Source organism: Dermacentor andersoni, chromosome 11 (assembly GCF_023375885.2).
Source record: "Dermacentor andersoni chromosome 11, qqDerAnde1_hic_scaffold, whole genome shotgun sequence".
Classification (NCBI taxonomy): domain Eukaryota; kingdom Metazoa; phylum Arthropoda; class Arachnida; order Ixodida; family Ixodidae; genus Dermacentor; species Dermacentor andersoni.
The window spans coordinates 58,780,599-58,924,777 of record NC_092824.1 but is presented as its reverse complement, the minus strand read 5'-3'; positions in this window follow the sequence as shown (position 1 = coordinate 58,924,777).

Genomic DNA, 144,179 nt, shown 5'->3' with positions numbered 1-144,179 from the left:
GTGCTTTGATGCCTTTATGGCTCAAGTTACTGCACAAATTTGTAATATACACACTATGGTTGGGAGCTAAAATGGCCTTTTTAAAAACCACAAAAGGAGTAACTTGAACGCTTTATGAACGACAGGTTTTTTAAACCGAACATAGAGAAAGTTCCAAAGCTTTCCTAAAGAAAAGGACAAATTTTAACTGAATTATGGCACTACCGCCAGCTCTTGAAAGCGTGTTAAAGCGCTTTTTTAGCTTAGATTATCGAAGGTTATGTTTGCACCCCGTCTTATTGCACTGGTTGCGATGTGCGCTGGAGGAGAACGAGCTTTCTGCAGAAAGTGGAGCGTATCTGTTCCGCTCTCCCACAAAGGGATAGAATAGAGTGCATTTGTATTCATGCAGCTGGCACTCCAGAACTGAAAGTTACTTGATTAAGGGTCCTTGTGATAGCTTTATTTACATCCGTGTAACAATATTGAATGTGCACATTAAAAAATAAGGCAAAACGTTAACTATGTACAAAATAAAAGTAACTTTTTGTCAATTGAATAATTGTACAGGAAATACTGGAGCAGTGAGCTTGAAAAATACTGAATGGATAGTCTTTCGGCAAGTTATTTCAAAGATTGGAATGGCAAATGTTTGATATGTGAACATTCGAAAGAAGTGTGTTCGCTGACAAGGAAATTTATTCACCCGTAGGCACGCTTACAACTGTGGTATGAACGAAAATTACAATATAAGGTACATCACATGCAGCACATCATACTTGATGTAAACAAAACAGATTAACAAATGAAATAATAAATGGTGTCTTCTTGACACTGGCTTTGCCACACACAACAACAACAACAACAAAACTCATTGCCGCATCCACACAAAAGCATTATTGTCGGCCTCGAATTTATGAATGGTACCCGGGCACATACAGATACAGTCTGAACTCAGGTAACAGAATTGAGCATTATTCTGGCTGTAGAAAGACTTTGCCTCGGGAGACGGTTATGTACCGCGTAGACCAGCGGCGAAGAAACTCGGCTTCACCGAGTTTGAACAACTGTTCTTCGAGATGACCCCATACTATCACCCGTAGTTTTCGCATTCTGGGTTACATTGCTCTATTTGACTGCCGAGATCGTTCTGCGATGTTGCGGAAGCACCACAAAACGTAGCTAGCGCTGTAGTAGACGAGACTCGCAAACCGATCTCGGCGCTGTGGTGGCCGTACGATGGATATTCCGAACATTCTTGCAACTAGCTTCCAGAAGGTGCGTGCTACAACGCAGTCATTTACTACATGCGCGTTGGTCTCTGTTTGTGCGCCATATATGCATTTATCGTTCGCTACCATATGCATGTCTCTTGTAGGTAGAATGCCCCACTGATGTTTCCAATGAAAATCCTTCACTTGAGAGGGCAAATCAGGTGAAACACGGCTGTCCATGTTTGTGTAGTACCTGTCCGTGGGGTACAGCCATAGAGAAAGAAAAAAAAAAGTTAAGAGTGAACACTCCCATACAACCCCAGCGGCCCAATCGACCCTACCGCGCCTGGCGGTTGGTGAGAGCAACTGGCCTGCACTTCCTGTTTCGGTTTCGCTGGCGCGAAATTAGTATTACCCCCGCGTAACCGACGTTAGGCTGTAGTGGAACCTTGTCATTTCAGACCACTTTTCGTCACCCAAATAGCGACGTTTTTATTTGTCATTTTGGTTTAGCGATTCCCTATTTTGTCGAGTTCAATATTTGGTGTGAATTGAGATCGTGACGCAATTTTTATTTCGGTTAAGTTATAACAGATGGAGATAGAGGTAATCATGATTCACTACGGCTTTATCCATCGCGCTTGTCTTCCGTGTTTTGGTGCGAGCGGTCATATGTACCAAAGAGACAGAGTTTCCGCAATGTCTTTATTCCAAGGCAAGATAGGCTTCTTCTGGGTTCTGCCGTTGTTAAAGCACCACGACACACAGCAGTGCCTGCCGTAGCTTGGACCGCCAGACGGCATGGCATCAGCACGGTCTGAAAATGTCAATAAGTGCACGCTTCGTTAATCACCAAAAAACATATGTACACGTCACAACTGAACCAGGCAACCGCTTTGAATGAATAGCGAAATGATGCACAATACAAAACCACCGACACATTCTGACCTCTGACCCATAAAACTCGGACTTACAAGTATAAATGTTAAGACTCCGTACAGGGGTGTTTAAAAGTTCCGAGGCCGCCATCCTATCTATTTCCATGGCATCGCGGCCTGTGAACTTTTGGACACCACTGTACGTACTCAGTATAAGGGGTACATTGGTAGGCAAAATAGCAGTTCACATAAGCGTAGTAAAGATAAATTCGAAACGTCCAAATACGAGGCCTTTGTTCAAATGCGCACCAAGCCGCGCCTACGCGACAATACGTTGTGCAATGTATTTCGCCACGAAAAAATGGTAAGGAAACGAAAGTTACTAGAATGCGCAGTACTTTCCAACACGACCGCCGCAATCAGTACATGCAGTAGTCATTGGGGACTTTTCCCCACCGTTACTGTTCCATATAAACAAACCACACGGACGTACACACCACCGTCCGTTCGTGCGCCGTAGATACACACCCCGCTGCAATACAAAACGCAGTAAGCTACGTTCGCTGTTTATGTCACATGCCATTGTTTGCAAGCAATATTGTTAAAATATTCAGAAGCCCTTACTCTAAATAGGAAAAGAACAAGCAAAGCTTGGCTACAGCGTGCCTAACGTCCTGATTTTTTTTATTTAGGTAGCGCCCGTCCCCGGAACGCCGTTTTCGGTCTGAATCGGCATGGCGTCTTTTATGTTCTTTCCAGCGTTCGTCAGCCTATAGAACGGGCCAACGAAAGGACCGTCAACCGTCACGCGATCATGTAAACGCGGGTTAGGAATTCAATTTTCTCGAAACCGGAATTTTCCTGAAATGTGCAATTCCTGATATCGACCTTAAGCGTTGTCCAGCAGATCGTTTTTAGTCCGCCAACACGAACTATTTCAATGGAGCGGCGATACCGTGGTTATCGCAAACAGCCCTGGGAAAGAACGGTTTACCCTCGCAAACCGAGACGCAGCGTCTCGGTGGCGTCTGACAAGCTGCGAGTCGCAGTGCAGTGCACAGCTTTGAACCGGTCCATGTTGATGGCAGCTTCGCGTTGTTTGATCATTTTCACAGAACTCAACCAACAAAGATTATTCCGTTCTCGGCGGGGGTAGCAAGAAAGCACATGGTACAGCCCTCTCGCTACGCGTTTCTTGAGGGGGCATGCTTTTCGCATTGTTCGCGTCTAGCCGCCTCATATAGAGCCGCAAATTGGTTTTCTTTTTTTTTTAGGCGAACCTCGTCGCCCTCATAAGTCATTTACTCCAAGCTTCGCTTGAAAACGTGACTCACCTTTCTTACACACGAAAACACCGCCGCAGCCGGCGTTCACGAAACCTTCCCGCTGGAACGCCGCTGGTACACGAATCGTTGATTTCTTCTCGATTGACGAATGGTGATTGGTGTTGATGGCACCACGAATGAAGAACAAGAAGCACGGAAGGTGTCTTGCATAAATGCTGTTTTTATGTATAAAAACACGCCAAATTTGGGTGTATAATTATTATTTTGTAAAACGATTGAGCAGAATTCATTACAACATTTTCTTATTTTGCGCCTGCGTCCTCTGGCGTTTGGTGAGAGCACTAGTTCGTTACGTAGCGGTGACGCAGTTGCTGAGGCCAGATTTCTCGGAGTGTCCGCTCTTAGTCTTTTTCTTTCTCTACGGTACAGCTGTCTCACGCAACATTTCACAAAGCCTGGAAACTGCTGTCCTGCGCAATTCACATGGGGTCTGTCGTTGGAGGCAACAGTTATGGCAGGGGCCACGAGATACCGGTTCGCATAACCTCCTTCGTTTCCCAGGGTACATACGTAAGGTACGTAACATTATTTTTTTAATTAATACATTGTAGAGAACAATCAGCGGTCGCGCGATACAATTGTAGACGTAGCAATAGGTTTTTATCTGACTTGCGCTTGAAAAAATTGTGTTCCGTATGCGGCTGATTCAAACTAAAATAAAGGTCACCAGCCGCTACCGACGGCTACGGTCGAAATATGACTGTTCATATTTGCGTTAGGTAGTAAAAAAAAATTCGCAGTTCCGCCCGACTGGCGAAGCACCGATTGCGATAGCAAATTAGTAGATAGTTGTAAGGAGTAAGGGTAGTTGTTTTGTCGGCGGTATAAACTTGTAAAGGTTCACTTACTAACTAAATAACTATGATAGTATGTGTATTCTGGACTCAACGAGGAATAGAAAGAAACATGCACACAAAGACAGCGCTCTCTCTGTGTGCCTGCTTCTTTCTACGTCCTTATTCAGTCGCGCTTACACATTCTATCACGAATTCAAACCAACTGACGCGCCAACATGTTTTAAATAATTTAACCACGCCGGCGTCACGCTCGCATAGGTAGACTTGAACACATCTCGCTCGATGCGCGCGACGACTCGCTGTCAACATTGTTGAGGGAGGAATCGCGGCAGCAGCAAGCAACCTGACCTCTATGCAGGTCTCGCTTCAGTGCGAACGAAACGTCGAAAGCAAAGCGCATACGAAGCTGGTTTGAAGAAGCATACGGTATACGAAGCATACGGTACCGGTTTTGAAGATGAGGCCCGCGCGGGCGCGTACTTTGGCAACGTCACAGATCCCTGTCAAGACGCATGAGCGCCGGCAACGCGGCGAGCAGGTCGTCGATGATGATGATGATGATGATGATGATGGTAGTGATGTGATGAAAGGAATGACGCTTGATTCTGCATCCTAGCAGCCGCCGGAGAAGAACGGCCCTCCTTCCTCGCTTGAACCCCCTGCCTCGAGCGTGAAAGGAGCGCACACTCGTCCAGGCTGTGTTCCTCGCTCGTAAACGCGAGATTGAACCGGGTTCGCTGGCTCATCCTCACACGTTTTCATTCATTCGGAACGTCACGGCGACGCCGACGCCAACACCAGAAATGTACCTGGACTGTGCATATAATTGCCATCGCAATAAAAGCAGTTTTTTTTTGTTTCTCTTACGCGTAAGCATACATAGATGGCCAGTCTTTGAAATCGTCGATATTATCTTTGAAGCCGCGAAGGACGCGAGCCCGGAGGAGGAAGGCACTGAGCGGTGGAGAAAACATCCGCCGCGTTCGGGCGTTATCCATTTGTTCGATAGAGAAAGAAAGTCAACAGGAGGGGACACTCGGCATAAATTGGCAACAGGAAACGGATCACGCGTAGTTTCACCTCCATCCGTAAGTTGACGCAAGCATCAGAAAAAACAATGTGCAATGAACTTACAGACAACGTTTCATATATTTTATTCTTTCCCGCTGAAAGTAAAACGTTTTGCGTGTAAATCAACTGATACTTTGCGACTTATTTTTCTTCCGTTGCCCAGCAACAATCTAGCGGCACGCCAGACGCGCGTGCATACATCATGCACCAGACATGCCACAGGAGCGAGCGAGGCGGGCTGCGCATGCGAAGCTCGCGTGCTTGGCAACCCGTCTGTTTTGGACGTAGCCCGTGTTTTGGGATCCCGGCGTTCTCTTGTGTTCCTTCTGCATGTCTACACGGCACCGCTGCACTACCGGACTACAGCGAGGTGAGCAATTTCGTTCGACTGTCTGTGACGCACTTCAAGCACATTTAGGCTTAGCGCACAAAACTGAACCCATATTTTCCTGTGGTGGTGACGTTGAAGAACACAATAGCAATAGTGTGAACCACAAAACCAACTTTCATTGGGCGAACCTGTGCCCACAAAACAGGCTGCACTTATAGCACAACGATAGCGGCAAACACGGTCGGCGATAGTCGAAAATCTCGTCAGCGCGTCAAGCGCGTCGGCTTGACCGCTGATGTAGCGAATGTTCCAGACTAATCGTTGGGACCCGCGTGCCTTCCACGAAGTTCTACACCGTTCGCGTCGCGCGATGAAATCAGATAACACAAGGTTCGGCGACAATAGACAGCGGATAAAAGCGTCGATAACTTTCCAGAAGCTTCGGATACATGCAGGCGCGTCCCGCGCTGTGCGATGACATTTGTTAGGCGGCGAAACGTGGTCGCCCGATAATATTACGTACACGTGTCAATACCCCCCTCTTAAAAAGCATCGACCTGATGCTGCAAACAAACGAAAGTAATAAAGAAAAGCACTCGTAGCAAAGAAAACGAAATAAGGAAGTTCGTCAGCGTCCGTGAAAGTGTTTAAGGCGCTTCCCGGGAGTCGTGTGCGGCGCCGCTGTGAACCCGAAATGCCGTCTGGCACGACCTCATAGTCCAGCGCGCCAATGCGTCGGATGACCATGTAGGGTCCGAAATAGCGTCGCAATAGTTTCTCACTCAGTCCTCGTCAGCGTATCGGGGTCAATACCCAAACACGGTCGCCGGGCTCGTACTCGACGAAGCCTCGTCGGAGGTTGCAGTGTCGGCTGTCGGGAAGCTGTTAAGACCGTTAAAAGAGAAAGGCAGTTATCGCTGGCGTCATGAAGTTGGCCGTGCAGCGCACAGCAAGGAATGTAAGGCCCTATCACTTCTGAATTCGGTTTAGCTATAACTGAGTCGAAATTTTCAATAAATAATGATGCAGGTTGAACAACGCGGTGTTACGCCTATTACTGACTCCTTAATTAGCAGTAAATTATCGATAAGCCATATTCTTTTGTTCATTCAGTTTTATGGAGTTTTATGTCTAAGCATTTTTCTCACACATGTGATGACCAATCCGAGGGTCGTATATCTTCCTCGTTACTGTGCCTCAGATGTGGAAATTTGACGAACCTTGCTATACATTAATCTAATTAAGCCGCGAACGAAGACGGGGGTGCATAGGGTGGTGTTTGAGAGCTAAAAGTTTAAAGAAAGCAGGTCTCGAGAATTGATTGCCTTTGGTGCCGTCGCAGGAGATGCAAAGGTGAAAGAAGGAAGAAAGTACTAGAACCGTTCCAACCAAACTAGTCAGGACTCCGAACGTGGCTTGCGCAACGTACCACCTTCTAGACGTAGTAATACTTAACAGTTAGCTGCTCTACTGTCTTCGGACCGCAGGTAATTGTCACCAATGCATAAAATTGGTTCCGTTTACCCTGGTATTCACAGCGAAACTATCTTGGGAAATAATAACTAGTTGTAGAATCTGCAAACAAACCATCGAAGGTAGTAAGCGCAAAATAAGGACAAAACGCACTTTCTCCGCTTACACTAAGGCAGCCGAACTACCACGGAATGTATTAATAGATATTAAAACGAAAGAAGCTACAACGAATAGTTTATCAAACAAAAGTGAGCAATCGAGTTGCAAATTTGTCGACTTTTGGAAAGTGCTGCCGCTGTACGTAATCACCATTTTTTATTGTGTTACGGGGGCATATCGGTATCGATGAATTTCTCGAAAGTCTCGCCTTTTTTTTGAAACTGACAAAGGTTCTGGAAGCCTGGTCAGTTTCAAAACGCTTTTTCAAAATATTTTTGTTACGAGAATACGCAGTGAAACCAATGAGAAGGGTTTCGCTTTTCTTTTTATTAAGGCGAATACCTTCAATGGTTCGTTGCAATGGCTCACACCTCCTTAAGACGGCGTCTAATCAAGTGGGACAAAAATTATCATCATCATCAATAGCCCAACCCCCGTAAGCCAGCAAAAAATTCAATGGCTTATGCATTCGTCGAAATCACCCATACAACACACAGAACAACATACGGTTCAATAAAAAAGCAAGCTGAAAACAAGATCCGAACCATCAATAAAGCATTGCATAGTCCCATCGTAAGTAGCTAGTCTGATGAATTAACATTTTAACTTATTAATAATTAAGGGAAAGTGAGACATCCACCCATTCATAGCAACTGCTACAAAGGAAACTCTCACGGGTCGTTCTCGACGTGGAACTCATTGTTGACTGTCCACTAAATCAAAGAGGAATAGGTCTCAGCGTACCCATAAGCATGCCAAAAATTAAGGTCTTTTGTTGGACTACGTGGGCCCAGTGATAAATGTTGGTGTGGAAAGAAAATAAATGTTAATTATGTGTTCTTTGTCCTAGGGAATTGAAAGCGCCCGTATCGTGCATTTTAGCAAGCACTTAAGGCCATATATTTATTCCTGAAGCGGAGTGTTTCCTCGTGCCTAAATATGATTTCCAGTGACGCCTAAAAACGATCGTACACGAACGTCTGAAAATGCACACTCGACTTTTCACTTGGAAGCTGTACCGTAATTAGCTACTTTGCCGGTTCCTCAGATGCGAACTCTTACGTGGGGCTGCTACTTTGCTTATGATCCGATTGCTTACATTCTGTGCTGAAACTGAAAATTTCGTTTGTGACGGCCACTCTTGAAGATACAATTTTCATTGTTGATATATTTATCACCACGTCACTAGGAGAAATAAAATGTATGCATCGAATAACTTGTGACTAGAGAATTTGACGTCGGACACTAGCCACTTCTCATGTGTTCGCAGCTCTGTGCTTATTTTTGGGGTGGGCTTGTACTCAAAATCTGGAATTCGACCAGACTATTACACGCTAACTATTCGTATTCCTGCTCGAAAAGAAACTTTCTAATACTGAAACTAGCGAAATATTTCGCAACAATATTCCGTTAAAGTCTCACTTCTGTTACCTCTACAGTACAGAATGTGTTGCAAATTATTTGAAGTGGAACGTAGACAAAGGTTTGCGAAGCAATGCCGAAATGAAGCAGATAATACAAGTCCTGTTTTCGCTTTCACAGCGGTAGCCCACACTGAAAACTGTGTTCTTTTTTTTTTGCTTGTAATCCTTCATGAAGTGTCTTTCACAGTGACGTCATGCAGCAGTTTTATGTTTTAGGTTACAATGGATCATGTTTTCCTTGCAACAGGTCCTTTTTCATTTGTGTATGGTGCACAAGACACTAAGCAGATATATTTCTTTATCTTTTCCCACAAATTTTGGTCTTCTTTGGACAAACATCATTCAGTTTATTCTTGTAAAGCTCGTGAGCTACTAGGCGATATATCAGTACATAAAGTAATCCTGCAGTTTTTGTTTTAAGGGACGATTTCTAATCTTGTGTTTAATAATGATGATTTATTCCTGACGACTGTCTTTTTTGCGCTAGTCAGTTCTGTGTGGTACTTATACTGTCAAAATACCTGACCTTGCAGTAAATAAGGGATCCAGTTTGGCTCTTCGATATTCCATTCGGTATTCCATGCATATTATATTTGTATTCGTATTCGTATTCGAATGAACTACGGCAGAATTCATCACACGATGACTGTCGTCTATAATGCGAGAGGCAATCGAGTACTAAATTAGCTGAAACGAGGCGATAAGCAAATTTTCCTTCGACCTATACGAAGTCTTGTGGCAGTGAGTTCAGTATTGGCGCGTTTAATGCGCCTATTTTCTTCATTGGCTCATTTTTGCCCAATACGCAGCTCCTGCCGAATAAACGCAATTAAGACATTCCCATCTTCTAATCTAGCTGCGTGTCAGACTATGACATTGTGTATTAGATCCAGTCATGCACGTAGCGTACATACTAAAGCACGCTGTTATCTCTTAATTTACCGTAAAAGAAACGTAATATTTATGTGGAATTGATTAGAATGAAAGAAGCATGTATTTTTGCAATAAACTCTTCTGGAAAGATTTGAGTCGGGTAATGCACACTGCCGTGGCTATGTAGAAAACGTGTACTTTCCGCGCTAGAATGATATGTTTGTTTATACGGGATTTATTTTTACTGCGTCGATTGAACACGAGTAAGAAAAACTGCGTATGTGCACTTGTGACTATATAAGTAAAATGGTAAACGATGGTTTCCTTTGTTTGATGAAAGTGAAGATCGCTGATGCTGAAGACATTGGTGGTGACATGGTGCAGCGTTCGTTTACAAAGAAAGGAAGAGCACAAAAAAAAAGGGAATACCGTTTGTTAAGTTCGCACATTTTGAAATATCAAACTGGCTGTGATGCGCGAAAGCACAAAACGAAATTCCGCCCCGACTAAAAGTGCCACAGAGAACAGTCCGTAGGTAGGAGAAATAAGAACACTGCTTGGTAGGAAACGTAAAAGAGAACACTGCACTAATTATACGAAAGTAAGATCAAACACAAGAAACCTTTATTTTGTGACAGAGGTATTCACGCGTGCTGAACTTTTTGTCATTGGAAATTTATGAGCGCATCTCATGAGATCTTTGTAGATATTAGAAGAAACAGCGTAGGTATGCACATGGAACCAAATATGTGTAAGCTGGTTCTGTAAAATTATAGATTACTCCAAGGCACCTTGAACGCACACAAAACACGGGACAACGTAATGGCCAGCGTTTCCCCTTTTGTGATTTCTATCGTGCTGTTGCAGAACGTTAGCTTTATGAAGACACCAGCCCACGCACAGCCTGCTTCAGCCATCATTTACACGAAAGCGGTATGGCGTTTCGATTCGAGCTCAGGTATTCCGGAGAGAGGTACCGCGTCCTGTATAGAAGGGAAGGTTGCAGGGCGGGCTTGCGCGGTCTCGTTTCGGCGTGCGTTTATAATTCTTTCCCTTTCCCTACCAGCTCAAACTTCAGCAAAAACTGTCACATCCCACGGGTGTCGTTATCACCGGTAGGCACGTACTGCGAAGCTGCTTATTGCGTGACTGCACTCCAAGGTCGACAGCTCCAAAATACTCTCAGAATTTGCCGCACATGCTACACTGTGGCAAAGCACGGCAACAGAGGCGAAAATCACGTAAAAGCGACCAAAAAGCGCCTGCACAGTAAGCTGACGTACTAGTATTGCACTCGAACATGCGAAAAGGAGGTCAGGTTTTATATTTCTGGTGCACCGGAAACGAAAATATCCAGCGTTTATGCATTGCCAAGCGTCTTTGTCTTGTGTCATGCGGGTTTCTTGCTTTCGCCGAATCATTTTATTTTTTTAAGTTTTCGCTCGGCGCAAAATGCACCCAAAGTATCCGAAATTTCTTGAACGCTGTCACGAATTCTGGTGCACAGAAGACATGACTAAAATGATAGAGCTTGTGCCGTGGGGGGTGTCGGACATTCACTAACATATGCGCGAAAATCGCCCATCGCTCTCGAGTGTACAGTGACTGATGGACAGCTAACGGGTGAAGTGGAACGGAGAGACCAAACGTCTACGGCCAGTGACTGAACAGGCCACTGTGGTTTTGAGTTGACGGCGCTCCATAGGAGGCGATGTACAAATAAAACGTACTGACAAAAGCGGCGACTTCCGACTTAAGGCTTACTTTTCCCACACACAGAGACATATTTGTGAACGCGTGACTGTCAATATCCCTAGACCTGTGGGAAATAAAGCAACCGTGGTGCGAATACAATCACGAAAATGTAGAAAGACAAATTACATACAAATGAGCATTAAATAGCGCTTTACCCAGGGACAACAATTATTTTTCAAAGAGGGCAATCGAGATTTCACTTACTCCACCATATCTGGATGTGTTGATCGAAGTGCTTTTAGTTGTTAATAATTGGCGTCAAACTGTTTTCGTCCGTGTTAAAAGTAATTGCAAACGTTCTTAAACGCGTTTAATAGCCACAATATTTCTTTGAATTTCACAAGTTTTGTTCCAGATCATCATTGCTATCACCTGTTAATGTCATTATATTTTACTGTGTAGCACCGCAACAGACCGAATGGCATTCGATTCATCGAATGCCATTCGGTTACAATGACATCAAATCTTCCCGTGTGACAGGGGTATAAGTCTGTATGGCCGGACTTTCTGCTGATGTTGAAGCGAACGGAGCGCGCAGAACGTCTCACCGCTTGAACTTGCAAGAGCAAACAAGCATTCCCCCTGCATGCTCTTCCTAGAGATAAAGCAAGCTTTCGACTCAGTTCCCCGTAAGGAGATTATTTTCGCTCTTATAACGTCAGAAATTTCGGGTCGTCTGCTCTGCTTTGTGCACAATTTTCTATCGCAGCGCAGGATGAAAGTGCGTGTCCGAGGAATAACTAGTGAATCCCGAAGTGTGAAGTGCGGTGTCCCACAGGGAAGCCTGTTATCGCCGGTTTTGTTTAATACCATATTTGCCGCGCTGCCAAGTTGCCTGGGGACAGTGACTTCCCTGTGAGCATAGCTGTATACGCAGATGACATTGCTATTCGCATTAGCGGTCCTTCGCACCTTGGTCCGCGGCTTCGTGCAAGCTTGCAAAAAGCTCTAAAGGTGACTTCGGAGCATTTGGGTGAAGTCGGTCCGCACATATCACCTGCTAAGCCGGCTGCAATAGCATATCACCCTAACAACGTGCTTGTCGAACAATGAACCGACTGCATCTTGACAAAACGCCTATAAGCTGGATGCGACAACACCGTTATTTGGGGTTAATTATGGATAATCGCATCGATTGGCGTCCTGCCGTTAAACTTGTACGACGCAAATATCACTCCCTCCTTGACTGCTAGTGGTGCTGGCTGCGACCAAACAACGGCTCTCCAGGAGTACCAGTCATCTTTTTTCCCAGGCGTGATGTATACGTTACCAGTCCTGAACGTACTACCTAGTTTGATGGTCCAACTGGAACGAGTTCATCGCGTTGCCCTTGGGCTATTCCTTGGATTACCTCGTGAAGCGCAATCTGTTGCAATAGTCATTGAAGCGCATCAGTTACCCCTGACGCTGCGAGGAGATCTTCGAGTAGAATATTATATTAAGCGTCTGCACTGCGCATCGAATGGTGAATCGCTCCTTGATCGCCTCATTCACTGGCTGTTATCTCGCATGGGAGAAACGGTGGTATATATTTATGAATATCACTGACATTTGTGAACATGGTTCTTCAGGTACGCCTACCCCTTCAAAAGATATCACGAAACACAGATTCCCCATTTGCCTCACAATCCCTGACAAACAAGAGTTCTGCTATGCCTGTTTCGGCACTATCCAATTGGCTCAGTCTGGCACCTTCGAAAGGTTTCCAGATTATTTTCAAGTATAGGCAGATGCATCTGTACAAAGCGACGGCCAAAGCCCCTCGGCAGCTTTTTTTTTTTTTTGCCCTTCGAGTCAAGTACGACGTACTTTCAAATACCTCTTGCAGCCTCGTCAACAACTGCGGAGCTAGGAGCGATTAATGTTGCACTGAAATGCGTACAAGAAGACTTAAGCACATCAAAGATTGCCATCTTTACGGACTCCCGCGCTACCCTTAGCAGGTCACAATGCAGTCAGATTGATTGCCCAGTTGTGCGAAGGATTACTGACGCTGCAAACAAAATTTCATTATGTGGGCTATGTCAGGTTGCTCCGTGGATACCTTCGTACGTATATAGGAATCGCCGGTAATGAAGATGCGGATCGGCTGGCTTCAATTTGCGCTCATAATTGTGCTTGCCCTGAAATCTTCTGCAAGCTTGATGACCCTTGTCTACTGATTTTTCGCCACCTATTCAAGCAGCATGCAGACAAGCGCGTCACAAATGGAACGTTAACGCCCCGTCGTCACGGTCCAGGCTTGCCTCGTCATGCTAGAGCACAACTACTCAAGCTGAGGATTGGCTGGCTGAACGTGCGCGAACGTCTATACAGACAAGGACGTGTGGCCACTCCGTAAGGTAAGTCGTGTGGCTGCTGCGAGATACTTCAGCACCTCATATTTGAGTGTCCCGCTTTCAGTGCGCCGCGTATGTCGCTAGTGAGAGATTATCATCTCCTTGGCCTGCGGTGTACGGCACTCCACGAATCTTTGCACTCCAGTGGCTGTGCGCCTCGACGCGATAAGGCTCATGGCGCCCTACTTACCTTTATAGAGTGAACTAACTTTTGTTCGCGTCTGCAACGACGATAGTTTTTCTTCAATTTACCATTGTGTAGCTGCGTGACCTTTAGTCACCGGCTCTACTGTGTGTGATATGTACTGTGTCTCCTACTTTATTTTTTTAGATTTCTCCCGTTGCTCTTTCTTTCCTCTTTCATCCCCTCCTTCCTATCCTCAATTTCTGTACTGCTGTCACCTCCTTTTGAAGAGTAAGCAGCCGTTGAGCCCCTTCCGGTGGAAGTTGCCAGCCTGCTCCTCGCTTTCCCTTCCGTGTTAAATGTATATATGTTTTCAAACCAAATGATAATAATAATATTATTATTACTAATAATGTGTGTCAATGGGGCTGCTGGGTGTGTGCCCCTTGGTATATGTCCCCGCGGCCAGCAGGCGTCTGCCACTCTTCAGTGAACCTTTTTTGACGTTAACTTAAGTAACTTCAAGTATCACAGCAACACTACACCTATATACACGGCAACATTCACCTAATAAAGCCCTGACCACACGGACGCTTGCGGACGCGCGCAAGCTCGCGTTCACGCGCACACGCATGTGCAGACGGCGTGGTATGCCCGTGCGCTTCGAAACTCGGCGTGATCTTGGGGAACAGCTCCTCTCTGTTATCGCGCGCTTGGGTTGCCTCGCGTCGGCGCACCTCTCTACGCAGCTACGTCGCGGAACGTTTAACTCTCTGAAGCAGATTTATCATGCAAGAAAGTGCTTTTTCTTTCCTTTTTGCGTTGACCTAACAGCATTAAAAAATGTAACAATTGCGTTTATATGTGTTGAAGCATATTGGAATGCTGTCGATAAAAAAGTACGAAGCGGCGCCTGCCAAGAGCGTCTGTGAGGGAGCCCAGTGAGCGCGCGCTGTCGCGGGCCTTTATGGATGCAAACCACCATGACTCGCGAGGCGCGGCAAGCACTAGGCGCGCGGAGCCGAGCTTGCGCGGGTCCGGAAGCGTACGTCTGTTCTCGCCTTAAGTTTTTTTCCTTGCAAGTGAGGGTCGGAGTCGAGGTTGTGGTTTCTTTTCTTGCGCTCTCAAAAAAGTGCCTCCTTATCAAATATGATCATTAACACCGCGTTTCTGCTGTTTGAGAACTTTGTTTGGGAGACATTCAGCTATAAGGCTTCCGCCGCTGCCGAAACAGTACACGAAGACTTTACTGATTTTTCTCTGCAACAGAAAATAATGAAGTATTCGTCAGAAAACTTCAAAGATAGGGAGAGTGATTGCAGTGGTTACGAGCGACAACACGTACGCTTGCGCATGCATTATTCGGCTCCATTGGTAGTAGGCTGCTACGACAAACTGGTCCATGCCGACTCTAACAGTGAATTAGCACGCAGTGAACGCCTCCAGAACGGAGTGACCTGTACAACGAGTTAATAATTGTGGCCCTGATTTCAAGCGAAGCCTGTATTGGCTTGCAAATTTCGGTGGTGTTGTGCTCAAGCAAAAAACCCAGTTGTTCCCAGAGCAAGTGGCATGGCGCTGTTTGGCCACGCCTGGCTCTTCCGCCAATAAATCCACACATTCATCATTCCGAGAGCAGTTGCGGGAAAGGGCGGTTTCATGAGTTGGCAGCTGCGCCGGCCCCGGAGTGTAAGCCATTAGGAAGGATTCGAGCTGCATAGTCAGCAGGCGCGCAGACAGTGAGAGCGGTTTAGCTTTAGCAGGGGAGGGCGTGCACGGCGCCGGCTTCGTTTCCGTTCAGAGTCTGGGAAAACGTATGGGCCGGCGATGCGTTGTGGTTTCCCCCGAGGAAGGTGCAGCGTTTGACGAGCGGCGGCGAGAACACGCCCGCTAAATGGCTCGCCATCCGTGCGCCGATACAGCCCTTAGAGCCGTGCGACACTAAGCAACCCGACAGCAACGAGAAGAAGATCGCTAGCTGACGGATTGGGAGGCCGAAGCAATCCCGCACCGTTACCTGTGGCTTACTTAACCGTGATGAAGGTCAGGTGCACACAGGACAAGCTTCGCTTACCCCCATTTCCCGGTAGGGGAAGGGTTGGTCATTTTTTGTTGTGTGTTTGTGAGCTGCGTGCTGCGCGACCTTTACAATGAAGTGACCTGTATAGCGAAGGACTTCGGAGGCTCCAAGCACTTCGTTATAAAGGCGATTGACTGTGTTACACTTCTTTGGTACAACTCGCACGTATACGTCAAGTCCCACATTGCACGAGCAAGAGCTCTTGTGTGCACCCTAGTTTCCGTTCGGCCACTTGAATTAAGGACTTTTTCTTTGCGTCACGAGCAGCAGCGTGCCAGTTTGTCCCATTCTCGCCTTGTGGCACCTAACGCTGTGGGAAGCTGTGTTAGGCTGCAAACCCCCCCCCCCCCCCCCCCCCCGTTTCGGTTGGCTTTCATTGCACAGTCCTTTACTCGCAGTTTAACGCTACGAACACGGTGCGAGACATTCTACCACCTTCTGGTTCGAAGCAGGTTCTACGGTTTCTTTCCGGAGTAAAAACATCGCCGTCGATTGCACTACTCTCTAATTTGTAGTCCATTCATGTTTTCTTTCAGCGCGGAAAATTGGTCTCGTGGGGCACATTGCAAATGGAGCGAAGTGCGGCGCTACTGTCTGGCTAATCGTACAGTCACTTTATAAGGCACAGGGAACTCTGGCTACTCGGAAGATCGCGCGAGACAGCGCGAGGGTGATGCGTAGGCGCAACTGCAAGCAGCTGCCGCAGAAAAACCTCCGCTCATGCATGGCTTTTGCTTCCATTTATGGTATCGGTGAGCGCACACGCCGCATGCGATCGGTGAACAGAAGACGGCGCGCTACTGTGGTGCCATCTCGTCGCGGTCGGCGCCACGAAGCCCATCTTGGGCTGAACTACGTTTTCCTCCTCACGATCTAGCCATATCCTCCCCCTCCTCCGCTTTCCTCCTCGCGCTCTCTTCAAGATCGCCGTCTTGCATGCCCCCGCCAGTGTTCTGCCTTAGCTTTTTCATCCTGGACTGTGCTCGTTGGCTCGGTTGCCCCGACGCTCAATGCAGGAACGGGCACCTAAGACCTGCGCTCTTAAATCATGGACAAAAAAGGAGACGGTGTCACCGTTTCTTTTCTTTTTTTGCCTCTTGAGCTGCTTGGCCGATAACACATGTGTCCGCAAGTTCCCGTTCTGTGCCCATTGTGATTATATTTATCATTGCAGCGCTTCGTCATTTTGAATGCCTTAGAATGTAGGCCAACCTTCAGTCATGGCCCATTTCGCCCAGCTTAACGTGACAGGAGCCGTCGGTGGTGACAAGTGTAAGCACGCCGGTGCGTTTGCGTTCGCCGGTGATGCATGGCAAACAGTTATGTACAGGACACTACCATAGATAGTAAGCGCGAGGAAGAGAAACATACCGTAAAAGGGAGACTGGTGCACTGATAAGACGCCAAGATGGTGACTGCAAATCTGAGTATTCGCCTTCGTAGCGCAAGGTCAGGAGTCGTTGCCGCTGCGGAGGAGAACATAAGCAATTCCCACCGAACACGAAGCTCTTGCGTATGAACGGCTCCTTTATTAATGTTAGACAATGGAAAAGCAGCGTCGGAAATTTAGAGTGCTCAGTGATTGAAATACAAAACTCGGACTATGTTATTTCACCAAGCTCAAGGGGTTGTTCAGAGTCCCTTTAAGAAAAACAAAGGAGGCATGTCGGCACCTTCATGTTGCTTCCTATCTACTGCAGTACTGGGGCCTCCTAGCACAGGATCATCACCGACTTGGATACCTGCTAGGCCCGCCAAGCCAGCTTTTGGTGGTCACGCGAGTTCCAACGGAACAGCATCATGTCCCGCTTTTCGAGGGTAGGATTTGTGATGCGGCAATGGAGGGCTTATATGAGCACGCCTTGGTGGAGTGATAAAAGTTGCGTACTCGCCGCAGTGTGGACGTCTGTAGTAGAGGGTAGGGTAGCCATGGCATTGGCTTAGGTGCAAGGGGCAAGGTCTGTCGCTACCGCCACGAAACAGCTGCTTCTCCGTGAAGGTTTCGTTAGGAGGTGGTAAAGACGGCGGTACAGTCGATTGCGCTGCAGTAAGGTGTAATAAGCACGGTATATTGTCTCGACTTCGGCGTCATGATCTATTTGGCGTGGCGGCCTGATGACATAGGCTCGGGCGACCGCGTGGGGTCGCTGGTTTTCGTGGAGGGAATCGTGGCCTTGGGTTCATACGATGCTGATGCTGGATGGTATTATGCTAGCATGGCAAAAGATGCGATTGACTACATTGGGGAGGGGGCCTCGTATGAAGCTGTGATAAGAATCTTGGGAATCAGACACCACGGTGACGTGTTCACGGATACGTGTTCTCTGTTTGGTCTACAAGTGATGGCAAGCTAAATGGCCGGATCTTCAGTTTGACTAATGGAAGTTAGATTGAACGGGGCCTACACTAGCTCTTGCAAGGTGTGGTCGACCACTCTGACCATGTGGACTTGCCGACCGAGTTGCGCAGCCCTGTCTACATAGTGATGCTCTATGTGTTGATCGCGATATTGCTGTTGTAGCGTGTCTGCACGGGTGTGACAATGTTAGGCATGAAAATCTGGGTGCCTATTTCCTGGCATACAGCCCGACGGTTATGCACCGCCGGATTTTCTGAGGTAGAGCTTTGGTGTTAGTGAAGTAGAAATCTGCCACAGGGTACCCTAGGTGGTGGAGGATGGTGAGGTCTGCCGGTGTGATTACTGGACGTTCTCGTTGGTTCATTATGTGAGCCCCGAAGGTCCCTGTAGCAGTATTTGAGACGCCGAGGAATTTCAAACAGAGTGCAAGTGGAACGGTCAATGCCTAGAGCCTGCTTGTAAACCTACCTATGTACCTTGTCTGCACTGTCCAGCTCAGTGGGTGTGAGCGATAGGTAAGACGATCAATAGGGTTCTCCACTGACGACTAGAGTTTGTATACGAAGTCTTGTAACTTCGTCCTCCTCCGGGCCCTGACGTTGAGTCATCCTTTTTACTTTGGGATACTGCGTTCTATAGTAAGAAATAAAGCTTTGTTGTCTAAGAAAAATTCTTCCTGGAATGCATGCGAATCGAATCGCGGACCAGCGTGCTAGAGCTCGTTCTAATATCTGAGCTAACCAGGAGGCTAACATATCATACAGAGAGACATAAATAATCATACTCTAGAAGCACCAGGGACAGAGAACGTGTGACTGTAGTTCTGCGGAAGTGTGCAAGGGTAAGGAAAACCTCTAGGCATTTTTTTTCTAATTACATGGTGTAATTGATGGGATGACAATTCTCCCTTTTCATAAACGTTCCTCCATATTGCAGGCACGTGCACTGCGCTACGCGGCACATTTAGGATTCCGTGGCCTTTTGTCGAACATTCGTGATACGAGTATCTGACTTTGTTTACCTCGTGCCTGAAGGAATGGCGAGGGACAATTTGCATCTGTTCCGGTAGATTAGGAGTCCCACAGTGAAACAGGATATTGAAAAGGGCAAATAGTTTGAGGAAGAAATGTTCTAAAGAGTCGCAAACGCACAGGTGTTCCAGCGGCTCCGAAACGCCAACAATGCATTGCCTATAGCAAGCCTATCCACTTGCTTGGTCTGCCGTATGTAGTCGACAATATGACACGTATCGAACGATGCGAAATTTAGCCTACATTTGAGCATCTTTGAATATGTTGATGAGTTAGCGGAAGTCGGCTTTAGCTCGGCTCTGCGCTCCCCCATGGAAGACTTTTGCCATATTTCTCGGACCCGTCATCTGCATCGGCAAAGTTGCGATCAGATTCGGTTCTTTTGAGAACAAATGACACATGACGCATGACACACCGTGGGCGACACCGGGTGCATTTGACGCGTGCGTCACATTTCAGACCGCATTTTTTGTGACGGCACTCAAGCGCACATACCTGTCGATAGCTTCGTGAAGGGGACTTGAGCCGTTCTTCGTCGCCATGTGGTTTTCACGATCGCTCACAGCTGCTCTTTTGTTTGCCGTCGCCTAATTTTGTTGTTCAGATTAACCACCGAAAACTAACCCAGCACACGCAGGTAAGGCAGCTCCCATTTATCGAAATTCGTATTTCCAAAAAGAGAAATTCTTTTTTTTCTGCGAACGCGGTTGAATGTCGCGTGCGCGAGCGAAGGACGCGACCAGAATGCGTGCCCTCCAATGTGGTGCACGAGGCAAAGGTGTCAGGCTAGGGAGGAGGGTCGTTCTTTTGCGGCGGCTGCCAGGCTGACTCGATGCCCTCCTAGTCCGCCGCTCTGTATAGGGTGGAGACAATGCGGCGTCTACTACGGCGCTGGCCACGCGAATCGTGGTCGCCGTAGTAGACGCCTTTGGCGGACGCCGTAGAAACGCGTTGCCGGCGCTTGCGCGTCTCAAAGTGCGCGCCAGTCGCGGCCTCATCTTCAAAGCCATGTGTGATGTTTGTAGAGTGCGCGTGGTGCCGTAGCTTCGTATGCCTTGCCTTGAAGCGACAGATGCACGGTAGTCAATTGGCTCGCAGCTGCTGCCGCGATTCCTGACTCCACCGTTTTCGCAGTTTCCGCTGTCATTGATCGAGATGTGTTCATGTTTACGTGTGCACGCGTAACACCGTGCTGTAGTTAAAACAAGTTCCCCGTCGAGTTGGTTTGAGTCCACGATGGAATGGGTGAGCGCGACTGAACAAGGACTTCGAAAGAAGCAGAAACGCAGATTCAGCGCTGTCTCCGTGTGTCCGTTTCTTTCCGTCCTTAGGCGCTATAACGTAAAACTATTCCAGACTTTTCTATTCCTTTTCTGCTATCAGCCCTCCACGATTGGTAAAAAACTTTTTTTGACCACCCCCCCTTCACCTGTCTGCCACGCGATGTCACGAAAACCGCGATAGCTCCCCATCTGATATCATATGAACACACTGATTATGCATGATTTGACAGAAAAAGGAAAAACAGTTTTTTCTTATTCGACCCCTTTTCGCCATTAGCCCTCGGCTATTGGTAAAAAGATTTCGGGCTGCAGCCACTTCACCTGCCTGTCACGCGACGTCAAAAAACCGCACAAACTCATCGCGTCAAAGTGACGTGTACGCGATAAAGATGCATTAATATGCCGAAGAAAACTGAATTTTCTTCGGAATAGCTGCAGGCTGCCCCGTTCCGAAAGGAATAAAAGATGGCTGCCGCCGATCGCTGAGACGCTGGCTACTCGCAGCCGCCGGTGAGCATGGGTGTATTTGCGTATAATAAAGCTTCTTGCGTGGCCGTGTAACGTTTTCGAGCACTTTCGGCACGTTTACCACCTCATTCTGCCAACTCTTCTTTGCTGAGGGTCAGTTTTAGCGTCATTCTTAAGCTTCCGTTGCATGCCGCCATGATTTTCGACCAGCCACCACAAGATAAGTAAGGGAAAGCCGACCAATCACAGACGCCGGCACCGCACTCTTCATCCGATTATCGATTTTCAGTGCACTGGCTCTGCCCCAGCGAATCCCTCTCCATTTGAGCGTTCTCCTCGCCTCTTGTCAGCCAATTAGATACGACAAGCCGCTCAGTGTAGGCAATGTTATTCGTTTTTCAAGCAAACACATATCACCTCCTATGAACGAGGAGAGTGTTTGATTGGTCTGTACAGACAACCCTGCGGGTGACCGCCCGGTGCTTGCGTCGGTTGTTACGCAAACTTGACGTCAGGAGATTGGAATAGAAACACATTGGAATAGTTTTACGTTATGGGGCCCCTTTAAACATCCCGCTCACATATTTTGTTATTGTTAATTTAGTTAGTATGCGAATGTTTACAATTTTTTACGCCCGAGAAAACTACAGTCCTTACTTCGTGCAGCTATCTACTAATTTTATACCGCAATTGTTGCTTCGCCTTTCGGGCAGAACCGCGAATTTTTTAGCCACCCGAATGGCAAGAATGTTTAGGATGATCAATATATGCGGAAAGAAACTACAATTGCTGCACATAACGCTCGAAGCATTGATAACAATTACGTAAAGGCGTTCAGGTAGGCAGACTATATTCAAGAAAGAAGGGCAGTAGACCCACCGAGTTTTAAACTCTCGTGCTGCACATAATTCGTCAGACTGCATCAACTTTACCTTGGTCGACTAATGAACTCAGTTTAATATACAGTACATGGGAATAAATATTCGAAGTATTCCTGCATAACTAGGGAAGCTTGGGTAACATACTCATTTCCAAATTTAAACAACATAAAAAAGGCTTTCATGTTCATTGTTATTGTATATGTATCGTATAAAGTTCGATACACACATTATATAATGCGTAAAGGTTTTTTTATCGTGTGAAAATTGCGTGATTCTTTAATTATTAACTGTCAACGTATAACAGTAACAGTTTGACGTATAAATTACGAGTCAACATATGAAATTATGTTATACATATAGTTTGCGGGCTATAGTCAGCGTGCATAAAGGCCTATAAACGCTGACTGTACGTATAAGGAATGGATGGAAAACACCGTTAGTTGATTGAACCATTTGTATTTGTGGCTGATATTGTTGTAGGTGAGCTAGCTATTTTGGAGGGCTATCTGGTACGAGTTGCTTTAGCGCTGGATTTGTCCAGTAGTGCCTAGCATCTTTGCTGAACGAGTTCCAAGGCCGACATATAATAATAATAATAATAATAATAATAATAATAATAATAATAATAATAATAATCTTTATAACATCCAGTCATGTCATGGTTGCAGATCCAGCCCGCATAAGCAACACTGCCTGTGTGCGAGGCTGGGCAGTCAGCTGGTAATACTGATATGTGTACAAATAAATAAATAAAGAAAAAAAAATATAGGAAAAAAATCATATCTCAAAAAATGAACAAAAGATATTATTTGAACAAAACATATTATTGCATCAACAGGAAAAAAAACACATTGACATTAAAGATGACTTCACAATCAGGTTCGCATGCTTCAAATCCTGAAGAAAACTTCAAACAACATGGGCATTACGTATCACCCATGACCTGGAATGTGATTTTATTTGTTTAAATGTTCCTGCGATATCATTCTCATTCAATTTATTGAAATTAGCCGGCACGTAGAAAGCACGAGTCCTCTTGCCGTAGTTTGTGTACACACGAGGTACCACATATTTTTCTGTCTGACGTAAGCTGCGAGATTTCACGTTCAAGTTTTTGAATTTAGTAGAAAAATAACTCTTACACATGGCGTCGAACAAAACTTGTTGCTCGCCCAACAACATCTCTGACTGGTACATGCTCAGAAAGACATCTTCCCCATGACCAAGTGTGCCATACGAGAGGCTCTAGGAAATTTTTTTTAGGATGCGGTTAAGTATCTTAAATCTACTAGAAGAAGCAAAGCCATAAATTGTTATTCCGTACTTTATTATCGATTCCCCAAGAGCTTTGTAAACCATTTTAAGAACATTTACATCACAGAAAGATTTTAGGGCATACAAATGAGCTCACAAAGCACGTAAGCGTCTTGCGAGCTCTTCCATGTGGACATTCCATGACAACGTGTCGTCGAAGTGTAGCCCCAGGTATTTAGTGCTATTTACCAGAGTTACCGGAGGACATGAGCATGCAAGGCATCCACTGGTGTGGAGATAAACAGGGGAAATATGCGAGACTGCTTTATATGGGCTGTGAAAACATATCATATTATTCTTTGATTTATTAATTAACATTTTGTTGTTAAGGAACCAATCAAGTAGTTTACAGACATCATACTGTAACACTCTAGCGGCTTCGTTCGAAAGTTTGTTCGATACAACCAAAGCCGTGGCATCAGCATATAAATAAATTTTTGGTTTTAGTGGTAAGCAAGCAAGGTCAGTCATATAAATGTTAAACACAAGCGGTCCAATACGGACCCTTGCGGCACCCCTGATTTAACACGCAACAAAGAGCTATAGGACTCCGCCACACAGACACACTGCTGTCTGCCTATTAAATAATTATTAAAAAATGAGTAATACAGGCTTCTGAAACCACATCTGCTTAGTTTTGATAGTAACTGTTCATGATCTAATGTGTCAAATGCTCGTTGTAAATCAACGAAAAGAGTCAAAACAACATTGTTTTTATCGATTTCGTTACAGATATAGTCATTAAAATCTTGCAACAGGCCCACAGTACTCTGAGCGAAAGCCAAACTGCGCTGGGTTAATAAGGCTAAACTTTTCACAGAATGAGGCCATATTAACATAGACTATTTTTTCCAATATGCTTGCCAAAGACGAAAGAATTTAAATTGGTCGGTAATTCTCGTAAAGTTTTCGAGATCCTCGCTTATAAAGAGGTCTCACAATGCTAACTTTATTGTTTTCATGTACTTGACCGGTTTTTAATGTTTCATTTAGGATGTAAAGTAGTGTTGATTTGAGCACATCGAAATTCGCAGCTTTATCTCTAATCCTAATTTTATCAAAACCTGGAGATTTTGTTAAACTCATGGATCGTATAATATCCCACAATTCTGCTTCATCAACAGTGGGCAGAAGAGCAGAATGAATGTTAGAGAACGTAACATTGTTTTGGAGATTTGCCGGAATGCACCCACTTGTGATGTTGTTTACTGATTCGACAAAGTGTTTGTTAAAATCATTCGCTATCTGAAATGGAGGTGACTCGAGAAAGACGTCCGCACGAGTATTATCAATACCCTTTTTTGCAGGTCTCCCTATCAGAGTGTTAACCACGTTCCACGTTTTACCGGTATTACGACTGCAAGCTAAACTCTGCTAAACGCCTGCGATCTCTTCATTGTTCTCTTCTTCAACACCGTACTCGCCGCGTTTCCAAGTCGTTTGCCTAGGGACAGTCACTTCCCTGTGAGCATAGCTGTCTACGCAGATGACATTGCTATTCGCATTAGCGGTCCTTCGCACCTTGGTCCGCGGCTTCGCGCAGGCTTGCAAAGATCTCTAAACGTGACTTCGGAGTATTTGGGTGAAGTCGGTCTGCACATATCACCTGCTAAGACGGCTGCAATAGCATATCACCCTAACAACGGGCTTGTCGAACAGTGAGCCGACTGCACCTTGACAAAATGCCTATAAGTTGGGTGCGACAACACCAGTATTTGCGGTTAATTGTGGATAATCGCATCCCTTGGCATCCTGCTGTTAAACTTTCACTACGAAAATATGACGCCCTCCTTAAGTATGCGGCCGCCTTGACTGCTGGAGGTGCTGCCAGCGACCAAACAACGGATCTCCAGGTGCACCAGTCACCTTTACTCTCAGGCGTGATGTATACGTTACCAGTCCTGAGCGTACTACCTAGTCTGATGGTCCAACTGGAACGAGTTCATCGCGTTGCCCTTGGTCTATTGCTTGGATTACCTCGTGAAGCGCAATCTGTTGCAATACTCATTGAAGCGCATGAGTTACCCCTGACGCTGCGAGCAGATCTTCGAGTAGAATATTATAGTAAGCGTCTGCCCCGCGCATCGAATGGTCAATCGCTCCTTGATCGCCTCATTCACTGGCTGTTATCTCGCATGGGAGAAACGGCGGTATTATTTATGGATATCACTGAGATTTGTGAACATGCTGTTTCAGTTACGCCTACCTCTTCAAGAGACATCACGAAACACGTGCACCCCATTTCCCTCACAATCTCTGACAAACAAGAGTTCTACTATGCCTATGCCCGTACGCGTCGAAACGCGGCGCGATCGTGGGGAACTGCTCCTCTCTGTTGTCCCGCGCTTGGGTTGCCTCGCGTCGGCGCGCCTGGCTTCGCAGCTACATCGTGGAACCTTCAACTATCAGTGAAGCAGATTTATCATGCAAGAAAATGCTTCTTCTTTCCTTTTTGCGTTGAAAATGCAGCATTGAAAATGAAACAATTGTGTTTATAAATGTTGAAGCATTTCGAAATACTGTCGATAAAAAGTACAAAGCCGCGCCTGCCAAGGGCGTCTGTGAGTCAGACCAGTGAGCGCGCACTGTCGCAGGCCTTTGTGGATCCAAACCTTCATTACTCGCGAGTCGCGGCAGGCAATAGGCGCGCGGACCCGAGCTTGCGCGGGTCCGCAAGCGTGCGTGTGGTCTCGGCTTAAGTTTTTATCCTTGCAAGTGAGGGTCCGCGTCGATGTTGTTACTTTTATTTGAGGGCTCTCGAAAGGTGCCTTCTTATCAAATATGATCCTTAATATCGCATTTCTGCTGTTTGAGAACTTTGTTTGGGAGACATTCAGCTAAAAGGCTTTTGCCGCTACCGAAAGAATTACGAAGACTGCACAGACTTTTTCTCAGAAGTCAGAAAATGACGACGTATTCGTCTGAAGACATTCAACATTGGGGAGTGGCTGTAGTGGTTATGAGCGATAACATGTACGCTGGTGCATGCACTATTCGGCTTCATTGAGACTATGCAATAAATGTTCTTCATGGCGACGCCATGGCTATAGTAAACGCCTCGAGAATAGAGTGACCTGTACAACGAGTTATGAACTCTGTCCCTGTTTTCAAGCCAAACCTGTATTGGCTCTCAAATTTAGGTGGTGTTGTGTTCAAGCAAAAAACCCAGTTGTTCCCACAGCAACTGACATGGCGCTTTTTGGTCACGCCTGGCTTTCCGCCAATAAATCCACACATTCATTCCGAGAGCAGAGAAGCTGCGGGAAAAGGCGGTTTCATGATTTGGCATTGAGTGTAAGCCATTAGGAAGGATTCGAGCTGCATAGTCACCAGCGGTGCGATCATGTGAGCGTTCCAAAATCGAACGGAGGCGGTCCGTTCACTACGTCACGAAATAGGCGGTTCGTTCTGTTGCGTTCGTCCGATAGGAGACGATACGGAATGATTGACAGCAGATACATCACAATTGACGTCATGGCGTTCGTCACATTTCAAATTGACCAATCGTGTGGGGCTCGGTGAAACGGCCCGCCTCCGTTCTATTTTGGAACACGTACAAGATCGCACCGCAGGCGCGCAGACAGTCAGAGCGGTTTAGCTTTAGCCGGGGAGGGAAATGGAAGGAAAGGGGTTCGTGCGCACTGCGCCGGCTTCGTTTCCGCTTAGTTTAGTCTGGGAAAATGGATGTGCCGGCGATTCATTGTGGGTTCCCCCGAGGAAGGTGCAGCTTTTGACGAGCGGCGGCGAGAACGCGCCCGCTAAATAACTCGCCATCCGTGCGCCGATACAGCCGTTAGAGCCGTGCGACACTAGGCAACCCGACAGCAACGAGAAGAAGATCGCTAGTTGACGAAGCGGGAGGCCGAAGCAGTCCGGCACCGTTACCTGTGGCTTACCTAACCGTGATGAAGGTCAGGTGCACGCAGGACAAGCTTCCCTTACCCCCATTTCCCGGTAGGGGAAGGGTTGGTCATTTTTTGTTGTGTGTTTGTGAGCTGCGTGCTGCGCGACCTTTACAATGAAGTCACCTGTATAGCGAAGGACTTCGGAGGCTCCAAGCACTTCGTTATAAAGGCGATTGACTGTGTTACACTTCTTTGGTACGACTCGCACGTATACGTCAAGTCCCACATTGCACGAGCTAGAGCTCTTGTGTGCACCCTAGTTTCCGTTCGGCCACTTGAATTAATGACTTTTTCTTTGCGTCACGAGCAGCAGCGTGCCAGTTTGTCCCATGCTCGCCTTGTGGCAGCTAACGCTGTGGGAAGCTGTGTTAAGCTGCGACCCCCCCTCCCCCCCCCCCCGTTTCGGTTGGCTTTCATTGCACAGTCCTTTACTCGCAGTTTAACGCTACGAACACGGTGCGAGACATTCTACCACCTTCTGGTTCGAAGCAGGTTCTACGGTTTCTTTCCGGAGTAAAAAAATCGCCGTCGATTGCACTACTGTCTAATGCGAAGTGCATTCATGTTTTCATTCAGCGTGGAAAATCTGTCTCGTGCGGCACATTGCAAATGTAGCGAAGTGTGGCGCTACCGTCTGGCTAATCGTAGAGTCACTGTATAAGGCACAGGGAACTCTAGCTACTCGGAAGATCGCGCGAGACAGGGCGTGGTTGATGCATGGGCGCGACTCTAAACAGCCGCTGCAGAAAGACCTCCGCTCATGCAGGGCTTTTGCTTCCATTTATGGTATCGGTGAGCGCACACGCCGCAGGCCATCGGTGAACGGAAGACGGCGCGCTACATTGGTGCCATCTGGTCGCGGTCGCCGCCACGAAGTCCATCTTGGGCGGTACTACGTTTTCCTCCTCACGATTTAGCCATATCCTCCCACTCCTCCGCTTTCCACTCATGGTCCCGTTGCACCCTCCTTCTCTGCTTTCCTCCTCGTGCTCTCTTCAAGATCGCCGTCTTGCATGCCCCCGCTATTGCTCTGCCTTAGCTTTTTCATCCTGCACTGTGCTCGTTGGCTCGGTTGCGCCGACGCTCAATGCAGGAACAGGCACCTAAGACCTGCGCTCTTAAATCATGGACAAAAAAGTAGATGGTGTCACCGTTTCTTTTCTTTTTTTGCCTCTTGAGCTGCTTTGCCGATGACACATGTGTCCGCAAGTTCCCGTTCTGTGCCCATTGTAATTATATTTATCATTACAGCGCTTCGCAATTATGAATGCCTTAGAATGTAGCCCAACCTTCAGTCATGGTCCATTTCGCCCAGCTTAACGCGACAGGAGCCGTCGGTGGTGACAAGTGTGAGCACGGCGGTGCGTTTACGTTCGCCGGCGATGCACGGCAAACTGTCATGTACAGGACACTAGCAGGGATAGTAAGCGCGAGGAAGGGAAACATACCCTAAAAGGGAGACTGGTGCACTTATAAGACTCCAAGATGGTGACTGCAAATCTGAGTATTCGCCTTCGTAGCGCAAGGTCAGGAGTCGTTGCCGCTGCGGAGGAGAGCATAAGCAATTCCCACCGAACACGAAGCTCTTGCGTATGACCGGCTCCTTTATTAATGTTATATAATAGAACAGCAGCGCCGGAAATTTACAGTGCTCAGTGATTGAAACACCAAACTCGGACTATGTTATTTCACCAAGCGCAAGGGGTTGTTTAGAGTCCCTTTAAGAAAAACAAAGGAGGCGTGTCGGCACCTTCATATTGCTTCCAATCTACTGCAGTGCTGGGGCCTCCTAGCGCAGGATCATCGCCGACTTAGCTACCCGCTGGGCCCGCCACGCCAGCTTTTGGTGGTCACGCGAGTTCCAACGAAACAGCATCGCATCCCACTTCTCGAGGCTAGGATTTGTGATGCGGCAATGGTGGGCTTATATGAGCATGCCTTGGTGGAGTGATAAAAGTTGCGTACTCGCCGCAGTGTGGACGTTTGTAGGAGTAAAGGGTAGGGTAGCCATGGCATTGGCTTAGGTGCTAGAGGCAAGGTCTGTCGCTATCGCCACGAAACAGCTGCTTCTCTCGTGAAGGTTTCGTTAGGAGGTGGTAAAGACGGCGGTACAGTCGATTGTGCTGCAGTAGGGTGTGATAAGCACGGTGTATTGATTCGACTTCGGCGTGATGATCTATTTGGCGTGGCGGCCGGATGACATAGGGCCGGGGGACCGCGTGGGGTCGTAGGTTTCCGTGCAGGGAATCGTGGCCTTGGGTTCATACGATGCTGTTGCTGGATGGAATTATGATAGCATGGCAAAGGATGCGATTGACTACATTGGAGAGTCGGCCTCGTATGAAACTGTGATAAGAATCTTGGGAATCAGACAACACGGTGACGCGTACACGGATACGTGTTCTCTATTTGCTCTACAAGTGATGGCAAGGTCCGTGGCCGGATCTTCAGTTTGACTAATGGAGGTTAGATTAAACAGGGCCTACACTGGCTCTTGCAAGGTGTGGTCAACTACTCTGACCACGTAGACTTGCCGACCGAGTTGCGCACCCCTGTCTACATAGGTGATGCTGTATGGGTTGATCGCGACATTGCTGTTGTAGAGTGTCTGCACGAGTGTGACGATGTTAGACATGAAAATCTGGGTGCCTATTTCCTGGCATACAACCTGACGGTTATGTACTGCCCGCTTTTCGGAGTATAGTGCTTTGGTGTTAGTGAAGCATAAATCTGCAACAGGGTACCCTAGGCGGTAGAGGATGGTGCGGTCTGCCGGGATTATTACTAGATGTTCTCGTTTATTGATTAGGTGTGTCTGGATGGTCCCGCTAGCAGTATTTCAGACGCCGATATATTTCAAGCAGAGAGTGCAAGTGGAAGGGTCAATGCCTAGAGCCTGCTTGAAAGCCTAAGTACATTGTCTGCACTGTTCAGCTCAGTGGATGTGAGCGACAGGTAAGGAGATCAATAGGCTTCTCCACTGATGACTAGAGTTTGTATACGAAGTCTTGTAACTTCATCCTCCTCTAGGCCCTGACGTCGAGTCATGGTTATTACTTTGGAACACTGGTTCTATAGTAAAAAATAAAGTTTGCGGTGCAAGGAAAATTCTTCCTTGAAAGCAAATCGAATCGCGGACCAACGTGTTAGAACTCGTTCTAACATTTGAGCTAACCAGGAGGCTAACTTATCCCAGAGAGAGACAAATTATCCTTCTCTAGAAGAACCAGGGGCAGAGAACGTGGAAGTGTTGTTCTACGGAAGTGTGCAAGGGTAAGGAAAACATCTAGGCATTTCCTTTCTTGTTACCTGGTGTAGTCGAAGGGATGAGAATTTTCCCTTTTCGTAAACATTTCTCCATATTTCGGGCATGTGCACTGTGCTAAAGTGCACATTAAAGATTCAGTGGCCTTTTGTCGAACACTGGAGAAACGAGTATCGGTCTTGGTTTGCCTCAGGGTGTGAAGGAATTGCAAGTGACAATTTGCATCTGTTCCGGTAGATTAGGAGTCCCACAGTCAAACAGGATATTGCAAAGGGCAAATAGTTTGAGGAAGAAATGTTCTAAAGAGTCGCAAACGCGCAGGTGTTCCATGTCGGCTCCCAAACGGGAACGATGCATTGCCTATAGCAAGCCTATCCACTTGTTTCGTCTGCCGTATGTGGTCGACAATATGACACTTATCGAACGATGCGAAATTTAGTCTCCATTTGCGCTGCTTTGATTATGCTGAAGAGTTAGCGAACGTCGGCTTGCAGCTCGGCTCTGCGCTCCCCATGGAAGACTTTTGCCATATTTCTCGGACCCTTCATCTGCATCGCCAAAGTTGCGATCCGATTCGGTTCATTTGAGAACAAATGACACATGACGCATGACACACCGTGGGCGATACCGGGTGCCCAGCACACGCAGGTAACGCAGCTCCCATTTTTCGAAATTCGTATTTCCAAAAACAGAAATTATTTCTTCTCTGCGAACGCGGTTGAATGTCGCGTGCGCGAGCGAGGGACGCGACCAGAATGCGTACCCTCCCTTGTGGTGCACGAGGCAAAGGTGTCAGGCTAGGGAGGAGGGTCCTTCTTTTGCGGCGCCTGCCAGGCTGACTCGATGCCCTCCTAGTCCGCCGCTCTGTATAGGGTGGAGACAATGCGGCGTCTACTAGGGCGCTGGCCAGGCGAATCGCGGTCGCCGTAGTAGACGCCTTTGGCGGATGCCGTAGAAACGCGTTGCCGGTGCTCATGCATCTTGAAAGCAATCTTCGACGTAATCGAACTGCGCGCCGGTGCAGGCCTCATCTTCAAAGCGATCTGTGATGTTTGCAGGGTGCGCGTAGTGCCGGTAGCTTCGTACGCGCTCTGCTTTCGACGTTTCCTTTGCCTTGAAGCGACACATGCACGGTAGTCAATTGGCTCGCAGCTGCTGCCGCGATTCCCAACTCCACCGTTTTCGCAGACAGTTTCCGCTGTCATCGAGCGAGATGTGTTCATGTTTACGTGTGCACGCGTAACACCGTGCTGGTTAATGTAGTTAAAACAAGTTCCCCGTCGAGTTGGTTTGAGTCCACGATGGAATGGGTTAGCGCGACTGAACAAGGACTTAGAAAGAAGCAGAAACGCAGGGTCAGCGCTGTCTCCGTGTGTCCGTTTCTTTCGACGTCCTTGTTAAGTCACGCTTACATATTTTATTATTGTTGATTTAGTTAGTAACCGAATGTTTACAAGTTTTTACGAGAGATAAAACTACATTCCTTACTTCCTGCAGCTATATCTACTAATATTATACCGCAATTGGTGCTTCGCCTTTCGGGCAGAACTGAGAATTGTTTAGCTAGCCGAATGGCAAGAATGTATAGGATAAATCAATATATTCGAAGGAAATTACAATCGCTGCACATAACGCTCGAAGCATTGATAACAATTACGTAAAGGCGTTCAGGTAGTCCGACTATATTCAAGAAAGAAGGGCAGTAGACCCACCGAATTTTAAACTGCCGTGCTGCACCTAATTCGTGAGACTGCTTCAACTTTATCTTGGTAGACTAATAAACTCAGTTGAATATACAGTACATGGGAATAAATATTCGAAGTATTCCTGCATAACTAGGGAAGCTAGGGTAAGATACTCATTTTCAAATTTAAGCTACATAAAAAAAGGTTTTCATGTTCATTGTTATTGTATATGTATCGTATAGAGTTCGGTACACACATAATCTAATGCGAAACGTTTTTTTATCGTATGAAAATGGTGTGATTGTTTAATTATTAACTTTCAATGTCTAGCAGTAACAGTTGGGCGTATAAATTACGAATCAACGTATGAAATTATGTTATACATAAAGTTTGCGGGCTATATTCAGTGCACAATAAAGGCCTATAAACGCTGCTTGTACATGTAAGGAACGGATGGAAAACTCCGTTAGTTGATTGAACCATTTATATTTGTGGCTGATATTGTAGGTGAACTAGCTATTTTTGGAGGGCTATTTGGTACGACTTGCTTTAGAGCTGGACTTGTCGAGTGGTGCCTAGCATCTTTGTTGAACGAGTTCCAAGACCGACATATAATAATAATAATAATAATAATAATAATAATAATCTTTATTAACTCCAATCATGTCAATGTTGCAGATCCAGCCCGCATACGCAACATTGTCTGTGTGCGAGGTTGGGCAGTCAGCTGGTAACACTGATTTGTGTGCAAATAAATAATTTAAAAAAATATAGGAAAAAGTATGATATCGCAAAAAATGAACAACAGATATTATTTGAACAAAATATATTATTGCATCAACAGGAAAAAAAAACACATTGACATTAAAGATGACTTCACAATCAGGTTCGCATGCTTCAAATCCCGAGGAAAACTTCAAAGATCATGGGCATTACGTATCACCCATGACCTTAAATGTGATTTTATTTGTTTAAATGTTCCTGCGATATCATTCTCAATCAATTTATTGAAATTAGCCGGCACGTAGAAAGCACAAGTCCTCTTGCCGTAGTTTGTGTACACACGAGGTACCACATATTTTTCTGCCTGACGTAAGCTGCGAGATTTCACGTTCAAGTTTTTGAATTTAGTATAAAAATAACTATTACACATGGCGTCGAAGAAAACTTGTTGCTCGACCAACAACATGTCTGACTGGTACATGCTCAGAAGGACATCTTCCCCATGAGCAAGTGTGCCATACGAGAGGCTCTAGGCAATTTTTTTTTAGGATGCGGTTAATTATCTTAAGTCTACTAGATGACGCGAAGCCATAAATTGTTATTCTGTACTTTATGATCGATTCCTCAAGTGCTTTGTAAACTATTTTAAGAACATTTACATCACTGAAAGATTTTAGGGCATACAAATAAGCGCACACAGCGTGTAAGCGTCTTGCGAGCTCTTCAATGTGGACATTCCATGACGACGTGCTGTCGAAGTGTAGCCCCAGGTGTTTTGTGCTATTTATTAGAGTTACCGGAAGACATGAGCATGCAAGGCATCCACTGGTGTGGAGATGAACAGGGGAAATATCCGCGACTGCTTTATATGGGCCGTGAAAACATTATTATTCTTCGATTTATTAATGAACATTTTGTTGTTAAGGAACCAATCAAGTAGTTTACAAACATCATACTGTAACACTCTAGCGGCTTCGTTCGAAAGTTTGTTCGATACAACCAAAGCCGTGTCATCAGCGTATAAATAAATTTTTTGATTTTAGAGGTAAGCAAGCAAGGTCATTCATGTAAATGCTAAACAAAAGCGGTCCTAGTATGGACCCTTCCGGTACCCCTGATTTAACACGCAACACTGGTTAATAAGGCTAAACTTTTCACAGAATGAGGCCATATTAACATAGACTATTTTTTCCAATATGCTTGCCAACGACGAAAGTATTGAAATTGGTCGTTAATTCTCGTAAAGTTTTCGAGATCCTCGCTTATAAAGACGTCTCACAATGCTAACTTTATTGTTTTCATGTACCTGACCGGTTTTTAATGTTTCATTTAGGATGTAAAGTAGTGTTGATTTGAGTACATCGAAATTCGCAGCTATATCTCTTATCCTAATTTTATCAGAACCTGGAGATTTTGTTAGACTCATGGATCGTATAATATCCCACAATTCTGCTTCATCAACAGTAGGCAGAAAAGCGGAATGAATGTTAGAGAACGTAACATTGTTTCGGAGATTTGCCGGAATGCACCCACTTGTGATGTTGTTTACTGATTCGATAAAGTGTTTGTTAAAATCATTCGCCATCTGAACAGTAGGTGACTCGAGAAAGACGTCCGCACGAGTATTATCAATACCCTTTTTTGCAGGTTTCCCTATCAGAGTGTTAACCAAGTTCCACGTTTTACCGGTATTACGACTGCAAGCTAAACTCCGCTAAACGCCTGCGATCTCTTCATTGTTACGCTCAATCTTTGTAACAAAGCTAAAGTTTGTGTGGCGATTTAGAACTGCATTTAGTTTTCCCATATTTCGTTCGTCTTTTTTGCAGAACTCTGAAAGAAATTGCAAATGTAATCATTTCTGGCAGCTCTAATCTCCTTCGTTAATTTATTGCGGAACACTTTAAATGTTTTTAATATATCTGGGTCGCGTGTGGCCATGAATTTTGCATCCAGTTTATCTCTAATGTAAATCTGTCGGAGAAGTTGTTTTGTAATACATGGCTTACGTATCTTCTTTGGCTTCGAAAACACTTTTTTGGCAACACATTTATTATATACATCTAGAAACAGACTTAACAATATATTAAATGCACTTTCAGCATCGGTCTCGTTCAACACAATACGCCAATAATCTACACAAGAAATTTGTAATTTGAAGATGTCCATATTCGGTAATGAAAAGTTTTGAAAGTATTCCTTTGTGGGTTTCGTTTTACGCATATGTTTATCTAAACACACATATATATTGTCACGTGGTGGTGACGTTAAGAACACAGTAGCGATACTGTGAAAGGCAAAAGCTAACTTTTATTGGGCGAACCTGTGCCCACAAGAACAGGCTACACTTATAGCGCAACGATAGCGGCGAACAAGGTCGGCGATCGTCGGAAACCTGATCAGCGGGTCAAGCGCGTCGGCTTTTATAGAGCAGTCATCGAATGTTCCAGACTAATCCTTCGGACCCGCGTACCTTCCACAAAGTTCTACACCATTCGCGTCACGCGATGAAATCAGATAACACAAGGTTCGGCGACAACAGACAGCCGGATGGAAGCATCGATAACTTTCCAGAAAATTCGGATACATGCAGGCGCATCCAGCGCTGTGCGATTACATTTGTTAGGCGGCGAAATGTGGTCGCCCGATAAAGATAAGTACACGCGTCAATATATACCGAAGTGATCACTTATATGTGTGTACATTATTCCAGCCTTCATATTAGATGCATGCAAGTTGGTTATAAACATATCAAGCAGCGAAGAAGAAGGCATGTTTGCAAGGAAAACAAACCCGCAGAAAAATAAAAACAGGAATACAGCAATGGCTGCAGCAGTCGCGACAAGAACAAGAGTCAACTAAGTACAACCTACAGAAAACTGATTCCAACTAACCTGCAATTTGCTGAACGGAGGTTTAGCGCTTGTCGACACGCCGCTACTGCTGCCAAGAATGGTAAGACACCGCCTCCGGGGCTCTTGTTATACTCGGTAGCGTCCAATGCCGGGCGTCGCTTCTGTCGGTGCTGGCTTAACACGTGTCCCGGTTGAACATGACGATACTGCAGCAGATAGCAGGTTTTTCCCAGTCCAATGATGCGGTCATTGGAAAACGGCGGCTTGCTCTGGTATTCCGTAGCGCTTGAACGATGCTCCGTAGATGCCTCCAATTTGCAGAACAGTGGTTTAGCGCTTGTCGACGTGCCGCGACTGCTGCCAAGAATCGGGTGACTTAGTCCTGACGACTGTCTTTCTTGTGCTAGTCAGTTCTGTGTGGTACTTATTTTCTCAAGATATCTGACCTTGCAATAAATATAAGCGTTCGAGTTTGGCCCTTGGATATTCCATTCGGTATTCCATGCTTACAATGTTTGCATTCGGATTCGTATTCGAACGAACTACGGCAGAACTCATCGCACGATGACTGCCGTCGATAATGCTGGAAGCAATCCAGTACTAAATTAGCTGAAACGAGGCGATAAGCGAATTTTCCTTCGACCTATACGAAGTCTTGTGGCAGTGAGTTCAGTATTGGCTCGTTTAATGAGCATATTTTGTTCATTGTCAAATGTTTGCCCAATACGGAGCTTCTACCGAATACATGCGGTTAAGGCATTCCCATCTTCTAATCTAGCTTTCTGTCAGACTATGACAAAGACTGAATAATATATCCAGTCGTGATATGTAGTGTACAGGCTAAAGCACGCAGTTATCTCTAAAATTACAATGAAAGGAACGTAGTATTTATGTGGCATTGATTAGAATGAAAGAAGCATGTATATTTTGCAATAGACTATGCTGGAAAGAGTTCACTCGGGTACCTTCAAAGTTATGCACACGGCAGTGGCTATGTAGAAAACGTGTACGTTCCACGCTAGAATGATATGTTTATTTGTATGGGATTTTTTTTTACTGCGTCGATTGAACACGAATCAGGAAAACTGCGTATGTGCACTTGTGACTGTCTAAGTAAAATGTTAGAGCGATTGTTTCCTTTGTTTGATGAAACTGAAGATCGCTGATGCTGAAGACATTGGTGTTGACACGGTGCAGCGTTCGTTTACAAAGAAAGGAAGAGCACAAAAAGAGAGAATACCGTTTATTATGTTCGCACATTTTCAAATATCCAACGGGCTGTGATGCGCGAAGGCAGAAAACGAAATACCGCCCCCATTAAGAGTGCCACAGAGAACAGTCCGTAGGTAGGAGATATAAGAACACTGAGCAGGTAGGAGACGTCAAAGAGAACACTGCAATAATTATAGCAAAGTAAGATCAAAAACAGGAAACCTTTATTTTATGACAGAGGTATTCACGGGTGCTTAACTTTTTGTCATCGGAAATTTATGAGGACATCTCATGAGATCTTTGTAGATATTAGGAGAAACCGCATGGGTATGCAAATGGTACCAAATTTGTGTAAGCTGGTTCTGTAAAATTATAGATTCCTCCAAGGCACCTTGAACGCACGCAAAACACCGGACAACGTAATGGCCAGCGTTTCCCCTTTTGTGATTTCTATCGTGCTGTTGCAGAACGTTAGCTTTATGAAGAGACGAGCCCACGCATAGCCTGTTTCAGCCATCATTTACACGAAAGCGGTATAGAGTTTCGATTCGAGCTCAGGTATTCGCAAAGAGGTACCGCGTCCTGTATAGAAGGGAAGGTCGCAGGGTGGGCTTTCGCGGTCTCGTTTCGGCGTGCGTTTATAATTCTTTCCCTTTCCCTAACAGCTCAAACTTCACCAAAACTGTCACATCCCACGGGTGTCGTTATCACCGGTAGGCACGTACTGCGAAGCTGCTTATAGCGTGAGAGCCCTTCAAGGTCGACAGCTCCAAAAATCCTCGCAGATTTTGTCGCACATGCTACACTGTTGCAAACCACGGCAACAGAGGCGAAAATAATGTAAAAGCGACCAGAAAGCGCCTGCACAGTAACCCGACGTACGAGTATTGCACTCGAACGTGCGAAAAAAAGGTCAGGTTTTATATTTATGGTGCACCGGAAACGAAAATATCCAGCGTTTATGCATTGCCAAGTGTCTTTTGTCTTGTGTCATGCGGGTTTCTTGCTTTCGCCGAATCATTGCTATTTTTATGCGAAGCATACTAGCCGCACAACCACGCTGTTCCTTGCTGCGCCGCGCGCGGCCGCGTAGCTACCATATGACGTCATAACAGCTGCAAAAGCGGAGGCTCAACTCGTGCGCTCGCTTGCGGCCGCGTAGCTACATAGGCGGGTCTCAGCTCGTGCGCTCGCCTGCGGTCGCACAGATGGTACTGCGGCCTAACTCCCGCTCCTCCCGCTAGGGCACTGACGTCACAACAGCTGCAAGCCGGGCTCAACTCTTGCAAGATGGGCTGGGTGGGAATCGAACCAGGGTCTCCGGAGTGTGAGACGGAGACCCTACCACTGAGCCACGAGTACGATGCTTCAAAGCGGTACAAAAGCGTCTCTATGTGAATGCGGTGTTGCCTTAGAAACGAGCTGTAAGGCTCAGGCGTGCTTCGCTTGCTCAGGCGCACATTTCGTTGCCGCGCCGAACGCTGCGTTGCTCGACGCTCGCCGCGTCCAATGCGGGGCGCGTAGTCGCTGCGCCGTAGCCCATTGTCTTACACCCCTTGGCGGGTCGACGGGAACTCTCTCGCGTTCCACTCTCGGAGGCGAAGCAGAGTAACGCATGAGTTGTTTCTTCGTCTAGCCGAACCAAATATAGCCAAGCAACAGCAGTTCACCAGGCTAAACAGTGGTTCAACAACTAAAATAAAGGCTAGTATGCTTCGCATTCTGGGCTTAACCTTAGCTAAGCCACAGCCATTTTCTTAAGTGTTTGCGCGGCGCAAAACGCACCAAAAATATCCGAAATTTCTTGAACGCTCTCACGAATTCTGGTGCACAGAAGACGTGACTAAACTGATTAAGCTTGGGCCGTGGGGGGTATCGGACATTCACTAACATATGGGCGAAAATCGGCCATCCCTCTCTAGTGTACAGTGACTGATGGACAGATGACTGCTGAAGTGGAACGGAGAGACCAAATGTCTACGTCCAGTGACTAAGCAGGCCCCTGTGGTTTTGTGTTGACGCCGCTCCGTAGCAGGCGAGCCACAAATAAAACACACTAACAAAAGCGGTGACTTCCGACTTAAGGCTTACTTTTCCCACACACAGAGACAAATTTGTGAACGCGTGACCGCCGTTATCGCTAGACCTGTGGGAAATAAAGCAACAGTGATGGGAATACAATCACGCAAATGCAGAAAGACCAATTACATACAAATGAGCTTTAAATAGCGCTTTACCCAGGGACAACAATTATTTTTCAAAGAGGGCAATCGAGATTTTACTTACTCCACCATATCTGGTTATAGTTACAGCTGGTGGAATTCTCCCTGTGTAATCAGAGTCGTGCATGACTATAATGTTCGTATCTTAATCGAATCTGCAACGCGCAACTGCATTGATTGCAATGTAGAGCGAGAAATTCCTCCCTTTGTTTACTCCACTTGCAGCAGCTCAGAAACCGTGAATTTAAGGGCATTAGGGCAAGCAGGCGCATATATGAGGACGCCGTAAACAGTCACACTGCGAAGACAGCATCTTTCGGCGTGTTTGAATATTTAAGTGCCTGTACCTTTGCTTTCTTCAAACGAGCCTTGTATGGGCTCACAAGTTAGGTTGGCGTTGTGGACACGCAAAAAAAAGAAAACCTGTTGCTCCCAGAGCAGAGCAGCCGCGGAAAAGGGCGCTTTGAAGAGCTGACAGCTGTGCCGGCGCCACAGCGTGAGTCAGTCGCAAGGATTCCAGCTGCATATAAGCGCACGATCACGCCATGCACGCAGCCAGTCGGAGCCGTTTTGCTTCCGCCGGGGAGGCAAAGGGCCAGCAAGGGTCTCGCGCGAGCCTCGCCGGCTTGATTTCCGTTCAGTTCAGTCTCCGTAAACGGATAGGACGGCCACAAGTTATGCGTTCTTCTGAGGAACTGGCAGCCTTCGACAAGAGGCGGTGACAACCCGTCCGGGAAAGTGCCCGCAGTCGGCACGCGAATCCAGCTGTTAGTGCTGCCCGAGCCTTGACAATCCGTCTGCAACGAGAGGAACCCGAGCTGACGGAGCGGGAGGCCGAAGCAATCAGGCACCGTTACTTGTTGGTTATTTGCCGTGACGTAGGTCAGGTGTACCCAGGGCAAGCTTCGCTTACCCTCATGTACCGGTAGGGCAAGGGTCCTTCATTTTTTCATTCATGTTTTCAAAATAAACGCACACTTGTTAGTCAGTGTTCTTCCTTTCTGTTTTTCTTCTGCCGCCTTGTTTTCTTCACGTTCTTCTTTATCCATTCTTTAATGTGCATGCCAGTGACATTTGTGCGAAGTTTGGAGTTAGTGAAACGGAAGCTATTTGGCTGCACTTTCGAAGAGAGATAGGACTCGCAAACTAAGCGGCTAGTTTTCGCCTCACCACTCACTGGTCTAAGGCATAGAACCAGCTGTGCATGGACGATAACCATCAAAAGAGCGATTCTTGCTTTTCCTCTGAGGAATACCTTAGAGGCAATAAACGCGTAACCTAATTAAAAATTTTATGGAAGGAAGAGTTACAGAGAGATAACTTCATTTGAAGTCCAAGAAAGTCCCAAAAATTTTTTTTTTACTTCAGGGGCATAAGTTGTCTATCACCATTAAAGGAAACCATTTCGAGTCTGGAAAGCCATTATACCTGAGGCATGCATGCACATTATAGGTGTAGTGAAAATATGAACCTGCCAAAATCAACATGGCACTCATGTGAACCCTTACACGACACATATTGATACACATCCTAGATGATCCTTTGCTTGGGGCGCCCGCTTTCTTTACCAGGTAACGACGTAAAGCTTCCAGTCAGTGAAAAGACGCGCGTGCATGCTTCGCATCTTTATCGAATCCTATCATTGATTATATCGGTTGTCCGTGTTACCGCCAAATTTTGTGTCATCAAATTGTGTTCAGGTTCCTGGAGGGCTCGCGAGCACCGATGATTGGGCTGGAATCTTGTACTAGTCACCTAAATTGAGACGACGCGCTAGGCCCTCAGATCTGATTTCTACTATCGCCGACAGTGTTCGCCGCCATCGCTATGCTTTTGAGTGTCGCTTGTTCCTACGAGTGCAAGTGCGCCCAGCGAACAGTTATTTTCGCTACTCACATTTTTAGCTACTGTGTTTCTCACGGTCACTGCAACGTCACCTATCAGCACAGCCTTTAAATGGCTTCTATACCTTTACATGGAGCCGTTACCCGTGAGTACGTGCCTGAAGAGTGTAACGCGTACTCCCAATTGTTCGTGTGTTTGTGCAGCACACGCAACTTCGTCTTCCCAATTAGCGTCTATTTGTATGCACAGTTTTGACTAGCCTGTTAAGGAAAAAAAGTGATCGTCTATTTCCGGTAAAACGTCGAACGTCGCGGTTTTCCCACGTTACTCCACGACGAGCTCATATTTCTTTGTGCAAGAACCCGGCAAATGGCACCCAGTAACCCACACATTCGCACTGTCAAAACTAGGAGCTTTGCGTTGTTAACAAACTCAATTGACACCTTGAACTACGTCATGGCTGGAGAAGAGCTCGGGATTCGGTTGCGTCAGCTATAGGTGTCGAAAACAGCGGCTTGAAGCTGTGACCGAAGGACAGTGAAGGTGTTCCTTAGCTACAGCCATCAGATCGCCTAGTTGTCCTTTAAGGTTTTATTTTATTGTTTGACACCCCTTGAGAATTTGCTCTAAATATTTACAACACATATATCATACATGCTTTCATTCACCATCACGTATCTGGAAGAGCGGCTTAGCTGCGAACCGATGACACCGAAGATCACCGCGTAGCATGGTACTCGTAAAGCGTGCAAGACGGCGGTGGGGTGTTGCTTCGCTCTAAAACTTGACCACTGATATGCAGATACCTCGCTTCTTGCTGATTTCTTGAGATCCACCTTAGCACTTGGGTACGACCTGCGGAGCTGCTATCGACGTCGTTGGCTTCTACAGATGTGCTCCTCCGAACTCACAAGCAATCAGAATCACTTCATCGCTTTAGAAAGATTGGAAAGTGCTTATCCAAAGCTGGTGTCCCATTTCAATTTTTAACTGTTTCTGTGACCGAAATAAATAAAAGTGAGACAGTCGCAAGCGCACCATAAGAATGAACTCGTCCCCTTGTGCACCAATACGAGTTTCTCAAAGGAGGAGGAGGAAAAATGCTTATCAAAGGGCTCCTGAACCACTTCTTATCGGAGTGACGGAAATCACATCAAATGGAAGTAGCCTATTTCGGAAATACTTCGCAAAAGGTACTTCAATTTGCTCAGCAGAAGCAGAGGTCTTGGTAATCAAACACTGCCTCCGCTCTGCTCCTGTTCCTGCTTCAGTGCCTTGCACTGCGAAGGCTACGGCGAGCGGGGCTACGGCGGAGCGGGGCTGGCTTCTATATGTTACCGTGGTGCGCACCTCAAATTTCAGTTTGCATGTTAAAGTACCCGCCACGACTTCTGGTTTTCGAGCTTACGACGTGCTAACCGTAAGCCAAACGCGGTTGCCCTGCACGAGCTGACGTGCGCTTAGCTAGTGGACTCGTGGCGGCGCCCTCCGGCGGCCGCTCTATCTACGCAGCATAGCCGACCGCAACTACCAATACCAACCGCGTATACATCGTTTTTCCATGGGAGCCACCATATTGCTATGCAGTGGCGCCTTCTATGGGCAGTCAGCGTGCTGGCTTGGGCGAGCGCTCCGTCTTGCATGGCAGGCAGGTATACGCGCGGCAGTAGTTTCTGGCGTTTGTTTTCGTGCTCGTGCAGTCTGTTTAATATTACGGGCGTCTTCTACGTGGTACACGCTTCTGTGAGACCTACTGAAGTGGTTTAAGTCGGTGTGGCCGGACTTTCTGCTGACGTTGAGGTGGACAGAGCACGCAGGGCGTCTCACCGCTTGAATTTGCAAGAGCAAACAAGCATTCCCCCTGCATACTCTTCCTAGAGATAAAGCAAGCTTTCGACTCAGTTCCCCGTAAGGCGATTATTCTCGCTCTTATAACGTCAGACATTTCGGGTCGTCTGCTCCCCTTTGTGCACAATTTTCTATCGGAGCGCAGGATGAAAGTGCGTGTCCGAGGAATAACTAGTGAATCCCGAAGTGTGAAGTGCGGTGTCCCACAGGGCAGCGTTTTATCGCCGGTTTTCTTTAACACCATATTTGCCGCGCTTCCAAGTCGTTTGCCTGGGGACAGTCACTTCCCTGTGAGCATAGCTGTCTACGCAGATGACACTGCTATTCGCATTAGCGGTCCTTCGCACCTCGGTCTGCGGCTTCGTGCAAGCTTGCAAAAAGCTCTAAACGTGACTTCGGAGTATTTGGGTGAAGTCGGTCTGCACATATCACCTGCTAAGCCGGCTGCTATAGCATATCACCCTAACAACGTGCTTGTCGAACAATGAGCCGACTGTACCTAGAAAAAATGCCTATAGGTAGGGTGCGACAACGCCCTTATTTGAGGTTAATTGTAGATAATCCCATCCCTTGGCGTCCTGCAGTTAAACTTGCACGACGAAAATGTGACTCCCTCCTTAAGTATGCGGCCACCGTGACTGCCACAGTTGCTGGCTGCGACCAAACAACGGCTCTCCAGGTGCACCAGTCACCTTTACTCTCAGGCGTGATGCATACGTTACCAGTCCTGATCGTACTACCTATTCTGATGGTCCAACTGGAACGAGTTCATCGCGTTGCCCTTGGTCTATTGCTTGGATTACCTCGTGAAGCGCAATCTGTTGCAATACTCATTGAAGCGCATGAGTTACCCCTGAGGCTGCGAGCAGACCTTCGAGTAGAATGTTATACTAAGCGTCTGCACCGCGCATCGAACGGTCAATCGCTCCTTGATCGCCTCATTCACTGGCTGTTATCTCGCATGGGAGAAACAGCGGTATTATGTATGAATATCACTGACATTTGTGAACATTCTGCTTCAGTTACGCCTACCCCTTCAAAAGACATCACGAAACACGTGCACCCCATTTGCCTCACAATCCCTGACAAACAAGAGTTCTACTATGCCTATGCCCGTACGCGTCGAAACGCGGCGCCATCTTGGGGAACTGCTCCTCTCTGTTCTCGCCCGCTTGGGTTGCCTCGCGTCGGCGCGCCTAGCTACGCAGCTACGTCGTGGAACGTGCAACTATCAGTGAAGCAGATTTATCATGCAAGAAAATGCTTCTTCTTTCCTTCTTGCGTTGAAAATGCAGCATTGAAAATGTAAACATTATGTCTATAAATGTTGAAGCATCTTGAAATACTGTCGATAAAAAGTACAAAGCCGCACCTGCCAAGGGCGCCTGTGAGTCAGCCCAGTGATCCCGCACTGTCGCAGGTCTTTGTGGATCCGAACCTTAATTACTCGCCAGTCGCGGCAGGCAGTAGGCGCGCGGACCCGAGCTTGCGCGGGTCCGCAAGCGTACGTGTGGCCTCGGCTTAAGTTTTTATCCTTGCAAGTGAGGGTCCGCGTTGACGTTGTTACTTTTATTTGGGGGCTGTCAAAAAGTGCCTTCTCGTCAAATGTGATCCTTAATATCGTGTTGCTTCTATTTGAGAGCTTTGTTTGGAAGACATTCAGCTAAAAGGCTTTTGCCGCTAACGAAAGAATTACGAAGACTGCACAGAGTTTTTCACAGCAATTAGAAACTGACGAAGTATTCGTCCGAAGACATCACATATTGGGAGAGTGCCTACGGTGGTAATGAGTGATAACACGTACGCTTGTGCCTGCACTTGTCGGCTGCATTGTGACATGCGACTGCTCTATGTGAAGGCGACGCCATGGCTTCAGTAAACGCCTCTAGAATAGAGTGGCCTGTACAGCGAGTTTAGAACTCTGTCCTTGTTTTCGAGCGAAGCCTGTATTGGCTCGCAAATTTAGGTGGTGTTGTGTTCAAGCAAAAAACCCAGTTGTTCCCAGAGCAACTGACATGGCGCTCTTGGTCACACCTGGCTCTTCCGCCAATAAATCTGCACATTCATTCCGAGAGCAGAGAAGCTGCGGGAAAGGGCGGTTTGATGATTTGGCATTGAGTGTACGCCATTAGGAAGGATTCGAGCTGCATAGTCACCAGCGGTGCGATCATGTGAGCGTTCCAAAATCGAACGGAGGCGGTCCGTTCATTACGTCATGAAATAGGCGGTCCGTTCCGTTGCGTTCGTCCGATAGCAGACGATACGGAATGATTGACAGCAGATACGTCACAATTGACATCATGGCGTTGGTCACGTTTCAAATTGACCAATCGTGTGGGGCTCGGTGGAACGGCCCGCCTCCGTTCTATTATGGAACGCGTACGAGATCGCACCGCATGCGCGCAGACAGTCAGAGCGGTTTAGCTTTAGCCGGGGAGGGAAATGGAAGGAAAGGGTTGCGCGCGCACTGCGCCGGATTTGTTTCCGCTCAGTTTAGTCTGGGAAAATGGATGTGCCGGCGATTCATTGTGGGTTCCCCCGAGGAAGGTGCAGCTTTTGACGAGCGGTGGCGAGAACGCACCCGCTAAATGGCTCGCCATCCGTGCGCCGATACAGCCGTTAGAGCCGTGCGACACTAGACAACCCGACAGCAACGAGAAGAAGATCCCTAGCTGATGGAGCGGGAGGCCGAAGCGATCCGGCACCGTTACCTGTGGCTTACTTAACCGTGATGAAGGTCAGGTGCACGCAGGACAAGCTTCGTTACCCCCATTTCCCGGTAGGGGAAGGGTTGGTCATTTTTTGTTGTGTGTTGTTGCTGCGTGCTGCGCGACGTTTACAATGAAGTGACCTGTATAGCGAAGGATTTCGGAGGCTCCAAGCACTTCGTTATAAAGGCGATTGACTGTGTTATACTTCTTTGGTACGACTCGCACGTATACGTCAAGTCCCACATAGCACGAGCTAGAGCTCTTGTGTGCCCCCTAGTTTCCGTTCGACCACTTGAATTAATGACTTTGTCCTTGCGTCACGAGCAGCAGCGTGCCAGTTTGTCCCATGCTCGCCTTGTGGCAGCTAACGCTGTGGGAAGCTGTGTGAAGCTGCGACCACCCCTTCCCCCCCTCCCCGTTGGGGTAGGCTTTCATTGCCCAGTCCTTTCCTCGCAGTTCAACGCTACGAACACGGTGCGAGACATTCTACCACCTGCTGGTTCGAAGCAGGTTGTACGGTTTCTTTCCGGAGTAAAAAAAATCGCCGTCGATTGCACTACTCTCTAATGCGAAGTCCATTCATGTTTTCATTCAGCGCGGAAAATTGGTCTCGTGCGGCACATTGCAAATGTAGCGAAGTGTTGCGCTACCGTCTGGCTAATCGTAGAGTCACTGTATAAGGCACAGGGAACTCTAGCTACTCGGAAGATCGCGCGAGACAGCGCGTGGTTGATGCATGGGCGCGACTCCAAGGAGCCGCCGCAGAAAAACCTCCGCTGATGCAGGGCTTTGGCTTCCATATATGGTATCGGTGAGCGCACACATTGCGTGCCATCGGTGAACGGAAGACGGCGTGCTACTGTGGTGCGATCTTGTCGCGGTCGTCGCCGCTAAGCCCATCTTGGGCGGTACTACTTTTTCTTCCTCACGATTTAGCCATGACCTCCTCCTCCTCCGCTTTCCACTCATGGTCCCGCAGCACCCTCCTTCTCTGCTTTCCTCATCGCGCTCTCTTCAAGGTCGCCTTCTTTCATGCCCCCGCCAATGCTATGCCTTAGCTTTTTTCATCCTTCACTGTGCTCGTTGGCTCGGTTACGCCGATGCTCAATGCAGGAACGGGTGCTTAAGAACGTCGCTCTTAAATCATTGACAAAAAAGGAGACGGTGTCACCGTTTCTTTTCTTTTTTTGCCTCTTTAGCTCCTTTGCCGATGACACATGTGTCCGCAAGTTCCCGTTCTGTGCCCATCGTAATTATATTTATCATTGCAGAGCTTCGTCATTTTGAATGCCTTAGAATGTAGCCCAACCTTCATTCATGGTCCATTTCGCCCAGCTTAACGTAACAGAAGCCGTCGGGGGTGACAAGTGTGAGCACGTCGGTGCGTTTGCGTTCGCCGGTGATGCATGGCAAACAGTTATGTACAGGACACTACCATAGATAGTTAGCGCGTGGAAGGAAAACATACCCTAAAAGGGAGACTGGTGCACTTATAAGACTCCAAGATGGTGACTGCAAATCTGAGTATTCGCCTTCGTAGCGCAAGGTCAGGAGTCGTTGCCGCTGCGGAGGAGAACATAAGCAATTCCCACCGGACACGAAGCTCTTGCGTATGAACGGCTCCTTTATTAATGTTATATAATAGAAAAGCAGCGTCGGAAATTTACAGTGCTCAGTGATTGAAACACAAAACTCGGGCTATGTTATTTCCCCAAGAGCAAGAGCCCCTTCACAGTGTTCAGAGTCCCTTTAGGAAAAATCAAGGAGGCGTGCGGCACCTTCATGTTGCTTCCCATCTACTGCAGTGCTGGGGCCTCCTAGCGCAGTTTCTACACCGACTTGCCTACCCGCTGGGCCCGCCACACCACCTTTTGGTGGTCACGCGAGTTCCAACGCAACAGCATCGCGTCCCACTTTTCGAGGGTAGGATTTGAAATGCAGCAATGGTGGGCTTATATGAGCATGCCTTGGTGGAGTGATAAAGGTTGCGTACTCGCCGCTGTGTGGACGTATGTAGGAGTAGAGGGTAGGGTAGCTATGGCATTGGCTAAGGTGTAAGCGGCAAGGCCTGTCGCTTCCGCCACGAAACAGCTGCTCCTCTCGTGAAGGCTTTCGTTAGGAGGGGGTATAGACGGCGGTACAGTCGATTGTGCTGAAGTAGGGTGTGATAAGCACGGTGAATTGACTCGACTTCGGGGTCATGCTCTATTTGGCGTGGCGCCCGGATTACATAGGCTCGGCCGACCGCGTGGTTTCGCTGGTTTCCGTGGAGGGAATCGTGTCCTTGGGTTCGTACGATGCTGATTCTGGATGGTATTATGACAGCATGGCAAAGGATGCGATTGACTACATTGGGAAGTCGGCCTCGTATGAAACTGTGATAAGAATCTTTAGAATGAGACATCATGGTGACGTGTTCACGGATTCGCGTTCTCTGTTTGGTCTACAGGTGATGGCAAGGTAAATGACTGGATCTTCAGCTTGACTAATGGAGGCTAGATTAAACGGGGCCTACACTAGCTCTTTCAAGGTGTGGTCGACCACTCTGACCATGTGGACTTGCCGACCGAGTTGCGCAGCCCTGTCTACATAGGTGATGCTGTATGTGTTGATCGCGATATTGCTGTTGTAGCGTGTCTGCACGAGTGTGACGATGTTAGGCAAGAAAATCTGGGTGCCGATTTCGTGGCATACAACCTGACGGTTATGCACTGCCCGATTTTCGGAGTATAGTGCCTTGGTGTTAGTGAAGCATAAATCTGCAACAGGGTACTCTAGGCGGTAGAGGATGGTACGGTCTGCCGGGATTACTACTAGAAGTTCTCGTTGATTGATTAGGTGTGTCTGGATGGTCCCGCTAGCAGTATTTTAGACGCCGATATATTTCAAGCAGAGAGTGCAAGTGGAAGGGTCAATGCCTAGAGACTGCTTGAAAGCCTATCTAAGTACATTGTCTGCACTGTCCAGCTCAGTGGATGTGAGCGACAGGTAAGGAGATCAATAGGCTTCTCTACTGATGACTAGAGTTTGTATACAAAGTCTTGTAACTTCATCCTCCTCTAGGCCCTGACGTCGAGTCATCATTATTACTTTGGGACACTGGTTCTATAGTAAAAAATAAAGTTTTGCGGTGCAAGGATAATTCTTCCTTGAAGGCAAATGGAATCGCGGACCAACGCGTTACAACTCGTTCTAACATTTGAGCTAACCAGGAGGCTAACCTCTCCCAGAGAGAGACATAAATTATGCTACTCTAGAAGAACCAAGGGCAGAGAACGTTGAAGTGTTGTTCTGCGGAAGTGTGCAAGGGTAATGAAAACATCTAGGCATTTCCTTTCTAGTTACGTGGTGTAGTCGAAGGGATGAGAATTTTCCCTTTTCATAAACATTCCTCCATATTTCAGGCATGTGCACTGTGCTAAAGTGCACATTAAAGATTCAGTGGCCTTTTGTCGAGCATTTGAGATTCGAGTATCGGTCTTGGTTTACCTCAGTGTCTCAAGGAATTGCAAGTGACAATTTGCGTCTGTTCCGGTAGATTAGGAGCCCCGCAGTCAAACAGGATATTGCAAAGGGCAAATAGTTTCAGGAAGCAATGTTCTAAAGAGTCGCAAACGCACAGGTGTTCCAGCGGCTCCCACAATATGACACATATCGAACGATGCGAAATTTAGCCCAAATTTGCGCTGCTTTGAATATGTTGAAGAGTTAGCGAAAGTCGGCGTTAGATCGGCTCTGCGCTCCCCCATGGAAGACTTTTGCCATATTTCTCGGACCCGTCATCTGCATCGCCAAAGTTGCGATCCAATTCAGTTCAATTCAGAACAAATGACACATGACGCATGACACACCGTGGGCGACACCGGGTGCGTTTGAGCCGTGCGTCAGATTTCAGACAGCATTTTTGGGGACGGCAATGAAGTGCATCTACCTGTCGACAGCTTCGTGAAGGGGACTTCAGCCGTTCTTCGTCGCCATGTGGTTTTCACAATCGCTCACAGCTGCTCTTTTGTTTGCCGTCGCCGAATTTTGTTGTGCAGACTAACCACCGAAAACCAACCCAGCACACGCAGGTAACGCAGCTTCCCATTTTTCGAAATTCCTATTTCGAAAAACAGAATGTTTTTTTTCCTCTGCGAACGCGGTTGAATGTCGCGTGCGCGAGCGAGGGACGCCACCGGAATGCGTGCCCTCCCATGTGGTGCACGAGGCAAAGGGGTCAGGCCAGACAGGAGGGTCGTTCTTTTTCGGCGGCTGCCAGGGTGACTCGATGCCCTCCTAGTCTCAATACATTGTTGCGCCAAAAAAGGAAAATAAGGACTTGGGAAGGAAGAGTACGAAACGACAGATCTTCCTTCCCAAGTGTATATTTTCCTTTTTTGGCGCAACAATGTATTCTTTAGATCCCAACCAACTCGCCCAGCAACAAGTTTTGCCCTCCTAGTCCGCTGCTCTGTATAGAGTGGAGACAATGCGGCGTCTACTACAGCGCTGGCGACGCGAATCGCGGTCGCCGTAGTAGACGCCTTTGGCGGACGCCGCAGAAACGCGTTGCCGGCACTCGTGCGTCTTGAAAGCAATCTTCGACCTAATCAAAGTGTGCGTTGGTGCGGGCCTCATCTTCAAAGCGATCTGCGATGTTTGCACAGTGCGCGTAGTTCCGGTAGCTTCGTATGCGCTGTGCTATCGACGTTTCCTTTGCCTTGAAGTGACAGATGCCCGGTAGCCAATTGGCTCGCAGCTGCTGCCGCGATTCCTGACTCCACCGTTTTCGCAGACAGTTTCCGCTGTCATTGAGCGAGATGTTCTCATGTTTACGTGTGCACGCGTAACACCGTGCTTGGTAATGTAGATAAAACAAGTTCACGGGCTAATTGGTTTGAATCCACGATGGAATGGGTTAGCGCGACTGAACAAGGACTTCGAAAGAAGCAGAAACGCAGAGTCAGCGCTGTCTCCGTGTGTCCGTTTCTTTCTACGTCCTTGTGAAGTCCCGCTCACATATTTTATTATTGTTAATTTAGTTAGTAAGTTAATGTTTACAAGTTTTTGCGACCGATAAAACTACAGTTCTTACTTCGCACAGCTATCTACTAATTTTATACCGCAAATGGTGCTTCGCCTTTCGGGCGGAACTGCGAATTTTTTAGCGAGCCGAATGGCAAGAATGTGTAGATGATCAATAAATGCGGAAGGAAACTAGAATTGCTGCACATAACGCTCGAAGCATTGATAACAATTACGTAAAGGCGTTCAGGACGGCAGACTATATTCAAGAAAGAAGGGCAGTAGACCCACCGAATTTTAAACTGTCGGGCTGCACATAGGTCGCCAGACTGCATCAACCTTACCTTGGTCGACTAATAAACTCAGTTTAATATGCAGTACATGGGAATAAATATTCGAAGTATTCCTGCATAACTAGGGAAGCTAGGGTAACATACTCATTTTCAAATTTAAACTACATAAAGAAGGCTTTCATGTTCATTGTTATTGTATATGTATCGTACAGAGTTCGATACACACATAATCTCAAGCATAAAGGTTTTCTTATTATCGTATGAAAATGGTGTGATTGTTTAATTATTAACTTTCAACGTCTAACAGTAACAGTTGGACGTATAAATTAAGAATCAACGTATGAAATTATGTTATACATAAAGTTTGCGGGCTATAGTCAGTGTACAATAAAGGCCTATAAACGCTGCTTGTACGTATAAGGAACGGATGGAAAACTCCGTTAGTTGATGGAACCATTTATATTTGTGGCTGATATTGTTGTAGGAGAGCTAGCTATTTTTGGAGGGCTATCTGGTACGAGTTGCTTTAGCGCTGGATTTGTCGAGTGGTGCCTAGCATCTTTGCTGAACGAGTTCCAAGGCTGCCATTATTATTATTATTATTATTATTATTATTATTATTATTATTATTATTATTATTATTATTATAATCTTTATTACATCCAGTCATGTCATGGTTACAGATCCAGCCCGCGTAAACAACATTGCGTGTGTGCGAGGCTGGGCAGTCAGCTGGTAATACTGATATGTGTACAAATAAATAAATAAATAAAAAATATAGGAAAGAAAATGATATTACAAAAAATGAACAAAAGATATTATTGCATCAACAGGAAAAAAAAAACAGATTGACATCAATGACTTCACAATCAGCTTCGCATGCTTCAAATCCCGAAGAAAACTTCAACGAACATGGGCATTACGTATCACCCATGACCTTAAATGTGATTTTATTTGTTTAAATGTTCCTGCTATATCATTCTCATTCAATTTATTGAAATTAGCATGCACGTAGAAAGCACAAGTCCTCTTGCCGTAGTTTGTGTACACACGAGGTACCACATATTTTTATGTTTGACGTAAGCTGCGAGATTTCACGTTCAAGTTTTTGAAATTAGTAGAAAAAGAACTCTTACACATGGCGTCGAACAAAACTTGTTGCACGACCAACAACATGTCTGATTGGTACATGCTCAGCAAGACATCTTCCCCATGAGCAAGTGTGCCATACGAGAGGCTCTAGGCAATTTTTTTTAGGATGCGCTTAATTATCTTAAGTCTACTAGAAGAAGCAAAGCCATAAATTTTTATTCCATACTTTATTATCAATTCCCCAAGTGCTTTGTAAACCATTTTAAGAACATTTTCATCACAGAAAGATTTTAGGGCATACAAATGATCGCACAGAGCACGTAAGCGTCTTGCGTGCTCTTCAATGTGGACATTCCATGACAACGTGCCGTCGAAGTGTAGCTCCAGGTATTTTGTGATATTTACCAGAGTTACCGGAACACATGAGCTTGCAAGGAATCCACAGGTGTGTAAACAGGAGAAATATCCGCGGCTGCTTTATATGGGCTGTGAAAACATCATATTATCCTTCGATTTATTGATGAACATCTTGTTGTTAAGAAACTAATCAAGTAGTTTACAGACATCATACTTTAACACTCTAGCGGCTTCGTTCGAAAGTTTTTCGATACAACCAAAGCCGTGTCATCAGCGTATAAATAAATTTTTGATTTTAGAGGTAAGCAAGCAAGGTCATTCATGTAAATGTTAAACAAAAGTGGTCCCAATACGGACCCTTGCGGTACCCCTGATTTAACACGCAACAAAGAACTATAGGACTCCGCCACACGGACACACTGCTGTCTGCCTGTTAAATATTTTTTAAAAAATGAGTAATACAGGCCTCTGAAACCACATCTGCTTAGTTTTCATAGTAACTGTTCATGATCTAATGTGTCAAATGCTCGTTGTAAATCAACGAAAAGAGTCAAAACAACATTGTTTTTATCGAGTTCGTTACAGATATAGTCATTAAAATCTTCCAACAGGCCAACAGTACTCTGTCCTGAGCGAAAGCCAAACTGCGCTGGGTTAAAAAGGCTAAGCTTTTCACAGAATGAGGCCATACTAACATGGACTATTTTTTCCAATGTGCTTGCCAAAGACGAAAGAATTGAAATTGGTCGGTAATTCTCGTAAAGTTTTCGAGATTCTCGCTTATAAAGAGGTCTCACAATGCTAACTTTCATGTTTTCATGTACCTGACCGGTTTTTAATGTTTCATTTAGGATGTAAAGTAGTGTTGATTTGTGCACATCGAAATTCGCAGCCATATCTCTTATCCTAATTTTATCAAAACCTGGAGATTTTGTTAGACTCATGGATCGTATAATATCCCACAATTCTGCTTCATCAACAGTAGGCAGAAGAGCAGAATGAATGTTAGAGAACGTAACATCGTTTCGGAGATATACCGGAATGCAGCCACTTGTGATGTTGTTTACTGATTCGATAAAGTGTTTGTTAAAATCATTCGCTATCTGAACAGCAGGTGACTCGAGAAAGACGTCCGCACGAGTATTATCAATACCCTTTTTTGCAGGTCTCCTTATCAGAGTGTTAACCAAGTTCCATGTTTTACCGGTATTACGACTGCAAGCTAAACTCCGCTAAACGCCTGCGATCTCTTCATTGTTACACTCAATCTTTGTAACAAAGCTAAAGTTTGTGTGGCGATTTAGAACTGCATTTAGTTTTTCCCATATTTCGTTCGTCTTTTCTGCAGAACTCTGAAAGAAATTGCAAATGTAATCATTTCTGGCAGCTCGAATCTCCTTCGTTAATTTATTGCGGAACACTTTAAATGTTTTTATTATATCTGGGTCGCGTGGGGCCATGAATTTTGTATACAGTTTATCTCTAATGTCAATCTGTCGGAGAAGTTGTTTTGTAATCCATGGCTTGCGTATCTTCTTTGGCTTCGAAAACACTTTTTTGGGAAAACATTTATTATATACATCTAGAAACAGACTTAAAAATATATTAAATGCACTTTCAGCATCTGTCTCGTTCAACACAATACGCCACTCTACACAAGAAATTTGTAAATTGAAGATGTCCATATTCGTTAATGAAAAGTTTTGAAAGTACTCCTTTGTGGGTTTTGTTTTACGCATATGTTTATCTAAACACATATATGTACCGAAGTGGTCACTTATATGTGTGTAGATTATTCCAGCCTTCATATTAGATGCATGCAAGTTGGTTACAAACATATCAAGCAGCGAAGATGTGTGAGTAATTCTGGTAGGCTTAATAATTACATTCATGCATCCATAGGCATTAATTAATTGTTCAAATTCCCGTTTTGCGGGCAGATCTCCAAGCATATTAATGTTAAAATCTCCACCGATGATCACACATAGCTTATTTTCATGCGAAAAAGTAAACAAAAAATCTAGCAAAACCAAAAAGTTTTGCACATTTCCGCTGGGAGGCCGTTATACTACGATTAGTAGTTCTTTGTCGACCGCCAAACACATGATTTCATAGTCTTCATGCACGCAAGAAAAATTGGGTACTTGGTCGCAGACAAGATGTTTCTTCACCATCATTGCCGCGCCTCCTCCACGAGAGGTAGTTCGGTTCACCAAATAGGTGTTGTATGAGGGTAAGCATATAATGCATTAGCTTCTTCTCTTGTACCAAGTCTCTGTAACCATAATGATCTCAAAAGCGAAATCAAGATTGCTGAACAACATTTAGAACTGAGCGGATTTGTTCTTAGCTGACTGGGCATTGAGGTGAAACAGCTTAAGTGAATTGGCATGATCCAGAGCACAAACATCTTTAAACTCGGATGATGTAATCTCTGCATGAGGCCATAATAAGGATGAAAAAAAGAAACTTACGTCTATTTATACTTGGCTAAGACCTCCTTGCATCTTACATGATGTACTCTTGTTCCATCTTTCTGGCGGACAAAAACTTTGCCGTTCCGATGCCAGACGTATTGGAAATCGTGCACTGTAGCCCATCGCCTGGATACCTCAATCAATGCCCTGCTGTGTTTCGTCAAATTTTCCTGAATGTAGCAGCTCATTTTTCACTGGTTGAGTTCTGTCTTATTTTTTCTTAAAAACTGAGCCTTCAAATCCTGTCTTGCAACATGTGCTATTATACCTGGTATCTTATCTTTAGGTGCTGGAAGCCTGTGCAAAGCAACAATGTCGCATTTAGTTATTTCTGGAATGTGAAGCTCCGCCGCCACTTCATTAATTTTTGACAATAAGTCTTCGTTTTCACTGATGGGTATGCCATGGAACTCGAGAGTTATTTTTCTGCTTTGGCATTCAAGGCTGTTTAGATCTTTAGTTATCTGTCGTTTTTCAGTTGCGCGGTTTTGAGATTCAATTGATTCGACTCGTTCTTTTTTTTTGATGCGATATTTCTTTGTCATGATTGCGCATGTGTACCAGAACTTCGTCATATTTTTCTGACATCAATTCCACTGCGTGCTCAATTTTTCTACTGTGTCCTTTAGTGTCATGACGCTTTCTACTTTTACATAAATACCTTGAAGCACAGTCGCTATGCCTGCATCTTGATCTTTTTTTTTTGTTTTATTGCTTTGGCTACCTCTCGGCTTTGCTATCTCACATGGTTGGCAATGCCAACCCTTCCGCCATGCTTCGCTTCTTGATTTGTAGGTTGATTCTGATATCCCTGAGCAGTTACCGAAATGGTACATCAAGGAACATTCTCCGCACACGAGCTCTTTTTCACAACTTCGCTTACAACCCGGACATGCATCGTCTTCTGAAAGTGGCATGTTTGCAAGGAAACCAAACCCACAGAAAAATAAAAACAGGAATACAGCAATGGCTGCAGCAGTCGCGACAATACAAGAGTCAACTAAGTACAACCTACAGAAAACTGATTCCAACTAACCTGCAATTTGCAGAACGGAGGTTGAGCGCTTGTCGACACGCCGCTACTGATGCCAAGAATGGTAAGACATCGCCTCCGGGGCTCTTGTTATACTCGGTAGCGTCCAATGCCGGGCGTTGCTTCTGTCGGTGCCGGCTTAACACGTGTTCCGGTTGAACATCACGATACTGCAGCAGATAGCAGGTTTTTCCCAGTCCGATGATGCGGTCATTGGAAAACGGCGGCTTGCTCTGGCATTCCGTAGCGCTTGAACGATGCTCCGTAGATGCCTCGAATTTGCAGAACAGTGGTTTAGCGCTTGTCGACGGGCCGCTACTGCTGCCAAGAATCGGGTGACTTAGTCCTGACGACTGTCTTTCTTGTGCTAGTCAGTTCTGTGTGGTACTTATTTTCTCAAGATACCTGACCTTGCAATAAATATAAGCGTTCGAGTTTGGCCCTTGGATATTCCATTCGGTATTCCATGCTTACAATGTTTGCATTCGGATTCGTATTCGAACGAACTACGGCAGAACTCATCGCACGATGACTGCCGTCGATAATGCTGGAAGCAATCCAGTACTAAATTAGCTGAAACGAGGCGATAAGCGAATTTTCCTTCGACCTATACGAAGTCTTGTGGCAGTGAGTTCAGTATTGGCGCGTTTAATGAGCATATTTTGTTCATTGTCAAATTTTTGCCCAATACGGAGCTTCTACCGAATACATGCGGTTAAGGCATTCCCATCTTCTAATCTAGCTTTCTGTCAGGCTATGACAAAGACTGGATAGTATATCCAGTCGTGATATGTAGTGTACAGGCTAAAGCGCGCAGTTATCTCTAAAATTACCATGAAAGAAACGTAGTATTTATGTGGCATTGATTAGAATGAAAGAAGCATGTATATTTTGCAATAGACTATGCTGGAAAGAGTTGACTCGGGTAGCTTCAAAGTTATGCACACGGCAGTGGCTATGTAGAAAACGTGTACGTTCCACGCTAGAATGATATGTTTATTTGTACGGGATTTTTTTTCTTTACTGCGTCGATTGAACACGAATCAGGAAAACTGCGTATGTGCACTTGTGACTGTCTAAGTAAATAGTAGAGCGATGGTTTCCTTTGTTTGATGAAAGTGAAGATCGCTGATGCTGTAGACAATGGTGTTGACATGGTGCAGCGTTCGTTTACAAAGAAAGGAAGAGCACAAAAAGAGAGAATACCGTTTATTATGTTCGCACATTTTCAAATATCCAACTGTCTGTGATGCGCAAATGCAGAAAACGAAATACCGCCCCCATTAAAAGTGCCACAGAGAACAGTCCGTAGGTAGGAGATATAAGAACACCTAGTAGGTTGGAGACGTTAAAGAGAACACTGCAATAATTATAGCAAAGTAAGATCAAACACAGGAAACCTTTATTTTATGACAGAGGTATTCACGAGTGCTTAACTTTTTGTCATCGGAAATTTATGAGGACATCTCATGAGATCTTTGTGGGTACTAGGAGAAACCGCATGAGTATGCAAATGGTACCAAATTTGTGTAAGCTGGTTCTGTAAAATTATAGATTCGTCCAAGGCACCTTGAACGCACACAAAACACCAGACAACGTAATGGCCAGCGTTTCCCCTTTTGTGATTTCTATCGTGCTGTTACAGAACGTTAGCTTTATGAAGACACGAGCCCACGCATAGCCTGGTTCAGCCATTATTTACAAGAAAGTTGTATAGAGTTTCGATTCGATCTCAGGCATTCGCACAGAGGTACCGCGTCCTGTATAGAAGAGAAGGTGGCAGGGCGGGCTTTCACTGTCACGTTTGGGCGTGCGTTTATAATTATTTCCCTTTCCCTACGAGCTCAAACTTCAGCAAAAACTGTCACATCGGACGGGTGTCGTTGTCACCTGTAGGCACGTACTGCGACGCTGCTTATAGCGTGACAGCACTCCAAGGTCGACAGCTGCAAAAATACTCGCAGATTTTGTCGCACATGCTACACTGTTGCAAACCACGGCAACAGAGGCGAAAATATTGTAAAAGCGACCAAAAAGCGCCTGCACAGTAAGCCGACGTACGAGTATTGCACTCGAACGTGCGAAAAAAAGGTCAGGTTTTATATTTCTGTGCACCGGAAACGAAAATATCCGGCGTTTATGCATTGCCAAGTGTCTTTGTCTTGTGTCATGCGGGTTTCTTGCTCTCGCCGAATCATTGCTATTTTTTAAGTGTTCGCTCGGCGCAAAACGCACCCAAAATATCTGAAATTTCTTGAACGCTCTCACGAATTCTGGTGCACAGAAGACGTGGCTAAACTGATTGAGCTTGTGCCGTGGGGGGTATCGGACATTCACTAACATATGGGCGAAAATCGGCCATCCCTCTCTAGTGTACAGTGACTGATGGACAGATAACCGGCGAAGTGGAGCGGTGAGACCAAATATCTACGTCCAGTGAATGAGCAGGCCACTGCGGTTTTGAGTTGATGGCGCTCCGTAGCAGGCGAGGTACAAATTAAACGTACTAACAAAAGCGGTGACTTCCGCTTTATGGTTTACTTTTCCCACACAAAGAGACAAATTTGTGAACGTGTGACCGCTAATATCACTAGACCTGTGGAGAAATAAAGCAACAGTGATGGGAATACAATCACGCAAATGCGTAAAGACCAATTACATAAAAATTTGCATGAAATAGCGCTTTACCCAGGGATAACAATTTTTCAAAGAGGGCAATCGAGATTTTACTTACTCCACTGTACCTGGCTATAGTTACAGCGGCCCGAATTCTCCTTATGTAATCAGAGTCCTGCATGACTATAATGGTCATATATTTATCGAATCTGCAAAACGCAACTGCATTGATTGCAATGTAGAGCAAGACATTCCTCCCTTTGTTTACTCCACTTGCAGCAGCTCAGAAACCATGAACTTAAGGGCATTAGGGCAAGCAGGCGCCTATATGAGGACGCAGTAAACAGTCACACTGCGAAGACAGCATCTTTCGGCGTGTTTGAATATTTAAGTGCCTGTACTTTGCTTTCTTTAAACGACCCTTGTATTGGCTCACTAGTTTCGGTGGTGTTGTGGACACGCGAAAAAAAAAAACCAGTTGCTCCCAGAGCAGAGCAGCCGCGGAAAAGGGCGCTTTGAAGAGCTGACATCTGTGCCGGTGCAAAAGCTTGAGTCAGTCGCAAGGATTCCAGCTGCATATAGGCGCACGATCACGCCATGCACGCAACCAATCGGAGCTGTTTTGCTTCCGCCGGGGAGGGAAAGGGCCAGCAAGGATTTCGCGCTTGCCTCACCGGCTTGATTTCCGTTCAGTTGTCTCCGTAAATGGATAGGACGGCCACACGTTATGCGTTCCCCTGAGGAACTGGCGGCCTTCGACGTGAGGCGGCGACAATCCGTCCGGGAGAGTGCCCGCAGTCAGTGCGCGAATCCAGCTGTTAGTGCTGCCCGAGCCTAGACAATCCGACAGCAACGAGAAGAACCCGAGCCGACGGAGCGGGAGGCTGAAGCAATCAGGCACCATTACTTCACTTCACTTCACTTTATTTCCTTAAAGACCCTCATGTGAGGGTATTACATAAGGGGTGGGACACATATAGGTTAACAACAGTATACAGAAAAATTTTGAACGAGTATTTACAAAAAAAAATGATTATTGTGATGCAAGCGCACGCGTAATTTGGTTAAGGAACACAGATGGGCATGTGATGGCAGCAAGTTCTTGGGGAAAGCCGTTCCAGTCGCAAGTAGTCCGGGGGAAGAATGACGAAGCACAAGTTTTTGTGTGTGCTCGTGGTCGAGACACCTGCTGCTGATGTCCGCTGCGAGGAGAGAAACGTGGTGGGGGAGGGCAGATGTAGGGTTCCTGTGATAGCTCGGAATAAAACAATTTATGAAATAAGCCCAAACTAGAAATGTGGTGATGAAGTGCAAGAGGTAGGGAGGTCGGACTGCAATTTCAGAGATGATATGCTGATATCAAAAGAGTACGAGGAATGAATGAATCTAGTTCCCCTGTTTCGAACATATTCAAGTGAATTAGCAAGGTATACTTGTTTCGGGGACCAGATGGGCGATGCGTATTCTAATTTTGGTCGAACTAGTGATTTGTATGCGAGTATCTTAACATGCAGGGGGGCAGAGTGGAGATGACGCTTTAAGAAGCCAAGCGTTTTGTTAGCAGATGAAATAATATTCGCGATATGGCTATTCCACGTAAGATCATGACTAAGGTGAACATCGAGATATTTATATGATTGGACAGGGTTGATAGGGACGTTAGAGATAGTGTAGGGAAACAGGAGAGGATTACTGTGACGGTGGATAGATATATATTTGCATTTGTTTATATTAAGTGTGATTAGCCAGTCGTTGCACCAGTTTTGTACCAGATTTAGATTATTTTGTAGGGATTGTTGGTTAAAGGTGTCAGTAACTGTTTTGTAAACTTGTGGGTTATTTACCGTGATGTAGGTCAGGTGTACGCAGGGCAAGCTTAGCTTACCATCATGTACCGGTAGGGCAAGGGTTCTTCATTTTTTTCATTCATGTTTTCGAAATAAACAGACACTTGTTAGAGTGTTCCTCCTTTCTGTTTCTCTTCTGCTGTCTTGTTTTCTTCACGCTCTTCTTCTTTATCGATTTTTTTTTAATGTGCATGCCAGTGACATTTCATCATCATCATTTATTATTCCCTTAAGGGTCCCTTCGGGGACATTACATAAGGGGGGGGGGGGAAACAGCGATGTGAAAGTGCCATACATCAGCTCAAAAGAAAAAAATGCAAACAAAGGCAACAGAAAAAATAAATAATAAACTGTAGAAAACATCAGGTATAAACAGAACAATGAAAATATCTCAAACTGAGTAGCAATAAATTAAAAGAAATGTGTACGCGTAAATGTGAAACATGCTAAACATAAGTGGCAAAAAAGAAGAAAAGGAAAAATAGGCGATGACACAAGCAAGACGGATTGCTGGGAGAGGAAACGGGAGGAAAAGTGGCTATTTTGGGTTGAAATGGTCTGATAGTAACTGTCTAAATTTGGAGGGATTTGACTCTAAAACCACGGCTTCGGGAAGATTGTTCCATTTTTTTATGGCGATGGGGAGGAAGGATTTGTTAAAGGCGTTGGAAGAACCATGCAAACGCTGTATGCTAAGGGAGTTAAACAAACGGTGAGATGAGCGTATCGGAGCATGTAATAAGTTCTCGCACAGTGCAGGAAAGTTAAAGTATAATTTATGAAAAAGACAGAGCATTGCCAGTTTTCGGCGGAGTGCTAGGGGTTCGAGTCCGAGAGTCAATTTCATGTCAGTAACGCTGTGCCAAGGTGAGTACTGGGAAGTTATGAAGCGGGCTGCCCGGTTCTGAATGGCTTCGAGCGACTGAATCAAGTAAACCTGGTGAGGGTTCCATATGGCTGAGGCATACTCCATTTTAGAGCGGACGTATGTTTCGTATGCTAGTTGCCTGATGGATGGAGGGGACATAGCCAGAGATCTTCGGATGAAACCAAGTGTTCTGGAAGTGTTAGCACAGAGTTTCGTGATATGGTCCACCCAAGTTAGCTTGTTAGATATTTCGACTCCTAGGTACCTGTATGAGTTTGTTACTGATAGCGCCGTGGAGTTCAGCGAGTACGGGAAAAGGGTAGTGGAAAGTTTACGGGAAATGTGCATGCATTTACATTTTGAAATATTAAGCTGTATAAGCCAGTCAGAACACCATTTCTGGATTTTGTTTAGGTCGTCTTGCAATGATTCCTGGTCGGTATTATCGGAGATGCGGCGATAAATGACGCAATCGTCCGCAAAAAGACGGATGGATGACGAAATCCCAGATGGCAGGTCGTTGATGAAAATTAGGAAGAGAAGCGGAGCAAGGACGGACCCCTGGGGAACTCCAGAGATAACGTCAGTAGTTTTAGACGCATGGCTGGCGACGACTGTGAACTGTGAGCGGTTAGTTAAAAAGCAGCGAATCCAGGATAAGATAAGAGGGTCGAGTGATAAGCATGCAAGTTTACACAATAGACGTTGGTGGGGAACGCGGTCAAATGCTTTTGAAAAATCTAAGTAGATGACGTCTGTTTGGAATGAAGAATCTAAATTAAGGTGAAGATCGGTTGTAAATTCGAAAAGTTGGGTTTCGCACGAGAAACCTGCCCTGAAACCATGCTGCTTGGGGAAGAAGAAAGAATTGTGATCGAGGTGATTAGCAATATGGGAGTAGGGTATATGTTCGAAGAGCTTACATGAGATGCATGTTAGTGAAATGGGACGATAATGAGAGGGGTCAGCACGGTCGCTGCTCTTAAAAATTGGCACAACCTTGCTTGATTTCCAGTCATACGGAATTTGACTGGTATTGAGGGACTGGGTGAAGATGAGTTGCAGGATTTGGCTTGTGAAATGTTTCGTGCCTTTAAGTATTTTAGCAGGAATGTTATCAGGTCCGGGTGAAGTGGACGGCTTGAGGTTATCAATGAGCTTTGAAATTCCCTCAGATGTGATGGTTACGGGTGGCATTGGAATAAAATTTAGGCTCGGTAAAATAGTACTCTTATTCGCTGGCTCGTGGGTGAAAACTGAGGTGAAGTGGGAATTCATCGCGTCTGATCGCTCGCAAAGCGGAACGTCTGTGCCATCTTGTCTTTTTAAAGATATGTTGTAGGAGCTGTTTTTGTTGGGCTGTAGCAAATTCCAAAATTTCTTGGGGTTAACACGCAATATTTCTAGAAGATCGTGACTATAGAATTTTCTTTTGGATGACCGCAATAATCTAGTGTATTCGCGAAGGATGCCGAAGTATTTTTCCCATTTTACAGGTGATCCGGAGTTATTGGCATTACGGAAGAGGCGCTTCTTTTTTCGTGATAGCTTACGCAGCGAGTTAGAATACCATGGCTTTGTGGCATCTCCGCGAATGCAGATGAGGGGGACGTAGGCGTCTATGAGCGATAAGATTTTGTGCTTAAAAAGACACCAATTTTCGTTCACGGATCTGGTAGCCATGGACGCTGTTCGAGGTCGGAGTTTATGCTCGCGAAGTCAGCCTTACTGTAATCACGGATGTATTTAATGGACGGTTGACGGGGGGAGACGTCAATCATCAGGTTAAAGAACAAGAGATTGTGGTCACTCAGCCCACTGCAACATGAAAAGGATTGGATTAGCTCAGGACTGGAAACAAGAATGAGGTCAAGAATACTTGAGCCTCGTGTTGGCTTGTTTACTGCTTGGGAAAGGTTTGAAGTGAGGACCATTTCAAGGAAATCTTTAGATTGGCGAGATGACGCAGTAAGAGCCTCCCAGTCGATGTCCGGGTAGTTAAAATCACCGCAAAGTATTAGATTGGCATGAGGAAATCGGGATTGCAAGTCTTGAACTACAGAGTGAAGGTCCGTAATAAAAGAAGTATCCGTGTCAGGTGCTCGATAACATACAATTAGTATATTGGTACAAGAGGGAAGGCAAATTTTCAGACACATTATTTCGCTGTGGCTGCTTATCTCGAGTAAAGTGGATGAATAGGTTGAATTCACAAGAGCAAGAATGCCGCCTCCCCGGCGATCTACTCGATCTCGACTGTAGATATGAAAGGACCGGTTGTTGTGGAGCAATTCTGAATTGGTAATATCAGGTGTTAGCCAAGATTCAGTAAATAAAGCGATGTCAGTTCTATGGTCTTCGAGGACGGCCTCAACTGTTTCTTTTTTTGGCAGGTAGCTTCTTATATTTGTCAGTAGGACAGAGATTTTGTTAGTTTTAGCTGTGCGCAGGCATTCTGACAGCTGGACCTGCGGCAGGGAAGTGTCGCACGGCACCCGCGTTAGCCGCTATGAATGAAGTTCTACAACGGCATCTGTTTCGGCGTTGTAAGTGAAAAGTTTTCTGCCGATAACCAACTTATCAAAGCGGATCTTAAATGAAGCGTTAGTTTGTTGGCCATAAGAAAAAAGCTTTTTCCGGGCTAGCCGAACTTTAGCCGAGTAATCCTCACGAACTGAGAATGGGGTTTCTTTAAGTTTCTGTCCTGCAACAAGAATGCGAAGAATGCAACAAATTTGTGCGAAATTTGGAGTTCGCGAAACGGAAGCTATTTTGCTCGAATTTCGAAGAAAGATAGGAATCGCCAACTAAGCGACTAGTTTTCGCCTCACCATTCACTGGTCTAAGGCATAGAACCAGCTGTGCATGGACGATAACTAACAAAAGAGCGATGCTTGCTTTCCCTCTGAGGAATACCTTAGAGGCAATGAACGCGTAAACTAATTAAAATTTTTATGGGAGGAAAAGTTACAGAGAGATAACTTCATTTGAAGTCCAACAAACTCCAAAACATTTTTGTTTTTACTTCAGGTGCATAAATTTTCCATCACCATTAAAGAAAAAAGATTTCGAGCCTGGGAAGCCATTTTACCTCAGGCATGCATGCACATTATAGGTGTAGTGAAAATATGAACCTGCCAAAATAAAATGGCACTCATGTCAACACTTACACGACCTTTAACCGGTTACATCAAGCCATTGTATATTGATACACATTCTAGATGATCCTTTGTTTGGGGGGGCCCGCTTTATTTACCGGGTAACGACGTATAGCTACCAGTCAGTGAAAGACGCGCCTGCATGCTTCGCATCTTTATCGAACCTTATCATTGATTCTGTCGGTTGCCCGTGTTGTCGCCAAATTTTGTGCCATCAAATTGTGTGCACGAGGCGAATAGCGTTCCGGTTGCAGGAGGGTTCGCGAGCACTGCCGATTGCGCTGGAATCTTGTACGAGTCACGTAAAATTAGACGACGCGCTTGGCCCTGGGATCTGATTTCTACGACCCCCGACAGTGTTCGCCGCCATCGCTGTGCTTTTGAGTGTCGCTTGTTCTTACGAGAGCAAGTTCGCCCAGCAAACGGTTAGTTTCGCTTCTCACATTTTTAGGTACTGTGTTTCTCACGGTCACGGCAACGTCACCTATGAGGACAGCCTTTAAATGGCTTCTATACCTTTACATGGAGCCGTTACCCGTGAGTACGTGCCTGTATAGTGCTACGCGTACACCGAATTGTTCTTGTGTTTCTGCAGCACACGCAACTAAGTCTTCCCGAACAACGTCTATTTGTATGCACACTTTTCACGTGCCTCTTAAGGAAATAAAGTGATCGTCTATTTCCGGTAAAACGTCGAACGTCGCGGTTCCCACTCGTTACTCCATGACGAGCTCATATTTCTTTGTGCAAGAACCCGGCAAATGGCACCCAATAACCTACACATTCGCACATTCGCACAACCTAGGAGCCTTGCGTTGATAACAAACTCAATTGACACGTTGAACTACATCATGGCTGGAGAAGAGCTCCGGGTTCTGTTGCGTCAATTATAAGTGGCGAAAACAGAGGCATGAAGCTGTGACCGAATGACAGTGAAGGTACTCAATAGATACAGCCATCAGATCGCCTAGTTGTCCTTTAAGATTCTATTTTATTGCCTGACACCCCTTGACAATTTGCTCTAAATATTTACTGCACATGTATCATACATGCTTTCTTTCCCCGTGTACGTATCTATAAGAGCAGCTTAGCTGCGAACCGATGACACAGAACATCACAGGGCAGCATGGTACTCGTAAAGCGTGCAAGACGGCGGTGGGGTGTTGCTTCGCTCCAAGTCTTGCCGACCGATGTACAGGTACTTCGCTTCCTGCTTTTTCCTTGAGGTCCACCCTTGGCACTCGGGTGCGACCTGCGAAGCGGCTATCGACGTCGTTGGCTACTACAGATGTGCTCCTTGGAACGCGCAAACAATGAGAATCACTTGGTCGCTTTAGTAAGATTGAAAAGTGCTTATGGAAAATCTAGTGCCCCATTTCAATTTTGAACTGTTTCTGTGAACAAAATAAATGAAAGTGAGACGGTTGCAAGCGCGCCCTGAAAAGTGAACTCGACCATGGTGCACCAATACGAGTTTCTCAGAGGAGGAGGAGGAGGAGGAAATATGTTTATCAAAGTGCTCCTGAACCACTTCTTATCGGAGTGAAGGAAATCACTTAAAATGGAAGTAGCCTGTTTCGGAAATACTTCGCAAAAAAGTACTTCAGTTTGTTCAGCAGAATCAGAGGTAGTGGTAATTAAACACGGCCTCCGCTGTGCTCCCGTTCCTTCTTCAATGCCATGCCCTGCGAAGGCTACGGTGGAGCGGGGCGTGTCCACAACGCTCTGCCTTCTAAATGTCAGCGTGGCGCGCAACTCAAAATTTAGTTCGCGTGTTAAAGTAGACGCCACGACTGGAGCTTACGACGTGCTAACCGTAAGCCAAACGAGGTTGCCCTCCACGAGCTGCCGTGCGCTTAGCTAGTGGACTCGTGGCGGCACCCCCCGGCAACCGCTCTATCTACGCAGCATAGCCCACCGCAACTACCTATACCAACCGCGTATACATCGTTTTTCCATGGGCGCTACGATATTGTTATGCACTGGCGCCTTCTATGGGCAGTCGGCGTGCTGGCTTGGGCGAGCGCTCCGTCTTGCATGGCAGGTAGGTATACGCACGGCAGTAGTTTCTGGCGTTTGTTTTCGCGCTCGTGCAGTCAATGTAATATTACGGGCGTCTTCGGCGTGGTACACGCTTCTGTGAGACCTTCTGAAGTGGCTTAAGTAGATGTGGCCGGATTTTCTGCTGGCGTTGAAGCGGACGGAGCACGCAAAACGTCTCACCGCTTGAATTTGCAAGAGCAAACATGCATTCCCCCTCCATACTTTTCCTAGAGATAAAGCAAGCTTTCAACTCAGTTCCCCGTAAAGCCATTGTTTTCGCTCTTATAACGTCAGAAATTTCGGGTCGTCTGCTCCCCTTTGTGCACAATTTTCTATCGGAGCGCAGCATGAAAGTGCATGTCCGAGGAATAACTAGTGAATCCCGAAGTGTGAAGTGCGGTGTCCCACAGGGCAGCGTTTTATCGCCGGTTTTGTTTAACACCATATTTGCCGCGCTTCCAAGTCGTTTGCCTGGGGACAGTCACTTCCCTGTGAGCATAGCTGTCTACGCAGATGACATTACTATTCGCATTAGCGGTCCTTCGCACCTCGGTCCGCGGCTTCGTGCAAGCTTGCAAGAAGCTCTAAACGCGACTTCGGAGTATTTGGGTGAAGTCGGTCTGCACATACCACCTGCTAAGCCGGCTTCAATAGCATATCGCTCTAACAACGGGCTTGTCGAACAGTGAGCCGACTGCACCTTGACAAAATGCCTATAAGTTGTGTGCGACAACACCATTATTTGCGGTTAATTGTGGATAATCGCATCCCTTGGCATCCTGTTGTTAAACTTGCACGACGAAAATCTGACTCCCTCCTTGAGTATGCGGCCGCCTTGACTGCTGGAGGCACTGGCTGCGACCAAACAACGGATCTCTAGGTGCACCAGTCACCTTTACTCTCAGGCGTGATGTATACGTTACCAGTCCTGAGCGTACTACCTAGTTTGATGGTCCAACTGGAACGAGGTCATCGCGTTGCCCTTGGTCTATTGCTTGGATTACCTCGTGAAGCGCAATCTGTTGCAATACTCATTGAAGCGCATGAGTTACCCCTGAGGCTGCGAGCAGGCCTTCGAGTAGAATATTATAGTAAGCGTCTGCACCGCGCATCGAATGGTCAATCGCTCCTTGATCACCTCATTCACTGGCTGTTATCTCGCATGGGAGAAACGGTGGTATTATTTATGGATATCACTGAGATTTGTGAACATGCTGCTTCAGTTACGCCTACCCCTTCAACAGACATCACGAAACACGTGCACCCCATTTGCCTCACAATCGCTGACAAACAAGAGTTCGACTATGCCTATGCCCGTACGTGTCGAAACGCGGCGCGATCTTGGGGAACTGCTCCTCTCTGTTGTCGCGCGCTTGGGTTGCCTCGCGTCGGCGCGCCTGGCTACGCAGCTACATCGTGGAACGTTCAACTATCAGTGAAGCAGATTTACCATGCAAGAAAATGCTTCTTCTTTCCTTTTTGCGTTGAAAATGCAGCATTGAAAATGAAACGATTATGTTTATAAATGTTGAAGCATTTTGAAGTACTGTCGATAAAAAGTACAAAGCCGCGCCTGCCAAGGGCGTCTGTGAGTCAGCCCACTGAGCGCGCACTGTCGCAGGCCTTTGTGGATCCGAACCTTCATTACTCGCGAGTCGCGGCAGGCAACAGGCGTGCGGACCCGAGCTTGCGCGGGCCCGCAAGCGTACGTGTGGTCTCGGTTAAGTTTTTTTCCTTGCAAGTGAGGGTCGGCATCGACGTTGTGACTTTTATTTGGGGGCTCTCAAAAAGTGCCTTCTGATCAAATATGATCCTTAACATCGCATTTCTGCTGTTTGAGATCGTTGTTCAGGAGAAATTAAGCTAAAAGGCTTTTGCCGCTACGGAAAGAATTGCGAAGACTGCACAGATTTTTTCACAGCAATCAGCAAATGACGAAGTATTCGTCCGAAGACATCACATATTGGGAGAGTGACTGCAGTGATTATGAGCGATAACACGTACGCTTGTGCCTGCACTAGTCGGCTCCATGGAAAGTACAGTCCCATTGTTTTTAAAGCCGACGCCATGGCTATAGTAAACGCCTCTAGTATAGAGTGACCTGTACAACGAGTTAAGAACTCTGTCCCTGTTTTCAAGCGAAGCCTGTATTGGCTCTCAAATTTAGGTGGCGTTGTGTTGAAGCAAAAAACCCAGTTGTTCCCACAGCAACTGTCATGGCGCTCGTTGGTCACGCCTGGCTCTTCCGCCAATAAATCCACACATTCATTCCGAGAGCAGAGAAGCTGCGGGAAAGGGCGGTTTGATGATTTGGCATTGAGTGTAAGCCATTAGGAAGGATTCGAGCTGCATAGACACCAGCGGTGCGATCATGTGCGCGTTCCAAAATCGAACGGAGGCCGTCCGTTCCGTTGCGTTCGTCCGATAGCAGACGCCACGGAATGATTGACAGCAGATATCACGTCACAAGTGGCGTCATGGCGTTCGTCACGGTTGACCAATCGTGTAGGGTTCGGTGCAACGGACCGCCTCCATTCTATTTTGGAACGCGTACAAGATCGCACCGCAGGCGTGCAGACAGTCAGAGCAATTTAGCTTTAGCTGGGGAGGAAAATGGCAGGAAGGGGTTTCGCGCGCACTGCTCCGGCTTCGTTTCCGTTCAGTTTAGTCTGGGAAAACGGATGTGCTGGCGATTCATTGTGGTTTCCCCCGAGGAAGGTGCCGCGCTTGACGAGCGGCGGCGAGAACACGCCCGCTAAATGGCTCGCCATCCGTGCGCCGATAGAGCCGTTAGAGCCGTGCGACACTAGGCAATCCGACGGCGACGAGAATAAGATCCCTAGCTGACGGAGCGGGAGGCCGAAGCAATCCGGCAGCGTTACCTGTGGCTTACTTAACCGTGATGAAGGTCAGGTGCACGCAGGACAAGGTTCCCTTACCCCCATTTCCCGGTAGGGGAAGGGTTGGTCATTTTTTGTTGTGTGTTTGTCAGCTGCGTGCTGCGCGACCTTTACAATGAAGTGACCTGTATAGCGAAGGCTTTCGGAGGCTCCAAGCACTTCGTTATAAAGGCGATTTACTGTGTTACACTTCTTTGGTACGACTCGCACGTATACGTCAAGTCCCACATTGCACTACCTAGAGCACTTCTGTGCACCCTAGTTTCCGTTCGGCCACTTGAATTAATGACTTTGTCCTTCAGTCACGAGCAGCAGTGTGCCAGTTTGTCCCATGCTCGCCTTGTGGCAGCTAACGCTGTGGGAAGCTGTGTTAAGCTGCAATCCTCCCCCCCTCCCCGTGGCGGTTGGTTTTCATTGCCCAGTCCTTTCCTCGCAGTTTAACGCCACGAACACGCTGCGAGACATTGTACCACCTTCTGGTTCGACCCAAGTTGTACGGTTTCTTTCCGGAGTAAAACAATCGCCGTCGACTACACTACTCTCTAATGCGAAGTCCATTCGTGTTTTCATTCAGCGCGGAAAATCGGTCTCGTGCGGCACATTGCAAATGGAGCGAAGTGTGGCCCCACTGTCTCGCTAATCGTAGAGTCACTGTATAAGGCACAGGGAACTCTAGCTACTCGGAAGATCGCGCGAGACAGAGCGTGGTTGATGCATGGGCGCGACTCCAAGCAGCCGCCGCAGAAAAACCTCCGCTCATGCAGGGCTTTTGCTTCCATTTCTGGTATCAGCGAGCGCACACTCCGCATGCCATCGGTGAACGGAAGACGGCGCGCTACTGTGGTGCCATCTTGTCGCGGTCGTCGCCGCGAAGCCCATCTTGGGCGGTACTACGTTTTCGTCCTCACGATTTAACCATATCCTCTTCCTCTGTTTTCCACTCATGGTCCCCCAACACCCTCCTTCTCTGCTTTCCTCCTCGCGCTCTCTTCAAGATCGCCGTCTTTCATGCACCCGCCAGTGCTCTGCCTTAGCTTTTTCATCCTTCACTGTGCTCGTTGGCTCGGTTACGCCGATGATCAATGCAGGAACGGGTGCTTAAGACCTGCGCTCTTGAATCATGGACAAAAAAGGAGAAGGTGTCACCTTTTCGTTTTTTGGCTCTTGAGCTGCTTTGCCGATAACACATGTGTCCGCAAGTTCCAGTTCTGTGCCCATTGTAATTATATTTATCATTGCAGCGCTTCGCAATTATCAATGCCTTAGAATGTAGCCCAACCTTCTGTCATGGTCCATTTCGCCCAGCTTAACGCGACAGGAGCCGTCGGTAGTGACAAGTGAGAGCACGCCGGAGCGTTTGCGTTCGCCGGCGATGCACGGCAAACAGTTATGTACAGGACACTACCAGAGATAGTAGGCGCGAGGAAGGGAAACATACCGTAAAAGGGAGACTGGTGCAGTTATAAGACGCCAAAATGGTGACTGCAAATCGGAGTGTTCGCCTTCGTAGCGCAAGGTCAGGAGTCGTTGCCGCACCGGAGGAGAACACAAGCGATCCCCACCGGATACGAAGCTCTTGCGCATGAAAGGCTCCTTTATTAATGTTAGACAATAGAAAAGAAGCGTCGGAAATTTACAGTGCTCAGTGATTTAAACACAAAACTCGGGCTATGTTATTTCACCAAGAGCAAGAGCCCCTTCACAGTGTTCAGAGTCCCTTTAGGAAAAATCAAGGAGGCGTGCGGCACCTTCAAGGTGCTTCCGATCTACTGCAATGCTGGGACCTCCTAGCGCAGTTTCATCACCGACTTGGCTACCCGCTGGGCCCGCCACACCACCTTTTGGTGGTCACGCGAGTTCCAACGGAACAGCATCGCGTCCCACTTTTCGAGGGTAGGATTTGAAATGCAGCAATGGTGGGCTTATATGAGCATGCCTTGGTGGAGTGATAAAGGTTGGGTACTCGCCGCTGTGTGGACGTATGTAGGAGTAGAGGGTAGGGTAGCTATGGCATTGGCTAAGGTGTAAGCGGCAAGGCCTGTCGCTTCCGCCATGAAATAGCTGCTCCTCTCGTGAAGGTTTCGTTAGGAGGGGGTAAAGACGGCGGTACAGTCGATTGTGCTGAAGTAGGGTGTGATAAGCACGGTGTATTGACTCGACTTCGGGGTCATGATCTATTTGGCGTGGCGCCCGGAAGACATAGGCTCGGGCGACCGCGTGGGGTCGCTGGTTTCCGTGGAGGGAGTCGTGGCCTTGGGTTCGTAGGATGCCGATCCTGGATGGTATTATGATAGCATGGCAAAGGATGCGATTGACTACATTGCCGTGTCGGCCTCGTATGAAAATGTGATAAGAATCTTGGGAATCAGACATCACGGCGACGTGTTCACGGATACGTGTTCTCTGTTTGGTCTACAAGTGATGGCAAGGAAAATGGCCGGATCTTCAGTTTGACTAATGGAGGTTAGATTAAACGGGGCCTACACTAGCTCTTGCAAGGTGTGGTCGACCACTCTGACCATGTGGACTTGTCGACCGAGTTGCGCAGCCCTGTCTACATAGGTGATGCTGTATGGGTTGATCGCGATATTGCTGTTGTAGCGTGTCTGCACGAGTGTGACGATGTTAGGCATCAAAATCTGGGTGCCCATTTCGTGGCATAACACCTGACGGTTATGCACTGCCCGATTTACGGAGTATAGTGCTTTGGTGTTAGTGAAGCATAAATCTGCAACAGGGTACTCTAGGCGGTAGAGGATGGTGCGGTCTGCCGGGATTATTACTAGAAGTTCTCGTTGATTGATTAGGTGTGTCTGGATGGTCCCGCTAGCAGTATTTCAGACGCCGATGTATTTCAAGCAGAGAGTGCAAGTGGAAGGGTCAATGCCTAGAGCCTGCTTGAAAGCCTATCTAAGTACATTGTCTGCACTGTCCAGCTCAGTGGATGTGAGCGACAGATAAGGAGATCAATAGGCTTCTCCAATGATGACTAGAGTTTGTATACGAAGTCTTGTAACTTCATCCTCCTCTAGGCCCTGACGTCGAGTCATCATTATTACTTTGGGACACTGGTTCTATAGTAAAAAATAAAGTTTTGCGGTGCAAGGATAATTCTTCCTTGAAGGCAAATCGAATCGCAGACCAACGTGTTAGAACTCGTTCTAACATTTGAGCTAACCAGGAGGCTAACCTACCCCAGAGAGAGACATAAATTATCCTACTCTAGAAGAACCAGGGGCAGAGAACGTGGAAGTGTTGTTCTACGGAAGTGTGCAAGGGTAAGGAAAACATCTAGGCATTTCCTTTCTAGTTACGTGGTGTAGTCGAAGGGATGAGAATTCTCCCTTTTCATAAACATTCCTCCATATTTCAGGCATGTGCACTGTGCTACAGTGCACATTAAAGATTCAGTGGCCTTTTGTCGAACACTTGAGAAACGAGTATCGGTCTTGGTTTGCCTCAGCGTCTGAAGGAATTGCAAGTGACAATTTGCATCTGTTCCGGTAGATTAGGAGTCCCACAGTCAAACAGGGTATTGCAAAGGGCCAATAGTTTGAGGAAGAAATGTTCTAAAGAGTCGCAAACGCACAGGTCTTCCAGCGGCTCCCAAACGCGAACAATGCATTGCCTATAGCAAGCCTATCCATTTGTTTCGTCTGCCGTATGTAGTCGACAATATGACACATATCGAACGATGCGAAATTTAGCCTACATTTGCGCTGCTTTGATTATGCTGAAGCGTTCGCGAACGTCGGTTTCCAGCTCGACTCAGCGCTCCCATGGAAGACTTTTGCCATATTTCTCGGACCCTTCATCTGCATCGCCAAAGTTGCGATCCGATTCGGTTCATTTGAGAACAAATGACACATGACGCATGACACACCGTGGGCGACACCGGGTGCGTTTGACGCGTGCGTCACATTTCAGACCGCATTTTTGGTGACGGCACTCAAGCGCACATACCTGTCGATAGCTTCGTGAAGGGGACTTGAGCCGTTCTTCGTCGCCATGTGGTTTTCACGATCGCTCACAGCTGCTCTTTTGTTTGGCGTCGCCGAATTTTCTTGTGCAGACTAACCACCGAAAACCAACCCAGCACACGCAGGTAACGCTGCTCCTAATTTTCGAAATTTGTATTTCCAAAAACAAATTATTTCTTCTCTGCGAACGCGGTTGAATGTCGCGTGCGCGAGCGAGGGACGCCACCGGAATGCGTGCCCTCCCTTGTGGTGCACGAGGCAAAGGGGTCAGGCCAGACAGGAGGGTCGTTCTTTTGCGGCGGCTGCCAGGGTGCCTCGATGCCCTCCTAGTCTAAATACATTGTTGCGCCAAAAAAGGAAAATAAAGACTTGGAAAGGAAGAGAACGAAACGACAGATCTTCCTTCCCTAGTCTTTATTTTCCTTTTTTGGGGCAACAATGTATTCTTTAGATCCCAACCAACTCGCCCAGCAGCAAGTTCTGCCCTCCTAGTCCGCTGCTCTGTATAGAGTGGAGACAATGCGGCGTCTACTACAGCGCTGGCGACGCGAATCGCGGTCGCCGTAGTAGACGCCTTTGGCGGACGCCGTAGAAACGCGTTGCCGGCGCTCGTGCGTCTTGAAAGCAACCTTCGACCTAATCAAAGTGTGCGCCGGTGCGGGCCTCATCTTCAAAGCGATCTGCGATGTTTGCACAGTGCGCGTAGTTCCGGTAGCTTCGTATGCGCTGTGCTATCGACGTTTCCTTTGCCTTGAAGCGACAGATGCACGGTAGTCAATTGGCTCACAGCTGCTGCGGCGATTCCCGACTCCACCGTTTTCGCAGACAGTTTCCGCTGTCATCGAGCGAGATGTTCTCATGTTTACGTGTGCACGCGTAACACCGTGCTGGTTAATGTAGTTAACGGCCTAGTTTGTTTGAATCCACGATGGAATAGGTTAGCGCGACTCAACAAGGACTTCGAAAGAAGCAGAAACGCAGAGTCAGCGCTGTCTCCGTGTGTCCGTTTCCTTCTACGTCCTCGTGAAGTCCCGCTCACATATTTTATTATTTTTAATTTAGTTAGTAAGCGAATGTTTACAAGTTTTTGCGACCGATAAAACTACAGTCCTTTAGCGATAAAACTACAGTTCCGCCTTTCGGGCGGAACTGCGAATTTTTTAGCCAGCCGAATGGCAAGAATGTGTAGATGATCAATATATGCGGAAGGAAACTACAATTGCTGCACATAACGCTCGAAGCATTGATAACAATTACGTAAAGGCGTTCAGGAAGGCAGACAATATTCAAGAAAGAAGGGCAGTATACCCACCGAATTTTAAACTGTCGGGATGCACATAAGTCTTGAGACTGCATCAACTTTACCTTGGTCGACTAATAAACTCAGTTTAATATGCAGTACATGGGAATAAATATTCGATGTATTCCTGCATAACTAGGGAAGCTAGGGTACCATACTCATTTTCAAATTTAAACTACATAAAAAAGGCTTTCATGTTCATTGTTTTTGTATATGTATCGTATAGAGTTCGATACACACATAATCTAAAGCGTAAAGGTTTTCTTTTTATCGTATGAAAATGGTGTGATTGTTTAATTATTAACTTTCAACGTCCAACAGAAACAGTTGGACGTATAAATTAAGAATCAACGTATGAAATATGTTATACATAAAGTTTGCGGGCTATAGTCAGTGTACATAAAGGCCTATAAACGCTGCTTGTACGTATAAGGAATGGATGAAAAACTCCGCTAGTTGATTGAACCATTTGTATTTGTGGCTGAGATTGTTGTAGGTGAGCTAGCTATTTTTGGAGGGCTATCTGGTACGAGTTGCTTTAGCGCTGGATTTGTCAAGTGGTGCCTAGCATCTTTGCTGAACGAGTTCCAAGGCTGACTTATAATAATAATAATAATAATAATAATAATAATAATAATAATAATAATAATAATAATAATAATAATGTCATGTCATGGTTGCAGATCCAGCCCGCATAAGCAACATTGCCTGTGTGCGAGGCTGGGCAGTCATCTGGTAATACTGATATGTGTACAAATAAATAAATAAAGAAAAAAAATATAGGAAAGAAAATGATATTGCTAAAAATGAACAAAAGATATTATAGCATCAACAAGAAAAAAAACACATTGACATTAAAGATGACTTCACAATCAGGTTCGCATGCTTCAAATCCCGAAGAAAACTTCAAAGAATATGGGTATTACGTATCACCCATGATCTCAAATGTGATTTTATTTTTTTAAATGTTTCTACGATATATTTCTCATTCAATTTATCGAAATTAGCCGGCACGTAGAAAGCAGGAGTCCTCTTGCCGTAGTTTGTGTTCACACGAGGTACCACATATTTTTCTGTCTGACGTAAGCTGCGAGATTTCACGTTCAAGATTTGAATTTAGTAGAAAAATAACTCTTACACATGGCGTCGAACAAAACTTGTTGCTCGACCAACAACCTGTCCGACTGGTACATGATCAGCAAGACATCTTCCCCATGACCAAGTGTGCCATACGAGAGGCTCTAGGCAATTTTTTTTAGGATGCGGTTAATTATCTTAAGTCTACTAGAAGAAGCAAAGCCATAAATTGTTATTCCGTACTTTATGATCGATTCCTCAAGTGCTTTGTAAACCATTTTAAGAACATTTACATCACAGAAAGATTTTAGGGCATACAAATGATCGCAAAGAGCACGTAAGCGTCTTGCGAGCTCTTCAATGTGGACATTCCATGACAACGTGCCGTCGAAGTGTAGCCCCAGGTATTTTGTTGCAATTTACCAGAATTACCGGAGGACATGAGCTTGCAAGGAATCCACAGGTGTGTAGATAAACAGGGGAAATATCCGCGACTGCTTTATATGGGCTGTGAAAACATCATATTATTCTTCGAGTTATTAATGAACATCTTGTTGTTAAGAAACCAATCAAGTAGTTTACAGACATCATACTGTAAAACTCTAGCGGCTTCGTTCGAAAGTTTGTTCGATACAACCAAAGCCGTGTCATCAGCGTATAAATAAATTTTTGATTTTAGAGGTAAGCAAGCAAGGTCATTCATATAAATGTTAAACAAAAGTGGTCCCAATACGGACCCTTTCGGTACCCCTGATTTAACACGCAACAAAGAACTATAGGACTCCGGCACACGGACACACTGCTGTCTGCCTGTTAAATAATTTTTAAAAAATGAGTAATACAGGCCTCTGAAACCACATCTGCTTAGTTTTGATAGTAACTGTTCATGATCTAATGTGTCAAATGCTCGTTGTAAATCAACTAAAAGAGTCAAAACAACATTGTTTTTATCGAGTTCGTTACAGATATAGTCATTAAAATCTTCCAACAGGCCAACAGTACTCTGTCCTGAGCGAAAGCCAAACTGCGCTGGGTTAATAAGGCTAAGCTTTTCACAGAATGAGGCCATATTAACATGGACTATTTTTTCCAATGTGCTTGCCAAAGACGAAAGAAGTAAAATTGGTCGGTAATTCTCGTAAAGTTTTCGAGATCCCCGCTTATAAAGAGGTCTCACAATGCTAACTTTCATGTTTTTATGTACCTGACCGGTTTTTAATGTTTCATTTAGGATGTAAAGTAGTGTTGATTTGTGCACCTAGAAATTCGCAGCTATATCTCTTATCCTAATTTTATCAAAACCTGGAGATCTTGTTAAACTCACGGATCTTATATTATCCCACAATTCTGCTTCATCAACAGTAGGCAGCAAAGCAGAATGAATGTTAGAGAACGTAACATTGTTTCGGAGATTTGCCGGAATGCACCCACTTGTGATGTTGTTTACTGATTCGATAAAGTGTTTGTTAAAATCATTCGCTATCTGAACAGCAGGTGACTCGAGAAAGATGTCCGCACGAGTATTATCAATACCCTTTTTTGCAGGTCTCCCTATTAGAGTGTTAACCAAGTTCCACGTTTTACCGATATTACCACTGCAAGCTAAACGCCGCTAAACGCCAGCGATCTCTTCATTGTTACGCTCAATCTTTGTAACAAAGCTAAAGTTTTTGTGGCGATTTAGAAGTGCATTTAGTTTTTCCCATATTTCGTTCGTCTTTTCTGCAGAACTCTGAAAGAAATTGCAAATGTAACTATTTCTGGCCGCTCTAATCTCCTTCGTTAATTTATTGAGGAACACTTTAAATGTTTCTAATATATCTGGGTCGCGTGTGGCCATGAATTTTGCATACAGTTTATCTCTAATATCAATCTGTCGGAGAAGTTGTTTTGTAATCCATGGCTTGCGTATCTTCTTTGGCTTCGAAAACACTTTTTTGGGAAAACATTTATTATATACATCTAGAAACAGATTTAAAAATATATTAAATGCACTTTCAGCATCTGTCTCGTTCAACACAATACGCCAATCTACACAAGAAATTTGTAATTTGAAGATGTCCATATTCGCTAATGGAAAGTTTTGAAAGTATTCCTTTGTGGGTTTCGTTTTACGCATATGTTTATCTAAACACAAATATATACCGAAGTGGTCACTTATATGTGTGTAGATTATTCCAGCCTTCATATTAGATGCATGCAAGTTGGTTATAAACATATCAAGCAGCGAAGATGTGTGAGTAATTCTGGTAGGCTTAATAATTACATTCATGCATCCATAGGCGTTAATTAATTGTTCAAATTCCCGTTTTGCGGGCAGATCTCCAGGCATATTAATGTTAAAATCTCCACCGATGATCACACATAGCTTATTTTCATGCGAAAAAGTAAACAAAGAATCAAGAAAAAGCAAGGAGTTTTGCACATTTCCGCTGGGAGGCCGGTATACTATGATTAGTGGTTTTTTGTCGACCGCCAAACACATGATTTCATAGTCTTCATGCACGCAAGAAAAATTGTGCATTTGGCCGCAGACAAGATGTTTCTTCACCATCATTGCCGCGCCTCCTCCTCGAGACGTAGTTCGGTTCACCAAATAGGTGTTGTAGGAAGGTAAGCATATAATGCATTAGCTTCTTCTGTGTACCACGTCTCCGTAACCATAATGATGTCAAAAGCGAAATCAAGGTTGCTTAACAACATTTAGAAATGAGTGGATTTGTTCTTAGCTGACTGGGCATTGAGGTGAAACAGCTTAAGTGAATTGGCATAATCCAGAGCACAAACATCTTTAAACTCGGATGGTGTAATCTCTGTATGAGGCCATAATAAGGATGAAAAAGAGAAACTTACGTCTATTTATACTTGGCTAAGTCCTCCTTGCATCTTACATGATGTACTGTTGTTCCATCTTTCTTTCGGACAAAAACTTTGCCGTTCCGATGCCAGACGTATTGGAAATCGTGCACTTTAGCCCATTGCCTGGTTACCTCAATCAATACCGTGCTGTGTTTCGTCAAATTTTCCTGAATGTAGCAGCTCATTTTGGCTGGTTGACTTCTGTATTTTTTTTTCTTAAAAACTGACCCTTCAAATCCTGTCTTGCAAAATGTGCTATGATACTTGGTATCTTATCTTTAGGTGCTGGAAGCCTGCGCAAAGCAACAATGTCGTATTTAGTTATTTCTGGAATGTGAAGCTCCGCTGCCACTTCATTAATTTTTGACAATAAGTCTTCGTTTTCACTGATGGGTATGCCATGGAACTCGAGATGTACTTTTCTGCTTTGCCATTCAAGGTAGTTTAGATCTTTAGTTATCTGTCGTTTTTCAGTTGCGCGATTTTCAGATTCAATTGATTCGACTCTTTTTTTTTTTTTTGATGCGATATTTCTTTGTCATGATTGCGCATGTGTACCAGAACTTAGTCATATTTTTCTGACATCAATTCCACTGCGTGCTCGATTTTTTCTACTGTGTCCTTCAGTGTCATGACGCTTTCTAGTTTTACATAAATACCTTGAAGCACAGTCGCTTTGCCTGCATCTCGATCTTTTTTTTGTTTTACTGCTTTGGCTACCTCTCGGCTTTGCTATCTTACATGGTTGGCAATGCCAACCCTTCCGCCATGCTTCGCTTCTTGATTTGTAGGTTGATTCTGATATCCCTGAGCAGTTACCGAAATGGTACATCAAGGAACATTCTCCGCACACGAGCCCTTTTTCACAACTTTGCTTACAACCCGGACATGCATCGTCATCTGAAAGTGGCATGTTTGCAAGGAAAACAAACCCACGGAAAAATAAAAACCGGAATACAGCAATGGCAGCAGCAGTCGCGACAAGAACAAGAGTCAACTAAGTACAACCTACAGAAAACTGATTCCAACTAACCTGCAATTTGCAGAACGGAGGTTGAGCGCTTGTCGACACGCCGCTACTGCTGCCAAGAATGGTAAGACATCGCCTCCGGGGCTCTTGTTATACTCGGTAGCGTCCAATGCCGGGCGTTGTTTCTGTCGGTGCCGGCTTAACACGTGTCCCGGTTGAACATGACGATACTGCAGCAGATAGCAGGTTTTTCCCAGTCCAATGACGAGGTCATTGGAAAACGGCGGCTTGCTCAGGTATTCCGTAGCGCTTGAACGATGCTCCGTAGATGCCTCCAATTCGCAGAACAGTGGTTTAGCGCTTGTCGACACGCCGCTACTGCTGCCAAGAATCGGGTGACTTAGTCCTGACGACTGTCTTTCTTGTGCTAGTCACTTCTGTGTGGTACTTGTTATCTCAAAATACCTGACCTTGCAATAAATATAAGCGTTCGAGTTTGGCCCTTGGATATTCCATTCGGTATTCCATGCTTAGTATGTTTGCATTTGGATTCGTATTCGAACGAACTACGGCAGAACTCATCGCACGATGACTGCCGTCGATAATGCTGGAAGCAATCCAGTACTAAATTAGCTGAAACGAGGCGATAAGCGAATTTTCCTTCGACCTATACGAAGTCTTGTGGCAGTGAGTTCAGTATTGGCGCGGTTAATGAGCATATTTTGTTCATTGTCAAATTTTTGCCCAATACGGAGCTTCTACCGAATACATGCGGTTAAGGCATTCCCATCTTCTAATCTAGCTTTCTGTCAGACTATGACAAAGACCAAATAGTATATCCAGTCGTGCATGTAGTGTACAGGCTAAAGCACGCAGTTATCTCTAAAATTACCGTGAAAGAAACGTAGTATTTATGTGGCATTGATTAGAATGAAAGAAGCATGTATATTTTTGCAATAGACTATTCTGGAAAGGTTTGACTCGGGTAGCTTCAAAGTTATGCACACTGCAGTGGCTATGTAGAAAACGTGTACGTTCCACGCTAGAATGATATGTTTATTTGTACGGGATGTCTTTTACTGCGTCGATTGAACACGAATCAGGAAAACAGCGTATGTGCACTTGTGACTGTCTAAGTAAAATGTCAGAGCGATGGTTTCCTTTGTTTGATGAAACTGAAGATCGCTGATGCTGAAGACATTGGTGTTGACACGGTGCAGCGTTCGTTTACAAAGAAAGGAAGAGCACAAAAAGAGAGAATACCGTTTATTATGTTCGCACATTTTCAAATATCCAACGGGCTGTGATGCGCGAAGGCAGAAAACGAAATACCGCCCCCATTAAAAGTGCCACAGAGAACAGTCCGTAGGTATGAGATATAAGAACACTGAGCAGGTAGGAGACGTTAAAGAGAACACTGCAATAATTATTGCAAAGTAAGATCAAAAACAGGAAACCTTTATTTTATGACAGAGGTATTCACGGGTGCTTAACTTTTTGTCATCGGAAATTTATGAGGACATCTCATGAGATCTTTGTAGGTATTAGGAGAAACCGCATAGGTATGCAAATGGGACCAAATTTGTGTAAGCTGGTTCTGTAAAATTACAGATTCCTCCAAGGCACCTTGAACGCACACAAAACACCGGACAACGTAATGGCCAGCGTTTCCCCTTTTCTGATTTCTGTCGTGCTGTTGCAGAACGTTAGCTTTATGAAGAGACGAGCCCACGCATAGCCTGTTTCAGCCATCATTTACACGAAAGCGGTATAGAGTTTCGATTCGAGCTCAGGTATTCGCAAAGAGGTACCGCGTCCTGTATAGAAGGGAAGGTCGCAGGGTGGGCTTTCGCGGTCTCGTTTCGGCGTGCGTTTATAATTATTTCCCTTTCCCTACCAGCTCAAACTTCAGCGAAAACTGTCGCATCGAACGGGTCTCGTTGTCACCGGTAGGCACGTACTGCGACGCTGCTTATAGCGTGACAGCACTCCAAGGTCGACAGCTCCGAAAATACTCGCAGAATTTGCCGCACATGCTACCCTGTGGAAAACCACGGCAACAGAGGCGAAAATAACGTCAAAGCGACCAAACAGCGCCTGCACAGTAAGCCGACGTACGAGTATTACACTCGAACGTACGAAAGAAAGGTCAGATTTTATATTTATGGTGCACCGGAAACGAAAATATCCAGTGTTTATGCATTGCCAAGTGTCTTTGTCTTCTGTCATGCGGGTTTCTTGCTTTCGCCGAATCATTGCTATTTGTGCGAAGCATATAGCCGCACAACCACGCTCTTCCTTGCTGCGCCGCGCGCGACCGCGTAGCTACCATATGACGTCATAACAGCTGCAAAAGCGGAGGCTCAACTCGTGCGCTCGCTTGCGGCCGCGTAGCTACATAGCCGGGTTTCACCTCGTGCGCTCGCCTGCGGTCGCACAGATGGTACTGCGGCCTAATCCCGCTCCTCCCGCTAGGGCACTGACGTCACAACAGCTGCAAGCCGGGCTCAACTCTTGCAAGATGGGCTGGGTGGGAATCGATCCAGGGTCTCCGGAGTGTGAGACGGAGACCCTACCACTGAGCCACGAGTACGATGCTTCAAAGCGGTACAAAAGCGTCTCTATGTGAATGCGGTGTTGCCTTAGAAACGAGCTGTTTCTAAGGCTCAGGCGTGCTTCACTTGCTCAGGCGCACATTTCGTTGCCGCGCCGAACGCTGCGTTGCTCGACGCTCGCCGCGTCCAATGCGGGGCGCGTAGTCGCTGCGCCGTAGCCCATTGTCTTACACCCTTTGACGGGTCGACGGGAACGCTCTCGCGTTCCACTCTTGAAGGCGAAGCAGAGTAACGCATGAGTTGTTTCTTCGTCTAGCCGAACCAAATATAGCCAAGCAACAGCAGTTCACCAGGCTAAACAGTGGTTCAACAACTAAAATAAAGGCTAGTATGCTTCGCATTCTGGGCTTAACCTTAGCTAAGCCACTGCCATTTTTTTAAGTGTTTGCTCGGCGCAAAACGCACCAAAAATATCCGAAATTTCTTGAACGCTCTCACGAATTCTGGTGTACAGAAGACGTGACTAAACTGATTCAGCTCGGGCCGTGGGGGGTATCGGACATTCACTAACATATGGGCGAAAATCGGCCATCCCTCTCTAGTGTACAGTGACTGACGGACAGATGAGTGCTGAAGTGAAACGGAGAGACCAAATGTCTACGGCCAGTGACTAAGCAGGCCCCTGTGGTTTTGTGTTGACGCCGCTCCGTAGCAGGCGAGCCACAAATAAAACACACTAACAAAAGCGGTGACTTCCGACTTAAGGCTTACTTTTCCCACACACAGAGACAAATTTGTGAACGCGTGACCGCCAATATCGCTAGACCTGTGGGAAATAAAGCAACAGTGATGGGAATACAATCACGCAAATGCAGAAAGACCAATTACATACAAATGAGCTTTAAATAGCGCTTTACCCAAGGACAACAATTATTTTTCAAAGAGGGCAATCGAGATTTTACTTACTCCACCATATCTGGTTATAGTTACAGCTGGTGGAATTATTCCTGTGTAATCAGAGTCGTGCATGACTATAATGTTCGTATCTTAATCGAATCTGCAAGGCGCAACTGCATTGATTGCAATGTAGAGCGAGAAATTCCTCCCTTTGTTTACTCCACTTGCAGCAGCTCAGAGACCGTGAACTTAAGGGCATTAGGGCAAGCAGGCGCATATATGAGGACGCCGTAAACAGTCACACTGCGAAGAGAGCATCTTTCGGCGTGTTTGAATATTTAAGTGCCTGTACCGTTGCTTTCTTCAAACGAGCCTTGTATGGGCTCACAAGTTTGGGTGGCGTTGTGGACACGCAAAAAAGAAACCAGTTGCTCCCAGAGCAGAGCAGCCACGGAAAAGGGCGCTTTGAAGAGCTGACAGCTGTGCCGGCGCCACAGCGTGAATCAGTCGCAAGGATTCCAGCTGCATATAGGCGCACGATCACGCCATGCACGCAACCAATTGGAGCCGTTTTGCTTCCGCTGGGGAGGGAAAGTGCGAGCAAGGGTCTCGCGCGTGCCTCGCCGGCTTGATTTCCGTTAAGTTCAGTCTCCGTAAACGGATAGGACGGCCACAAGTTATGCGTTCTTCTGAGGAACTGGCAGCCTTCGACAAGAGGCGGTGACAACCCGTCCGGGAAAGTGCCCGCAGTCGGCGCGCGAATCCAGCTGTTAGTGCTGCCCGAGCCTTGACAATCCGTCTGCAACGAGAAGAACCCGAGCTGACGGAGCGGGAGGCCGAAGCAATCAGGCACCGTTACTTGTGGGTTATTTGCCGTGACGTAGGTCAGGTGTACGCAGGGCAAGCTTCGCTTACCCTCATGTACCAGTAGGGCAAGGGTCCTTCATTTTTTCATTCATGTTTTCAAAATAAACACACACTTGTTAGTCAGTCTTCTTCCTTTCTGTTTTTCTTCTGCCGTCTTGTTTTCTTCACGTTCTTCTTTATCCATTTTTCAATGTGCATGCCAGTGACATTTGTGCGAAGTTTGGAGTTAGTGAAACGGTAGCTATTTGGCTCCACTTTCGAAGAGAGATAGTAGTCGCAAACTAAGCGGCTAGTTTTCGCCTCACCACTCACTGGTCTAAGGCATAGAACCAGCTGTGCATGGACGATAACCAACAAAAGAGCGATTCTTGCTTTTCCTCTGAGGAATACCTTAGAGGCAATAAACGCGTAAACTAATTAAAAATTTTATGGAAGGAAGAGTTACAGAGAGATAACTTCATTTGAAGTCCAAGAAAGTCCAAAAAAATTTTTTTTTTTACTTCAGGGGCATAAGTTTTCCATCATCATTAAAGGAAAACATTTCGAGCCTGGAAAGCCATTATACCTGAGGCATGCATGCACATTATAGGTGTAGTGAAAATATGAACCTGCACTCATGTCAACCCTTACACGGCACATATTGATACACATCCTAGATGATCCTTTGCTTGGGGGGCCCGCTTTCTTTACCAGGTAACGACGTAAAGCTTCCAGTCAGTGAAAAGACGCGCGTGCATGCTTCGCATCTTTATCGAATCCTATCATTGATTATATCGGTTGTCCGTGTTACCGCCAAATTTTGTGTCATCAAATTGTGTTCAGGTTCCTGGAGGGCTCGCGAGCACCGATGATTGGGCGGGAATCTTGTACTAGTCACATAAAATGAGACGACGCGCTAGGCCCTCGGATCTGATTTCTACTATCGCCGACAGTGTTCGCCGCCATCGCTGTGCTTTTGAGTGTCGCTTGTTCCTACGAGTGCAAGTGCGCCCAGCGAACAGTTATTTTCGCTACTCACATTTTTAGCTACTGTGTTTCTCACGGTCACTGCAACGTCACCTATCAGCACAGCCTTTAAATGGCTTCTATACCTTTACATAGAGCCGTTACCCGTGAGCACGTGCCTGAAGAATGTAACGCGTACTCCCAATTGTCCGTGTGCTTCTGCAGAACACGCAACTTCGTCTTCCCAATTAGCGTCTCTTTGTATGCACAGTTTTGACTAGCCTGTTAAGGAAAAAAAGTGATCGTCTATTTCCGGTAAAACGCCGAACGTCGCGGTTTTCCCACGTTACTCCACGACGAGCTCATATTTCTTTGTGCAAGAACCCGGCAAATGGCACCCAATAACCCACACATTCGCACAGTCAAAACTAGGAGCTTTGCGTTGTTAACAAACTCAATTGACACCTTGAACTACGTCATGGCTGGAGAAGAGCTCGGGATTCTGTTGCGTCAGCTATAGGTGTCGAAAACGGAGGCTTGAAGCTGTGACCGAAGGACAGTGAAGGTGTTCCTTAGCTACAGCCATCAGATCGCCTAGTTGTCCTTTAAGGTTTTATTTTATTGTTTGACACCCCTTGAGAATTTGCTCTAAATATTTACAACACATATATCATACATGCTTTCATTCACCATCACGTATCTGGAAGAGCGGCTTAGCTGCGAACCGACGACACCGAAGATCACCGCGTAGCATGGTACTCGTAAAGCGTGCAAGACGGCGGTGGGGTGTTGCTTCGCTCTAAAACTTGACCACTGATATGCAGATACCTCGCTTCTTGCTGATTTCTTGAGATCCACCTTAGCACTTGGGTACGACCTGCGGAGCTGCTATCGACGTCGTTGGCTTCTACAGATGTGCTCCTCCGAACTCACAAGCAATCAGAATCACTTGATCGCTTTAGAAAGATTGGAAAGTGCTTATCCAAAGCTAGTGTCCCATTTCAATTTTTAACTGTTTCTGTGACCGAAATAAATAAAAGTGAGACAGTCGCAAGCGCACCATAAGAATGAACTCGTCCCCTTGTGCACCAATACGAGTTTCTCAAAGGAGGAGGAGGAAAAATGTTTATCAATGGGCTCCTGAACCACTTCTTATCGGAGTGATGGAAATCACATCAAATGGAAGTAGCCTATTTCGGAAATACTTCGCAAAAGGTACTTCAATTTGCTCAGCAGAAGCAGAGGTCTTGGTAATCAAACACTGCCTCCGTTCTGCTCCTGTTCCTGCTTCAGTGCCTTGCACTGCGAAGGCTACGGCGAGCGGGGCTACGGCGGAGCGGGGCTGGCTTCTATATGTTACCGTGGTGCGCACCTCAAATTTCAGTTTGCATGTTAAAGTACCCGCCACGACTTCTGGTTTTCGAGCTTACGACGTGCTAACCGTAAGCCAAACGCGGTTGCCCTCCACGAGCTGCCGTGCGCTTAGCTAGTGGACTCGTGGCGGCGCCCTCCGGCGGCCGCTCTATCTACGCAGCATAGCCGACCGCAACTACCAATACCAACCGCGTATACATCGTTTTTCCATGGGAGCCACCATATTGCTATGCAGTGGCGCCTTCTATGGGCAGTCAGCGTGCTGGCTTGGGCGAGCGCTCCGTCTTGCATGGCAGGTATACGCGCGGCAGTAGTTTCTGGCGTTTGTTTTCGCGCTCGTGCAGTCTGTTTAATATTACGGGCGTCTTCTACGTGGTACACGCTTCTGTGAGACCTACTGAAGTGGTTTAAGTCGGTGTGGCCGGACTTTCTGCTGACGTTGAGGTGGACAGAGCACGCAGGACGTCTCACCGCTTGAATTTGCAAGAGCAAACAAGCATTCCCCCTGCATACTCTTCCTAGAGATAAAGCAAGCTTTCGACTCAGTTCCCCGTAAGGCGATTATTCTCGCTCTTATAACGTCAGACATTTCGGGTCGTCTGCTCCCCTTTGTGCACAATTTTCTATCGGAGCGCAGGATGAAAGTGCGTGTCCGAGGAATAACTAGTGAATCCCCAAGTGTGAAGTGCGGTGTCCCACAGGGCAGCGTTTTATCGCCGGTTTTCTTTAACACCATATTTGCCGCGCTTCCAAGTCGTTTGCCTGGGGACAGTCACTTCCCTGTGAGCATAGCTGTCTACGCAGATGACACTGCTATTCGCATTAGCGGTCCTTCGCACCTCGGTCTGCGGCTTCCTGCAAGCTTGCAAAAAGCTCTAAACGTGACTTCGGAGTATTTGGGTGAAGTCGGTCTGCACATATCACCTGCTAAGCCGGCTGCTATAGCATATCACCCTAACAACGTGCTTGTCGAACAATGAGCCGACTGTACCTAGAAAAAATGCCTATAGGTAGGGTGCGACAACGCCCTTATTTGAGGTTAATTGTGGATAATCGCATCCCTTGGCGTCCTGCAGTTAAACTTGCACGACGAAAATGTGACTCCCTCCTTAAGTATGCGGCCACCGTGACTGCCAAAGTTGCTGGCTGCGACCAAACAACGGCTCTCCAGGTGCACCAGTCACCTTTATTCTCAGGCGTGATGTATACGTTACCAGTCCTGATCGTACTACCTAGTCTGATGGTCAAACTGGAACGAGTTCATCGCGTTGCCCTTGGTCTATTGCTTGGATTACCTCGTGAAGCGCAATCTGTTGCAATACTCATTGAAGCGCATGAGTTACCCCTGAGGCTGCGAGCAGACCTTCGAGTAGAATGTTATACTAAGCGTCTGCACCGCGCATCGAACGGTCAATCGCTCCTTGATCGCCTCATTCACTGGCTGTTATCTCTCATTGGATAAACGGCGGTATTATTTATGGATATCACTGACATTTGTGAACATGCTGCTTCAGTTACGCCTACCCCTTCAAACGACATGACGAAACACCCGAACCCCATTTGCCTCACAATCGCTGACAAACAAGAGTTCTACTGTGGCTATGCCCGTACGCGTCGAAACGCGGCGCCATCTTGGGGAACTGCTCCTCTCTGTTCTCGCCCGCTTGGGTTGCCTCGCGTCGGCGCGCCTGGCTACGCCGCTACATCGTGGAACGTGCAACTATCAGTGAAGCAGATTTATCATGCAAGAAAATGCTTCTTCTTTCCTTTTTGCGTTGAAAATGCAGCATTGAAAATGTAAACATTATGTTTATAAATGTTGAAGCATCTTGAAATACTGTCGATAAAAAGTACAAAGCCGTGCCTGCCATGGGCGTCTGTGAGTTAGCCCAGTGAGCGCGCACTGTCGCAGGCCTTTGTGGATCCGAACCTTCATTACTCGCCAGTCGCGGCAGGCAATAGGCGCGCGGACCCGAGCTTGCGCGGGTCCGCAAGTACGTGTGGTCTCGGCTTAAGTTTTTTGCCTTGCAAGTGAGGGTCGGCGTCGACGTTGTTACTTTTATTTGGGGGCTGTCAAAAAGTGCCTTCTCGTCAAATGTGATCCTTAATATCGTGTTTCTTCTATTTGAGAGTTTGTTTGGAAGACATTCAGCTAAAAGGCTTTTGCCGCTAACGAAAGAATTACGAAGACTGCACAGAGTTTTTCACAGCAATTAGAAACTGACAAAGTATTCGTCCGAAGACATCACATATTGGGAGAGTGCCTACGGTGGTTATGAGTGATAACACGTACGCTTGTGCCTGCACTTGTCGGCTCCATCGTGACATGCGGCTGCCCTATGTGAAGGCGGCGCCATGGCTTCAGTAAACGCCTCTAGAATAGAGTGGCCTGTACAGCGAGTTAAGAACTCTGTCCTTGTTTTCAAGCGAAGCCTGTATTGGCTCGCAAATTTAGGTGGTGTTGTGTTCAAGCAAAAAACCCAGTTGTTCCCAGAGCAACAGACATGGCGCTCTTGGTCACGCCTGGCTCTTCCGCCAATAAATCTACACATTCATTCCGAGAGCAGAGAAGCTGCGGGAAAGGGCGGTTTGATGATTTGGCATTGAGTGTACGCCATTAGGAAGGATTCGAGCTGCATAGTCACCAGCGGTGCGATCATGTGAGCGTTCCAAAATCGAACGGAGGCGGTCCGTTCATTACGTCATGAAATAGGCGGTCCGTTCCGTTGCGTTCGTCCGATAGCAGACGATACGGAATGATTGACAGCAGATACGTCACAATTGACATCATGGCGTTGGTCACGTTTCAAATTGACCAATCGTGTGGGGCTCGGTGGAACGGCCCGCCTCCGTTCTATTATGGAACGCGTACGAGATCGCACCGCATGCGCGCAGACAGTCAGAGCGGTTTAGCTTTAGCCGGGGAGGGAAATGGAAGGAAAGGGTTGCGCGCGCACTGCGCCGGCTTTGTTTCCGCTCAGTTTAGTCTGGGAGAATGGATGTGCCGGCGATTCATTGTGGGTTCCCCCGAGGAAGGTGCAGCTTTTGACGAGCGGTGGCGAGAACGCACCCGCTAAATGGCTCGCCATCCGTGCGCCGATACAGCCGTTACAGCCGTGCGACACTAGGCAACCCGACAGCAACGAGAAGAAGATCCCTAGCTGATGGAGCGGGAGGCCCAAGCAATCCGGCACCGTTACCTGTGGCTTACTTAACCGTGATGAAGGTCAGGTGCACGCAGGACAAGCTTCGTTACCCCCATTTCCCGGTAGGGGAAGGGTTGGTCATTTTTTGTTGTGTGTTGTTGCTGCGTGCTGCGCGACGTTTACAATGAAGTGACCTGTATAGCGAAGGATTTCGGAGGCTCCAAGCACTTCGTTATAAAGGCGATTGACTGTGTTACACTTCTTTGGTACGACTCGCACGTATACGTCAAGTCCCACATACCACGAGGTAGAGCTCTTGTGTGCACCCTAGTTTCCGTTCGGCCACTTGAATTGATGACTTTTTCCTTGCGTCACGAGCAGCAGCGTGCCAGTTTGTCCCATGCTCGCCTTGTGGCAGCTAACGCTGTGGGAAGCTGTGTTAAGCTGCGACCACCCCTCCCCCCCCCTCCCCGTTGGGGTAGGCTTTCATTGCCCAGTCCTTTCCTCGCAGTTCAACGCTACGAACACGGTGCGAGACATTCTACCACCTGCTGGTTCGAAGCAGGTTGTACGGTTTCTTTCCGGAGTAAAAAAATCGCCGTCGATTGTACTACTCTCTAATGCGAAGTCCATTCATGTTTTCATTCAGCGCGGAAAATTGGTCTCGAGCGGCACATTGCAAATGTAGCGAAGTGTGGCGCTACCGTCTGGCTAATCGTAGAGCCACTGTATAAGGCACTGGGAACTCTAGCTACTCGGAAGATCGCGCGAGACAGCGCGTGGTTGATGCATGGGCGCGACTCCAAGGAGCCGCCGCAGAAAAACCTCCGCTGATGCAGGGCTTTGGCTTCCATATATGGTATCGGTGAGCGCACACATTGCGTGCCATCGGTGAACGGAAGACGGCGTGCTACTGTGGTGCGATCTTGTCGCGGTCGTCGCCGCGAAGCCCATCTTGGGCGGTACTACTTTTTCTTCCTCACGATTTAGCCATGTCCTCCTCCTCCTCCGCTTTCCACTCATGGTCCCGCAGCACCCTCCTTCTCTGCTTTCCTCATCGCGCTCTCTTCAAGGTCGCCTTCTTTCATGCCCCCGCCAATGCTATGCCTTAGCTTTTTCATCCTTCACTGTGCTCGTTGGCTCGGTTACGCCGATGCTCAATGCAGGAACGGGTGCTTAAGAACTGCGCTCTTAAATCATTGACAAAAAAGGAGACGGTGTCACCGTTTCTTTTCTTTTTTTGCCTCTTTCGCTCCTTTGCCGATGACACATGTGTCCGCAAGTTCCCGTTCTGTGCCTTTCGTAATTATATTTATCATTGCAGCGCTTCGTCATTTTAAATGCCTTAGAATGTAGCCCAACCTTCAGTCATGGTCCATTTCGCACAGCTCAAGCGCGACAGGAGCCGTCGGTGGTGACAAGTGTGAGCACGTCGGTGCGTTTGCGTTCGCCGGCGATGCACGGCAAAATGTCATGTACAGGACACTACCATAGATAGTAAGCGCGAGGAAGGGAAACATACCCTAAAAGGGAGACTGGTGCACTTATAAGACTCCAAGATGGTGACTGCAAATCTGAGTATTCGCCTTCGTAGCGCAAGGTCAGGAGTCGTTGCCGCTGCGGAGGAGAACATAAGCAATTCCCACCGGCCACGAAGCTCTTGCTATGAACGGCTCCTTTATTAATGTTATAAAATAGAAAAGCAGCGTCGGAAATTTACAGTGCTCAGTGATTGAAACACAAAACTCGGGCTATGTTATTTCACCAAGAGCAAGAGCCCCTTCACAGTGTTCAGAGTCCCTTTAGGAAAAATCAAGGAGGCGTGCGGCACCTTCATGTTGCTTCCGATCTACTGCAGTGCTGGGGCCTCCTAGCGCAGTTTCTACACCGACTTGGCTACCCGCTGGGCCCGCCACACCACCTTTTGGTGGTGTGGCGGGCCCAGCTTCAGCTTGACTAATGGAGGCTAGATTAAACGGGGCCTACACTAGCTCTTTCAAGGTGTGGTCGACCACTCTGACCATGTGGACTTGCCGACCGAGTTGCGCAGCCCTGTCTACATAGGTGATGCTGTATGTGTTGATCGCGATATTGCTGTTGTAGCGTGTCTGCACGAGTGTGACGATGTTAGGCAAGAAAATCTGGGTGCCGATTTCGTGGCATACAACCTGACGGTTATGCACTGCCCGATTTTCGGAGTATAGTGCTTTGGTGTTAGTGAAGCATAAATCTGCAACAGGGTACTCTAGGCGGTAGAGGATGGTACGGTCTGCCGGGATTATTACTAGAAGTTCTCGTTGATTGATTAGGTGTGTCTGGATGGTCCCGCTAGCAGTATTTTAGACGCCGATATATTTCAAGCAGAGAGTGCAAGTGGAAGGGTCAATGCCTAGAGCCTGCTTGAAAGCCTATCTAAGTACATTGTCTGCACTGTCCAGCTCAGTGGATGTGAGCGACAGGTGAGGAGATCAATAGGCTTCTCTACTGATGACTAGAGTTTGTATACGAAGTCTTGTAACTTCATCCTCCTCTAGGCCCTGACGTCGAGTCATCATTATTACTTTGGGACACTGGTTCTATAGTAAAAAATAAAGTTTTGCGGTGCAAGGATAATTCTTCCTTGAAGGCAAATCGAATCGCGGACCAACGCGTTACAACTCGTTCTAACATTTGAGCTAACCAGGAGGCTAACCTCTCCCAGAGAGAGACATAAATTATGCTACTCTAGAAGAACCAGGGGCAGAGAACGTTGAAGTGTTGTTCTGCGGAAGTGTGCAAGGGTATGGAAAACATCTAGGCATTTCCTTTCTAGTTACGTGGTGTAGTCGAAGTGATGAGAATTTTCCCTTTTCATAAACATTCCTCCATATTTCAGGCATGTGCACTGTGCTAAAGTGCACATTAAAGATTCAGTGGCCTTTTGTCGAACATTTGAGATACGAGTATCGGTCTTGGTTTACCTCAGTGTCTCAAGGAATTGCAAGTGACAATTTGCGTCTGTTCCGGTAGATTAGGAGCCCTGCAGTCAAACAGGATATTGCAAAGGGCAAATAGTTTGAGGAAGCAGTGTTCTAAAGGGTCGCAAACGCACAAGTGTTCCAGCGGCTCCCAAACGCGAACAATGCATTGCCTATAGCAAGCCTATCCACTTGTTTCGTCTGCCGTATGTAGTCGACAATATGACACTTATCGAACGATGCGAAATTTAGTCTAAATTTGCGCTGCTTTGATTTTGCTGAAGAGTTAGCGAACGTCGGCTTGGAGCTCGGCTCTGCGCTCCGCATGGAAGACTTTTGCCATATTTCTCGGACCCTTCATCTGCATCGCCAAAGTTGCTATCCGATTCGGTTCAATTGAGAACAAATGACACATGACGCATGACACACCGTGGGCGACACCGGGTGCGTTTCAGCCGTGCGTCAGATTTTAGACAGCATTTTTGGGGACGGCAATAAAGTGCATCTACCTGTCGATAGCTTCGTGAAGGGGACTTGAGCCGTTCTTCGTCGCCATGTGGTTTTCACAGTCGCTCACAGCTGCTCTTTTGTTTGCCGTCGCCGAATTTTGTTGTGCAGACTAACCACCGAAAACCAACCCAGCACACGCAGGTAACGCAGCTTCCCATTTTTCGAAATTCCTATTTCGAAAAACAGATTTTTTTTTTTTTTCCTCTGCGAACACGGTTGAATGTCGCGTGCGCGAGCGAGGGACGCCACCGCAAGGCGTGCCCTCCCCTGTGGTGCACGAGGCAAAGGGGTCAGGCCAGGAAGGAGGGTCGTTCTTTTTCGGCGGCTGCCAGGGTGACTCGATGCCCTCCTAGTCTCAATACATTGTTGCGCCAAAAAAGGAAAATAAGGACTTGGGAAGGAAGAGTACGAAACGACAGATCATCCTTCCCAAGTCTATATTTTCCTTTTTTGGCGCAACAATGTATTCTTTAGATCCCAACCAACTCGCCCAGCAACAAGTTCTGCCCTCCTAGTCCGCTGCTCTGTATAGAGTGGAGACAATGCGGCGTCTACTACAGCGCTGGCGACGCGAATCGCGGTCGCCGTAGTAGACGCCTTTGGCGGACGCCGCAGAAACGCGTTGCCGGCACTCGTGCGTCTTGAAAGCAATCTTCGAACTAATCAAAGTGTGCGCCGGTGCGGGCCTCATCTTCAAAGCGATCTGCGATGTTTGCAGAGTGCGCGTAGTGCCGGTAGCTTCGTATGCGCTGTGCTTTCGACGTTTCCTTTGCCTTGAAGCGACAGATGCACGGTAGCCAATTGGCTCGCAGCTGCTGCCGCGATTCCTGACTCCACCGTTTTCGCAGACAGTTTCCGCTGTCATCGAGCGAGATGTTCTCACGTTTACGTGTGCACGCGTAACACCGTGCTGGTTAATGTAGTTAACGGGCTAGTTTGTTTGAATCCACGATGGAATGGGTTAGCGCGACTGAACAAGGACTTCGAAAGAAGCAGAAACGCAGAGTCAGCGCTGTCTCCGTGTGTCCGTTTCTTTCTACGTTCTTGTGAAGTTCCGCTCACATATTTTATTATTTTTAATTTAGTTAGTAAGCGAATGTTTACAAGCTTTTGCGACCGATAAAACTACAGTCCTTATTTCGCACAGCTATCTACTAAATTTATACCGCAAACGGTGCTTCGCCTTTCGGGCGGAACTGCGAATTTTTTAGCGAGGCGAATCGCAAGAATGTGTAGATGATCAATATATGCGGAAGGAAACTACAATTGCAGCACATAACGCTCGAAGCATTGATAACAATTACGTAAAGGCGTTCAGGACGGCAGACTATATTCAAGAAAGAAGGGCAGTAGACCCACCGAATTTTGAACTGTCGGGCTGCACATAGGTCGTCAGACTGCATCAACTTTACCTTGGTCGACTAATAAACTCAGTTTAATATGCAGTACATGCGAATAAATATTCGAAGTATTGCTGCATAACTAGGGAAGCTAGGGTAACATACTCATTTTCAAACTTAAAGTACATAAAGAAGGCTTTCATGATCATTGTTATTGTATATGTATCGTACAGAGTTCGATACACACATAATCTAAAGCGTAAAGGCTTTCTTTTTATCGTATGAAAATGGTGCGATTGTTTAATTATTAACTTTCAACGTCTAACAGTAACAGTTGGACGTATAAATTAAGAATCAACGTATGAAATTATGTTATACATAAAGTTTGCGGGCTATAGTCAGTGTACAATAAAGGCCTATAAACGCTCCTTGTACATATAAGGAACGGATGGAAAACTCCGTTAGTTGATTGAACCATGTATATTTGTGGCTGATATTGTTGTAGGTGAGCTAGCTATTTTTGGAGGGCTATCTGGTACGAGTTGCTTTAGCGCTGGATTTGTCGAGTGGTGCCTAGCATCTTTGCTGAACGAGTTCCAAGGCTGACATATAATAATAATAATAATAATAATAATAATAATAATAATAATAATAATAATAATAATAATAATAATAATAATAATAATAATAATAATAATAATAATCTTTATTACATCCAGTCATGTCATGGTTACAGATCCAGCCCGCGTAAACAACCTTGCGTGTGTGCGAGGCTGTGCAGTCAGCTGGTAATACTGATATGTGTACAAATAAATAAATAAAGAAAAAAATATAGGAAAGAAAATGATATTAAAAAAAATGAACAAAAGATATTATTGCATCAACAGGAAAAAAAAACAGATTGACATTAATGACTTCACAATCAGGTTCGCATGCTTCAAATCCCGATGAAAACCTCAAAGAACATGGGCATTACGTATCACCCATGACCTTAAATGTGATTTTATTTGTTTAAGTGTTCCTGCGATATCATTCTCATTCAATTTATTGAAATTAGCCTGCACGTAGAAAGCACAAGTCGTCTTGCCGTAGTTTGTATACACACGAGGTAACACATATTTTTCTGTCTGACGTAAGCTGCGAGATTTCACGTTCAAGATTTTGAAATTAGTAGAAAAATAACTCTTACACATGGCGTCGAACAAAACTTGTTGCTCGACCAACAACATATCTGACTGGTACATGATCAGCAAGACATCTTCCTCATGAGCAAGTGTGCCATACGAGAGGCTCTAGGCAATTTTTTTTCGGGTGCGGTTAATTATCCTAAGTCTACTAGAAGAAGCAAAGCCCTAAATTGTTATTCCGTACTTCATGATCGATTCCCCAAGTGCTTTGTAAACCATTTTAAGAACATTTGCATCACAAAAAGATTTTAGGGCATACAAATGAGCGCACGCAGCAGGTAAGCGTCTTGCGAGCTCTTCAATGTGAACATTCCATGACAACATGTTGTCGAAGTGTAGCCCCAGGTATTTTGTGCTATTTACCTGAGTTACCGGAGGACATGAGCATGCAAGGCATCCACTGGTGTGGAGATAAACAGGGGAAATATCCACGACTGCTTTATATGGGCTGTGAAAACATATCATATTATTCTTCGATTTATTAATGAACATTTTGTTGTTAAGGAACCAATCAAGTAGTTTACAGACATCATAATGTAACACTCTAGCGGCTTCGTTCGAAAGTTTGTTCGATACAACCAAAGCCGTGTCATCAGCGTATAAATAAATTTTTGATTTTAGTGGTAAGCAAGCAAGGTCATTCATGTAAATGTTAAACAAAAGCGGTCCCAGTACGGATCCTTGCGGTACCCCTGATTTAACACGCGACAAAGAACTATAGGACTCCGCCACACGGACACACTGCTGTCCGCCTGTTAAATAATTTTTAAGAAATGAGTAATACAGGGCTCTGAAACCACATCTGCTTAGTTTTGATAGTAACTGTTTATGATCTAATGTGTCAAATGCTCGTTGTAAATCAACGAAAAGAGTCAAAACAACATTGTTTTTATCGATTTCGTTGCAGATATAGTCATTAAAATCTCCCAACAGGCCCACAGTACTCTGTCCTGAGCGAAAGCCAAACTGCGCTGGGTTAATAACGCTAAACTTTTCACAGAATGAGGCCATATTAACATAGACTATTTTTTCCAATATGCTTGCCAAAGACGAAAGAATTGAAATTGGTCGGTAATTCTCGTAATGTTTTCGAGATCCTCGTTTATAAAGAGGTCTCACAATGCTAACTTTCATGTTTTCATGTACCTGACCGGTTTTTAATGTTTCATTTAGGATGTAAAGTAGTGTTGATTTGAGCACATCGAAATTCGTTGCTATATCTCTTATCCTAATTTTATCAAAACCTGGAGATTTTGTTAAACTCATGGATCGTATAATATCCCACAATTCTGCTTCATCAACAGTAGGCAGAAAAGCAGAATGAATGTTAGAGAACGTCACATTGTTTCGGAGATTTGCCGCAATGCACCCACTTGTGATGTTGTTTACTGATTCGATAAAGTGTTTGTTAAAATCATTCGCCATCTGAACAGCAGGTGACTCGAGAAAGACGTCCGCACGAGTATTATCAATACCCTTTTTTGCAGGTCTCCCTATTAGAGTGTTAACCAAGTTCCATGTTTCACCGCTATTACGACTGCAAGCTAAACTCCGCTAAACACCTGCGATCTCTTCATTGTTACACTCAATCTTTGTAACAAAGCTAAAGCTTGTGTGGCGATTTAGAACTGCATTTAGTTTTTCCCATATTTCGTTCGTCTTTTCTGCAGAACTCTGAAAGAAATTGCAAATGTAATCATTTCTGGCAGCTCTAATCTCCTTCGTTAATTTATTGCGGAACACTTTAAATGTTTTTAATATATCTGGGTCGCGTGTGGCCATGAATTTTGCATACAGTTTATCTCTAATATCAATCTGTCGGAGAAGTTGTTTTGTAATCCATGGCTTACGTATCTTCTTTGACTTCGAAAACACTTTTTTGGGAAAACATTTATTATATACATCTAGAAACAGAGTTAAAAATATATTAAATGCGCTTTCAGCATCTGTCTCGTTCAACACAATACGCCAATCTACACAAGGAATTTGTAATTTGAAAATGTCCATATTCGTTAATGAAAAGTTTTGAAAGTATTCTTTTGTGGGTATAGAATAAAAATTAGAATAAGATTAGAATAAGATTAGAATAAAAACACATTGAAATAGTTTTACCGTATAGAGCCCCTGAAATTCTGTTATCAAATAGAACGCAACAGGTCATTTCGTAGTTATAAAACATTGCACATACCACGTAAGCGCTTGTGTGCGTGGCTGGTCAGTTTATGCCCTGTACGGTGGTATAGTACTGTATGGCATGAGAGTTTGCGGGAAAAAATGCTAGGACATGATTGCATAGGCTAGGACTAAAAAATGGAGTCCTCCGCCATTGTTTCTGGAAGCTGTCGGTTTGTTTCCGGATTTCATAATTTCATAGGCGTTGATAGCAGATTATAGTCGGTGCGTTTGGTTTATCGTCACACTTCAATGACCGATATATATTGGCGGCATTCCTCTTGTTGCCATTTGTAGCTCCCAAGACAAGGATCATGTTTTCTTTCTGCTCATTAGAGAAAGAGATGGCGACTGCGACGAAACATAAAAGCACCTCGAAACGCTTATACGCTTTTGTGGTGATACGGTTTGTACAAAAAAAAAAAAGAAAGAATTATCCCTCCGTGTACTTTATCTACGGTAAGACAACTGCTATCACAGATTGTTTCCAACACCAAACGCGACGTGCTACTTCAGCCGGAGCGTGGTAGATAATAAACTAGCTTGATTGCCATGTATTTATTTCCTTTATATCGTTCCGGCTAACCCAGAGGGAGCTTGTTCGAGGGCGCTGCTTTATGGTACGGGTGGGGGCGCAATCCCTTGATATTTTTCTTTTTTCGCAAGGTACATCTATCTGTCAGCAAAAATTAGTACGCAATTAATACGTCGTTGAACATACCGAAAATAAATGTCCCTTGGCAATGCCAAGAAACGCTACTTCGAAAGCTTCATAATTAGAATAGTACGTCTCGACTTAAATAAATAATTACCATTACCTAATTAACTTACTGGCAGGTACTCAAGTGTACCCTAAACAATACATACTACGTTTTATTTGAGTAACGCAATTGCTTTTTTTCTAAATCTGGCTGCATCATTGTTAATTGAGACGCCCTATACATATGGGTGCAAGAGACGATGTTTCCATCCCTAATAATTGTTGTAGATATTTAGAAGTGCTTTCTTTTCATGAGTTGTTAACATTGCTTACAGGGAAAACAAGCAATGCTGAGATATATATCATTCACGCGCATTTCAGGCGCCTCTTATAAAAGTCTACGCTTAAAGGGTCACTGAAGACTGCAGGTTTTTTTTTTTTTTCAGAGTAAAAAAATTGCGTAAAACAATTTGAAGCGAGGTGAACATACAGTAACATATTTATTCTCTGCGCATATGCGATCCATATATTTAGAAATAACTTTTAATTGGCTACCTCTCTCTCTTTAAAAATATAATAAACTTCTTCCTCTGTATATACTTAAGTATATTATGTATGTGCGTGGTGTTTACAGTGGAAATTTAAAACAATGTTGAACTGAGAAAAGACGGATGAGGCAGCTGTTCTGGTAGTTCTAATACGCTTGCCCTCCTATTGTCTGGATTTGCGGAAATAAAGCGAAAATATGAATGAAGAGCTGCACGTCCACGCCAACAATGATGCAAGAAGCTGTTAGCCACACACACACACACACACATACACACACACAAAAAAAGATTTAAGGGATAAGGCAAGTCAAAAGAAATCTCAAATAATGTGGCAGACAAAGCTCTGGTAATTACTTTTTTGGGTGTGCGTCGGGGGTGGGGGGAAGGATTGGAGGTATATTTCGGCATCTCAGTCGGTGGGTGGGCGGGGGGGGGGGGGGGGCTTGTTCTGAGCCATGCGGAAAACTCCGGAAGAGCTCCCCCCCCCCTCCCCCGCGCGCCGTAGTCGATGCGTGTGCGACTCTGTGTGGTAGTTTCATTCGAAGGACATGTGCACAATGTACTCGCCTCGATCTGCTTTTAAGAAGGTCTCTGTGATTGAGAAGTGATCGACGACCGTGATGAGGACTGTCTCGGCACGTCGCGGTGAGTTAAGATCGTGTTTGAGGGCGAATCCTTCCCATCTCATGTAAAAGTGGGCCACTTTTACATGAGATGGGAGAGATTCCGCTATGATCCTGTTCGTTCGTAAATGTCTCGCAGTGCGTAGGCTACCGCTAAGTATGGCGTGTCCACAATGCTCCGCCTTCTATATGTCACCGTGGCACGCAGCACAAATTTCAATTTGGATGCCACGACTTCGATTTTGGTGCCTACGACTTGCTAAACGCAAGCCAATGGCGGTGGGCCTCCACGAGCTGCAGTGTGCTTAGCTAGTAGTCTCGTGGCGGCACGCCGCGGTAGCCGCGGCAACTACGCAGCGTAGCCCAACCCAGCTACCAATTGCAGCATCAGGTGGCCACCGCACGTCAGCGACGTGCTCGCGAACAGAGCAGAGCGAACGGCAGAAGTCAGCACTGGCATGTGAAGCAGACGACGGGGACGAAGGTGATCGCTGTGCTTTCACTGATTACGCACGGCGGGTAAGGACTGACGTACCGAATAACGCATTTTTCTGTGTTTGCTTCTCAGAAAGGTCGCCAGTTGTGCGAGGGAGGAGACTTTCATGGCACCGGGTAATGTATTACTAGTGCATATAACTAGTGCAAATTGCGATGCAGACGCACCCCGCCGACAGGCCTCACCGCGGTAAGCTAGGATGTGAAGCTGCGGCATCTTATTCCAGGTGTTATTTTGCCGTGCACGTGAACATTGTCGCGTACTTAATCATGTTAATGGGGATAGCGCAAGAAAAAATTCGCTGACGAAGTATGAAAAGTGTGTAAAATGCATACCACTTAGGGGGCAGGGCATTTCCCCTGCCACATTCTAAATTAAATAGGCCGCAGGCGGTTACATTATATTCGTATGCGCTTCCTTAGAGCTGCAACGGCCGCCGCATTATATTGGTTCCTTCGCTTAGAGTGTTTTGCGGTAACGCCATGTTGAAATCCACTGAGACGCAACTGGCCGGCTCATGTTTCTATAGGCCGGTCTTAAGAAGCGTAACGTATACAAACAATATGCACGACCGGCATTCTTAACGATCCTAACGCAAGTAACGCGTGATACGGGCTTTATGATAGGTGCGCGCTTAGCTAACGTTACGACCGCAGTCTGAATATACATTAGCTCTGTCCTTATTTTCAAGCGAATCTTTATTGGCTCACAAGTTTCAGTGTCTTTGTGGTGACGCAAAAAGACGAAGTTGCTCCCAGAGCAGAGCAGCTGCGGTAAAGGGCGGTTTGATTAGTTGGCAGTTGCGCCGGCGCCGGAGCGGGAGTCATGAGCAAGGATTTCAGCTGCATAGGCGCACACTCGTTCCACGCGCCCAACAAATCAGAGCCGCTTCCTTTAGCCAGGGAGGGAAAGGGCGTTGAAGGGATTCGCGCGCTGCGCCGGCTTCGTTTCGGTTCAGTTTAGTAGAGGAAAACGGATTGGACGGCCACGCGTTGTGCGTTGCCCCCAGCAACGGACAACGTTCGACGAGCGGCCGCAAGAATTTGCCCGTAAAGCGGCTGGGCGCTCATTGCTATTCCAGCCGTTAGAGCCGCTCGAGCCCAGGACATCCGACAGCAATCAGAAGGCTCCGAGTTGAGGTAGCGAGAGGCTGAAGCGATCCGGCGCCATTACCCGTGGGTTACCTAAACGTGACTCAAGACAAGCTTTGATTACCCCCATTTCCCGGTAGGGGAAAGGTTCGTCATTTTTTTTTTGTATATCAGCTGTGCGCTGTGCGGCCTTAGCATTGAAGCGACCTTCATAAAGAAGGATTTCACTTGCCCCAAGAACTTCGTTATCAAGGCGGTTGACTGTATTACACATCTTTGGCCCGACTGCCACGTATACGTCGCGTCCCACATAGCACGAGCTCGAGCACTTGTGTGCGCTCCAGCTTCCATTCGGCCACTACAATTACTTACTTTTTTCCTTGAGTCACAAGTTTGAGCTCGTCGGTTTGTCCCGTTCTCGCCATGTGGCAGCTAACGTTTTGGGACGCTGTGTTAAGCTGCACCCCCGCCTTGGTGGTCGGCACTCATTCCCCACTCCTTTCCTAGAAGCAGAACACTACGAACAAGCTGCAAGACACTGTACCGACTTCGGCTTCGATCCGAGTCATGTCGTTTCTTTCTGGAGTAAAAAATTCGCCGTCGATCACGCTACTCCCTAACGCGAAATTTATATGTGTTTTCACACACGTGCGACACATTGCAAAGGCAGCGAGTGTGGCACGACTACCTCGCTAATCCGGTAATCACGAGAGGTAGCGCGTGGGTGATGCAAGGGCGCAATTCACAGCAGCCGCCAGAGACCAACCTCCGCTCATGCAGCGCTTTTGTTTCCATATATGATATTGGTGGGCGCGCTCTCCGCCTGCCATCGGTGCAACTGTGTTTCCATCTCGTCGCGGTCGTCGTCGCAGAGCCCGTCCTGCGCGGTAATACGCTTTTCTCCTCACGCTTCCACTCTCCTCCTCTCCTCTCCTTTTTCTCCTCTCCTCCACTCTCCGGCTCATGGTACCGCTGCACCCTGCTCCTCTGCTGTCCTATTTCCGCTCTCTTCACTATCACCGCCTTTCATGCCCCGCCCTGCGCTCTGCCTTCGCTCTTTCATCTGTCTGTGCTGGTTCGCTCGGTTGCGCCGAAGCTCAAAGGAGGAACTGGCTTCTGAGACCTGCGCTCTAAAAGCATGGACAAAAAATCAGGATCTATGTCTCCCTTTTTTTTCCTTCTTGAGCGGCTTCGCCGATCACAGATGTGTCAGTAAGCTCCTGTTCTGTGTCCGTTGTAAATATATTTATCATTGGAATGCTTCGTCATTTCTAATGTCTTAGAATGTAGGCCAATAGCCGTCGGTGGCGGCGAGTGTGAACACGCGGGTGCCTTTCTGTTCGCTGTGGATTGTTAAGGATGGCCGTACGGGGTGGCAACGTGCCAGCTTTCAGCCCGCTGCACGTGTTCCAAGCCCACCAGACGGGGCGCCCTTCGGAGAACTGCGAAGGGCCGGCAGCCACGTGGCGCGCGATCAACTCCTGAAATTGGTACTTGGCCGAGCCACCCGGGACAAAGCAGTTCTACGAAGCCCTCGGACGTCGGCACTGAAAGCTGGGCGGTACCGAGAACTGCGGATGACCGGCAGCCACGTGGCGCCCGGTCAGCTCAGGAATGTGGTACCCCGCCGCGCCACCCGAGACGGAGCACAGTTCTACGAAGCCCTCGGTCGTCGACTCCGGAGCCTTTGTGTGTATGGGCTCGAACTTGTGTGCATTAGTGTGTGTGAGCCATAGTGCGGGGCGGCGGCAAGTTTACAATGATTGGACGAACCTTCCCGACCATTCCTGCTCCGTCCACGCTGAACGATGACGTCGAACTATGACGTCAAGCGGAGAGCTTATAAGCTGCGTTTGCCGGCTGCTAGAGTGTGCTCGTGTCGTGCTCGTTGTCGGGAGCTGAGTGCTCTGTCATACTAGAAATGTACTAGTGAGCTGTGTGCTCGTAAACTGTTTGCTGTATGTTAGTTTTGCGGGCTCCATATGGGAGTCGCGCTAGACAGCCAATGTACCTCGTGTTATAAAATGTAAAGACTGCAATTAAAGCCTGCTCGCCTAGTTCCTGCCAAGGTCCTCGCTACGGCTACGACCGCTCCAAATCCAATAACTGAATGGCAGCGGTGAGATCCGACTACGGCTCCTAGATCGGCCTACGACTCGGAGACAGCAACGGCAGCTGACGGACGTTGGCACATGGTGACCGACCGGCATCCTGATCAAGTTGGAGGCGACTTGAGATTGACCACCTCTTGTAACTGACTGGATACGGCGGGGAAGGACTGGTGATATGGTGCTGCTTCAGTGGGTACGCGTTTGGTTTTGGCTGTAAGATTTACGAATTTGCGTGGGTATCGCAACAAGCATTGTGTGACAGCAGATCCAAAGCTTCAAGCAGCGACCATGGTCCTAATGTGTTTGACGAGAGCTGACCTGTTGTGTTTGTGTGAGGAGATCGGGGTAAACGTAGATGAGAACTTGAAGGAATCAGATATTCGTAAGACAATTCTCGAAAGTGAGAATGATTTGAAATTCATAGAGCAAATGGGCAAACGAATTCTAAGTAAGAAACGAGAACAGGAAGCAATTAGGCAAGAACAGAAAGAATTTGAGCAAGAAAAGGAAAAAGCTAGGCAGGAAGTGAAAAGCATTACACAGGAAGAAGACCTAACAGAAGTAACGAGGCGGTACATTGATGCATTGAACAGTGAGATTCAAGGGTTTGAGCAGTCAATCGAACGAAGTCAACAGCGGCTGGAGAAATCTGTAGGCTGGACGCAGCGAAAGTGGCAGGAAGTAAATAGCAGATTTTGTTCAAAAGCCGAGGAAAATAGTAGTACCTGTGAGAGTAGCAGCACGTTCACAAGTGAACTCGAAGTGCTAGCAGCTAACGAAGCCTTAGTGGCAGCAGAGGCCATTAAAGGCCAGAGTGAGAGCGACGAGGTGCTGTGCCAACAGATGACTGTGGAGACAGCTAGGCCAGCTGCGAACAAATTGGCACAGTTACCGCGCGTGTGCGTCGCATCTCATGGTAGCGAGGTCGTTAGCGAGGTACAGAATACTACGGACTTGACAGACGCGAGCACCCATGTCGAGTCAGATCTGCGTGCAGAAGTAATGTGCCAGCTGGACGATGCAATTGAGAGTAGTTCTCGGGGTGGCGAGCTCCGTAGCTCACGAGAGAACAACTGCATTGTTCAGGGATCGGTGCGGCTCTCCGCCAGTGTAGATAGCCTAGATAGGGATGATTCAGTTGTTAATCATCCGGACTGTGCGCGTGACACAGCGATCGATACCGACGGGCTGTGTGCAGATGCACAGCGTGAGCTGGGCAATGTAGTAGAGGGCAGTTCGCAAGAGTGCGAGTTGTCTAACTCGAGTAAAGCTTGCTGCATTGTTCCAGAGTCGGTTGGGCTGTCCGCCAGTCGAGGCAAAGTGAGAGTAGATTTAAATGTAAATCACTCAGACTGTGCGGGTAAGAGACCGATCCCGGCCGACGAAATGTGCACCGGCCAGCACGGGGCACGTGAAAGTGACATGAAAGTGAGTGCGAAGAGAAAGCGCCGTAAAAAGAAGCGCGGTAAAGACCGAAAGACGGTAACTAATGTAGCGCCGCCAAAGATGGCGAAAGACCCAAGAGGGCAGGGCGCGAGGAAAAAGGTGCGGTCGTCACTGACGATGTTGACGCATCGAGAACGTTCGAGCCACCGGTCAAAGGGGGACCGAGAAGCTTGTTCTGCACGGTCGCGGACAAAGGGCACGGGGCAGTCAAATTCCTCGTCATTCCGTCGTTCTCTTCGAAGCTCAGCGTGCAGTACAAAGAAGCGCAAAGTGGCAAGACGAGACCAGGTGGGGAGTAGCGACGCGGTCAGTCGAGGTCATGTTGAAAGCGGGGCGCCAGGACGCAAATTGGCACGAGACTGTAACGTCTTGGGGGAGCTGATAGTGAGTCAGCCCTTTTGTTGTTCCTCGGCAGCCAGAATAGCTTTCAAACCGCGGCCACCATGGGTACGGCTGAATGTATGAGTCAGTCGGAAGTAATCGGGAACGGGAGGCCAAGAGCTCCCGTAGTAGTGTTGTTTTATTTTTGAACATTTGCAGATTTTCGCGATTTGAGACTAGGATTTCTTTCAATAAGTAAGGTATGAGCTCTGTTTGTTTTGTTTGAGAAGCTCGAGATTTGAAAGACGCGTTTAAAGTAAACCTGTAGTCTCGCGAGGTGTTCATTAATAAGTATATAGGCTTTCTTTTTTTGTGTATGCGTGAGTAACCTGAAGGTCAAGGTTATCGTTGAGAGGCCTATCGTAACGCGCGTGTGTGTTATTTACCCTCTTTCTTTTTAAGTGTTTTTGAATTTTCTAAGGTTAAGCGCGTAGATTTTCAGTAAGTGCGTGATTTGCACTGAGAAGAGCTCTTAGGTCCATTAACGCGTGTCCTGTGCGGACGGAAGGAAGCAGAACGTTAATGACTGGGTGGCTCGTGTGTGTCGAGGGCAGCCGTATTCTGACTTCTCTAGTACGCGTGCGAAGAGCTAGTTAGTAAAAGACACATTTGTTCAAAGGTTCCTCTGTGTTGCGTAAGTTACGCAAGTGTGGTTGTTGGTTTAAGGAATGTGTCCTGTGTGGATTAAAGGAACAAATGTGAGTCAGCGTGGTGAAAACTTTGTATGATGCAAGCACGTGTTCGGAATAGGGACCTCAAACTTAGCGCGTTTGTGATGACGTACCTGTGGAGTTGGCCAGACGGTTCAGTGGCAGCAGTACATGAGATAAGTACGCCACTGTGATAGGGTAGGAACAGGCTGTTCGCGAAGTTATGCTGCTGAAGTTATGTTTGAGTATTGGTGTTTGAAAGGCTTCGGTTTAATTCTGCGTAAACCTTTACTCTTGTGCAGCGCGACGGTCGGGTTTGGTCGAACTCAGGAGGAACGTGAACGCTCGCTTTGGCGGCACGAAATTTTGGGGCAAAGTTTGGGATTACCAGTTGAGTGACTTGCATTGGAATTGTGATAGGAGGCCTGGTGGGTTAGCAGCTGATTCCGGGCGTTTGAACGCTGAGCGGTATTGTGTTGCCGGGTCGGCTCTTCTGTGCCAGTTGTTGTAAGATGGTTGAAGGCATTCCAAGTAGGCAGAGGTTGCAGAGAGCAAAGCCATCGTCTTGCTCGCCAGCCATTCTCTTCCTGCCCAGCGGTTGCCAGCACTGGCCAGGCGAGATTTTCCGGGCCATGGAGGAGCTGTTAAGGATGGCCGTACGGGGTGGCAACGTGCCAGCTTTCAGCCCGCTGCACGTGTTCCAAGCCCACCAGACGGGGCGCCCTTCGGAGAACTGCGAAGGGCCGGCAGCGACGTGGCGCGCGATCAACTCCGGAAATTGGTACTTGGCCAAGCCACCCGGGACAAAGCAGTTCTACGAAGCCCTCTGACGTCGGCACTGAAAGCTGGGTGGTACCGAGAACTGCGGATGACCGGCAGTCACGTGGCGCCCGGTCAGCTCAGGAATGTGGTACCCCGCCGCGCCACCCGAGACGGAGCACAGTTCTACAAAGCCCTCGGTCGTCGACTCCGGAGCCTTTGTGTGTATGGGCTCGAACTTGTGTGCATTAGTGTGTGTGAGCCATAGTGCGGTGCGGCGGCAAATTTACAATGATTGGACGAACCTTCCCGACCATTCCTGCTCCGTCCACGCCGAACGATGACGTCGCACTATGACGTCAAGCGGAGAGCTTATAAGCAGGGTTTTCCGGCTGCTAGAGTGTGCTCGTGTCGTGCTCGTTGTCGGGAGCTGAGTGCTCTGTCACACTAGAAATGTACTAGTGAGCTGTGTGCTCGTAAACTGTTTGCTGTATGTTAGTTTTGCGGGCTCCATATGGGAGTCGCGCTAGTCTGCCAATGTATCTTGCTTAAACTGTTAATATGTAAATAAATGCTGTTCACCGAGTTCCTGTCTACGAACTTCATCTCCTTCAAATGGTGGCAGCGGTGAGATAGTCCGACGAGTCCTACATCTGGTGGACAGCGGTAGGACCGTCCGACAACTCTGACAGGATGAACAACGAATTATCATGTGCCGGAGGCAACCAGATTTGGGAAGCGCGAGGAAGGAAAACATACCCTAAACGGAAGGCTGATGCACTAATAACACGACAAAATGGCGACTGGAAATCTGACTGTTTCCTTTCGTAACGCAAGCTCCGGAGCTCTTGCAGCTGCGTAGGCGAAGACAATGGACAGGAATCTCTTGCTTATGAACAGCGCCTCTAATAATGTTATAATGGGACAGAAATCTCTTGCTTATGAACAGCGCCTCTAATAATGTTATAACCACTAGGCAGTAGCACAGGAGCGTCAGAAATGTACAGTGCTCAATGACTGAAACGCAAAACTAGGACAATGTATTTTCAACAAGCCCTTTAAAAAATAAGGAACCGTGTCGGCAGCTTCGTCCAATTTGCGATCTACGCCAGTGCTGGTGCTTCTTACTGCAGGATGCTTACCGACTTGGCTACTTACTGGGTGCGCCACGCCAGCCGTTGCTGGTCACGCGGGTTCCAACTGAACAGCATGGCCTCTCAATTTTCGAGGGTAGCATTTGTGATGAGGCCGTCGTAGGCGTATATGAGCATGTCTTTCTGGAGGGATAAAGGTTGCGTACTCCCCGCAGTGTGGACGTCTGTAGCAGTAGAGTGTAGGGTGAATAGGATGGTAGTGACTTAAGTACGCGCGGGGAGGTCTGTAGCTGCCTGCAAGCAACAGCTGCTTCTCTCGAGAAGGTTTTGTTAGCAGGGAGGAAAGCCGGCGCTATAGTCTATAACGTTGGAGGAGGGGGTGATAAGTACGATGTAAGAACTCGACTTTGCGGTTATGGTGTACATGGTGCAGCTCCCGGATGACATAGGCCCGGACGACCGCGTCACGTCGCTGCTTGTTGCAATCATGCGCTTGGGTTGATACGGTACTGAGGCTGGGTGACATTATGGTAGCACGGCAAAGGATACGATTGGCTGATGGGGGAAGTCGGGAGTGATGGGAGTTACATTTAAATGGGGATTACGCTAACTCTTGCAAGGTGTGATCGACCACGCGGACCATGTGGTCCTGCCGACCGAGGTACGCAGCCGTGTCTTCATAGATGATACTGTACAGATTGATCGCCATATTGCTGTTGTAGCGCCCTTGGATGAGTAAGGCGATGTCCGGCGTGGAAATCTGGGTGTTTATTTCCTTGCATGCAGGCGACCAATACGCAATGCCAGATTTTTGGTTTTTGGAAGCATTGCTTTGGTGTTGAAGTCGAAATCTGCAGCAGGGTACCCTAGGGGGTGGACGACGGTGCCACCTGCTGTGGTGATTACTAGGCGTTCTCGTTAGTGGATTATGTGTGCCTCAATGGTCCCTGTGGCAGTATTGCAGACACCTAGAGCTTTTAAGCAGAGTGTGCAAGGGTGAAGGCCTAGAGCATGTTTGTAAGCCTTCCTATGTACTTTGTTTGTTCTATACAGCTTATTTGATGTGAGCGACAAGCAAGTAGCTGAATCGGCTTCTTCGCTGACGAGCAGAGTTTGTATGCGAATCCTTGTAACTTCCTCCTCCTGCAGGCCCTGACGTCGAGTCATCCGTGTTAGTTTGGGTTACCAAGTTCTATAGTAAGAAATCAAGCTTTGCGGTCTAAGGAAATATTATTCCTGGAAAGCGAATCGAATCGCCGACGTATGCCTCTCGAGCTCGTTATAAGATCTGAGCTAACCAGGAGGCTAGCATGTGACAAAGAGAGACAAATAATCGTCGTCTAGAAGCACCAGGGACAGAGAACGTAGAAATGTAGTTCTGCGGAAGTGTGCAAGGTTAAGGAGAGCGTCTAGGCGTTTCCATTATAGGTACGTGGTGTTGTCGACGGGAGGACAATTATCCCTTTTCATAAACTTTCCTCCATATTAGATGCATGTGCCCAGCACTACACTGCACCTTAGAGATTCCGTGGCCTTTTGTCGAACACTTGTGATGCGAGTATCTGACTTGGCTTACCTCGTGCCTGAAAAAAATGCAAGTGACGATTGGCATCTCTTTCGGTAGGTTAGGAATCGCACAGTTAAACAGGATATTGCAAAGGGCAAATCGTTTGAGGGAGAAATGGTCTAAAGAGTAGCCAAATGTACAACTGTTCCAGCGGCTCCCAAATGCCAACGCTGCATTGCCTAGAGCAAGCCTGTCCCCCTGCTTCGTCTTAATATTTATTATATGAAGATATCAAAAGCGGCTGTGGTTTATGCGTATAATGCACTTAGAAATAGTATAAACAAATCTCATCAAAATCAAGCCGATACATTATTTTAAAAAAATTAGTACGATTATTTTTCGATTATATTAGAGTTTACAAAAGTGGGAAAACATTGTTCCATTGTCTCGTGACGGCACCATCTTGTGAATCTCTTTGCCGGGTGTTTGGCATGAAACGGCCCGAAACAAGTTTCTCAGGGTGGCACTTCACGAGCTGTGCTGAGGAACTTTTTGCGCACCTCATTCCCAGCAGTAGAACATCACCTGCTTCTGCGCCTCTTGGGAAACTTCATAGCATTGTGGTCTGTTCCTGCGAATCTCACCTGATCGTATGCATTAACCAAATTTTGGCCATTTTTTCCCTTCTTTTTGCTGTCGATAGGGTAGAGTGTTGCTGCTGTCCCTGAATTTCTGCCAATTTCAATGCAATATTTCAATACACCGTTCTTGGCAAATAAGCTTAGCGAGAAACGTCGCAATATTGCGGACTGTGCTTTGATGCCTTTATGGCTCAAGTTACTGCACAAATTTGTAATATACACACTATGGTTGGGAGCTAAAATGGCCTTTTTAAAAACCACAAAAGGAGTAACTTGAACGCTTTATGAACGACAGGTTTTTTAAACCGAACATAGAGAAAGTTCCAAAGCTTTCCTAAAGAAAAGGACAAATTTTAACTGAATTATGGCACTACCGCCAGCTCTTGAAAGCGTGTTAAAGCGCTTTTTTAGCTTAGATTATCGAAGGTTATGTTTGCACCCCGTCTTATTGCACTGGTTGCGATGTGCGCTGGAGGAGAACGAGCTTTCTGCAGAAAGTGGAGCGTATCTGTTCCGCTCTCCCACAAAGGGATAGAATAGAGTGCATTTGTATTCATGCAGCTGGCACTCCAGAACTGAAAGTTACTTGATTAAGGGTCCTTGTGATAGCTTTATTTACATCCGTGTAACAATATTGAATGTGCACATTAAAAAATAAGGCAAAACGTTAACTATGTACAAAATAAAAGTAACTTTTTGTCAATTGAATAATTGTACAGGAAATACTGGAGCAGTGAGCTTGAAAAATACTGAATGGATAGTCTTTCGGCAAGTTATTTCAAAGATTGGAATGGCAAATGTTTGATATGTGAACATTCGAAAGAAGTGTGTTCGCTGACAAGGAAATTTATTCACCCGTAGGCACGCTTACAACTGTGGTATGAACGAAAATTACAATATAAGGTACATCACATGCAGCACATCATACTTGATGTAAACAAAACAGATTAACAAATGAAATAATAAATGGTGTCTTCTTGACACTGGCTTTGCCACACACAACAACAACAACAACAAAACTCATTGCCGCATCCACACAAAAGCATTATTGTCGGCCTCGAATTTATGAATGGTACCCGGGCACATACAGATACAGTCTGAACTCAGGTAACAGAATTGAGCATTATTCTGGCTGTAGAAAGACTTTGCCTCGGGAGACGGTTATGTACCGCGTAGACCAGCGGCGAAGAAACTCGGCTTCACCGAGTTTGAACAACTGTTCTTCGAGATGACCCCATACTATCACCCGTAGTTTTCGCATTCTGGGTTACATTGCTCTATTTGACTGCCGAGATCGTTCTGCGATGTTGCGGAAGCACCACAAAACGTAGCTAGCGCTGTAGTAGAAGAGACTCGCAAACCGATCTCGGCGCTGTGGTGGCCGTACGATGGATATTCCGAACATTCTTGCAACTAGCTTCCAGAAGGTGCGTGCTACAACGCAGTCATTTACTACATGCGCGTTGGTCTCTGTTTGTGCGCCATATATGCATTTATCGTTCGCTACCATATGCATGTCTCTTGTAGGTAGAATGCCCCACTGATGTTTCCAATGAAAATCCTTCACTTGAGAGGGCAAATCAGGTGAAACACGGCTGTCCATGTTTGTGTAGTACCTGTCCGTGGGGTACAGCCATAGAGAAAGAAAAAAAAAAGTTAAGAGTGAACACTCCCATACAACCCCAGCGGCCCAATCGACCCTACCGCGCCTGGCGGTTGGTGAGAGCAACTGGCCTGCACTTCCTGTTTCGGTTTCGCTGGCGCGAAATTAGTATTACCCCCGCGTAACCGACGTTAGGCTGTAGTGGAACCTTGTCATTTCAGACCACTTTTCGTCACCCAAATAGCGACGTTTTTATTTGTCATTTTGGTTTAGCGATTCCCTATTTTGTCGAGTTCAATATTTGGTGTGAATTGAGATCGTGACGCAATTTTTATTTCGGTTAAGTTATAACAGATGGAGATAGAGGTAATCATGATTCACTACGGCTTTATCCATCGCGCTTGTCTTCCGTGTTTTGGTGCGAGCGGTCATATGTACCAAAGAGACAGAGTTTCCGCAATGTCTTTATTCCAAGGCAAGATAGGCTTCTTCTGGGTTCTGCCGTTGTTAAAGCACCACGACACACAGCAGTGCCTGCCGTAGCTTGGACCGCCAGACGGCATGGCATCAGCACGGTCTGAAAATGTCAATAAGTGCACGCTTCGTTAATCACCAAAAAACATATGTACACGTCACAACTGAACCAGGCAACCGCTTTGAATGAATAGCGAAATGATGCACAATACAAAACCACCGACACATTCTGACCTCTGACCCATAAAACTCGGACTTACAAGTATAAATGTTAAGACTCCGTACAGGGGTGTTTAAAAGTTCCGAGGCCGCCATCCTATCTATTTCCATGGCATCGCGGCCTGTGAACTTTTGGACACCACTGTACGTACTCAGTATAAGGGGTACATTGGTAGGCAAAATAGCAGTTCACATAAGCGTAGTAAAGATAAATTCGAAACGTCCAAATACGAGGCCTTTGTTCAAATGCGCACCAAGCCGCGCCTACGCGACAATACGTTGTGCAATGTATTTCGCCACGAAAAAATGGTAAGGAAACGAAAGTTACTAGAATGCGCAGTACTTTCCAACACGACCGCCGCAATCAGTACATGCAGTAGTCATTGGGGACTTTTCCCCACCGTTACTGTTCCATATAAACAAACCACACGGACGTACACACCACCGTCCGTTCGTGCGCCGTAGATACACACCCCGCTGCAATACAAAACGCAGTAAGCTACGTTCGCTGTTTATGTCACATGCCATTGTTTGCAAGCAATATTGTTAAAATATTCAGAAGCCCTTACTCTAAATAGGAAAAGAACAAGCAAAGCTTGGCTACAGCGTGCCTAACGTCCTGATTTTTTTTATTTAGGTAGCGCCCGTCCCCGGAACGCCGTTTTCGGTCTGAATCGGCATGGCGTCTTTTATGTTCTTTCCAGCGTTCGTCAGCCTATAGAACGGGCCAACGAAAGGACCGTCAACCGTCACGCGATCATGTAAACGCGGGTTAGGAATTCAATTTTCTCGAAACCGGAATTTTCCTGAAATGTGCAATTCCTGATATCGACCTTAAGCGTTGTCCAGCAGATCGTTTTTAGTCCGCCAACACGAACTATTTCAATGGAGCGGCGATACCGTGGTTATCGCAAACAGCCCTGGGAAAGAACGGTTTACCCTCGCAAACCGAGACGCAGCGTCTCGGTGGCGTCTGACAAGCTGCGAGTCGCAGTGCAGTGCACAGCTTTGAACCGGTCCATGTTGATGGCAGCTTCGCGTTGTTTGATCATTTTCACAGAACTCAACCAACAAAGATTATTCCGTTCTCGGCGGGGGTAGCAAGAAAGCACATGGTACAGCCCTCTCGCTACGCGTTTCTTGAGGGGGCATGCTTTTCGCATTGTTCGCGTCTAGCCGCCTCATATAGAGCCGCAAATTGGTTTTCTTTTTTTTTTAGGCGAACCTCGTCGCCCTCATAAGTCATTTACTCCAAGCTTCGCTTGAAAACGTGACTCACCTTTCTTACACACGAAAACACCGCCGCAGCCGGCGTTCACGAAACCTTCCCGCTGGAACGCCGCTGGTACACGAATCGTTGATTTCTTCTCGATTGACGAATGGTGATTGGTGTTGATGGCACCACGAATGAAGAACAAGAAGCACGGAAGGTGTCTTGCATAAATGCTGTTTTTATGTATAAAAACACGCCAAATTTGGGTGTATAATTATTATTTTGTAAAACGATTGAGCAGAATTCATTACAACATTTTCTTATTTTGCGCCTGCGTCCTCTGGCGTTTGGTGAGAGCACTAGTTCGTTACGTAGCGGTGACGCAGTTGCTGAGGCCAGATTTCTCGGAGTGTCCGCTCTTAGTCTTTTTCTTTCTCTACGGTACAGCTGTCTCACGCAACATTTCACAAAGCCTGGAAACTGCTGTCCTGCGCAATTCACATGGGGTCTGTCGTTGGAGGCAACAGTTATGGCAGGGGCCACGAGATACCGGTTCGCATAACCTCCTTCGTTTCCCAGGGTACATACGTAAGGTACGTAACATTATTTTTTTAATTAATACATTGTAGAGAACAATCAGCGGTCGCGCGATACAATTGTAGACGTAGCAATAGGTTTTTATCTGACTTGCGCTTGAAAAAATTGTGTTCCGTATGCGGCTGATTCAAACTAAAATAAAGGTCACCAGCCGCTACCGACGGCTACGGTCGAAATATGACTGTTCATATTTGCGTTAGGTAGTAAAAAAAAATTCGCAGTTCCGCCCGACTGGCGAAGCACCGATTGCGATAGCAAATTAGTAGATAGTTGTAAGGAGTAAGGGTAGTTGTTTTGTCGGCGGTATAAACTTGTAAAGGTTCACTTACTAACTAAATAACTATGATAGTATGTGTATTCTGGACTCAACGAGGAATAGAAAGAAACATGCACACAAAGACAGCGCTCTCTCTGTGTGCCTGCTTCTTTCTACGTCCTTATTCAGTTGCGCTTACACATTCTATCACGAATTCAAACCAACTGACGCGCCAACATGTTTTAAATAATTTAACCACGCCGGCGTCACGCTCGCATAGGTAGACTTGAACACATCTCGCTCGATGCGCGCGACGACTCGCTGTCAACATTGTTGAGGGAGGAATCGCGGCAGCAGCAAGCAACCTGACCTCTATGCAGGTCTCGCTTCAGTGCGAACGAAACGTCGAAAGCAAAGCGCATACGAAGCTGGTTTGAAGAAGCATATGGTATACGAAGCATACGGTACCGGTTTTGAAGATGAGGCCCGCGCGGGCGCGTACTTTGGCAACGTCACAGATCCCTGTCAAGACGCATGAGCGCCGGCAACGCGGCGAGCAGGTCGTCGATGATGATGATGATGATGATGATGATGGTAGTGATGTGATGAAAGGAATGACGCTTGATTCTGCATCCTAGCAGCCGCCGGAGAAGAACGGCCCTCCTTCCTCGCTTGAACCCCCTGCCTCGAGCGTGAAAGGAGCGCACACTCGTCCAGGCTGTGTTCCTCGCTCGTGCACGCGAGATTGAACCGCGTTCGCTGGCTCATCCTCACACGTTTTCATTCATTCGGAACGTCACGGCGACGCCGACGCCAACGGCAGAAATGTACCTGGACTGTGCATATAATTGTCATCGCAATAAAAGCAGTTTTTTTTTTGTTTCTCTTACGCGTAAGCATACATAGATGGCCAGTCTTTGAAATCGTCGATATTATCTTTGAAGCCGCGAAGGACGCGAGCCCGGAGGAGGAAGGCACTGAGCGGTGGAGAAAAGATCCGCCGCGTTCGGGCGTTATACGTTTGTTCGATAGAGAAAGAAAGTCAACAGGAGGGGACACTCGGCATAAATTGGCAACAGGAAACGGGTCACGCGTAGTTTCACCTCCATCCATAAGTTGACGCAAGCATCAGAAAAAAAGAATGTGGAATTAACTTACAGACAACGTTTCATATATTTTATTCTTTCCCGCTGAAAGTAAAACGTTTTGCGTGTAAATCAACTGATACTTTGAGACTTATTTTTCTTCCGTTGCCCAGCAACAATCTAGCGGCACGCCAGACGCGCGTGCATACATCATGCACCAGACATGCCACAGGAGCGAGCGAGGCGGGCTGCGCATGCGAAGCTCGCGTGCTTGGCAACCCGTCTGTTTTGGACGTAGCCCGTGTTTTGGGATCCCGGCGTTCTCTTGTGTTCCTTCTGCATGTCTACACGGCACCGCTGCACTACCGGACTACAGCGAGGTGAGCAATTTCGTTCGACTATCTGTGACGCACTTCAAGCACATTTAGGCTTAGCGCACAAAACTGAACCCATATTTTCCTGTGGTGGTGACGTTGAAGAACACAGTAGCAATAGTGTGAACCACAAAACCAACTTTCATTGGGCGAACCTGTGCCCACAAAACAGGCTGCACTTATTGCACAACGATAGCGGCGAACACGGTCGGCGATAGTCGAAAATCTCGTCAGCGCGTCAAGCGCGTCGGCTTGACCGCTGATGTAGCGAATGTTCCAGACTAATCGTTGGGACCCGCGTGCCTTCCACGAAGTTCTACACCGTTCGCGTCGCGCGATGAAATCAGATAACACAAGGTTCGGCGACAATAGACAGCGGATAAAAGCGTCGATAACTTTCCAGAAGCTTCGGATACATGCAGGCGCGTCCCGCGCTGTGCGATGACATTTGTTAGGCGGCGAAACGTGGTCGCCCGATAATATTACGTACACGTGTCAATACCCCCCTCTTAAAAAGCATCGACCTGATGCTGCAAACAAACGAAAGTAATAAAGAAAAGCACTCGTAGCAAAGAAAACGAAATAAGGAAGTTCGTCAGCGTCCGTGAAAGTGTTTAAGGCGCTTCCCGGGAGTCGTGTGCGGCGCCGCTGTGAACGCGAAATGCCGTCTGGCACGACCTCATAGTCCAGCGCGCCAATACGTCGGATGACCATGTAGGCTCCGAAATAGCGTCGCAATAGTTTCTCACTCAGTCCTCGTCAGCGTGTCGGGGTCAATACCCAAACACGGTCGCCGGGCTCGTACTCGACGAAGCGTCGTCGGAGGTTGCAGTGTCGGCTGTCGGTAAGCTGTTAAGACCGTTAAAAGAGAAAGGCAGTTATCGCTGGCGTCATGAAGTTGGCCGTGCAGCGCACAGCAAGGAATGTAAGGCCCTATCACTTCTGAATTCGGTTTAGCTATAACTGAGTCGAAATTTTCAATAAATAATGATGCAGGTTGAACAACGCGGTGTTACGCCTATTACTGACTCCTTAATTAGCAGTAAATTATCGATAAGCCATATTCTTTTGTTCATTCAGTTTTATGGAGTTTTATGTCTAAGCATTTTTCTCACACATGTGATGACCAATCCGAGGGTCGTATATCTTCCTCGTTACTGTGCCTCAGATGTGGAAATTTGACGAACCTTGCTATACATTAATCTAATTAAGCCGCGAACGAAGACGGGGGTGCATAGGGTGGTGTTTGAGAGCTAAAAGTTTAAAGAAAGCAGGTCTCGAGAATTGATTGCCTTTGGTGCCGTCGCAGGAGATGCAAAGGTGAAAGAAGGAAGAAAGTACTAGAACCGTTCCAACCAAACTAGTCAGGACTCCGAACGTGGCTTGCGCAACGTACCACCTTCTAGACGTAGTAGTACTTAACAGTTAGCTGCTCTACTGTCTTCGGACCGCAGGTAATTGTCACCAATGCATAAAATTGGTTCCGTTTACCCTGGTATTCACAGCGAAACTATCTTGGGAAATAATAACTAGTTGTAGAATCTGCAAAAAAACCATCGAAGGTAGTAAGCGCAAAATAAGGACAAAACGCACTTTCTCCGCTTACACTAAGGCAGCCGAACTGCCACGGAATGTATTAATAGATATTAAAACGAAAGAAGCTACAACGAATAGTTTATCAAACAAAAGTGAGCAATCGAGTTGCAAATTTGTCGACTTTTGGAGAGTGCTGCCGCTGTACGTAATCACCATTTTTTATTGTGTTACGGGGGCATATCGGTATCGATGAATTTCTCGAAAGTCTCGCCTTCTTTTTGAAACTGACAAAGGTTCTGGAAGCCTGGTCAGTTTCAAAACGCTTTTTCAAAATATTTTTGTTACGAGAATACGCAGTGAAACCAATGAGAAGGGTTTCGCTTTTCTTTTTATTAAGGCGAATACCTTCAATGGTTCGTTGCAATGGCTCACACCTCCTTAAGACGGCGTCTAATCAAGTGGGACAAAAATTATCATCATCATCAATAGCCCAACCCCCGTAAGCCAGCAAAAAATTTAATGGCTTATACATTCGTCGAAATCACCCATACAACACACAGAACAACATACGGTTCAATAAAAAAGCAAGCTGAAAACAAGATCCGAACCATCAATAAAGCATTGCATAGTCCCACAGTAAGTAGCTAGTCTGATGAATTAACATTTTAACTTATTAATAATTAAGGGAAAGTGAGACATCCACCCATTCATAGCAACTGCTACAAAGGAAACTCTCACGGGTCGTTCTCGACGTGGAACTCATTGTTGACTGTCCACTAAATCAAAGAGGAATAGGTCTCAACGTACCCATAAGCATGCCAAAAATTCTGTGCTGAAACTGAAAATTTCGTTTGTGACGGCCACTCTTGAAGATACAATTTTCATTGTTGATATATTTATCACCACGGCACTAGGAGAAATAAAATGTCAGCATCGAATAACTTGTGACTAGAGAATTTGACGTCGGACACTAGCCACTTCTCATGTGTTCGCAGCTCTGTGCTTATTTTTGGGGTGGGCTTGTACTCAAAATCTGGAATTCGACCAGACTATTACACGCTAACTATTCGTATTCCTGCTCGAAGAGAAACTTTCTAATATTGAAACTAGCGAAATATTTCGCAACAATATTCCGTTAAAGTCTCACTTCTGTTACCTCTACAGTACAGAATGTGTTGCAAATTATTTGAAGTGGAACGTAGACAAAGGTTTGCGAAGCAATACCGAAATGAAGCAGATAATACAAGTCCTGTTTTCGCTTTCACAGCGGTAGCCCACACTGAAAACTGCGTTCTTTTTTTTTTGCTTGTAATCCTTCATGAAGTGTCTTTCACAGTGACGTCATGGAGCAGTTTTATGTTTTAGGTTACAATGGATCATGTTTTCCTTGCAACAGGTCCTTTTTCATTTGTGTATGGTGCACAAGACACTAAGCAGATATATTTCTTTATCTTTTCCCACAAATTTTTGTCTTCTTTGGACAAACATCATTCAGTTTATTCTTGTAAAGCTCGTGAGCTACTAGGCGATATATAAGTACATAAAGTAATCCTGCAGTTTTTGTTTTAAGGGACGATTTCTAATCTTGTGTTTAATAATGATGATTTATTCCTGACGACTGTCTTTTTTGCGCTAGTCAGTTCTGTGTGGTACTTATACTGTCAAAATACCTGACCTTGCAGTAAATAAGGGATCCAGTTTGGCTCTTCGATATTCCATTCGGTATTCCATGCATATTATATTTGTATTCGTATTCGTATTCGAATGAACTACGGCAGAATTCATCACACGATGACTGTCGTCTATAATGCGAGAGGCAATCGAGTACTAAATTAGCTGAAACGAGGCGATAAGCAAATTTTCCTTCGACCTATAAGAAGTCTTGTGGCAGTGAGTTCAGTATTGGCGCGTTTATTGCGCCTATTTTCTTCATTGGCTCATTTTTGCCCAATACGCAGCTCCTGCCGAATAAACGCAATTAAGACATTCCCATCTTCTAATCTAGCTGCGTGTCAGACTATGACATTGTGTATTAGATCCAGTCATGCACGTAGCGTACATACTAAAGCACGCTGTTATCTCTTAATTTACCGTAAAAGAAACGTAATATTTATGTGGAATTGATTAGAATGAAAGAAGCATGTATTTTTGCAATAAACTCTTCTGGAAAGATTTGAGTCGGGTAATGCACACTGCCGTGGCTATGTAGAAAACGTGTACTTTCCGCGCTAGAATGATATGTTTGTTTATACGGGATTTATTTTTACTGCGTCGATTGAAGACGAGTAAGAAAAACTGCGTATGTGCACTTGTGACTATATAAGTAAAATGGTAGAGCGATGGTTTCCTTTGTTTGATGAAAGTGAAGATCGCTGATGCTGAAGACATTGGTGGTGACATGGTGCAGCGTTCGTTTACAAAGAAAGGAAGAGCACAAAAAAAGGGAATACCGTTTGTTATGATCGCACATCTTGAAATATCAAACTGGCTGTGATGCGCGAAAGCACAAAACGAAATTCCGCCCCGACTAAAAGTGCCACAGAGAACAGTCCGTAGGTAGGAGAAATAAGAACACTGCTTGGTAGGAAACGTAAAAGAGAACACTGCACTAATTATACGAAAGTAAGATCAAACACAAGAAACCTTTATTTTGTGACAGAGGTATTCACGCGTGCTGAACTTTTTGTCATTGGAAATTTATGAGGGCATCTCATGAGATCTTTATAGATATTAGGAGAAACAGCGTAGGTATGCACATGGAACCAAGTTTGTGTAAGCTGGTTCTGTAAAATTATAGATCACTCCAAGGCACCTTGAACGCACACAAAACACCGGACAACGTAATGGCCAGCGTTTCCCCTTTTGTGATTTCTATCGTGCTGTTGCATAACGTTAGCTTTATGAAGAGATGAGCCCACGCATAGCCTGTTTCAGCCATCATTTACACGCAAGCGGTATGGCGTTTCGATTCGAGCTCAGGTATTACGGAGAGAGGAACCGCGTCCTGTATAGAAGGGAAGGTCGCAGGGCGGGCTTTCACTGTCACGTTTGGGCATGCGTTTATAATTCTTTCCTTTTCCCTACAAGCTCAAACGGTAGGCACGTACTGCGAAGCTGCTTATTGCGTGACAGCACTCCAAGGTCGACAGCTCCAAAATACTCGCAGAATTTGCCGCACATGCTACACTGTGGCAAAGCACGGCAACAGAGGCGAAAATCACGTAATAGCGACCAAAAAGCGCCTGCACAGTAAGCTGACGTACTAGTATTGCACTCGAACATGCGAAAAGGAGGTCAGGTTTTATATTTCTGGTGCACCGGAAACGAAAATATCCAGCGTTTATGCATTGCCAAGCGTCTTTGTCTTGTGTCATGCGGGTTTCTTGCTTTCGCCGAATCATTTTATTTTTTTAAGTTTTCGCTCGGCGCAAAATGCACCCAAAGTATCCGAAATTTCTTGAACGCTGTCACGAATTCTGGTGCACAGAAGACATGACTAAAATGATAGAGCTTGTGCCGTGGGGGGTGTCGGACATTCACTAACATATGCGCGAAAATCGCCCATCGCTCTCGAGTGTACAGTGACTGATGGACAGCTAACGGGGGAAGTGGAACGGAGAGACCAAATGTCTACGTCTAGTAACTGAGCAGGCCACTGTGGTTTTGAGTTGACGGCGCTCCATAGCAGGCGATGTACAAATAAAACGTACTGACAAAAGCGGCGAATTCCGACTGAAGGCTTACTTTTCCCACACATAGAGACATATTTGTGAACGCGTGACTGTCAATATCCCTAGACCTGTGGGAAATAAAGCAACCGTGATGGGAATACAATCACGAAAATGTAGAAAGACAAATTACATACAAATGAGCCTGAAATAGCGCTTTACCCAGGGACAACAATTATATTTCAAAGAGGGCAATCGAGATTTTACTTACTCCACCATATCTGGATGTGTTGATCGAAGTGCTTTTAGTTGTTAATAATTGGCGTCAAACTGTTTTCGTCTGTGTTAAAAGTAATTGCAAAAGTTCTTAAACGCGTTTAATAGCCACAATATTTCTTTGAATTTCACAAATTTTGTTCCAGGTCATCATTGCTATCACCTGTCAATGTCATTATATTTTACTGTGTAGCACCGCAACAGAGCGAATGGCATTCGATTCATCGAATGCCATTCGGTTAGAATGACATCAAATCTTCCCGTGTGACAGGGGTATAAGTCTGTATGGCCGGACTTTCTGCTGATGTTGAAGCGAACGGAGCGCGCAGAACGTCTCACCGCTTGAACTTGCAAGAGCAAACAAGCATTTCCCCCTGCATGCTCTTCCTAGAGATAAAGCAAGCTTTCGACTATGTTCCCCGTAAGGAGATTATTTTCGCTCTTATAACGTCAGAAATTTCGGGTCGTCTGCTCTGCTTTGTGCACAATTTTCTATCGCAGCGCAGGATGAAAGTGCGTGTCCGAGGAATAACTAGTGAATCTCGAAGTGTGAAGTGCGGTGTCCCACAGGGAAGCGTTTTATTGCCGGTTTTGTTTAACACCATATTTGCCGCGCTGCCAAGTTGCCTGGGGACAGTGACTTCCCTGTGAGCATAGCTGTCTACGCAGATGACATTGCTATTCGCATTAGCGGTCCTTCGCACCTTGGTCCGCGGCTTCGTGGAAGCTTGCAAAAAGCTCTAAACGTGACTTCGGGGCATTTGGGTGAAGTCGGTCCGCACAGATCACCTGCTAAGCCGGTTGCAATAGCATATCACCCTAACAACGTGCTTGTCGATCAATGAACCGACTGTATCTTGACAAAACGCCTATAAGCTGGGTGCGACAACACTGTTATTTGGGGTTAATTGTGGATAATCGCATCCCTTGGCGTCCTGCGGTTAAACTTGTACGACGCAAATCTCACTCCCTCCTTGACTGCTAGTCGTGCTGGCTGCGACCAAACAACGGCTCTCCAGGAGTACCAGTCATCTTTACTCCCAGGCGTGATGTATACGTTACCAGTCCTGTACGTACTACCTAGTTTAATGGTCCAACTTGAACTAAATCATCGCGTTGCCCTTGGGATATTCCTTGGATTACCTCGTGAAGCGCAATCTGTTGCAATACTCATTGAAGCGCATCAGTTACCCCTGACGCTGCGAGGAGATCTGCGAGTAGAATATTATATTAAGCGTCTGCACCGCGCATCGAATGGTCAATCGCTCCTTGATCGCCTCATTCACTGGCTGTTATCTCGCATGGGAGAAACGGTGGTATATATTTATGAATATCACTGGCATTTGTGAACATGGTGCTTCAGGTACGCCTACCCCTTCAAAAGATATCACGAAACACAGATGCCCCATTTGCCTCACAATCCCTGACAAACAAGAGTTCTGCTATGCCTGTTTCGGCAATATCCAATTGGCTCAGTCTGGCACCTTCGAAAGGTTTCCAGATTATTTTCAAGTATACGCAGATGCATCTGTACAAAGCGACGGCCAAAGCGCCTCGGCAGCTTTTTTTTTTTTTTTGCCCTTCGAGTCAAGTACGACGTACTTTCAAATACCTCTTGCAGCCTCGTCAACAACTGCGGAGCTAGGAGCGATTAATGTTGCACTGAAATGCGTACAAGAAGACTTAAGCACATCAAAGATTGCCATCTTTACGGACTCCCGCGCTACCCTTAGCAGGTCACAATGCAGTCAGATTGATTGCCCAGTTGTGCGAAGGATTACTGACGCTGCAAACAAAATTTCATTATGTGGGCTATGTCAGGTTGCTCCGTGGATACCTTCGTACGTATATAGGAATCGCCGGTAAGGAAGATGCGGATCGGCTGGCTTCAATTTGCGCTCATAATTGTGCTTGCCCTGAAATTTTCTGCAAGCTTGATGACCCTCGTCTACTGATTTTTCGCCACCTATTCAAGCAGCATGCAGACCAGCGCGTCACAAATGGAACGTTAACGCCCCGTGGTCACGGTCCAGGCTTGCCTCGTCGTGCTAGAGCACAGCTACTCAAACTGAGAATTGGCTGCCTGAACGTGCGCGAACGTCTATACAGACAAGGACGTGTGGCCAGTCCGTAAGGTAAGTCGTGCGGCTGCTGCGAGATACATCAGCACCTCATATTTGAGTGTCGCGCTTTCAGTGCGCCTGCGGTGTACGGCACTCCACGAATCTTTGTACTCCAGTGGCTGTGCGCCTCGACGCGATAAGGCTCGTGGCGCTCTACTTACTTTTATAGAGTGAACTAACTTTTGTTCGCGTCTGCAACGTCGATAGTTTTTCTTCAATTTACCATTGTGTAGCTGCGTGACCTTTAGTCACCGGCTCTACTGTGTGTGATATGTACTGTGTCTTCTACTTTATTCTTTTAGATTTCTCCCGTTGCTCTTTCTTTCCTCTTTCATCCCCTCCTTCCTATCTTCAATTTCTGTGCTGCTGTCACCTCCTTTTTGAAGAGTAAGCAGCCGTTGAGCCCCTTCCGGTGGAAGTTGCCAGCATGCTCCTCGCTTTCCCTTCCGTGTTAAATGTATATATGTTTTCAAACCAAATAATAATAATAATGTTATTATTATTAATAATGTGTGTCAATGGGGCTGGTGGGTGTGTGCCCCTTGGTATAGGTCCCCGCGGCCAGCAGGCGTCTGCCACTCTTCAGTGAACCTTTCTTGACGTTAACTTCAGTAACTTCGAGTATCACAGCAACACTACACCTATATACACGGCAACATTCACCTAATAAAGCCCTGACCACACGGACGCTTCCGGACGCGCGCAAGCTCGCGTTCACGCGCCCACGCATGCGCAGACGGCGTGGCATGCCCGTGCGCTTCGAAACGCGGCGTGATCTTGGGGAACAGCTCCTCTCTGTTATCGCGCGCTTGGGTTGCCTCGCGTCGGCGCAGCTCTCTACGCAGCTACGTCGCGGAACGTTTAACTCTCTGAAGCAGATTTATCATGCAAGAAAGTGCTTCTTCTTTCCTTTTTGCGTTGATCTAACAGCATTAAAAAAATGTAACAATTACGTTTATATATGTTGAAGCATATTGGAATGCTGTCGATAAAAAAGTACGAAGCGGCGCCTGCCAAGAGCGTCTGTGAGTGAGCCCAGTGAGCGCGCGCTGTCGCGGGCCTTTATGGATGCAAACCACCATTACTCGCGAGGCGCGGCAAGCACTAGGCGCGCGGAGCCGAGCTTGCGCGGGTCCGGAAGCGTACGTCTGGTCTCGCCTTAAGTTTTTTTTCCTTGCAAGTGAGGGTCGGAGTCGAGGTTGTGGTTTCTTTTCTTGCGCTCTCAAAAAAAGTGCCTTCTTATCAAATATGATCCTTAACACCGCGTTTCTGCTGTTTGAGAACTTTGTTTGGGAGACATTCAACTAAAAAGCTTCTGCCGCTGCCGAAACAGTACACGAAGACTGTACTGATTTTTCTCTGCAAAAGAAAATGACGAAGTATTCGTCAGAAAACTTCAAAGATCGGGAGAGTGACTGCAGTGGTTACGAGCGATAACATGTACGCTTGCGCATGCATTATTCGGCTCCATGGGAAGTGAGTCGGAGCGAGTACCGTCTGCATGCTGACTGCAACAGTGAATTAGCACGCAGTGAACGCCTCCAGAACGGAGTGACCTGTACAACGAGTTAATAATTCTGGCCCTGATTTCAAGCGAAGCCTGTATTGGCTCGCAAATTTCGGTGGTGTTGTGCTCAAGCAAAAAACCCAGTTGTTCCCAGAGCAACTGGCATGGCGCTGTTTGGCCACGCCTGGCTCTTCCGCCAATAAATCCACACATTCATCATTCCGAGAGCAGTTGCGGGAAAGGGCGGTTTGATGAGTTGACAGCTGCGCCGGCCCCGGAGTGTAAGCCATTAGGAAGGATTCGAGCTGCATAGTCAGCAGGCGCGCAGACAGTGAGAGCGGCTTAGCTTTAGCAGGGGAGGGCATAGCAGCTGCTCTGCCCACGAAGCGGCTCGCCTGACTGGCGTGTTTACTCATCGCTACTAAGGGCACCGAGAAAACTAACCGTATTTTCACTTAAGAGAAGCATAAATGTTCAGACATTGATTGTGCTGATGAATTTAGGCTCTTTATTACGAGCTACGGACGCATCGGCATGGGCCCTCGGCCTCGTATAGACGGCCGGCGAGCTATGCCTACACAGTCTCCCATCGATCGCAAGCTCGCCTGGCATGCTCATTCGGTTCCGTCGGCGCAAATGAAATCAAATGTGCTGCAATTTAAGCGCGAGATAACTGTGTACATGTTGTGCCGACTAACATAGGCGCTTCGTTATACGAGCTGCAAGCGATCATGTCACAAGCGCCACCGGTGTCGGATTCGACGGCCGAGCGAGCTATGCCTGCCAGCTCCTATAGCCATCGGCGGCTGTCAAAGGAGCCGTTACTGCTAACGCGGCCTTGCGGAAACACGTCTACAGTGCTTCTATAGGCGTGTTTATATTGTCATCGTTTGTTTCAAACAAGAGAGCTGTGCAAATACGTTTGCTTTCACTTTCTGTTCGAAGTTATGCAGCATTCCGAGCTTCCACGCAGGGGCGCCGGTTCTGGGTGGAGCTACCCGCCGCTCGCTCAGTGGTACCATGTGTCCCGAATCGCCGCATGCGGCAAGTCGCACACAACGCGCCGTACAACAGATCGCACGGAAAATCGCACCATGTGTCTCCCGCTTTAGTCTGGGAAAACGTATGGGCCGGCGATGCGTTGTGGTTTCCCCCGAGGAAGGTGCAGCGTTTGACGAGCGGCGGCGAGAACACGCCCGCTAAATGGCTCGCCATCCGTGCGCCGATACCGTGATGAAGGTCAGGTGCACGCAGGACAAGCTTCGCTTACCCCCATTTCCCGGTAGGGGAAGGGTTGGTCATTTTTTGTTGTGTGTTTGTGAGCTGCGTGCTGCGCGACCTTTACAACGAAGTGACCTGTATAGCGAAGGACTTCGGAGGCTCCAAGCACTTCGTTATAAAGGCGATTGACTGTGTTGCACTTCTTTGGCACGACTCGCACGTATACGTCAAGTCCCACATTGCACGAGGTAGAGCTCTTGTGTGCACCCTAGTTTCCGTTCGGCCACTTGAATTAATGACTTTTTCTCTCCGTCACGAGCAGCAGCGTGCCAGTTTGTCCCATGCTCGCCTTGTGGCAGCTAACGCTGTGGGAAGCTGTGTTAAGCTGCACCCCCCCCCCCCCCCCCCCCCCGCCGTTTCGGTCGGCTTTCATTGCCCAGTCCTTTCCTCGCAGTTTAACGCTACAAACACGGTGGGAGACATTCTACCACCTTCTGGTTCGACCCAAGTTGTACGGTTTCTTTCCGGAGTAAAAAAATCGCCGTCGATTGCACTACTCTCTAATTTGTAGTCCATTCATGTTTTCATTCAGCGCGGAAAATTGGTCTCATGCCGCACATTGCAAATGGAGCGAAGTGCGGCGCTACTGTCTGGCTAATCGTAGAGTCACTTTATAAGGCACAGGGAACTCTAGCTACTCGGAAGATCGCGCGAGACAGCGCGTGGGTGATGCGTGGGTGCAACTCCAAGCAGCCGCCGCAGAAAACCCTCCGCTCATGCAGGGATTTTGCTTCCATTTATGGTATCAGTGAGCGCCCACTCCGCATGCCATCGGTGAACGGAAGACGGCGCGCTACTGTGGTGCCATTTCGTCGCGGTCGCCGCCACGAAGCCCATCTTGGGCGGTACTGCGTTTTCGTCCTCACGATTTAGTCATATCCTCCCCCTCCTCCGCTTTCCACTCATGGTCCCGTTGCACCCTCCTTCTCTGCTTTCCTCATCGGGCTCTCTTCAAGATCGCCGTCTTGCATGCCCCCGCTAGTGCTCTGCCTTAGCTTTTTCATCCTGCACTGTGCTCGTTAGCTCGGTTGCCCCGACGCTCAATGCAGGAACGGGCACCTAAGACCTGCGCTCTTAAATCATGGACAAAAAAGGAGACGGTGTCACCGTTTCTTTTCTTTTTTTGCCTCTTGAGCTGCTTTGCCGATAACACATGTGTCCGCAAGTTCCCGTTCTGTGCCCATTGTGATTATATTTATCATTGCAGCGCTTCGTCATTTTGAATGCCTTAGAATGTAGCCCAACCTTCAGTCATGGCCCATTTCGCCCAGCTTAACGGGACAGGAGCCGTCGGTGGTGACAAGTGTAAGCACGCCGGCGCGTTTGTGTTCGCCTGTGATGCACGGCAAAATGTCATGTACAGGACACTACCAGAGATAGTAAGCACGCGGAAGGGAAACATACCCTAAAAGGGAGACTGGTGCACTTATAAGACTCCAAGATGGTGACTGCAAATCTGAGTATTCGCCTTCGTAGCGCAAGGTCAGGAGTCGTTGCCGCTGCGGAGGAGAACATAAGCAGTTCCCACCGAACACGAAGCTCTTGCGTATGAACGGCTCCTTTATTAATGTTAGACAATAGAAAAGCACCGTCGGAAATTTACAGTGCTCAGTGATTGAAATACAAAACTCGGACTATGTTATTTCACCAAGCGCAAGGGGTTGTTCAGAGTCCCTTTAAGAAAAACAAAGGAGGCGTGTCGGCACCTTCATGTTGCTTCCGATCTACTGCAGTACTGGGGCCTCCTAGCACAGGATCATCACCGACTTGGATACCCGCTGGGCCCGCCAAGCCAGCTTTTGGTGGTCACGCGAGTTCCAACGGAACAGCATCATGTCCCACTTTTCGAGGGTAGGATTTGTGATGCGGCAATGGAGGGCTTATATGAGCACGCCTTGGTGGAGTGATAAAAGTTGCGTACTCGCCGCAGTGTGGACGTCTGTAGTAGAGGGTAGGGTAGCCATGGCATTGGCTTAGGTGCAAGGGGCAAGGTCTGTCGCTACCGCCACGAAACAGCTGCTTCTCCGTGAAGGTTTCGTTAGGAGGTGGTAAAGACGGCGGTACAGTCGATTGTGCTGCAGTAGGGTGTAATAAGCACGGTATATTGTCTCGACTTCGGCGTCATGATCTATTTGGCGTGGCGCCCTGATGACATAGGCTCGGGCGACCGCGTGGGGTCGCTGGTTTTCGTGGAGGGAATCGTGGCCTTGGGTTCATACGATGCTGATGCTGGATGGTATTATGCTAGCATGGCAAAGGATGCGATTGACTACATTGGGGAGGGGGCCTCGTATGAAGCTGTGATAAGAATCTTGGGAATCAGACACCACGGTGACGTGTTCACGGATACGTGTTCTCTGTTTGGTCTACAAGTGATGGCAAGCTAAATGGCCGGATCTTCAGTTTGACTGATGGAAGTTAGATTGAACGGGGCCTACACTAGCTCTTGCAAGGTGTGGTCGACCACTGTGACCATGTGGACTTGCCGACCGAGTTGCGCAGCCCTGTCTACATAGTGATGCTCTATGTGTTGATCGCGATATTGCTGTTGTAGCGTGTCTGCACGGGTGTGACGATGTTAGGCATGAAAATCTGGGTGCCTATTTCCTGGCATACAGCCCGACGTTTATGCACTGCCGGATTTTCTGAGGTAGAGCTTTGGTGTTAGTGAAGTAGAAATCTGCCACAGGGTACCCTAGGTGGTGGAGGATGGTGAGGTCTGCCGGTGTGATTACTGGACGTTCTCGTTGGTTCATTATGTGAGCCCCGAAGGTCCCTGTAGCAGTATTTGAGACGCCGAGGAATTTCAAACAGAGTGCAAGTGGAACGGTCAATGCCTAGAGCCTGCTTGTAAACCTACCTAAGTACCTTGTCTGCACTGTCCAGCTCAGTGGGTGTGAGCGATAGGTAAGACGATCAATAGGCTTCTCCACTGACGACTAGAGTTTGTATACGAAGTCTTGTAACTTCGTCCTCCTCCGGGCCCTGACGTTGAGTCATCCTTTTTACTTTGGGATACTGCGTTCTATAGTAAGAAATAAAGCTTTGCTGTCTAAGAAAAATTCTTCCTGGAATGCAAGCGAATCGAATCGCGGACCAGCGTGCTAGAGCTCGTTCTAATATCTGAGCAGACCAGGAGGCTAACATATCATACAGAGAGACATAAATAATCATACTCTAGAAGCACCAGGGACAGAGAACGTATAACTGTAGTTCTGTGGAAATGTGCAAGGGTAAGGAAAATTTCTAGGCATTTTTTTTCTAATTACATGGTGTAATTGATGCGATGACAATTCTCCCTTTTCATAAACGTTCCTCCATATTGCAGGCACCTGCACTGCGCTACCCGGCACATTAAGGATTCCGTGGCCTTTTGTCGAACATTTGTGATACGAGTATCTGACTTTGTTTACCTCGTGCCTGAAGGAATTGCGAGGGACAATTTGCATCTGTTTCGGTAGATTAGGAGTCCCGCAGTCAAACAGGATATTGCAAAGGGCAAATAGTTTGAGGAAGAAATGTTCTAAAGAGTCGCAAACGCACAGGTGTTCCAGCGGCTCCCAAACGCGAACAATGCATTGCCTATAGCAAGCCTATCCACTTGCTTCGTCTGCCGTATGTAGTCGACAATATGACACATATCGAACGATGCGAAATTTAGCCTACATTTGCGCTGCTTTGATTATGCTGAAGCGTTAGCGAACGTCGGCTTGCAGCTCGGCTCTGCGCTCCCCATGGAAGACTTTTGCCATATTTCTCGGACCCTTCATCTGCATCGCCAAAGTTGTGATCCGATTCGATTCAATTGAGAACAAATGACACATGACGCATGACACACCGTGGGCGACACCGGGTGCATTTGACGCGTGCGTCACACTTCAGACCGCATTTTTGGTGACGGCACTCAAGCGCACATACCTGGCGATAGCTTTGTGAAGGGGACTTGAACCGTTCTTCGTCGCCATGTGGTTTTCACGATCGCTCACAGCTGCTCTTTTGTTTGCCGTCGCCGAATTTTGTTGTGCAGATTAGCCACCGAAAACTAACCCAGCACACGCAGGTAACGCAGCTCCCATTTTTCGAAATTCATATTTCCAAAAACAGAAATTCTTTTTTCTCTGCGAACGCGGTGTAATGTCGCGTGCGCGAGCGAAGGACGCGACCAGAATGCGTGCCCTCCCATGTGGTGCATGAGGCAAAGGGGTCAGGCCAGGAAGGAGGGTCGTTCTTTTTCGGCGGCTGCCAGGGTGACTCGATGCCCTCCTAGCCCGCCGCTCTGTATAGGGTGGAGACAATGCGGCGTCTATTACGGCGCTGGCCACGCGAATCGCGGTCGCCGTAGCGGACGCCTTTGGCGAACTCAGTAGAAACGCGTTGCCGGCGCTTGTGCGTCTCAAAGTGCGCGCCGGTGCCGGCCTCATCTTCAAAGCCATGTGTGATGTTTGCAGAGTGCGCGTACTGCCGGTAGCTTCGTATGCGCTGTGCTTTCGACGTTTCCTTTGCCTTGAAGCGACAGATGCACGGTAGTCAATTGGCTCGCAGCTGCTGCCGCGATTCCTGACTCCACCGTTTTCGCAGTTTCCGCTGTCATCGATCGAGATGTGTTCAGGTTTACGTGTTCACGCGTAACACCGTGCTGGTTAATGTAGTTAAAACAAGTTCCCCGTCGAGTTGGTTTGAGTCCACGATGGAAAGGGTGAGCGCGACTGAACAAGGACTTCGAAAGAAGCAGAAACGCAGAGTCAGCGCTGTCTCCGTGTGTCCGTTTCTTTCCGTCTTTGGGCGCTATAACGTAAAATTATTCCAAACTTTTCTATTCCCTTTCTGCTATCAGCCCTCCACAATTGGTCAAAAACTTTTTTTGACCACCCCCACTTCACCTGTATGTCACGCCATGTCACGAAAACGGCGATAGCTCCCCATCTGATATCATGTGTACACAGTGATTATGCATGATTTGAGAGAAAAAGGAAAAACAGTTATTTCTGATTCGACACCTTTTCGCCATTAGCCCTCGGCTATTGGTAAAAAGATTTCGGGCTGCAGCCACTTGACCTGCCTGTCACGCGACGTCACAAAACCGCACAAACTCACCGCGTCAAAGTGATGGGTACGCGATAAAGATGCATTAATATGCCGAACAAAACTGAATTTTCTTCGGAACAGCCGCAGGCTGCCCCGTTCCAAAAGGAATAAAAGATGGCTGCCGCCGATCGCTGAGACGCTGGCTACTCGCAGCTGCCGGTGAGTGGGTGTATTTGCGTATAATAAAGCTTCTTGCGTGGCCGTGTAATGTTTTCGAGCACTTTCGGCACGTTTACCACCTCATTCTGCCAACTCTTCTTTCCTGAGGGTCAGTTTTAGCGTCATTCTTAAGCTTCCGTGGCATGCCGCCGCGATTTTCGACCAGCCACCACAAGATAAGTAAGGGAAAGCCGACCAATCGCAGACGCCCGCACCGCCCTCTTCATCCGGTTATCGATTTTCAGTGCACTGGCTCTGCCCAGCGAATCCCTCTCCATTTAAGCGTTCTCCTCGCCTCTTGTCAGCCAATTAGATACGACAAGCCGCTCAGTGTAGGCAATGTTATTCGTTTTTCAAGCAAACAAAAATGACCTCCTATGAACGAGGAGAGTGTTTGATTGGTCTGTACAGACAACCCTGCGGGTGACCGCGCGGTGCTTGCGTCGGTTGTTACGCAAATTTGACGTCAGGAGATTGGAACAGAGACATATTGGAATAGTTTTACGTCATGGGGCCCCTTTTTACATCCCGCTCACATATTTTATTATTGTTACTTTAGTTAGTAAGCGAATGTTTACAAGTTTTTACGACCGATAAAACTACAGTCCTTACTTCGCACAGCTATCTGTTAATTTTATACCGCAAATGGTGCTTCACCTTTCGGGCGGAACTGCGAATTTTTTAGCCAGGCGAATGGCAAGAATGTATAGGATGATCAATATATGCGGAAGGAAACTACAATCGCTGCACATAACGCTCGAAGCATTCATAACAATTACGTGAAGGCGTTCAGGTAGGCCGACTATATTCAAGGAAGCAGGGCAGTAGACCCACCGAATTTTAAACTGTCGTGCCACACCTAATTCGTGAGACTGCATCAACTTGACCTTGGTCGACTAATGAACTCAGTTGAATATGCAGTACATGGGAATAAATATTCGAAGCATTCCTGCATAACTGGGGAAGCTAGGGTAACATACTCATTTTCAAATTTAATCTACATAAAAAATGCTTTCATGTTCATTGTTATTGTATATGTATCGTATAGAGTTCGATACACACATAATCTAAAGCGTAAAGATGTTTTTATCGTGTGAAAATGGTGTGATTGTTTTATTAACTGTCAACGTCTAGCAGTAACAGTTGGAGGTATAAATTACGAATCAACGTATGAAATTATGTTACGCATAATGTTTGCGGGCTATAGTCAGTGTACAATAAAGGCCTATAAACGCTGCTTGTACGTATAAGGAACGGATGGAAAACTCCGTTAGTTGATTGAACCATTTATATTTGTGGCTGATATTGTTGTAGGTGAGCTAGCTATTTTTGGAGGCCTATCTGGTACGAGTCGCTTTAGCGCTGGATTTGTCGAGTGGTGCCTAGCATCTTTGCTGAACGAGTTCCAAGGCTGACATATGATAATAATAATAATAATATTAATAATAATAATCTTTCTTACATCCAGCCATGTCATGGTTACAGATCCAGCCCGCATAAACAACATTGCATGTGTGCGAGGCTGGGCAGTCAGCTGGTAATACTGATATGTGTACAAATAAATAAATAAAGACAAAAATATAGGAAAGAAAATGATATTACAAAAAATGAACAAAAGATATTATTGCATCAACAGGAAAAAAAACAGATTGACATTAATGACTTCACAATCAGGTTCGCATGCTTCAAATCCCGAAGAAAACTTCAAAGAACATGGGCATTACGTGTCACCCATGACCTTAAATGTGATTTTATTTGTTTAAATGTTCCTGCGATATCATTCTCATTCAATTTATTGAAATTAGCCTGCACGTAGAAAGCACAAGTCCTCTTGCCGTAGTTTGTATACACACGAGGTACCACATATTTTTCTGTCTGACGTAAGCTGTGAGATTTCACGTTCAAATTTTTGAAATTAGTAGAAAAATAACTCTTACACATGGCGTCGAACAAAACTTGTTGCTCGACCAACAACATTTCTGACTGGTACACGCTCAGCAAGACATCTTCCCCATGAGCAAGTGTGCCATACGAGAGGCTCTAGGCAATTTTTTTTCGGATGCGGTTAATTATCTTAGGTCTACTAGAAGAAGCAAAGCCATAAATTGTTATTCCGTACTTTATGATCGATTCCCCAAGTGCTTTGTAAACCATTTTAAGAACATTTACATCACAGAAAGATTTTAGGGCATACAAATGAGTGCACACAGCACGTAAGCGTCTTGCGATCTCTTCAATGTGGACGTTCCATGATAACATGTCGTCGAAGTGTAGCCCCAGGTATTTTGTGCTATTTACCAGAGTTACCGGAGGACACGAGCATGTAAGGCATCCACTGGTGTGGAGATAAATAGGGGAAATATCCGCGACTGCTTTATATGGGCTGTGAAAACATGTCATATTATTCTTCGATTTATTAATGAACATTTTGTTGTTAAGGAACCAATCAAGTAGTTTACAGACATCATAATGTAACACTCTAGCGGCTTCGTTCGAAAGTTTGTTCGATACAACCAAAGCCGTGTCATCAACGTATAAATAATTTTTTTATTTCAGTGGTAAGCAAGCAAGGTCATTCATGTAAATGTTAAACAAAAGCGGTGCCAATGCGGACCCTTGCGGTACCCCTGATTTAACACGCAACAAAGAACTATAGGACTCCGCCACACGGACACACTGCTGTCCGCCTGCTAAATAATTTTTAAAAAATGTGTAATACAGGCCTCTGAAACCACATCTGCTTAGTTTTGATAGTAACTGTTCATGATCTAATGTGTCAAATGCTCGTTGTAAATCAACGAAAAGAGTCAAAACAACATTGTTTTTATCGATTTCGTTACAGATATAGTCATTAAAATCTCCCAACTGGCCCACAATACTCTGTCCTGAGCGAAAGCCAAACTGCGCTGGGTTAATAAGGCTAAACTTTTCACAGAATGAGGCCATATTAACACAGACTATTTTTTCCAATATGCTTGCCAAAGACAAAAGAATTGAAATTGGTCGGTAATTCTCGTAATGTTTTCGAGATCCTCGTTTATAAAAAGGTCTCACAATGCTAGCTTTCATGTTTTCATGTACCTGACCGGTTTTTAATGTTTCATTTAGGATGTAAAGTAGTGTTGATTTGAGCACATCGAAATTCGCAGCTATATCTCTTATCCTAATTTTATCAAAACCTGGAGATTTTGTTAAACTCATGGATCGTATAATATCCCACAATTCTGCTTCATCAACAGTAGGCAGAAAAGCAGAATGAATGTTAGAGAACGTAACATTGTTTCGGAGATTTGCCGGAATGCACCCACTTGTGATGTTGTTTACTGATTCGATAAAGTGTTTGTTAAAATCATTCGCCATCTGAACAGCAGGTGACTGGAGAAAGACGTCCGCACGAGTATTATCAATACCCTTTTTTGCAGGTCTCCCTATTAGAGTGTTAACCAAGTTCCACGTTTTACCGGTATTACGACTGCAAGCTAAACTCCGCTAAACGCCTGCGATCTCTTCATTGTTACACTCAATCTTTGTAACAAAGCTAAAGTTTGTGTGGCGATTTAGAACTGCATTTAGTTTTTCCCATATTTCGTCCGTCTTTTCTGCAGAACTCTGAAAGAAATTGCAAATGTAATCATTTCTGGCAGCTCTAATCTCCTTCGTTAATTTATTGCGAAACACTTTAAATGTTTTTAATATATCTCGGTCGCGTGTGGCCACGAATTTTGCATACAGTTTATCTCTAATGTCAATTTGTCGGAGAAGTTGTTTTGTAACCCATGGCTTACGTATCTTCTTTGACTTCGAAAACACTTTTTTGGGAAAACATTTATTATATATATCTAGAAACAGAGTTAAAAATATATTAAATGCGCTTTCAGCATCTCTCTCGTTCAACACAATACGCCAATCTACACAAGGAATTTGTAATTTGAAAATGTCCATATTCGTTAATGAAAAGTTTTGAAAGTATTCCTTTGTGGGTATAGAATAAAAATTAGAATAAGGTTAGAATAAGATTAGAATAAAAACACATTGGAATAGTTTTACCGTATAGGGCCCCTGAAATTCTGTTATCAAATAGAACGCAACATTTCATTTCGTAGTTATAAAACATTGCACATACCACGTAAGCGCAAGCGCTTGTGTGCGTGGCTGGTCAGTTCGTGCCCTGTACGGTAGTATAGTACTGTATGGCATGAGAGTTTGCGGCCAAAAATGCTAGAACATGATTGCGTAGGTTAGGACTAGAAAATGGAGTCCTCCGGCATTGTTTCTGGAAGCTGTCGGTTTGTTTCCGGATTTTATAATTTCATAAGCGTTGATAGCAGATTATAGTCGGTGCGTTTGGTTTACCGTTACACTTCAATGACTGATATATGTTGGCGGCATTCCTCTTGTTGCCATTTGTAGCTCCCAAGACAAGGATCATGTTTTCTTTCTGCTCATTAGAGATAGAGATGGCGACTGCGACGAAACAAAAAGCACCTCGAAACGCTTATACGCTTTTGTGGTGATAGGGTTTGTACCCAAAAAAAAAAAAAGAATAAACCCTCCGTGGACTTTATCTGCGGTAGGACAACGGCTATCACAGATTGTTTCCAACACCAAACGCGACTTGTTACTTTAGCTGGAGAGTGGTAGATAATAAACTAGCTCGATTTCCATGTATTTATTTCCTTTATTTAGTTCTGGCTAACGCAGAGGGAGCTTGTTCGAGGGCGCTGCTTTATGGTACGGGTGGGGGCGAATCCCTTGATATTTCATTTATTTCGCGTGATAAATCTATCAGTCAGCAAAAATTAGTACGCAATTATTACGTCGTTGAAAATACCGCAATTGGATGTCCCTTGGCAATGCCAAGAAATGCCTCTTCGAAATCTTCATAATTAGAATAGTACGTCTCGACTTAAATTATTAATTACATTACCTAATTAACTCGCAGTAGTGAATAAAATTACTGGAAGTTACTCAACTGTACCGTAAACAATATGTACTAGGTTTTATTTGAGTAACGCAATTGCTTTTTTTCTAAATGTGGATGCATATATGTAATTGAGACGCCCTATACATATTGATGACCTCTGGGTGCAAGTGACAATGTTTCCATGCCTAATAATTGTTGTAGATATTTAGAAGTGCTTTTTTTTCATGAGTTGTTAACATTGCTTACAGGGAAAAGGAGCAATGCTGAGACACATACCATTCACGCGCCATTTCAGGCACCTTTTATAAAAGTCTCTGCTTAAAAGGTCACTGAAGCCTGCAGGTTTTTTTTCAGAGTAAGAAAATAGCGTAAAGCAATTTGAAGCGAGGTGATCATACAGCAACATATTGATTCTTTGCGCATATGCGATCCATACCTTTAGAAATAACTGTTCATTGGCTACCTCTTTCTCTTTAAAAATATAATAAACTTCTTCCTCTGTATATATTTAAGTATATTGTGTATGTGCATGGTGTTTACAGTGGAAATTTAAAACAATGTTGAAGTCAGAAACGACGGATGAGGCAGCCGCTTCTGGTAGTTCTAATACGCTTGTCCTCCTATTGTCAGGATTTGCGGAAATAAAGTGAAAATATGAGTGAATAGCTGCACGTCCACGCCAACAATGATGCAATAAGCTGTTAGCCGCACACACAAAAAAAAAAAACAAATGAGGCAAGTCAAAAGAAACCTAAATAATGTGGGAGACAAAGCTCTGGTAATTAGTTTTTTGGGTGTTTGTCGGGGGGCGGGGAAAGGGTTGGAGGTATGCTTCGGTATCTCCGTGGGAAGGGGCGGAGGGGTGTTCTGAGCCATCCGGAAAACTCCGCAAGCGGCTCGGGCCCCTGAGGCGGTGGGCCTCCCCGAACTGCAGTGTGCTTAGCTAGTGGGCTCGTGGCGGCACCCAGCGGTGGCCGCGGCAACTGCGCAGCGTAGCCCAGCCCAGCTACCAATTGCAGCATCAGGTGGCCATCGCACGTCAGCGACGTGCTCGCGAACAGAGCACAGCGAACGGCAGAAGTCAGCACTGGCATGTGAAGCAGACGACGGGGACGAAGGTGATCGCGGTGCTTTCAGTGATTACGCACTGCGGGTAAGGACTGACGTACCGAATAACGCATTTTTTTCTGTGTCTGCTTCTCAGAAAGGTCGCCAGTTGTGCGAGGGAGGTGACATTCATGGCACCGGGTAATGTATTACTAGTGCATATAACTAGTGCAAATTGCGATGCAGACGCACCCCGCCGACAGGCCTCACCGCGGTAAGCTAGGATGTGAAGCTGCGGCATTTTATTCGAGGTGTTATTTTGCCGTGCACGTGAACATTGTCGCGTACTTAATCATGTTAATGGGGATAGCGCAAGAAAAAATTCGCTGACGATGTAAGAAAAGTGTGTAAAATGCATACCACTTAGGGCGCAGGGCATTTCCCCTGCCATGTTTTAAATTAAATAGGCCGCAGGCGGTTACATTGTATTCGTATGCGCTTCCTTCGAGCTGCAACGGCCGCCGCATTTCATTGGTTCCTTCGCTTAGTGTGTTTTGCGGTAACGCCATGTTGAAATCCACTGAGACGCAACTGGCCTGCTCATGTTTCTATAGGCCGGTCTTAAGAAGTGTAAAGTATACAAACAATATGCACGACCGGCATTCTTAACGATCTTAACGCAAGTAACGCGCGATACGGCCTTTACGACAGGTGCGCGCTTAGCTAACGTTACGACCGCAGTCTGAATATACATTAGCTCTGTCCTTATTTTCAAGCGAATCTTTATTGGCTCACAAGTTTCAGTGGCGTTGTAGTGACACAAAAAACCAAGTTGCTCCCAGAGCAGAGCAGCTGCGGGAAAGGGCGGTTTGAGTAGTTGGCAGCTGCGCCGGCGCCGGAGCGGGAGTCATTAGCAAGGATTTCAGCTACATAGGCGCACACTCGCTCCACGCGCCCAACCAATCAGAGCCGTTTCGCTTTAGCCGGGGAGGGAAAGGGCAGGGAAGGGATCCGCGCGCTGCGCCGGCTTCGTTTCCGTTCAGTTCAGTAGAGGAAAACGGATGGGACGGCCACGCGTTGTGCGCTGCCCCCAGGAACGGGCAGCGTTCGACGAGCGTCGACGAGAATTCGCCCGCAAAACGGCTCTGCGTCGATCGCCGTTCCAGCCGTTAGAGCCGCTCTAGCCCAGGAAATCCGACAGCAACGAGAAGATTTCGAGTTGAGGGAGCGGGAGGCTGAAGCAATCCGGCGCCATTACCGGTGGGTTAACTAACCGTGGCTCAAGGAAAGCCTCGATTACCCCCATTTCCCGGTAGGGGAAAGGTTCGTCATCTTTTTTATATGAGCTGTGCGCAGTGGGGCCTTTACATTGATGTGACCTTTATAACGAAGGATTTCACTTGCCCCAAGCACTTCGCTATCAATGCGGTTGCCTGTATTACACTTCTTTGGCACGACTGGCACGTATACGTCACGTCCCACATAGCACGAGCTCGAGCACTTGTGTGCGCTCCAACTTCTGTTCGGCCACTAGAATTAATGACTTTTTTCTTGGAGTCTTGAGTGTGAGCGTGTCAGTCTGTCCCGTTCTCGCCATGTGGCAGCTAACGTTCTGGGACGCTGTGTTAAGCTGCACCCCCGCCTTGGTGGTCGGCACTCATTCCCCACTCCATTCCTAGAAGCAGAACACTACGAACAAGCTGCAAGACACTGTACCGACTTCGGCTTCGATCCGAGTCATGCCGTTTCTTTCTGGAGTAAAAAATTCGCCGTCGATCACGCTACTCCCTAACGCGAAATTTATATGTGTTTTCATTTCACGATATATTGGCTGGCACGGAAAATCACACACGTGCGACACATTGCAAAGGCAGTGAGTGTGGCACGACTACCTCGCTAATCCGGTAATCACGAGAAGTAGCGCGTGGGCGATGCATGGGCGCGATTCACAGAAGCCGCCGCAGACAGACCTCCGCCCATGCAGCGCTTCTGTTTCCATATATGGTATCGGTGGGCGCGCTCTCCGCCTGCCATCGGTGAAACTGTGTTTCCATCTCGTCGCGGTCGTCGTCGCAGAGCCCGTCCTGCGCGGTAATGCGCTTTTCTCCTGGCGCTCCCACTCTCCTCATCTCCTCTCCTTTTTCTCCTCTCCTCCACTCTCCGGCTCATGGTTCCGCTGCATCATCCTCCTCTGCTGTCCTCTTTGAGCTCTCTTCACTATGATGATGATGTTTGAGGTTTAATGGCGCAAGGGCCAGGTATGGCCAAAGAGCGCCATGCTAATGGTAATGAACATGTCGTGGTCTGATGGGCTCTGTGAATTTCATGTGACTTGGCTGTAGAGAGGCCTAAAAGAGTTTGTGCAAATTGCATAAAAATTACCCGTAATAAAATTATGGCAATGATTAATGACATGTACTATGATCACTAAAATGCATTAAAAAAGAATGATGCATTATATAAAATATGCGAGAGACTAAAATTATCTAAGAGCACTACTGCCTCGCCAGAGCCCTTGAAACGCAAGGGCCGAGAGACATGTGCTATACAAAATAGCTATCACAGCGGCATCCTCTGGAGAGAGGAGACGCTATGAACGTATAGGGCTAATTACATGTAACACAACATCTTTCAGGAAGTCTAGGACTGCGTTAGTGTCAGAGTGGTTCTGGGCCGAGTAACATTACAGGATGAAGGGGAATGTGCTGCCGGTATGCTAATGGAAAATGTTTCTTTCTGTCAGATTCGGCTTTCCGACAGTCCAGGAGGTCATGGAGGACGGTCAGCCTCTCCCCGCATCTCCCACTGGTTGGGGGCTCATTTCCAGTAAGTAAAAAGTTATGCGTGCCAAAAGTGTGTCCTATTCTTAGACGACAGAATACGACATCTGTCCGGCGTGATTTTGTTACAGGAGGCCAGAAACCTAATTGTGGCTTTATTACATGTAGCTTATTATTTGTTTCCAGGTCCCACAAGCGTTGCCAGTAGTTTCGCAGTTTCCTTCTTAAGAAAGGCTTCAGGTCTGTGACAGGGACTGCAGCGGTAGAGTTAACAGTGTGTGATGCGATTGATGTGGCCATTTGGTCCGCTAGAACGTTACCCTGGATGCCCCTATGTCCAGGCACCCAGCATATTATCACATGCTGGTTAGATACATATGCTTTACATAGGACGCAATAGAGTTTAATTATTATAGGATTTTTGTGCTTACAGAACGATATCAAAGACTTCACAACACTTAGGGAGTCTGTATATATAATTGATTTTTTGAGTTTTGATTTCCTTATATGCTTCACGGTCGACAGTATTGCGTAGGCCTCAGCCGTGAAGATACTAGTTTCCGGATGCAGTAAATCGGATTCCGAGAAGGATGGACCGACGGCTGCATAGGACATCCCGTCGCGTGACTTCGATGCATCTGTGTAGAACTCCGTGCAGGAGTATTTGTACTGCAGTTCCCGGAAATGCATTTGGATTTCAATCTCTGGAGCATGCTTTGTGACTTCCACGAAAGAGATATCGTATTGTATGAGCTGCCACTCCCAAGGAGGTAGTAGCTTGGCTGGATGCATTAGGCAAAACTCGAGGAGTGGAACATGCATTTCTTCACTAAGCTCCCTCACACGCAGCGAGAAAGGCTGTTTTACAGAGGGACGTTTGCGAAAGAGTGTAGCATATGTCATGTCATTAATAGTATTAAAACAGGGATGTTGTGGAATTGAGTGGTCTTTCACAAAATATGTTTGGCTGATGTATGTTCTCTGCAGATGAAGTGACCACTCATTTGATTCTACATATAAACTTTGTATGGGACTCGTTCTGAAAGCGCCAGTAGCCAGTCGGATTCCTAGATGGTGGACTGGGTCTAGCATCTTTAGTGCGCTCGGGGCGGCAGAGTGATAAATCACGGCGCCATAGTCCAGTCGTGATCGAATGAGGCTTCCAAAGAGAGCCATTAAGAACTTCCTGTCACTACCCCATGTGGTCTGGGATAGAAGTTTAATTATGTTCAGTGTTTTTAGACATTTTTCTTTAAGATGTTTAATGTGGGGGACGAAGGTGAGTCTGTAGTCAAGTATGACACCTAGAAATTTGTGTTCATTGTTTACAGGTATCTGTTGTCCATGCAGTTCTATGCAAGGATCTGGGATAAGTCCTCTCTTTCTTGTAAAAAGAACACAAGAGCTTTTGTTAGGATTGATTTTAAATCCATTCCTGTCTGCCCACGTTGACACTTTGTTCAGGCCATGCTGTACCTGTCTCTCGCAGACTGCGAGGTTACAAGATTTGAAAGCTATTTGAATGTCGTCTACGTAGACAGAGTAAAAGATGGCGGGTGGTAGTGAAGCCCGAAGCGTGTTCATCTTCACGATAAAGAGCGTGCAGCTGAGCACGCCTCCTTGGGGTACACCCGTTTCTTGCGTAAAAGGACGTGAGAGTGCATTGCCGACTTTTACCCGGAAGGTACGATTTGACAGATAGCTTTCTATTATATTTAGCATATTACCGTGGATGCGCATTTCTGACAGGTCTCTTAAGATTCCGTAACGCCACGTTGTGTCATACGCCTTTTCCATATCGAGGAATATGGATAGGAAGAACTGTCTATGTATAAATGCGTCCCGAACATTTCCTTCAACACGTACGAGATGATCGGTTGTGGAGCGCCCTTCTCGGAAGCCGCACTGATAAGGATCAAGCATTTTGCTCTGTTCAAGGAAATGAATGAGTCGCCGATTTATCATTTTTTCAAACACCTTACAAATGCAACTTGTGAGGGCTATCGGGCGGTAACTTGCCACTGAGGAAGGGTCTTTGCCTTGTTTCAAAACAGGGACCACAATGGCTTCCTTCCACGCGGTTGGAAGGTACCCTGCATCCCACATGGTGTTGAAAAGTGTGAGTAGTGTAAGTTGCGTGTCATTGTGTAAGTTTTTGAGCATTTCATACATGATTCTATCAGATGCCTTCACTATCACCGTCTTTCATGCCCTGCCTTGCGTTCTGCCTTGGCTCTTTCATCTTTCTCTGTGCTAGTTCGCTCGGCTACAATGACGCTCAACGGAGGAACTGGCTTCTGAGACCCTAGCTCTAAAAGCATGTACAAAAAATGAAGACGTATGTCTCCCTTTTTTTTTTTCTTCTTGAGCGGCTTCGCCGATCACAGATGTGTCAGTAAGCTCCTATTCTGTGTCCTTTGTAATTATATTTATCATTAGAATGCTTCGTCATTTCTAAAGTCTTAGAATGTAGGCCAATAGCCGTCGGTGGCATCGAGTGTGAACACGCGGGTGCCTTTCTGTTCGCTGTGGATGGACAACAAACTACCATGTGCCGGACGCAACCAGATTTGGGAAGCGCGAGGAAGGAAAACACACCCTAAACGGAAGACTGTGGCAATAATAAGACGACAAAATGGCGACTGGAAATCTGACTGTTTGCTTTCGTAACCCAAACTCCGGAGCTCTTGCAGCTGTGTAGGCGAAGATAATTCCCATGGGACAGAAATCTCTTGCTTATGAACAGCGCCTTTAATAATGTTATAACCACTAGACAATAACACAGGAGCGTCAGAAATGTACAGTGCTCAATGACTGAAACGCAAAACTAGGACAAGGTTATTTCAACAAGCCCTTTAATAAACTTAAGGAACCCGTGTGGGCAGCTTCGCCCAATTTGCGATCTGCGCCACTGCTTGTGCTTCTTATTGCAGGATGCTTACCGACTTCGCTACTTACTGGGTGCGCCACGGCAGCTGTTGCTGGTCACGTGGGTTCCAACTGAACAGCATGGCATCTCAATTTTCGAGGGTAGCATTTGTGATGAGGCGATGGTGGGCGTATATGAGCATGTCTTTCTGGAGTGATAAAGGTAGCGTACTCCCCGCAGTGTGGACGTTTGTAGCAGTAGAGTGTCGGGTGAATAGGATGGTATTGCCTTAAGTGGGCGCGGGAAGGTCTGTAGCTGCCGCCATGGAACAGCTGCTTCTCTCGAGAAGGTTTTGTTAGCAGGGAGTAAAGCCGGCGCTAATTGGATAGCATTGGAGGAGGGGCTGATAAGTACGATGTAAGAACTCGACTTTCCGGTCATGGTGTACTTGGTGCAGTTCCCAGATCACATAGGCTCGGGCGACCGAGTGGGGTCGCTGGTTGTGGCGGTGGGAATCGTGCCCATGGGTTGATACGGTGCTGATGCTGGGTGGCATTATGGTAGCACGGCAAAGGTTGCGATTGGCTGCTGTGGGGAGTCGGCCTCATATGAAGCTACGATAAGAGGTCCGGGAATCAGATATCACGTTGATGTGGTCTAGGTCTAGGAAATATGGAATGTTCCATATTGTCACACTGGCTATGGTCGGCAAATGCTCCAAAAAAGCTTCCACGTCTACTAAACGATATTAATAAAAAACAAATCGATATTCGCGAAGCAACATTATCTGACTTGTACACATTCTTTCTAGCCTAACATTGACCACTAAAGCTGTTTACGATTGCTATTTAATTATATTGTTTCAATGTCACTATTACTAAGCGTACATTAATGTTATGAAATGTGCTGTCATTCGATGCTGAGGTGAAGTAAAGTATGTTAACGAATGATGCCCTACGTAGGACAGTAACTAATGTGTTTAATTTTACGGTTTTGTCAAGGTTTATGGCAATGTTGTGCTTAATATGATGGTTTTGTAAAAGTGTACGACCATGTGAACAGGACGTGTGTGCCTCTGCTGTTGTCTTTGCCAGCGTGGGGGCGAAGGACTCCCTGAAGCCATCCTTGAATGGCTTTTCCCTTCGCCTCCCATCACATGTATATGTGATAAACCAATAAAGAATCAATCAATCAATCAATCAATCAATCAAACAATCAAACAATCAAACAATCAATCAATCAATCAATCAATCAAGGTGCCATTTCTCGGTTTGACTTGCGAGGGATAGCGCGGTAAATGGACGCAACATCTGCTACAGTGATGGGAGTTACTGTAAATGGTGATTACGCTAGCTCTTGCAAGGTGTGATGGACCACTCGGACCATGTTGTCTTGCCGACCGAGGTACGCAGCCGTGGCTATATAGATGATGCTGTATGGATTGAATGCCATATTGCTATTTAGCGCTCTTGTGTGAGTACGGTGATTTTCGGCGTGGAAATCAGGTTGTTTATTTCGTGGCATGCAGGCGACCATTATGCGATGCAATATTTTTTGAGGTAGTGCTTTGGTGTTGAAGTCGAAATCTGCAGCAGGGTACCCTAGGCGGTGGACGACGGTGCCGACTGCTGTGGTGATTACTAGGCGTTCTCGTGAGTTGATTATGTGTGCCTCGATGGTCCCTGTGGCAGTATTGCAGACACCTACAGATTTTAAGCAGAGAGTGCAAGGGTGAAGGCCTAGAGCATATTTGTAAGCTTTCCTACGTACCTTGTCTAA